Source organism: Eretmochelys imbricata, chromosome 24 (genome assembly GCF_965152235.1).
Source record: "Eretmochelys imbricata isolate rEreImb1 chromosome 24, rEreImb1.hap1, whole genome shotgun sequence".
NCBI lineage: Eukaryota > Metazoa > Chordata > Testudines > Cheloniidae > Eretmochelys > Eretmochelys imbricata.
In genome coordinates, this window is record NC_135595.1 from 5,370,566 (window position 1) to 5,511,931 (window position 141,366).

At 52.0% G+C, this 141,366-nt stretch overlaps 3 protein-coding genes and 1 long non-coding RNA gene across 6 annotated transcripts in view; 3 read left to right on the plus strand and 1 right to left on the minus strand.

Annotated features, from left to right (window-relative positions):
* Window positions 1–7,864: 7,864 nt before the first annotated feature.
* On the plus strand, window positions 7,865–68,356 carry LMNA (lamin A/C). Its single transcript, XM_077841664.1, has 12 exons — window positions 7,865–9,748; window positions 52,912–53,068; window positions 54,119–54,244; window positions 54,881–55,051; window positions 55,750–55,875; window positions 56,390–56,610; window positions 57,585–57,798; window positions 58,554–58,661; window positions 59,339–59,458; window positions 59,726–59,821; window positions 62,291–62,557; window positions 66,340–68,356. The coding sequence occupies exons 1-12, from the start codon at window positions 9,399–9,401 to the stop codon at window positions 66,364–66,366; spliced, it is 1,983 nt and encodes a 660-aa protein (XP_077697790.1). The 5' UTR covers window positions 7,865–9,398; the 3' UTR covers window positions 66,367–68,356.
* LOC144279960 (uncharacterized) lies at window positions 12,344–13,524 on the minus strand. Its single transcript, XR_013348707.1, has 2 exons — window positions 13,283–13,524; window positions 12,344–12,717 (listed from the first exon to the last, which is right to left on the minus strand). It is a non-coding gene; the product is annotated as an uncharacterized LOC144279960 (long non-coding RNA).
* A 30,210-nt stretch (window positions 68,357–98,566) lies between the features above and the next one.
* Window positions 98,567–121,699, plus strand: SEMA4A (semaphorin 4A). Its single transcript, XM_077841521.1, has 15 exons — window positions 98,567–98,862; window positions 100,971–101,130; window positions 105,747–105,907; window positions 106,332–106,394; window positions 107,198–107,296; window positions 108,679–108,790; window positions 109,186–109,302; window positions 109,940–110,070; window positions 111,328–111,497; window positions 112,279–112,429; window positions 112,785–112,974; window positions 113,831–113,946; window positions 114,067–114,230; window positions 116,104–116,222; window positions 119,736–121,699. The coding sequence occupies exons 2-15, from the start codon at window positions 101,037–101,039 to the stop codon at window positions 120,413–120,415; spliced, it is 2,367 nt and encodes a 788-aa protein (XP_077697647.1). The 5' UTR covers window positions 98,567–98,862; window positions 100,971–101,036; the 3' UTR covers window positions 120,416–121,699.
* Window positions 121,700–128,101: 6,402 nt separating this feature from the next.
* Window positions 128,102–141,366, plus strand: part of SLC25A44 (solute carrier family 25 member 44) — a 22,431-nt gene continuing 9,166 nt past the window's right edge. For 2 of the 3 annotated variants that reach the window (XR_013348669.1, XM_077840873.1), the window contains exons 1-3: window positions 128,102–128,192; window positions 134,718–134,837; window positions 137,358–137,985. Coding sequence is in view for 2 of the 3 variants with exons in the window: in XM_077840873.1 (XP_077696999.1) it covers window positions 137,364–137,985 (622 nt within the window). In the remaining variant the exon portion in view is untranslated. Of the gene's footprint in view, window positions 128,193–133,377; window positions 133,561–134,717; window positions 134,838–137,357; window positions 137,986–141,366 lie in introns of all 3 variants that reach the window. The other variant, XM_077840874.1, reaches the window with a different exon arrangement.

Sequence of the window (141,366 nt, forward strand, 5' to 3'; positions counted from 1 at the left end):
CAGATCGTCCTGTCTGACCCACCTGGCTTGTCCAGGCCAGAGAGCCCCACCCAGCAATTCCTGCATCCAGCCCAGGGTCCAGTGAACCCCAGAAAGCTTCCACGTTGGGGTGCCAGCCTCCCTGCACCCCAGTTAATTACAGGCTCTGCGGCCATGTGCTGGAGCAGGTGGGTTTTTCCACATAAGAATTGGGCTGCAGGAGAAGGCTAAGTCAAAGGTGCGGGGGAAGAGAAGCCCCGGTTGATGGGAGTGTGGGTGAATTCCCTCCCACCTGCCCCTACCCCTGCCCTCCCAACAGCCTGGTCCCCTCTCCATCATGTCTGGGGCTGGGGAACTTTGATGGCTGGGGAACTCCCTCATGCAGGTCAGCAACGCTGGCAGGGATTGTCCCCGACACAGGGAAGGGCTGCCATCGACTCCCATTCTGTAAATCCAGCGGCTTGGGTGGAGTCGCTCCAGATTTACACTGCGCTACTGGAGGTCATTTTCCATGCATTCCAGCCCAGCTGCCTGCAAGGCCCAGTTGGCAGCTGGAACCAGCTACTCTAATGCTGGGAGGTGAGGAGTACCAGCCTGGCACACAGCAGCCTCAGGACCAGGGGATGGCATGCAAAGGGCAACTTTGCAGCCCTTGTGTCCTGGCCACAGGAGGGAAGTGGTGGAAACACCGTTAAAACTATGTTGGACATTAGTACTAGACAGCAATCCTGCATTGGCCAGGGTGACCTGTTGGGACTTGTCTGTCTCCTAGAAGCCAGGGTTTGCGATCAGAAAGCTGTCTGGCTCACCACACCCCCTGAAATCACGCCAGCCGCATGACTGCAGTTACAAGACCATGTGGCTTCCCAGACTGGAACTGTTATCTTTTGAAAGTTGGACCTTTGATCTTTGCTGGGATTGGGGCAGATTCTTCGCTCTGCCAGGAGCAGAACCTCCTTTCTCCCCTCCCCCGCCCCTCTTGTGTTTGTTGACAGCCAGTGACTCACTGTTGCCATGCTGGAGAGAAATCAGATTACTTATTCATAAAAGCTGGATTGTGTGTGTGTTGCCCTGGCTGCAGAGTGAGTCACCCGCCTGGCTGCCTTGCAAACCAGTGAGCGTTGCTTCTTTCTAATTAGCTTGGGAGGGAATTTTGTCTAATTTCAGACAGGATTTGATAGCACCAGATTAAATCAGGGCTCATGTGTATGGGTGCTGGGTGCTTGACCCACACGCAGCTCCGCCAGTGCCCCTCAATCCTGACATGCAGGCCCCCCTGCTGTACCAGTCCTGGGCTCCCCACATGGCTGATGCTCCTCAATCCCTGCGCACAGTCTCCCCACTATTCCAGTCTCGGGCTCCTCTCCACACAGCTCTGCCAATGCCCCTCAATCCCGACTCGCAGCCCCCACCTGGCTATAGCCGCCCCGAGCCTCCTTTCAGTCATGTGAAGTTGTGCGGTGGTGAAACCGCTGAATCTGATTTGATCTCCAGATGCAGGATATGGGGTGTGCACCGCAGAGGTGAGAAAGGATATGCACTGCAGCCTGCCACCTGGGGCATGACCTGCCCTGACACGGCAGCCTTCCTGGGACCACTGCTGCGCCTTATCACTCTGCAGGGCCGGATCCTCAGATGCCATAAGTGGGCACAGCTGTAGTGAGCACCAGGGAACTGTGTCCTCATTTGACCAGCTGTGGATCATGCCCGTCCCCCTCCCCTGCTCTAGCACATCATGAACCTGCATGCTGGAGAATTGCCAATGCCAAGCATTCCGAAACCAGGAGTCAAGCCCCCCAAATCATGAGATTTTAAAAACATAATAAATGTGGGGGTTCTTTTAATTGCCTTCTGGGGTCAGAGCCTTTAGGAGTCATAAGCTCCTGGGGGCAGGGACTGTCTTTTTGTTCTGTGATTGTGCAGTGCCTGGCACTATGGGGTCCTGGGCCATGACAGGCGCTACCATAGTGCAAATAATAAATAATACTAATGTTTTCCAGCTTTTCTCCACATCTACAAGGGCTAGCAAAAAAGTCCCTAAGATTCTCACCTAATTACAGGCCTCCAGGAGCTGGGGCTTTAAGAAAAATGCCAACTATCATGAGACTGGTGATAAAATCACCAGAATTGGCAATGGTTGTATTTTTTTAAAATATAATAATCCCTAGCTCTTATCTAGCATTTTTGAGCCATAGCTCTCAAAGCGCTTTACAAAGAGAGTCAGTATCATTATCCTTGTTTTACAGATGGGGAAACCGAGGCACAGAGCGGCGCTGTGATTTGTCGAAGGTCGTCCAGCAGGCTGGTGGCAGAGCTAGGGGTAGAACCCATCTCTCCTAGGTCCCAGCACTAGGCTGTACTGCCTCCTAGGGGGAAGGCCAATACAAGCTGGCATTTATGGGTCCATGGTTACTTGGCTTGCAGCCCCCCGCATGCTGCACACTCACAGACGTGCAGTTGCGAGCCAGCTGTAAATATCTGCCACGGGGAGTAGCACACTCTTCTCGTGCTTCAGAGTAACAGCCGTGTTAGTCTGTATCCGCAAAAAGAAAAGGAGGACTTGTGGCACCTTAGAGACGAACCAATTTATTTGAGCATGAGCTTTCGTGAGCTACAGCTCACTTCATCGGATGCATACCGTGGAAACTGCAGAAGACATTATATACACACAGAGACCATGAAACAATACCCCCTCCCACCCCACTGTCCTGCTGGTAATAGCTTATCTAAAGTGATCATCAAGTTGGGCCATTTCCAGCACAAATCCAGGTTTTCTCACCCTCCGCTCCCCCCCACACAAACTCACTCTCCTGCTGGTAATAGCCCATCCAAAGTGACCACTCTCTTCACAATGTGTATGATAATCAAGGTGGGCCATTTCCTGCATAAATCCAGGTTCTCTCACTCCCTCACCCCCCTCCAAAAACCACACACACAAACTCACCAGGGAGAGTGGTCACTTTGGATGAGCTATTACCAGCAGGAGAGTGAGTTTGTGTGTGTATGGAGGTGGGGGGGTGAGAAAACCTGGATTTGTGCAGGAAATGGCCCACCTTGATTATCATGCACATTGTAGGGAGAGTGGTCACTTTGGATGAGCTATTACCAGCAGTAGAGTGAGTTTGTGTGGGGGGGCGGGCGGAGGGTGAGAAAACCTGGATTTGTGCTGGAAATGGCCCAACTTGATGATCACTTTAGATAAGCTATTACCAGCAGGACAGTGGGGTGGGAGGGGGTATTGTTTCATGGTCTCTGTGTGTATATAATGTCTTCTGCAGTTTCCACGGTATGCATCTGATGAAGTGAGCTGTAGCTCACGAAAGCTCATGCTCAAATAAATTGGTTAGTCTCTAAGGTGCCACAAGTGCTCCTCTTCTCGTGCTGGGAGGCTCACTCCGACGTACCCCTAGAGAGCACCCAGTCTCCTCCACTTAGCCCTGCTGCTACCCCCCTACCCTTAACCCACCACCCCTTAAATTACTGGGAGAGTCACAGAGGGCAGCTCTGGTCTCCTGTCATTTGTGCCCACACAGCGCCTCCGTCTTAGAGGGATTTTCTCTCCTGCCGGGGTCTTTAATGGGCAGCCTCCAGAATGCAAACCATCTCGGTGGAGCGAGGGCCAGAGGCGAGTCACAGGAAAGCCAACCCCAGGCCACCAGAAATCCGCAGGCAGAGCCCCAGCCCGCCCCACCCCATCATGAGACTGGCTTGACACCCAGGAGATTTCTCTGTCTTGCTTCTGTGTGTGAGTTGTATTTTTATAGAGAGGGCAATTACTGATTGTTAAACCAAGGTCATAATTATACATTTATCAGCTATCTTTGCACGTGTGGGTGTCTCTGTATTGGCCATCTGGTTTTTTGGGCCTGGAGGAGCTGCTGGCTTCATGCTTCCCGCTTTTTCTCTGCCCCCCCCCGCCCCTGCCGCTGCCCCTGCCCCTGCCCCAGGGGAGCTGGGATTTGAAAGACAAGAAGCGGCCGCGTGCGAGAGGGAGGAACCCAAAGTGCACGAGCCGCAAGCCGAGGGGAGGGAAGAGAACGGAGGCAGAGTGACCACCCCGTCAACCAATGAGACACGAGGAAGCCTCGTGGCGTCATGGGCTCACCCTCATTGAGGACAGAGCGGCGGCAGATTAACCCCTTCGAGGGCGCCGGGCGGGCTCCCGTCCTGCGCAGCTGCTGCAGATAAGGAAGGGGGGGGCGGCTGGTTGGTTGGTGCAGTGGGTAAAGGGGGCAGGTCGTGGGGGGCTGCCCCCTGGGGGAGCACTGGGTGGGGTAAGTCATGCTCAGCGACGGGGGGGCTGGGGTGGGGCTCCCCTCCAAACGCTGCCTCTGCAGGAAAGAGAAGCGGTGACCCAGGGCGCCCTTCTCCCCCCCCCCAAGTGACCCTGCCCCATTCCAGGCCCCTGTGTGGGGCGGGGGAAAGGGCAGCTCCTTTCCCCTTGCTGTCTGCTGGGCGCGGGAGCCGAGCGCCAAGCAAACCCCTCTGTCCCAGAGCCTGTTCCTCGTGGGCAGAGCCGGTCAGCCCCAAGCCCCCTTATCCAGTGTACCCCAGAGCCCCTCCTCCGTCTCCCCCAGGCCTTTACCCCTCCTGAGCCCCACACGCTGCCACCCCCAGGCTGTCTCTTGTCATCGCCAGCTACGTTGTGACAGCGCCTGGGAGCCCCAGTCGCAGAACCCGGACCCCCGTGGTGCTAGGGGCTGTACAAAACAAGGATAGTTCCTGCCCTTGATCCCATCAGGCATTTGGATCTGCCCCCCGCTGCACAGGGACTGGGCCATAAGTATCTAGATAGCTGCCCTCTGAACCGCACCCCACCCCCCGACAGCCTTTATCCCATAGGCCCCCCCCCAGCACCTGCCCTTCCCGTGCCACCAACCTTGCCCTCCTTTGCTAACGTAATCCCTGCCCCGATCCCACCTGTGTAACACTGAACCCCCTTTGTCCCTGACCCCAGCCAAGCTCCCTCCACCCCTGAGCTTCCAAGGCACAGCAGAGTGTAGCAGGGGCCCCTCCAAACTTTCCAGATGCGTGAATCTGAGAGGGGCTTTGTTAAAGGCAGGGGTGCCATAGGGGAGGGCGCTCCCTGGCTCTTCAAGGTGTTGTCCAGGGGCGGGGGAGATGCCTGCTCCAGTGCCGGATCAGAGCTGCCATCTTGCTCTCATCTGGGCTCATCCTTGGCCTTGCATTCCTGGGCTGGAAAGAGCCTGGAGTGCCCCCGTGGGAGGCAGAGCACAACTGGCTAACTCTCGTGCGTGTCCCCCCTTGCTCTCCTGTGGTATCCATGGGAGGGGCTTGCACTGAGCAGCGTGCGCAGCTGTACACAGAGCAAAACCCTACCAAAACAAACCCCTCTGTGGCACGCCCTGTTCTCCTGGGGAGAGAAGCAGAGAGAACAATGGATATTAGTCCCATTGCTTAGTGCATGACTGGAAGGGGGTGGAGTGAAAGAACCTGCATGGAATTGATTGAGCAATAACCTTCCCTGCCCCTAAAGGGCACTGGTGCTCGCTGGGGCAGTGCCTTCCTGGATTGACGGTGCAGGAGGGCTTCAGTAAAGCTGCCTGTTTTTCATATGGGAACCTTCCCTATTGGTTAGCGCAGGAGCCTGGCTGACAAGGCGTCTTGCGTTCTATTCTTGGCTCCAGAAGGGGGTGTGGTCTAGTAGTTAGAGCTGGGGACTGGGTACTAGGAGACTTGGGTACTATTCCCAGCTCTGCCACTGATTCATTGTGTGACCTTAAGCAAGACACTGCACTGCCCTGTGCCTCAGTTTCCTCCATCAGATAACCTTTGTAAAGCACTGTGAGAGCTAGGAGAGAGGAAAGATGGGCCAGTGGGTTCAGGCCCTAGCCTGGGACTCAGGAAACTGCAGTTGAATTCCCTGCTCTGCCCCAGAGTCCCATTGTGACCAGGGGTGAGTCGTTTAGCCTCTCTGTGCTACAATGGGGATATTGGCACGGCCCTGCTGCACAGAGGATGTGAGGATAAATACATGGAGGAATGGGGAGGCCCTGACAGTGATGGGGACCAGGTGTTATAATTTATTATTGCGATGGCACATGGGAGCCCCGCTCACAGACCAGGGCCCCATGGTGCTAGGACAAACCCAAAAGAGAGAAGGACCTTGTCTAGCTAACTAGCCAGATCTAGGGTTAAAAAAGTGCTATAGTTCTCAATCGTTCCAGACTACTGTACCTCTTTCAGGAGTCTGATTTGTCTTGTGTATCCCCAAGTTCCGCCTCACTTAAAAACGACTTGCTTACAAAATCAGACCTAAAAATACAAAAGCGTCACAGCTCGCTATTATGGACAATTTGCTGACTTTCTCCTTATAACCATATAATTATAAAATAAATCAGCTGGAATATAAATTTTGTACTTACATTTCGGTGTATAGTATATAGAGCCGTATAAACAAGTCTGTATGAAATTTTAATTTGTACTGACTTGGCTAGTGCTTTTTATGTAGCCTGTTGTAAAACTTGGCAAATATCTAGATGACAGGATGTACCCCCTGGAAGACCTCTGCGTACCCTCAGGGATACACATACCCCTGGTTGAACCCTTGCTATAGAGGGTTATTACTCTCGTAAGCTGATGAGCGAAGACTTCCCCGACTGGGGAGAGGGAGATCAATCAAGAAGGAAATTGGGATTCGGCTTCCTGCACTAGGAAGGCACCAATTCTGTGTCGCCTCTGGCCCAACAGGTCCCTGGCCTAGGTGTCATCACTGCGTAAATATGGCTAACGTGTCCCCCCTGGGGACGATGCTGCCCGCAGCAGGCTGGTCCTGAGATCAGTGCAGTCCACGATGCCCATGAATGGGGTGGAGGAGGCAGCCTCAGCTGCTGCTGAGGTGGGGGAATCAGTTGCCACCCTCTCTAGAGGAAGAAGCTGGCTGGATAGTTGCTTCCTACTCTGATCCTGCTGCCAGGTTGGAGGGGGAGAGAAAAGGGGGGGTCCCGTTGTCCCTAGAGATGAGCCCCCCTGCACCCACCCACACGCGCACACAGCTGCTTTCTCTGTCAGGACATTGGGCTATCCTTATCGTCCACGCTCTGTGTATCAGCTGCTGACATGCTGTCTGAACCCAGCTGAGCCTGATGGGACTGGGACTCAAAAGCTATCTAACAAGCTCTAAGAACAAGAGGACTTGTGGCACCTTAGAGACTAACAAATTTATTTGAGCATAAGCTTTCATGGGCTACAGCTCACTTCATCGGATGCATGCAGTGGAAAATACAGTAGGACGATTTTATATACACAGAGAACATGAAACAAGCTCTGCCTGCTAGAAGCGGCTTGGGCCTGGTCTGAGTGACAGCAGTGGGAGGGGAGGGGAAATGTCCTGGTCCTGCCCCCTGCCCTGTGCATCGTCTATGCTGGCCCACCACCTGGTCGAGATGTATTTAGAGACAGCAGTCAGATCTCCTCTCAGCCTGTGCTTTGCCAGGCTCAACAAGTCAAGCTCTTGTAGTGTCCTCTTGTAAGACTGGTTTTCCGTTCCCTGGAGCAGTGGTTCTCAACCAGGGGTACACGTATCCCTTAGGGTACGCAGAGGTCTTCCGGGGGTACATCAACTCATCTAGATATTTGCCTAGTTTTACAACAGGCTACATAAAAAGCACTAGTGACGTCAGTACAAGCTAAAATTTCATGCAGACAATGACTTGTTTATACTGCTCTCTATACTATACACTGAAATGTAAGTACAATATTTATATTCCAGTTGATTTATTTTATGATTATATGGGAAAAATGGGAAAGAGAGCAATTTGTCAGTACTAGTGAGCTGTGACGCTTTTGTGTTTTTATGTCTGATTTTGTAAGCAAGTTGTTTTTAAGTGAGGTGGAACTTGCGGGTACGCAAGACAAATCAGGCTCCTGAAAGGGGTACAGTAGTCTGGAAGGGTTGAGAGCCACTGTCCTGGAGCATCCTAGTAACACTTCTCTGTGGCTGCTCCAGTGTGAATTCACTCCTGAGTCCCGCCTGGTTTTATTACTAGACCACACTCCTTGCTTTGATCCGAGTATCTTGCCAGCCTCCTGCTCGAACTAGGGGCTTGTCTGCTCTTAAAATGCTGCAGCGGCACAGCTGTGGGACCGGGTGTGGATTTTTCACATCCCTGAGTGATGTAGTTATACTGACCTAATTTCCTAGTGTAGACACAGCCTAATAGACCACTGCTAGTGCTTGGAAGAGAATGCAGGACTCCTGACTCCCTGAAGCTGCCAGATCTGGGCAGTAGAATCCGGGAGTCTTGACTCTCACTAGCCACTGGACCATGTCCCCCACTTTAGGGGGTTACTGTGTATGCTGAGTGGCTGCCTCACCCCAGCACCCACAAGGTCCCTTGATGCCATGACCTGGCCTGGCACAAATCTGGTTTGGGATGTGAGGTGTCTCTAAGAGCTTGTCTACACAAGGGGAAATTGTTGCAGAGTAGCCTGGCTGTGAATTTAAAGCACAGTAGCTCTCCAGGTGGACGCTCTCATTCCAGCAGGAGGGTGCCTTTTTCTGGCATAGCTTAATCCACTTCCAATGAGAAGTGGGCTGCTTCGTATTCCAAATGAGCATGCCCACATGAGGTTAAAGCAGGTTAAATTCACACCTTTTGTTAATTCGGATAAACTTTCCTGGGTGTCTCCCTGTAGGAAAGGCCTTATTCTGGAACAAGAATGTCCACCTGGGGGGCTATTCTGGTCAACTACCGCACGTAAATAAGCTCTAACTCCTTGTGTGAGCACTCTTATTCTGGAGGCAGGATTGCCTAGTGGATAGAACACTGCACTGGGCTTCAGGAGATCTGGCTTTGCCACCACCCTGCTGGGTGACCCTGAGCAAGTAATTTCCCTGCCCTCTGTCTCAGTTTCCCTACCTGTAAAATGGAGACCATGATACTGACCTCCTTTGTAAAGTGCTCTGAGATCTACTGATGAACAGTGCCCCAGAAGAGCTAGGGATTGCTATTTATTATTTTTATTCTGGAACAAGAGTGGCACTTCGCAGTTCAGTTTAAACCCCGTCCAAAGCAGCAAAAACTAAACTGCAAAAGGTGCTCAAATTCCAGAATACTCATACGGGGATTATACCACTATCATTAGAGCTGTTTAAATTCACATCTGAACACATCTCGCTATAACTTTTCCCTTGTGGACAAGCCCTTATTTTAAACATCGCCTGTTCTTCCAGGAGCCTCTGCTCCTTTAAATAATCAAAGCAGGGGGCTGGCCCTATTTTGCCTAGCCGCTCCCACTCCCCCATCTCCTACTTCCCAAGGATATTTGAGCCGAGATCCGTGCGAGTGACTCAGACTGTCAGTACCAGAGAGGCAGACGCAGACGTGGGGAAGGCAGCTCCAGAGATCTGAGTCACCGACCCGTGTTCCCGTCTCTCTGCCAGGCTGTGAACCGCGATGGACACCCCATCTCAGAAGAGGGCCACACGGAGTGGGGCGAGTGGCACCCCACTTTCTCCAACCCGCATCACCCGCCTGCAGGAGAAGGAGGATCTGCAGGAGCTCAACGACCGGCTGGCCGTCTACATTGACCGGGTGCGCTCGCTGGAGTCGGAAAACGCAGGTCTCCGGCTGCGCATCACCGAGTCCGAGGAGGTGGTGAGTCGCGAGGTGTCGGGCATCAAGTCGGCCTACGAATCGGAGCTGGCGGATGCCCGCAAGACCTTGGATTCCGTGGCCAAGGAGAGGGCTCGACTGCAGCTGGAGCTGAGCAAAGTGCGGGAGGAGTTCAAGGAGCTGAAGGCACGGTAAGTCCCAGGGCAGTGCCCATGCTAAGCAGCGGGGCAGCTGGTAGTGGAAGAATTTCCCTTTTCCCCCCTTACCAAGAATGGGGCAGTCCCTAGAAGCTGGAGTGGGAGCAACCAGAGTTGGCAGCCTTGGGAAAGAGGCCACAAATATCCTGAGGCTGCGGGCCAAGCGAATAGCATGTTTGTAATGTGTTTGGCAAACAGTGAGGGACTGGAGGGGGGAAAAAAAACAATCCGGAGGAGGATGGGAAAAATCTCTAACCTGGCTGGGATGTTACTGTGGAAGCGGGGGGGTGGGGGTGGGGATGATTCTTGGCTCCCCCCCACACCCCCCCAGCAATAAATTGCTGCATGATGGTCAGTGTGTAAATTCAGCCCTGGGTGTTCAGGGGCCGGCGCCGTCCTTGGAGGGGAATTGTCTCGGCAGCTGTCCGCTGGTGTGGAGAGATCCTGATGAAAGTGCCTTTAATAACGTGAGGTAGAATTAGCAAGGGATCTGATCCGAACTCCCAGGCTTCAGAGGGAGTGGAGAGGGTTCGGTATCCGAATCTGAATCTAAACTCTGCGTCTGGCCTCCGTTTCTCTAATAGGCTGGACGCGGTGCCCTAGATCCAGTTGGCTCTGAATTTCCATCTTGGGGCCTATCTCTATCTTAGATTCTCTCTCTGAGGCTGCTGAATAAGCCAAGCAGTAATTGATCTAGCTGGCCCAGGTGTAGCTGGCCCTGGCTCTCCAGCTTGGAGATCTTGCTTGCCTGGCATATTCCCCCACTCCACCTTTAACAGATTTTTAAATGACTGGCTTGTGCTGAGCTGTCCCTGTTACCTGACCGGGGGTTTTCTGTGCGTTACCATGCGAGATGCCATGCGGGAGGGTCTTTGGGAATGGGCTGGAGCGCAGATCCATGGCTCTGCTGAGCCTCTTTCTATTGCCCTGTGTCTCTTTCGAAACTAGCCTGGGCCTGCATAGACAAATGGGATTCAAGGGCTTGGATTTGGGGTTAACTCTTGGTGTGTCAAACTCACCTTCTTATTGCGGCGCTCTGGGGTGTGATGGGAGCCCCCCTGGTTCTGCCTGACTGGTAGCTTCAAAGTCTGTTCCTCCCCTCCCTATATTGTACTTTCCTTTCCCCTGCTGCTGCCAAACTTGCCTAAACCCCCCTTTCCCCACCCACGCACCTCCCTGCTATACTAGACTTGGCATCGGGGAGCTCAATAGCACCAGGTGGCATTCTGCCCATTCCGACGAGCTGGTTCCCTCCCAAGCTTTGGACCTTGGCACCCAACCAGCAAGGGTTGCCTGGGGACTTGGGTTTCCCGTTCTGTCTCTCCTCAGCCCATGCTGCAGAAGCACTTGTCCCCAGTGGGCGGTGGTGAAGGTCAGAGGGATCCAAAGGAGGTTGGGAGTGGCTCCTGTATCTGGAAAGCTTCAGAGCCCTGCTGTTTCACTCAGTGGTCCTGATTCAAAAGTCGTAGACTCCCATTGACGTAATGGAGTTTGGATCAGAACATGACCCCCTTTAGGGTCTTCAGCTCTGGCGTATTCTGGTCTCTGCTGAGACCAGATCCTTGCTGGGCAACAGGGGACACTCCCATAGGGCTAAGTCTGCTGTCTCCATCACGCTCCCACCCACAATCCGTTCCAGGGAGCGTAAGCGGGATTCGAATCCAGGTTTGCATGACGGCAAATAAAGCACGTCTCCCATTCCTGCATTATATCTGAAGCGTCTTACCTCCCTGGCTTTGCTATAAAGGAGTTTGTTTTCTAAAAGACCCCCAAAAGGGGAGCCTGCCATGAATAATCAACCCACTCAAAGCGGGAGGAACATTTTACAGATGTCTTTAAAAACTGTCCAGGATTTTATATTTAGCTTCCTGTGTCTCTCCCCAACCATGGATCCGTCTCTAGATAACTCTGTGGTCATCTCTGTGCTAGAACTGTAGCTAGTTCTGAATTTAGATCCTAGAGACTCGTTGCTATTTGGAGATGGATTTTGAATGCAGGTTTCCGTGTGCTGAATGTCTGTGTCTGTTTTCCCCTGGCTGTGGGCATGCCGGGATGGGGGAGGATTTTGACGATAATGGGGAGGAAGAGATTTTGCTCCTACAACAGGAGCCATGTTTTCTAAAGGTTTTGCAGCCTTAAACGTTAAAACCATCCCCTCGATCTTTTTCTTAAGCCATCCATTACAATAATGCCCAGCCTGCAGCCAGCTCCTGCTGCTGTGTGGCTGTTACACAGCTGCCCTGCTCCACTCCAGAGATGGCTGCATTGCAGTGATCCCTGTATATAATCTGTACGTTCTGTTGCTCACTGGAATGGAATGTGCATTCTTGAAAACTGGATGGTGCTGCTGCCATTCTCTGACACAACAGACCCCCTTGGAAAAAACTCCCTTCCCCGAGGGGTTTCCCAAATGATCACTCTCCTGTTCTGAACCTCGTTATCAAAAGCGACTGTTGGTGACTCAGGCCATTTATCTTGAAAGCTCCCGCTCCTACCTTTCTTTGTGCTTGGAGAACAGGCAGTGACAGTGGTTACCAAGAGACACCAAAGTGTTGTGATGTCTCAAACAGAGACCTGTGAATCAGCAGCGAGAGTAAAGAACAGGGTTTATTTCCCCGGATGTCAATATTGAATTATTCATTTACTACTTAGAGTTACTGTACCGGTTACTGTCAACATGATGAATTCTGGGAAGAGCTTGATAATGAATGTAGGGGTGGGTGAGCATGGAGGAGTTGTGTTGGGTTTCAGGAAACTTTCTGATCTGAAAAGTCCTCGTAATGAGCGGGATTTATTGCGTTCTGCTCTGATTGCTTCCTCGGGGCTGTGAAGTTACTCAGAGGGAGGCACAAGTTAAATGAATCAAAACAACTCCGCTTTGGGGAGGCGTTCCGATAGAAATAGCATTTCGTGCCTCTGTAGCGTGACTCCTCTGAGGTTCTCAAAGCACTTTAATACACCGCCTGCAAGAGAGGTAGTTACTAGACTCACTTTACACATGGAGGGAAGCTGAGGCACAGAGCTAAAGTGACTGGTTCGAGGCCCTTCACTAAGCTGGGAATGGAGTGCAGGGGTCCTGGCTCTCATCACCCAGCTCTAACCACAGACAATATCCAGCGTCTCCTTTGTATGAGAGAGATCTGGGTTGGAAAGAGCTCTGCTCTGATCCATGCTAAAAGCGGGAGGTGTAGGCTGTTTGTTCTGAGCAGCCTTTCGCGCCGATTTCTGGGATAAAGATATTTGGGTCCGGTGTTCAGGGAGGCCTCCGTGAATTTACCTTCGTTTCTCTTCCTGGGGCTACTGGCTTGGAGAATAGCTGGCCTTCGTGGCGGCCCCATAGAGTTGACTGAATCCCCTACTACGGCTGGGAAGGGAATTCCATAGGATAATCTTTTGTGGCAGCTCTGGATTGGGCAGTCAGGGCTCCTGGTCCCAGCTGGGGCACTGTGACCTACAGAACAAGTCCTGTCCCCTCTCTGTTGCTCAGTTTCCCCCTTTGTAAAAGGAGCCGGGGACAATAACACTTACCCAGGTCCCAGAGGGGGCTGTGAGGCTGGACTCATTGGGCAGGACAAGGAAGTCAGGCCCCTCCTGCAGTCACTATTCCCATTGCTAAAGGGGTGCAACATGCTACCAGCTGAGAACAGGTTCTGAGCTTGCTTTGAGCTGGGGTAAGTGGCTTCACAACGGGACGGAGGTTGGAGCCCATTGTCTGAAATACTCTGAGCTGCCCTGGTGGAAGATTCTCTAGGAGCACGACTAACCCAGTCCTCGCGCGCATTCAGTCTTGTATCTAGAGCTGAGGAAGAAACATTTCCTTGGTATCTTCCCCCACCAGGCTCCCCGACCTCCTGTGTGAGCGTTATCTGGGCCGAGCAGCCACTGTTCCATTAGAAGGGCTGGTGCGATAGTATCTACAGCATGGGAGAGATGACGAGAGCAAGCCAAGTGTCTAAAGGCTGGTGGTTGTCAGCACCCAGCGTCTCATGCTCATGAGCTCTGCTTCGGGTGTCTCATACCCCAGGCTGGTCAAGGCACTAGTGTGGTGAATCCACCTGGCAGGGCGTGTCAGGAGAATCATAGAATCATAGAATATCAGGGTTGGAAGGGACCCCAGAAGGTCATCTAGTCCAACCCCCTGCTCGAAGCAGGACCAATTCCCAGTTAAATCATCCCAGCCAGGGCTTTGTCAAGCCTGACCTTAAAAACCTCTAAGGAAGGAGATTCTACCACCTCCCTAGGTAACGCATTCCAGTGTTTCACCACCCTCTTAGTGAAAAAGTTTTTCCTAATATCCAATCTAAACCTCCCCCCCTGCAACTTGAGACCATTACTCCTCGTTCTGTCATCTGCTACCATTGAGAACAGTCTAGAGCCATCCTCTTTGGAACCCCCTTTCAGGTAGTTGAAAGCAGCTATCAAATCCCCCCTCATTCTTCTCTTCTGCAGACTAAACAATCCCAGCTCCCTCAGCCTCTCCTCATAAGTCATGTGTTCTAGACCCCTAATCATTTTTGTTGCCCTTCGCTGGACTCTCTCCAATTTATCCACATCCTTCTTGTAGTGTGGGGACCAAAACTGGACACAGTACTCCAGATGAGGCCTCACCAATGTCAAATAGAGGGGAACGATCACGTCCCTCGATCTGCTCGCTATACCCCTACTTATACATCCCAAAATGCCATTGGCCTTCTTGGCAACAAGGGCACACTGCTGACTCATATCCAGCTTCTCATCCACTGTCACCCCTAGGTCCTTTTCCGCAGAACTGCTGCCGAGCCATTCGGCCCCTAGTCTGTAGCGGTGCATTGGATTCTTCCGTCCTAAGTGCAGGACCCTGCACTTATCCTTATTGAACCTCATCAGATTTCTTTTGGCCCAATCCTCCAATTTGTCTAGGTCCTTCTGTATCCTATCCCTCCCCTCCAGCGTATCTACTACCACTCCTCCCAGTTTAGTATCATCCGCAAATTTGCTGAGAGTGCAATCTACACCATCCTCCAGATCATTTATGAAGATATTGAACAAAACCAGCCCCAGGACCGACCCTTGGGGCACTCCACTTGATACCGGCTGCCAACTAGACATGGAGCCATTGATCACTACCCGCTGAGCCCGACAATCTAGCCAGCTTTCTACCCACCTTATAGTGCATTCATCCAGCCCATACTTCCTTAACTTGCTGACAAGAATACTGTGGGAGACCGTGTCAAAAGCTTTGCTAAAGTCAAGAAACAATACATCCACTGCTTTCCCTTCATCCACAGAACCAGTAATCTCGTCATAGAAGGCGATGGAAGCGATGGTGCTACTCATAGCTCTGTTGTCAGCAAACGCAGGCTTGGTGATGATCTGGTGCTGGGGACGTTGACTCGCTTAACAGAGATGCTCTCCCCTTGCCGTAGATACAGCCCTGCTTCCTTCCAGGGCTGGAGTCTCTAGTTCTTGCTGGTGAAATTAACACTGGAGAAAGCCCAGTGTTAATTTCACTGTGCGTTGACTCAGGCCAGGAGCTGAATGCTAAGTTAGTGCTGCTTTCTAGCTCCTTTCCTCAAGGGTCTTGGCTGGTGGTTTGGCAACTGTTCACCGAGCCTCCCGACAACTTTGTGCAGTAGGAGATACATTATTGAACCCATTTTAGCAATGGGGAAACTGAGGTAGAATAAGGCTCAGTGACTTGCCCAAACTCACTGATTCTGTCTGGAACAGGACTCATCAGTTCTGACTCCCCCATTCATCCCCCTGCCCCTTGCTCTGATCATTAGATCACACTCCCCTCCCAGAGGTGGGGGTCTGGACCCAGGAGTCCTCGAAGTCCTCTGCTCTAAATGGTAGGCCACACTCTCTCCTGAAGGCATTCCAGTCCATTGAATCTGCCCGGTGCAGGCAGTGAGAGTATAAGACCAGGTCTACACTAAAAAGTTAAGTCGACCCAGCTGCATCAATAAGGGGTATGAAAAAGCCACACCCCCCGATCAACAAAGTTACGGTGACATTACTCCCAGTGTAGACAGTACTGGGTCCAGGGAAGAATTCTAGCTACCACGTCTCGGGAAGGTGAATTAACAACAGTGTCGGGAGAACCCCTCCCGTTGCTGGAGAAAGTGTCTACACAGTGGTGCTGCCGTAGTTGTTTAAATGTAGACAGAGCCCGCTTCTCGGTGCCCCTGCCACAGCCCTGCGTGGACAGGTACGGGGGGGGCGGTGTCTCCCTGGCCTGGTTTGCCCTGGGGCACTCGCTCTAGTGTGAGCAGTTTCCGTGCTCCAATCCCCGTGCCCTGCCGTAGAGGGTGTGGCTTATCGCTGGGCTTCCAACAACATCTGGGCAGGGGGTGGCACATAGGGTGACCAGATATCCAGATTTTATAGGGACAGTCCCGATTTTTGGGTCTTTTTCTTATATAGGCTCCTATTACCGCCCCCCCCCTCCATCCCGATTTTTCACATTTGCTGTCTGGTCACCCAAGCTGGCACGTGCCAGAGAGATCTCGTTGCAGGGTTGGGCTCTCCCAGTGCGACTGATGGTGGGAGACGGGCCGCAGTTGGCATGCTGGAGCTCCGAGCTGCCCTTGCTTAAGGCAGGCGCACAATAGGCGCCTTCTTAAGGACCAGGGCTGGGCCCGCTGCATGGAGGTGAAAGGTGACGAAACAATAGACCACAGTGCAGCAAGGGCTGGGTTATGATTAACTACTTTGCTCAGGGAGGCACAGCAATCATGCATCCCTGGGCAGCTTTTTGCCATTGCCTAACTCTTCCCACTCTCCTGGCAGTGCCCAGGTAGCTCTGTCAGCCAGAGCCCTCGTACAGACTGGGTAGGGGCATCTTCTTCCGGCTCTGAGCAGGGCTGGGTGGCGTGTTGGTGAAAATGCCAGGGCCCAGTGGGTGCTAGCAGTCCAAGTGGCAGGGGCTGCACCTGTGCTGGAAGAATGGAGGCAGCTGGAGAGAGCATTGGAGAAACATCCCATAGATTATGGCCTGGCACAAGGCAGATGGACACACGCTTGGCCTGCACCAGTTCAGGACACCAGCCAGAGCCCTGTCCTGTGCTGGTCTCTGGCAGGAGCTGCCTGCTGGACTGTTGCTCCTGTGCTGGGCAGAGCTGGCTCTGGGGTGGGGCCAGCCGCACGTGTCCCTAACAGCCAGGCTTGCCTGCCTGCCCCAGCAGCCTGCTGTTTTCCAACGGGCCAGTTGCGCTCCAGGGCATTCCTGGCAGCTTGTGATTGGGTGGTGGAGTGGTAGTCTCCAGGTGGTTTGGATTTAAAGTGTGAGATCACGTCAGGCACGAGGGCTTGGCAGTGCTGGGGCGGCCCATGTCTGACTCACAGCTGCAGGCGGCAGCCAACGCCCTTCCCCTCCTGCATCACACGGCCTGGGATTCATGGGCCTCCCCTATCGTGCCCAGCCAGGCTGGAAGGATTGCAGCCAAAACACGCACCCGCCCGGTACCCCTTAGATCTGGGCCCCCTTCATGCCACCCGCTGTGCCACGTCACACCCGTGGTCCTGCGCTGTGGTCCCTGCCCCCACGGTGGCCATTTTCTCCAGCCCCGGCCTGTCCGTGCCTCTGAAGGACGGCCATGTCTGCACTGGTGCATCCTGGGAAAGCCTGGGTCACGCTCCCGGCCTGCCTTAGCTGCTGGAGGAGAGGATTGTCAGATGACATGAGATACCCTGGGCTGCTCTCCCGCGTGGAGCAGCACGAGCTGGCGTGGGAGCAGGCAGTCACCCAGACGAGGGGAGGTGGGGGGTTTCCCTTCGAAAGCTCAGAAGGGCGGCAGCACTGGGACTCATGAAATGCAAACCAACCGAGCTCCTCCAGAAGGTGAATGACAGCTGCCTGGGACAGGTCAAGGGGAGAATAGGTTTGTCAAGCCCTGCCATGGCTCATCCTGTCCTCTCCATGGTTCTCTGCTTGGGGTGAAGGCTTCTTCAACAAGGGCTGCCCAACCCAGTCTCTCTGTCCTTCATCTCCCGCTCTCACAGCTTGGTGCAGCCGAGGCGCCATATATCTTCCAGGCGGTGGTATCCAAAGTCTGCACAAGCCATTGCTCGGGGACGGGGGACACCTGCATGCGGGAGAGGGGCTGGGATGGAGCCCTGCCTCAGGTTTACTTTGCAGAGGTGGCTTCGCTATAAAAGCAGCACCCACTCTCCTGCTGCTCCCGATCTCGTTCTCACTGCCCTGCACCCCCAAGCCGTACAGGAAGCTCAGTGGTCGGTTTCGGTGTGGCTCTGTTCCTTCTTAATTGGATCCTGCTGCTGCCCTCCTGGGTCTAAAACCACATTTGGCCTGATCCTTTCAGCACCATGGTTCTGCCAGCAGCAGATTCCAGCTGGGTGGCCTAAAGCCTCCATGAGGAGCTAGCCACTCATGCCATGCACCCTTAGTTGCTTCGTGTTAGGCGGTGATGGTCTGGCGGTCTCTGGGGCCCCCACGGGAATGGATCTGGACACCCGGCTCTACAGGGCTCTTTACTCTGGTGAGTGAGGAGCTGCATCGCCAGAGTAAAGGTTGATACCCTCACTCTTGTTCAGGTCCATTAGCCCTTTGTGGGTACCTGACCCACTCTTATCCCACTGCTGAAGAAATCGAGGGCCTTGCCCCACAGCAAAGGGAACTGGATTCTTCATGGACCTCCCCGCTGCTGCAGTGTATGGGGAGGTGCAGTGTGTTTTGGGCTCCTCAAAGTCTCTAGACGCTAAACTGTTCATCCCAGCTCATGCTTCATGTCTGGCCTAATAGTTAGCTAGTTCCATTCTGGCCACGGCTGGCGGTTTTGCTAAGAGCCTGATCGAAGACGAGGAAAGATAGAGGGTTGTTTTTTTCACCATTCCTTCTCCGAAACAGGAACCAGACCCTGCTCATTATAAGATTGTCTGAGCGATTGCTTCCTGAATTCCAGCCCCTAACCTGATTAAGCTGGTAGCTCAGTATTGACTTTCGCTCTTTCCCCAGCCCAGTTCTTCTCCTGTTTCTTAATGAAGAAGAGTCTCTCTGCCTTTGAAATCTGTGTGGACATGGAGTAACCAAGCAGCTGCGCCTGGCTGTAGGCAATGGGTAGTTAGTTAACATCCAGCACTGATTTCCTCCTCCCCACCAGACCTGAGCCGCAGCACTTTGTTAGTTGCAGGTGGGTCTTTGCCTGCTCTGGGATTTAATGGGAGACACCTGTCCTACCCACTGGGAACTCCACTGAGACTCCAGCAAACTCATTCCTCACAGAGGGTCCCCCAACATCCATCAGATGGAAATGGTGGTTGATCCCTACTAAACTCCACTGGACTCAAGCAGGCAAGCTAGAGATGCCAGGCTCAGCAGCACATGGCTGGTCGTGCCAGCCAGTCCCTTAGAACTTCCACTTCTTGTTGTATAAAGAGAATTACATGGCTTCTGTGTTTGTTTAATCTGAGGGCTCTCTTGCTTTGTCTAAACAGCCAGTCTGAGCCTTGAGCCTGGATTCGCTTCCTAGGTCTGGAAGTGAGAGTGTCTGGGAGTGTGATCCAGTGGGTGAAGCAAGGGACTGGCAGTCAGGACTCATGGGTTCTGGTCCGAGCTCTGGACCAGAGCAGAAGAACTTGGGAGTCAGGACTCCCGGGTTCTAATCCCAGTTTGCTACTGACTTTGTGTGACTTTGTGCAAGTCACCGCTCTGCTGCCTGCCTCAGTTTCCCCATCAGTAAAATCTTACATGGGGACATGAGACTTAAAGTCCCCAGAGTACTTTGAGAGCCTTGTGTATGATATACAAGTGCATGTGCCTACTAAAACTCTTCATGCTGGCAGCGATCTTCCCTCTTCCATTCATCCCACGCGGAGCTGCACCGCCCCTCTCTGAAATGCTTCACTATGATGATGATGTGGTTTTACTGGAACATTGTGCATAGGGAGAAAAATTTGATCTTTATGGAACATTCCTTCTCCCTCTACCACCACCCGCTTTATAAAAAGCCTCCAGAAGAAAAACCGTTTTACTTAGGGGGAGATCTTCCCTTCTGGGATGAACAAAGAACAGATTGTACAGTCAGGCCGAACTTCAAAGGGCTGTACAGGAATCACAAGAGCAACCTGCTAAAAGAAAAGTATATTGGGCAGAGGAATATCCCACATTTATATCCTTGCTAATTTCATAGCCACTGGGCCTGATGCTCATTCACACTTAGGCCCCTTTTCCCCCCTCTGGGAGCTTAAAGGAGCCTTAGAGTGGGTGTCAATGCGAATTGAGCCTGGTGTGTTCAGTTACAAGCTCCAGATTATTTCCCCCAAACATTCAGTCATTGACACTCCAGGCTGGGCTCTGCAAATGGGAATTGGCCAGGCTCGGTTAGACCAGAGGTCTGCCTAGTACAGAATCCCATCTCTGACTGGCCCAGCAGTATCTGCTGCTTCAGAGGAAGGAGCACAAACCCTGCAGTGGTGGAATAACCCACAGGTTACTTGCCTTGCATGTTGTGTGTGTATAAAACCAAATCCTGCTTTTCATTCTTATGTCAACAGACTTTACTTGTTTCTACGCTAAAGCTGTTTTGGACCCCTCTGGCAATGTAAAGGGACCTTAGTGTAAATGAGAATCGGGTCCAGCGGTGTTCAGACCCAGGCAGGGTTTAGCTGACAATGTTGGTGCTGTACACAGAATAAAGACTCCCGCTTGCTCCCCCAAAGCTTCAGGGTTAGTGGGAGCAATAGCTCCTCTGTCCCAGACAAATCTGACCCAAACCCAGAGAGGGAGAAGGGATGTTATGTTAGGAGAGAGGATCCCTTTTCACATAGGGTACTTAGACTATGAGCTCTTTGGCACAGGGACTTATTTTGTTCTGTTTGTACAGCACCTAGCACCATGGGGCCCTGGTCTATGACTGGGCTCCTGCCAGCTGCCACCATAGAAATAACTAATAGGGTAAAATTTTCAAAAGCACTTAAGTCCTATCAGTGCCTAAATTGCATTGACTTCTCATGCAACTTAGGGTCCTAAGACACTTAGGTGATTTTCTGACTGTAATGACCCTTAGGAAAACGAGGGAGTGAATGAGAAGATGGGTGGGAAGGGGTGGGAGGCTTGGGTGTGCCTCTTATTTTGTTCAGTCTGTGCATGGAGAGAGATTTGATTTCTCCAGGAGAGAGGTTTGAATTTCCACTGTGAGTTTCTTAAAGAGCCATCAGAAGCCAGGCTTTGAGTCCGAGGAAGCAAAGCTACCCTGGCTTGATTCTAAACCAGGCGTGGTAGGATTGTGGCTCCTGAACTGGGGGAAGATGGGAAGGCCTCCTCGATATTTACAATTGGAGGGGACCTCAAATTATTTACTTGTATTATAGTAGGGGCTAGAGGTCCTAACTGAAATCAGGGCCCCATTGTGGTAGGTGCACAACATATACACAGTCAGAGAGAATGTCCCAAAAGAGCTCACAGCAAGACGAGAAGGGGGAAACTGAGGCACAGAGAGACGTGATTTGCCCACGGTTGCCAAGCAGGTCACTGACAGAGCTGGGAATAGAACCGAAGTCTCCCAGTCCAGTGGCTCTATTCACTGGACAGAGCTGCTGCTCTGTGCCTCAGTTTCCCCACCTGTAAAATGGGGAGGATGATCCACTGGACTATGCTGCCGGGATCACTCTGCGGAGTCACTCGCATCCCTTTCTGCTGAGCATGCTCCAGTCGCTTGATCTTCCTGCTCGTCGCTGCATGGCTGGGATCTCCATGGCCCTGAGATACCCGCCAGTATGACAGGTGATTTATAAGAACCGGCTCTATACATAGCCCCAGTCAATCAGACCCCAGCCTCGTCTCTGATCGTCCACCTGTTCTTATGTTCTCTCCCTCCCCTGCAGGCACTCAATAGCCTCAGTGTGAGGCTAAACAACTGGCCAGGCAGACAACTGTGGAGGGGACTGGAGTGGGGGGGTTAAAGAGGATCCAGTGACGAAGCGGGCAATCTGTGTCAGTTTCACATCCGCAGCTGTGGTGGAATGCAGCAGCCTGTCTCCTAGCAAGGCCTGGCGGTTGAGCTCACCACGGCATTGGGAGAGCCGAGGGTGATGAGATCGAGACCAGGGCTCAGTTCTCCACTGCCCCGTTACGTGCGCGCTCATTCGCCCCAGTGCGTAGCGGGTGTGAAACATTACCATTCTGATCACATTGCGCTGGTGCGACTGAGAGCACAAGGGGAGCAGGGCAGCGGAGCATCGGGCCCTGTGGCGTTGCCCCGCAGGCCCTCCCGACTCTGCAGCAGGCTCCAAACAGCAACAGGCCAGCACGGTTTGAACTCAGCATTAACACAGGGACAGACACATATCCTGGCTGCACCGTGAAAATACCTTATTGGGGTTGGGGAGCCCTCCCAGCAGAGCTGTGCGCCCCTCCGTACGGAATTAAACTGGACAAAACACATGTTAATCACACTCCAAACTGCACTACAGCCTTGGACTGGTCTGTGGCTAAAACATGCTTCTGCCCCATTTAACGCTGCAAGAGCAGCTGTTCTAGCCATGTTGGTGTGGACACCCATGTTGTTACCAGCTCCCTCCAACGTGGTACGTTCTATAATGTTGCAGGATCGTAACTGGTTGTGGGTTATAAAATAACGTCCTGACTGCACTGAATAGGGAAATGGCAGCACAACCGTGGGAGAGCACTTGTCAGTCCCCTTTCTCGTAAGAGGGATGGTCTTGTGGTTAAGCACTGACCTGGGATTTGGAAACCTGCCTTCAGTTTCCTGCTCTGCTACAGACTCCCCCGATGACCTTAGTCAAGCCACTTAATCTCTCCATGCCTCGGTTTTCCCAGCTGTAAAATGATGGATGATTCTGACCTTTGTAAAGTACTTTGAGACCTACTGATGAAAAGCATGGTAGCAGAACTAGGGATTATTACTGCTTGCCTTGTCTAGTTTAGACGGTTTGAGGCAGGAATGGCCTCTTACTGTGTGTCTGTACAGTACCTAGGACAATGGGGTCTTGACTTCAGTTGGAGCCTGAACGTAGACGTTGCTGTAATACAAGAGAACGGTGCTTGGAGCAGTGTTGCTAACACCATTCCAGCTGTAGTGGGAACAGATCCTTGCTCTCTATGGCGAAGGAGGCCATCCCTTTTGGCTAAATATCACAAGTGCCATAAACATACCAACTGGAGCAAAGTACTCAGTTAAGAATCAGGAGCAGAAGAGATAAAACACACACACCTGGAGATCAACACTGGCCAGTGTCAGATTAGAGATCACCTGCACTGTATACCAGATTCTAGTGTGTCTGCTGTATTTTACAATAGTATAGACTGAAGTGACTGCCCAGGAGAGGCAGTAAAATTTGTAGCTCTTGTCTTTGCAGAGAAAAGCTTGACACTAGAAGGTAAACACCCGAATACACAATTTAAAAAAAAATTTTTTAAAGAGCCCCTCGTGACTTTTTAGGCCATTCTCATGGGTTTTCTCATTGTAATCCCTGTCTCTTCCCCCCCCCCCCCGCCCAAAAACCTTCATGGTAAAGTTCCTGTGTTTGCTATCAGTCCCTTAAGATCATCAGCAGAAAGCAGAAATCCTGACTCAGTCTGCTCACAAGATTCCCCCCCCCCCCGCCCCCAATGTTTTGTTCCTTGGCTTCCTACAGAGGAAAGAAACCCCTGGGAATGCACAGCTTTGAGTCGGATGCCGGCCTCTCTGTGATGGCAGCAGCAGATGAGACTCAGGGAGCCCTTCGCCCATAAGGGGACGTGGGGCTGAGTTGACCTAGCCTGCCATTGTGCTGGGTGGCTGCTTTGAATGTGCTGTCTGCATGGATCTTAGGCCCTGCAAACCCACAGCGGACGTGGAACCCTCCCATATTGGGCCAGCTTGTGATGCCGTCGGTACAAGACAGTAACGATCCCCTGCTCCCATATTATATGTATTACAGTAGCGTCTGGAGACTTCAGTTGAGCCTGGGGTGCCACTTTTAAAGCGTACAATCTAGACAAGTCAGAGGGTGGCAGGGGAAACTGAGGCACGGAGAGGGGCTGAGTGACTTGCTCAAGGTCCCACAGGGTTTGTCTACACAGCACTAGCTATGCACAGGCTAGCCTACCCACGTGAGTTTGAATCCATCCAGCGTGCGGGGCAATAGCAGAGAAGACACTGCAGCGAATGGATCCGGGTGCGTGGTTGGCTCGCAAGCCTGTTCTCAGGCATGCGCTGCTCTGTCTTCGCTACTGTTGTTACCTGCGCTGGCAGGGGGTGAGCTAGCCTGGGTCGGCTAGCCCATGCACAGCCATCGCTGTGTATACAGACCCACAGTGAGTCTGGGGCCAAACAAGGAGTGGACACCTGACTCCCAGTTCTGTCCCGTGTCCGCTGGACTGTGCAAAGTGCTGGACGCTCAGCATCTCTTCGTCTTACTCTGATGCAGCCCCAGGCCCTGGAGCAGGAATCGAGAGGAACCTAGGAAGTTCTGCAATCTTGGTTGGTAAAAGTGGTGGGGATGGGGCGTGACTCATGTTCCATGGCCTGTGAGCAGACGCTATCCAGGGAGTGGTTGCTTCTGGAGTAAGCTGTAAAAACTGAATGGAAAGGTGCTGGCTGCCTCCCCTCCTCCCTCCCGTCCCAACACGCTGCTGTTTCCTTCCTTAAACATTGCATGAGCCGACCTACGCGCGTCGGTGGAAACGTGATCTGACCAGACCTCCGTTCACGGGAGCCGGTCTCCACAGTGATCCCAGCTGCTTAGCTGCTACCTCTGCCGGCCACACCTGGCTGCGTGGGTCGGAGGCTTTGCCTCCGCTGCGATTCCAGCCATCTGTGTATTGTGCCAGGGCCCCTCACACGGAGGGGATTTCCCCTGGCACAAATGGTGCTGCACCAGGGTGAATGGGCTGTGGCGGCTGAAACTCCAGCATAGACAAAAGCCCGAGGCTTGGTTCTCCGGAGAACCTGGAAGGGGCTGGATAGTCACACAGCCAGAATGTCGTGGCCAGCGGCAGACTCCTGTTCTGGCCTAGTGGGCAGTATTACGGGTTTAAGGGCGTTGTGTTTTAAGCCAGTAAAGCAACCTGCTCTGTTGCACGGGAGGTTTAGGAGCCCTCAGTTATCCAGCAAAAACAGCCCCACTGGGCTGGGTCTGTCTCATCTCGCATGTCACAGCAGCCAAGCATGCGTTTGTCTCCCCCACCCTTTCCCCAGTGCAGCCCAACAAGAAGCCCGACTTTGTTTGTCCCTTCTGGCAGGAGGTGGCTCTGAATTCCTGAGCCGGCAGTGCTGCCAACCCCGCCCTGCCCTGGGGGGGATACTCCCACGCTGGACATGCAGTCTAGGCAGCGGAGTCGGGGCAATTGGATTCCGTGCTACAGGGCGTGAGATGATTGTCCAGTGACTCAGAATTTCCACTTCTCCTCCCCCTCTTGTCCCCCAGCAGCGCTGGGAAGTGGGCATTGGGCATGAGATATGTTCACTTCTCACTATGGGGAAACAATGGGGTCTAATGGTTAAAGCTGGAGGCTGGAGTTCAGGACTCCTGGATTCTGTTCCTCACTCTGGGAGGAGGAGTCTGCTGTTGTGGTTAGAACAGGGGTCCTTGGTTCTGGTCCCAGCTCTGCTGGTAGCTTTCTGTGATCCTGAGGAAGGCGAGGCCTAAAGTTTAAGTTTCTGTCCTTGGACATGAACAGAATCAAAGGATTAGTGATAGCTCAGCCTCGCTGTGTACCAGGTGCTGGCATTTTTCTCATTAATCTCTGCCCTGTTCATAAAACAAGGTACTGTTCAGAGTCCCCTAATGACTCTGTTACTCTGTATCCTGATCGCACAAAGGTCACTGCAGGGCTGTTTGCTCAGTGCATGCATGAGACGTGCAGGGGAGCCGAATGCTGCACTAACAAACCTTACCACTCCTCCTCGCAGCTAAGCCCACGTATGTTTCTGGATGTGCCACAAAAGAGCCTTCATAATAACCGCCAGCCAGGGCACATTGCGAACATCTGCCGTTCTCGTTAGGTGCAGATGGTAGAGCCAGTTTGACCACGGCACAGATCGTGGACTGTACGTGGAAGGAAAGCTGGGCTAGTCATGGGTGGGCACCTGGGTTGGGACACTGGGGTTCAATGCCTGGTTCTTCAGGGCTTCCTGTATGTCCAGTTTCTGCTGCGCCTCCATTCCCTGACTGTGAAATGAAATAATCCTTCCCTAACACGCACAGGGGGATTGAGAAGATAAAATCCCATCATCATAACACCTAGCTCTTTTCAGCTGTAGATCTCAAAGCACTTCAATAGCAATATCTCTGTTTCACAGGTGGGGAAACTGGGAGGGGACTTGTCAAAGGTCAGCTGGCAGGCCAGTGGCAGGGTCAGGATTAGAACCTAGGTCTCCTGAGTCCAAATCTCCAGTTCTCTATCCATTAGGCCACACTGCCTCCTTTGGCAATTGTGCCTCAAATACTACATTGCCAAGGGCCACGTAGGTACCTAGATAAAATTGGATTATTTCTATCCCTTCCGTCTCCCCCTCTTTTTCCCTTTCTTCTCTCCCCTCTGGATTTACAGGCCTGTTTTCTGCAGCAGCAGTTACTGCCAGTCCCACAATGCCACGTTTATAGACACAACAGCAGTTAAGAACTTGCTTTTAAAGGGGAATGACTCATTCACAGGCATCCTGAACTGGGCAAACAAGCAGGCTCCTCCGTCTGCTGCCAGCGCTGGCTTCTGTCGGGCCTTTCTTCTGCTGCCTGTTGCTTCTCTGTCTCATGCAAAACAAATGCCCTGGCCTTGTGTAAATGTAAATAATTCTCCTGCATTTATCTGCCTCTTTCCCTTGCCAGCCAAAATATAAAATCCCTTTTGTTCCAGCAAGGCTGGTTGTGGCTCCTCTTTAAACAGAAACCAGCATTCCCTTTTCTTTTCCCCAGTTATTACCTGCTGGAAATTTGCATATAAAGATGTATGCAAAAGGCAGGGGGGGGGGAGAGTTTCTTTTACTGGGGCTTGATGATGGATAAAGAGGGCTAGAATGTGGACCCCTACACCTAGCCAGGAGCTCCCTCCCGTTTCCCAGTATGATTGTCACAATCCTTTGATGCCTGTTTGGCGAGTCCCCGATTCAGAACTCCTCCCCTGTGTTAGAATTTCAGGTCTTGTCTACTCCATTCCTAGCTGGCTCCCTGGGACAACTGGGGACCCAGAGGAGCCCTGGTTATAGAACCAGTGTCCTGGATACTGTCTAGAGATGAGTTGCTGTGTGGGCAAATTATCTTTGGCTGCATCAGTTCTTCCCAGTCGCTCATGATTAAGTCGCAGAAGATCTCTGGTGCTCTGTGGGTGCTTCATTGAGTCTATTTGTATTACAGACTCCCACAGAGATCTGGACACTGCACAGACCAGTAGCGTACAAGGTCTGGGGCCCATTGTGCCAGGCTCTGCAGAGACCACTAGGGAGGGACAGTCCCTGCTCCAGAGAGAACACAGTCTAAACAGACCAGATGGATTCAGAGTGCCAGAAAGGAAGGGTTAGTCTCCCCATTTTAGAGCTGGGGAAACAAAGGCATGGAAAGATGACATGACTTGACCAGTGGCACCCAAGGAGTTTGTGGCAGTGCTGGGAATCACAGAATATCAGGGTTAGAAGGGACCTCAGGAGGTCATCTAGTCCAGCCCCCTGCTCAAAGCAGGACCAATCCCCAATTTTTGCCCCAGATCCCTAAATGGCCCCCTCAAGGCTTGAACTCACAACCCTGGGTTTAGCAGGCTAATGCTCAAACCACTGAGCTATTTCCCCCCCCCTTCAGAGTCTCAGGCAGTGTCCAAGTTACTGCAGAGAATTCTTTCCCAGGTATCTGCCTGGCGGCTCCTGTCCATGTGCTCAGGCTCTAACTGATCGCAGTATTTGGGATCGGGAAGGAATTTCCTCCTGGGTCAGATTAGCAGAGACCCTGGGGTTTTTTTGCCTTCCTCTGCAGCATGGGGCATGGGTCACTTGCAGGTTTAAACTAGTGTAAATGGTGAATCCTCTGTAACTTGAAGTCTTTAAACCATGATTTGAGGACTTCAGTGACTCTGCCCGAGGTTAGGGGTCTATTACAGGAGAGGGTGGGCGAGGGTCTATGGCCTGCAATGTGCAGGAGGTCAGACTAGATGGTCACAATGGTCCCTTCTGACCTTAAAGTCTATGAGTCTGAGTCTTAACCTCAGAACAGCCTGTTGATCTACCCACATCTATGCATAAAACAACCAAAAACACCCTGAACATAGACACCAACTGGCTGGGTCCAGGCACTGTGGTTTTGCCCATGCATGGAGGTCACTGATACAGCTCCTTCCCTGTCCCACTTGATCACATGTCTTCATTGAGCTGCTGTCTCTCTCTGGTCTTGTGAGTCTTCAAACCGTGTGACTCTTCCTGCAAAAATGAGCATAAGCCCTTGGAGGCCAGGCTGTCCTAATACTGACCGCTTCAGAGAAGATCACGCTTTGGCTGTATGACCTGTTCGACAAGCTCCAGCAAATGTGGGCTGTGTGTATATAGCTATGTAGATGTAGCCAGCTAACCCCTGATACATACATGCAGTAAGCGCGAGGTTATCAGTGTGAGAGATTTTCAAGGGTAAGCCCGTGATGGACACTTTAGCTGAGTGCATCTTTTGTCTAATAAATCCACGTCGAACAAAGCCTTTGCATCCGTTGTACTGCATGCTGGGTCTCCAGCAAGACTGGGGATCTGATCCAAAAGCGCGGGCTCCTACCCCTCGGGCTAAAGGAGAATCCTCATCAACATTACAGGATATATGAAACATAGTTGGGCAATTCCAATTCCATCCAGGAGAGGGCAGCAGTTACACCAAATCTTAAAATCTGGCATGAGACATATAAATTAGATGTGAGGTTTGAGAACTGTGTTGGGCCTGTTTCTCAGCTACCTCGTTCCTGTGCTCAGGGCTAGGATGGAGCAGAGAGGTGGCTTTAAGCCACCTTTGCACTTCTCATATTCTGGGCCCTGCCTGGCACCCCGGGGGGCCCTGGGAAGCAGAGAACAGCTATCACTGTGCCAACACTCACAAGTCCCATCCCTTCTATACAGTGCTTTAATCCTGCTTTTGTGCCTTCATTTCTCATGGGGAGCCACGTGGGGGCGACGGTGAGGGGTGCAGACAGGTGATGGTCTAGCTCCCTTTTTGCTTCGGGAGCATGGAGTCAAGACGAAGACGTGGCAGAAGGTTGGGTTTTCCATTTCAGTGCTGCTCTCAGCTGCGTTGACTGTATTAGCCTTGCCCTCTGGTATGAGCCCAGCTGTTCTGCACATGGGTATACAAGGCAAAGCTCTCAAAAGAGAGGCTAACCCACAGTGTTTGCATGTTGGAAGCAAGTTTTGGTTACTGTGGGGCCGTACGCCCTAAAGGGGATTGGACAAGACTTCTGCATTCCTACATTTAAAGGATATGTATCAGCCCTTAATATTTTCTGTCAAGTTAGCAGAGTCATCAGCTCTTACAATTTTATCATGATTCTGTGAGGTTTGGAGTTTTTCTTTATGCCCCATGTGTTGGAGTCATGTGATTATATAAGAATCTCAGCTTTTATTTAAAAAAAAAAAAAGTAAATTTCCAGCCTTCCTGATTACAGGGAAAAGTTAGAAAACGTGACTCCTAAAGGCTCAAACACCAAAAGGCAAATAAAAAGGACCTCAGCTGTTTTACTCTTTAGCCAATCTCGGCGTGTCTTGGGGTGAGATTCATGATTTTTGAATCCTTGAGGTTCTCAATGCTGAGTTTGCGATCCCTTAGCATTTACGCCTGTTTGATCTTCAGAGCTGCCTAAATATTGCTATTACCTTTATAATGTTTTTTTACATCCATATAGATTCTAAGACCAGAAGGGACCACTGTGATTATCTCGTCTGATCTCTGGCTTTTGATGGCTTTTTAAAGAGGAGGAGGACAGTTCGGGCTCTGAAGCTGCCCTCCCTGAAAAAACAGTTACCCTGTGGGCAGAATTGCTAGGACTTCAGTCTCCTTTTAGGGCTTGTGTTAAGCACTCAAGTTGCATCTGTTTAACTCAGGCCTTGTCTAAATGGGGAAATTGACCAGCGTATACAAAGCGGAATAATTATCTGGAATAAAATCACTTTCCTTCTGGAATAGTGTCTTTGTGGGATAGTTAGTCCAGAAGAGCTTAATAATAGCAATCTAGAATAGTTATGCTGGTCAGTTTCCCATGGATAGACAAGGCCTTAAGTCTGGTTTTTAAACTGATTTAGATAAACCTGTGCAGAACCCTGTGTGGATTCTTACTTCAGTTTAAGAGCATCTTATTTTGATTTAGCTTAAACCTGTTCCTAACTGACTTTAAACTAAACTGAAATAAGCCTGCTTTAGACTGAAATAAAGGGGTTTGGTCCAAAAGGCTCTGTGTTTTAACTGATCAGTTTGAAGTGTCACACTGGTGTAATATTAAAGTAATTCTGCATGTAGACTACCTCTTAGACAAGGGTTAAGGCCATGTCTACACTAGTGCTTTTGCAGCAGCACAGCTGTGCTGGTGTAACTAATGTCGTCCAGAGGGGTGGTTTTTTACAACCCTGAGCGACATAAGTTATAGCAACAAAAGGGCTAGTGTGGACATAGCCTTAGTTACACCCAAACTATCTTCAGAGTTGCACCAGCTGAATTAAAGATGCGATTTGAGTTAAACTAAATCAATGTAAACGGGTTTAAATCAGATTAAATTAGTCCGCACAGGGATTTGCAATCACTCTGCCTGGAGAATGCAATGTTTTGTCCATTGGCATTTTAATGAAGGGCTGGGAATGCGGTCTAGTGGTGGGAGCCAGAGGGGCTGGGCATTGGCTGACTGAGATTCTGTTCCCAACTCTGCCACAGACTACTGAGAGACTGTGGGCAACTCACTTCCCCCCATCCCATGCCTCAGTTTCCTTGCCTGTAGGAAGGGGATATAATTATTTAGCTGGCCCCAGGGGTTGGGGGGTGGGAGGGCTGGTCTGATTCTGAAGCCTTCCCAGATATTCTGCAACAAGGCACTGCATGAGCACAAAATAGTCACAGCTGAAGCCTATCTCAGCATGTGTACTAGCCTGTTCTTTCATCTGTATGTCCTGGTAGCACACAACTGTTTGCATACACCTGGCTCCGGAAACTCACCACATCCTGCCTAAGCCAAATACAGGGCTGCTAAAGAGATTCCCTAGGCAAAGAGCTGACTGATAGACAGTGTCAAGGGAAGAGGAAACTTTGTTACTCAGCTGATACCTGTAATCAGGCCCGATCCTCTGTCCCCCGGCGCCTTGTAAAGTCATTCACACCAGATCAGCAGGGTCATGTTCTGATGTGTGAATGACTGGAATGGGCCCTCGCATGTGCTAGGAGATTGGTTGGTGCACACCAGCTGACGTTCGGGCCCCAGCCTTTCAGCTGCTGTGTGGGAAGCAGAGTTCCTGTCTTTTTCCCCCGAAACTGTCCCAGTATAGCTGGCTGATTGCTCATGGTTAAAGCTCTGCTAAACACTACCATTTCAGTCAATCGTGGCCCACGCCTGGCAAAACCCAGCTAAGATCCCTTCCTCTTCGATAGTGCCCTCCGCCTGCAACAATTCCTAACCAGAGCCAAAGCCCACCTCGTTGTTAGGGCCACATCAGCCCAAACAGGAGCAAACCCTGGTGACTCGGGGTTTCCATTTCTGGCCTTATGGAAATACGCTGAGCGGCTGGGATGACTCATCTGTAGGGGCGTGGCAGGCCTGGACGGGTGACAGATATGGGATCACTTCCAGCCACTGCTCTGTGTGGGGTTTTTTAAATGCAATATTTGTTCTAAAATCCTGTTTCTTGTTCTTAAGCAACTGAAAAAAACACAGCTGTTTGGTGCTCACAGATTCTGATCTGTTGCAGGAGTGACTGACTCCAGAAATTAGTAGCTAGGTAAGATCTGTTGGGGAGGCAGGTGTGTTGAGGTGCGTGTCTTGTGTTGTGGTGGGAGGAAGGATGGCACAGCGGTTAGGGGCTTAGTCTAGGACTTGGGAAACCCAGATGCAATTCCCTACTGTGCCACAGACTTCCTCTGTGACCTTGGGCAAGTCACTTAGTCTCTCTGTGCCTCAGTTTTCCATCTGTAAAATAGGCGTAACAGCACAACCCCGTCTCACAGGGGGTTGTGAGGATAAATACATTTTTTAAAAAAAAATGATGAGGTACTCAGAAGCTCTGATGGCCAGGTAAGTACCTATGGTGGCAGTTTTTCACGCAAACAGCAGGATCATAAAAAATCACACCAAAAATCTGTGGCATCTAGAAGCCCTGTCTAAAATCAGAGCTCCGGGGCACCAGAAGCAGTACAGCAAGAGATGGGCCCTGTAAGGTTCATTCCATGCGGGGCTTGATGGCCGGTGAATTCCACCAGTGAGCAGAGCCAGCTGAAAAACGGAGGGGGAAATCTTGCACAGAAAGTTTTGAAAAGTGAGAAGCTGTTTTCGTTCGGCGGCTTTAGAAAAGGGACGCTCCTCCAGCTACTCAAAACTTTATTTTTTTTTTTAACCAAAGATTCCCCCCTCAACCCTTTTTCTTTTTCTTCTCCTCACCCGCCCCCTCCCCCCCACCAATTTTGCCACTGAAAAGGGGAGAAGCAGGAATGTGTTAAGGAAAATGGCGGTGGGGGGGGTGGGGCACGCAATTTAATGAATTTGTTTCCCAGTTCCATTTGAAATCTTCCTTTTATATGAAACAAAAAGCTTTGCTTGCGATTTCAGGAAATGGGGAACACCTCTAATTTTGGGCGAGGAATCCGCTGTTCTAATGGAAAAATGGCATGTTCAAAACATTTCCATCAGCTCTGCCAACAAGCTGTTTCCATCCTGTTGAGAGCCAGGCAGCCCTGAGAGAATTCCCATCTCGCCTTAATGAAATACGTGTGCCCACAGAGGCCACTTGGGTATGGCCAGCGGGTGCCTGGCAAGGAGGTGCTGTCAGCTCTGGGTTGGCACCTCGGGGGCCCCAGGTCTAGTGTGTCTGGGAGGCGTGGTCTCCTAGCATCCTCTGATCATGTGGATCAGAATCGGTGCTGGGTTTGATGCCCCGACAGGATGCTTGCGCTGTACAGATGTTTTGCTAGACGCACCCCTCCTTGGATACTGGTATCTGTTTACCCAGGCAATTGGCAGCGTCTCTTCAGAGCTGAATGAGATGGGTGAGTCAGAAGCCCTAAGAAGCGGGTTCTCCCCATTGCCACATTGTAATGCTTCCCATTCCACCCTTTCCTGCTTTCTGCATTGTTTTCCAAGCACAACAACATGTCAACAGGAACCCTGCATCCTAGGGAGCCCTCCAAACTTCCCAACCTGCTTCCAGTGAGGTTTGACGTGAAATCAAAGAGTACCTGGGGCAATGCTTGCTCTTGTAGCAGGCAGTGAGGCTAGAACCGGGGGCTGGGAGGAGGCAGGATTCCTGAGCTCTGGGAGGGAGATGTGCTCTAGAAGTGAGAGCGGGTAGGGACTGGGAATTGGGACCCCTGGGTTCTGTTAACAGATCTGTGCAAATTAGAGTTTCTCCTCTGTGCGTCAGTTACCTCATCTGTAAAAGTTTCCTAAGCTGCTCTGGTGTAGAGATTCCACTGGAGTTGTAAGAATGTGGTATGGGAGCTGCTAGGAAATGATTTTTTTCTCACTGGATCTCTGGGGAGGTGGGACGCAAACTTCATTAGGGTGTTTGCAGATAATCACAAGGCTCATACGTGGAAACTCAGTGGCTGGCTGGCTTGGCACAAGTGTCAGACAGTTCTTCCGCTCCAGGTTAATTCTGCTTGAGCAGGCATTTTGCATGGCATGGCGTGGGGTAGATTTTAACGTAGAAACCAGTGGGGGAGACAACGCTAATATTGCTACCGATTAATCCTGGCATGCTGGTTCAATGCCAACTTTGCAAACTTAACAAAACCCCCACCCCAGATCGTCCCGTCTCCAGGACCCAAAATAGAAGCTGGTGTCTCCTAGCAAGGAGGCTCATGACTAGGAAGTGAGGGCTGCTGCTGATTTATTTATAATAGGCATATTGGGGAGGTGTCGCTTCCTTAAACGAGTCTAGTGGGAAATCCGTGGCAGGCATGTCTTGCGGAAGTAAATTAGCAGGTAGGGCACTGCCAGTCGCTCTGAAGAGCCTAGTGGCGTTCCAAAGCTTTCTCCCCTGCTGCAGCAAACACTCTGCTGTTACCACTTTTACCTGAGTGCCTTCCGCGTTCTCGCTCCGGTGCCTCTGCAAGCCAAGCCCTGCTCTGAACATTCCTCAGGTTATTTACGCCCTGTCTTTGCCCTGCAGTCTGACTGGGGTGTGTTGGTTGCAGGTCCCATCTGCCTGAGCAGTGTCATTCCAAGGCAAAGTTTGCATGAATCAGAGCAATGTCAGGCTGGAAGGGACCTCGAGACGTGATCAGGGCCAGCCCCCTGCGCTGAGACAGGACCAAGTAACTCTAGACCAGCCCTGACAGGGGTTTGTCCAGCCTGTTCTTAAAAATCTCCCGTGATGGGAATTCCACAACCTCCCTTGAAGCCTGTTCCAGAGCTTAACCCCCCTGAGAGGTAGAAAACTCTTTCTACTGCTTTGTCTACACTAGCACGTTTGTCGATAAAACGTGTGAAAAAAATACACACACCCCAACTGACGTAAGTGTCACTGACAAAAGCACCAGTGTGGACAGCGCTATGTTGGCGGGAGATGATCTCCCATCGACATGGCGACTGCCACCCGTTGAGAGTGGTTTAATTATGCCAACGGGAGAGCTCTTTCCCCCCCCCCCCCCCGACATAGAGCGGCTACACAAGGGAGACCTTACAGTGGCACAGCTGTGTCACTGTAAGGTCTGTAGTGTCGACATAGCCTAAGTCAAACTAACTCTCCCTTGCCGCAAGTGAAGCCCATTGCTTCTTGTCCTACCTGCAGTGGACATGGGGAACAATTGATCCCTGTCCTCTTCATAACAGCCCTTAACACATTGGAAGATTGTCAGGTCTCCCTTCAGTCTTCTTTTCTCAAGACTAAACAGGCCCTTTTTTAACCTTTCCTCACAGGTCAGGATTTCTAAACCTTTGATCGTTTATGTTGCTCTCCTCTGGATTCTCTCCAGTTTGTCCACATCCTTCCTGAAGTGTAGTCCCCAGAACTGGACACAGGACTCCAGCTGAGGTCTCACTGGCACTGAGTAGAGCGGGACAGCTACCTCCCGTCTCTTACATACGATGCTCTGTTAGTACACCTCAGAATGATGTTCGCGTGTTTCGCAACTGCATCACATTGTTGACTCATATTCAATGTGTGATCCCCTCTAACTCACAGCTCCTCGTTAGCAGGACGGCCCCCTGCCTAGCTAGTTAGTCCCCTTTTTGTGATATCACTGCTAATCTTTAAGTGACCAGGCATTTGACTAGGTTGTGGAGATGTACCTCCCTTCTCGCTCCCGCGGGGTATCTCTGAAGGTCAGGATTATGGCACAGTGGCTGGGAAGCTCACCCAGCGCTGTATCTGCTCTGTGGATAAACAGAATTTTTTTTTCTACTACATATTTAATCTGGCATCTCGATTCATGAGGAGTTCAGGAGCTGCAAAGTTGGGCAAGTCGCTTCCCTTGGTGCCTCGGTTTCTCATCTATAAGAGGGGAATAACAATGTCTCCTTTGTCTGGGTTGTGTTTTTAGCTTGTAGGCTGGTTGGGGCAGGGACTCTCTCTCTCCTTCTGTCTGTGCAGCACCTGGCACCATGGGGCCCTGATCTCAGTGGTGGCTGCCGTAATAAGGAACAATAAAGATGAACTCCTCCACTCGGCCAAGTATTTAGGCAAGATCTCTCTGACACAGTGCAGAGACTTGCTGGCCTAAACTGCTTCCTCCAAATGGCTGTTCCCTTGTATGTCCCATTGGAGCCCATGTTGTCTTTTCTGAACCTGAGTATGATTTCTCTCTTCCATCGTCAGATTAGAAGATTTTTCTCCCGCTTCTTAAGCAGCTGCTGTGATTTGCAGCAGCATCTGCCTGGAAGGTTTTTGTTTTTTTTTCCCCCTGTACTAAAGTAATGGAAACTTGGACTTGATTTAACTGTAAAGTTTGGATTTTCTTCCAGCTCAAGCAGTTATTTTTTCTGTGTTTAAAAGCTAAAAATAAACACCTCGTCTTGAGGCCCTTTTCCCCCTGTCTTTCATATTTTCTCTTGCGACTTTTCCTTCCTGACGATTTGATGCATCAGTTGCATTTTTGTTGCTGATCCTGAAAAATGCCTGTTTATGACATCTAAATTTAGATGCAACAGGGGCTGGATTCTGAGAGACTCTGAGCGAGTTCTGGAGTGCTGTGCAGGAGAGGGCACTCAGCCCCCTGCAGAATTGCTCCCTGATCTGTAGTGAAACTTGAACTAGAATCATAGGTGGAGAGGAAGGATTGTCTAGTGGTTAGGGCACTGTTTAGCTTCAATTTCCTGCTCCAGCACAGACTCCATTTGTGAACAAGGGTAATTCACTTAGTTTTGCTCTGCTTCAGTTTCCCCGCCTGTAAAATGGAAATAATGGCACTGCCCTACCTTGCAGGGAGGTTGTGGGGATAGAAGTACATGAAAAATGGAGATGATCAGATACTATGTAAGGGGCCAGATAAGTTCCTCAGATAGATACAAACTCTCTATTGCCTACTATTTTTAGCTTGGCAGAGACAGGCTAGAGGACAAAGGGGATATAAATGAAAGCGAAAGGCCAGCGCGTGAGGGGGTAGATGGTGCAAGATTCTTCATCTTTCTTTAGTAATATAGAGCTTCTGGGACAACCACCAGACAAAGTTGCTAAAGCAAATGCTGGGATTTCCCTGGAGAAATGAAATCGCTCCAGGGCCACATTCTGGCTTCAGATGCACATGTTGAAATTAGAGGGAGCTGAGTGAACGTGTTCAAGGTCAGAAGTTTGGACCAATGTGTTAATTTGCTGGTAGGCGGCTTCCTTTAGAAAACTGTAATGTGGCTGGACTTTGAATTGGCCGCTTGCCTGAAATGGGCCAGTCCAGTGGTTATGGGGAAATGTCGAGATCAAGCCTGGTACATCCCACCAGCATCTTTGGTACCTTAGGTCAGTCTCTGTAGGTGCTCACTCAGGTATCTTAACAACCAGCTTTTAATATGAGCCCCCAACTAGCATCAGATCATGCTCAAACCATGGGCTGACCTGGTAACTTTATCCAGCCAATTAAAGAGACCCACTACTGTTTGAGCGGCTGGGGGAAGCCGGACTATGGGGCAGTGAAGGCAAAGCTCTCTCTCTAGTCCCAGCAATTGAGCTCTTCCTTCCTGACGACCAACCAGCTTTTGCCTTTGTCTGCTGGAGTAGACTGGAGAATGAAGACTCCCTGTGCTAATTGCTAAATCATTTGCATGGAGATGGCAGTGCTGTCCAGATTTGGATTGGCCTCGTTTGCTCACACACTGGGCAAACTGAATCCAGACAGCTCTTCAATGGTTGCATTGCACAGGAAAACCCCAGCACCTGTTTCTAACACCTGCTCCTAATCAACGAAATGCAAGCGCAAGGGGCTGAGACTCCTGCACCTGCCAAAAGTAGGAGCCTTCTGGTGCTAGGGGCTCATGGGACCTGCTCAGCTGGTGACAGGAGGCTGCAGCCTAGGCTGATGGCAGGAGAGGGATGCAAGCTGCTTCCAGAGGATTTCCCCCTCTGGCCTGTGTGACCTGATCAGCTCAGCTCTCTGGGCCCAATTCTCCATTGCTGGCTCCTGGTTCTCCACTGCCCTGCGCCATGTGATGGGACCGACACCAGTACAAAATACCAAATCGAAGCGGGTAAGGGCACCGGTGTAAACGAGGGCACAAGATTCAGGGTGATGGAGAATCAGGCCCTTTGTGGCAGCCGGTCAGTGCTGTAAGCCTAGCGAGTCTCACATTAAATCAGCAGTGACTAAATGCTCTTGTGACATGAGATGCTCATGCAGGCAGATCGACAACAGCAGCACGTGAGCACACAGATCCACTGAAGCCGAGACGTCTGTCCGGTCCCACCAGCCAGCCAAGATGGCCCAGACCGTCTTGAAACCTTGCTATTTTTTTCCCCATGCATCCTTCACCAGATGTTTTGTTGAAAGCGAATCCTCCAGCCAGTTCTCTGTGCTAAAGCGCAAGCAGCGATGACTCTCAGGCCCCAGGTATTTGCCGTTAGCCTCGTCTTTTCTCCCCTCACTCCCAGTTCCCCACTCCGGAAGCACTGAGTTAGTGCTTTGAGCATTTGAATTGAAAAGACACTTTCACTCCCAAGTCTTATCCCCACATGCTGATTAAAAAAGACCCCAAACTAATCCAGCGTTACCGGGCCCAAGGCTTCAAATATCCTGGGATTGGCTTAGAAATCAGGAGGTTTTTAAAATAATTGGGCGGTTTATCTGCTTTTGGTTTTGAAGCTTTCTAAGGAGTCACTTTTTCAAGCTTTTCTCTGCAACTGCGAGGGCCAGAAACGTGAAAGCTGAAATCCTCACGTGGCTCAAAAACCACCCATAGCCCAAGACTCACGGTAGAATCCCCGTGGCTGGCAATGCTGTTCTGCTTTTTAGTTCAACCAAGAGCTACTCCAGAGCACGTAACTCATGCATCTGAGTAACAGGCAGATGATAATACCAAGTGCTTTTCAACAGTAGATCTTAAAGTGCTTCAGTCTTTAATGTATTTATCCTCACAGCAGCCTTGTGAGGCAGGGCAATGTGGTTACCCGCCTTTTACGGATGGGGAAACTGAGGCACAGCGAGGCTAAATAACTTGGCTGCGGTCACATGGCGAGTCCATGGCAGAGCAAGGAATTGAATGTAGGACTCCCAAATCTCAGGCTAGTGCTGTAACCACTGGACCATCCTTCCTCAGGAATAACGTGTGTGTGTGTGTGTATTTTTCTCTCTGCAACACTTTACAGCAGTAGTTCTGGTGGAACATACAAGAAGCAGGCAGGAGTGTGCCAGGTCCCTTGAGATGAATAGCAATGTTGTTAGGATCAGCCAGTTTTTAGATGGTGTGGAAGGAAAATGACTCCCGCTCAGACTTTTTGATTTCTGTTTAGTAAAAGATCCCAGCATTCTACAGTACACACACTTTCCCTTGGCAAAGGACTCCCCCAGTTCCCAGCGAGTGAATCCAGCGTCTCTCATTCCGCTGTTCAGGCGAAGCTTAGCGCTCTAATCTTGGCATTTCTGCGTCTTTATTCCCGTGTTGCTGTTATTGCTGCATTGAGGAGGCACAGACCAAAGGAGAAATTGGAGCCATTGAACAGGCAGAGAATTGCTAAGTGCTTAATATCAATTTGCTTCTCAGCAGAAAAACACGAAACAGCCATAAAAATTGTTTGGTTTTTGCGTGTGTATGTATGTTTTAAATTTAAATTCGGGAGAGGAAGGGTGGTCCAGTGGTTAGGCCATTCGCCTGGGACTTGGGCAGCCTGGGTTTAATTCCCTGCTCTGCCACAGACTCCTCATGTGTCCTTGGGTTAGTTCCTTAGCCTTTCTGTGCCTCAGTTTCCCCTCTGTGTAGTAGGGTATTAGCCCTTGCTTCTCCAGGAGGGGGGCTGTGAGGGTGGCTGATTTAGAACAACGCTTCCTCAGCTCTCGTCCCCTAAAGCCCCTACTCTACTTGCGCTATATTGATGACATCTTCATCATCTGGACCCATGGAAAAGAAGCCCTTGAGGAATTCCACCATGATTTCAACAATTTCCATCCCACCACCAACCTCAGCCTGGTCCAGTCCACACAAGAGATACACTTCCTGGACACTACAGTGCTAATAAACAATGGTCACATAAACACCACCCTATACCGGAAACCTACTGACCGCTATTCCTACCTGCATGCCTCCAGCTTTCACCCTGACCACACCACACGATCCATCGTCTACAGCCAAGCTCTGCGATACAACCGCATTTGCTCCAACCCCTCAGACAGAGACAAACACCTACAAGATCTCTGTCAAGCTTTCTTACAACTACAATACCCACCTGCGGAAGTAAAGAAACAAATTGATAGAGCCAGAAGAGTTCCCAGAAGTTACCTACTACAGGACAGGCCTAACAAAGAAAATAACAGAACGCCACTAGCCGTCACCTTCAGCCCCCAACTAAAACCCCTCCAACGCATTATTAAGGATCTACAACCTATCCTAAAGGATGACCCAACACTCTCACAAATCTTGGGAGACAGGCCAGTCCTTGCCTACAGACAGCCCCGCAACCTGAAGCAAATACTCACCAACAACCACATACCACACAACAGAACCACTAACCCAGGAACTTATCCTTGCAACAAAGCCCGTTGCCAATTGTGCCCACATATCTATTCAGGGGACACCATCACAGGGCCTAATAACATCAGCCACACTATCAGAGGCTCGTTCACCTGCACATCCACCAATGTGATTTATGCCATCATGTGCCAGCAATGCCCCTCTGCCATGTACATTGGTCAAACTGGACAGTCTCTACGTAAAAGAATAAATGGACACAAATCAGATGTCAAGAATTATAACATTCATAAACCAGTCGGAGAACACTTCAATCTCTCTGGTCACGCAATCACAGACATGAAGGTCGCTATCTTAAAACAAAAAAACTTCAAATCCAGACTCCAGCGAGAAACTGCTGAATTGGAATTCATTTGCAAATTGGATACTATTAATTTAGGCTTAAATAGAGACTGGGAGTGGCTAAGTCATTATGCAAGGTAGCCTATTTCCTCTTGTTTTTTCCTACCCCCCCCCCCCCGATGTTCTGGTTTAACTTGGATTTAAACTTGGAGAGTGGCCAGTTTGGATGAGCTATTACCAGCAGGAGAGTGAGTTTGTGTGTGTATGGGGGTGGGTTTTTGGAGGGGGGTGAGGGAGTGAGAGAACCTGGATTTGTGCAGGAAATGGCCTAACTTCATTATCATGCACATTGTGTAAAGAGTTGTCACTTTGGATGGGCTATCACCAGCAGGAGAGTGAATTTGTGTGGGGGGGTGGAGGGTGAGAAAACCTGGATTTGTGCTGGAAATGGCTTTTAGATAAGCTATTACCAGCAGGACAGTGGGGTGGGAGGAGGTATTGTTTCATATTCTCTGTGTATATATAGAGTCTGCTGCAGTTTCCACGGTATGCATCTGATGAAGTGAGCTGTAGCTCACGAAAGCTCATGCTCAAATAAATTCGTTAGTCTCTAAGGTGCCACAAGTACTCCTTTTCTTTCTGCGAATACAGACTAACACGGCTGTTACTCTGAAACCTGTCATTATGCAAGGCACTGCATTTAGCCGTATGGAGTGGAAATCTATCAACTGCATGAAAAAACTTGCACAGATACAGACAGACATCATCTTCCTTTCCAAATGCAAACAGATGGACATCGTACCAAAAGGACTGAAGGTAAAAAATCCATTACAATCTACATACCACACAGACTATGCTGACAGCTTGTGCCACACGCTCTCAAAGAAACTGCGGAATCACCTGATCAACATCCTCTACAGCAAACAGGGACAGATTAAGAATGAGCTCTCAAAAATGGATACTCTCATAAAAAACCAACCTTCCACACAAACTTCCTCGTGGCTGGATTTTACTAAAACTAGACAAGCCATTTACAACGCACACTTTGCTTCTCTACAAAAGAAAAAGGACACTAAACTTTCTAAACTACTACATGCTACAAGGGGCCACAGCAATGGTTCCCTCAACCCACCTAGCAATATTGTTAACCTATCCAACTATACTCTCAGCCCAGCAGAAGCAGCTGTTCTATCCCGGGGCCTCTCCTTCTGCCCCTCCACCCCTACGAACATGATACAGTTCTGTGGTGACCTAGAATCCTATTTTCGACGTCTCCGACTCAAGGAATATTTCCAAAATACCTCTGAACAACATACTAATCCACAGAGGTCTCCCTACCAACACTACAGAAAGAAGGATTCTAGGTGGACTCCTCCTGAAGGTCGAAACAGCAGACTGGACTTCTACATAGAGTGCTTCCGCCGACGTGCACGGGCTGAAATTGTGGAAAAGCAGCATCACTTGCCCCATAATCTCAGCCATGCGGAACGCAATGCCATCCACAGCCTCAGAAACAACTCTGACATCATAATCAAAAAGGCTGACAAAGGAGGTGCTGTTGTCATCATGAATAGGTCGGAATATGAACAAGAGGCTGCTCGGCAGCTCTCCAACACGAGTTTCTACAAGCCATTACCCTCTGATCCCACTGAGAGTTACCACAAGCAACTACAGCATTTGCTCAAGAAACTTCCTGAAAAAGCACAGGATCAAATCCGCACAGACACACCCCTGGAACCCCGACCTGGGATATTCTATCTACTACCCAAGATCCATAAACCTGGAACTCCTGGGCGCCCCATCATCTCAGGCATTGGCACCCTGACAGCAGGATTGTCTGGCTATGTAGACTCCCTCCTCAGGCCCTACGCTACCAGCACTCCCAGCTACCTTCGAGACACCACTGACTTCCTGAGGAAACTTCAATCCATCGGTGATCTTCCTGATAACACCATCCTGGCCACTATGGATGTAGAAGCCCTCTACACCAACATTCCACACAAAGATGGACTACAAGCCGTCAGGAACACTATCCCCGATAATGTCACGGCTAACCTGGTGGCTGAACTTTGTGACTTTGTCCTTACCCATAACTATTTCACATTTGGGGACAATGTATACCTTCAGATCAGCGGCACTGCTATGGGTACCCGCATGGCCCCACAGTATGCCAACATTTTTATGGCTGATTTAGAACAACGCTTCCTCAGCTCTCGTCCCCTAAAGCCCCTACTCTACTTGCGCTATATTGATGACATCTTCATCATCTGGACCCATGGAAAAGAAGCCCTTGAGGAATTCCACCATGATTTCAACAATTTCCATCCCACCACCAACCTCAGCCTGGTCCAGTCCACACAAGAGATACACTTCCTGGACACTACAGTGCTAATAAACAATGGTCACATAAACACCACCCTATACCGGAAACCTACTGACCGCTATTCCTACCTGCATGCCTCCAGCTTTCACCCTGACCACACCACACGATCCATCGTCTACAGCCAAGCTCTGCGATACAACCGCATTTGCTCCAACCCCTCAGACAGAGACAAACACCTACAAGATCTCTGTCAAGCTTTCTTACAACTACAATACCCACCTGCGGAAGTAAAGAAACAAATTGATAGAGCCAGAAGAGTTCCCAGAAGTTACCTACTACAGGACAGGCCTAACAAAGAAAATAACAGAACGCCACTAGCCGTCACCTTCAGCCCCCAACTAAAACCCCTCCAACGCATTATTAAGGATCTACAACCTATCCTAAAGGATGACCCAACACTCTCACAAATCTTGGGAGACAGGCCAGTCCTTGCCTACAGACAGCCCCGCAACCTGAAGCAAATACTCACCAACAACCACATACCACACAACAGAACCACTAACCCAGGAACTTATCCTTGCAACAAAGCCCGTTGCCAATTGTGCCCACATATCTATTCAGGGGACACCATCACAGGGCCTAATAACATCAGCCACACTATCAGAGGCTCGTTCACCTGCACATCCACCAATGTGATTTATGCCATCATGTGCCAGCAATGCCCCTCTGCCATGTACATTGGTCAAACTGGACAGTCTCTACGTAAAAGAATAAATGGACACAAATCAGATGTCAAGAATTATAACATTCATAAACCAGTCGGAGAACACTTCAATCTCTCTGGTCACGCAATCACAGACATGAAGGTCGCTATCTTAAAACAAAAAAACTTCAAATCCAGACTCCAGCGAGAAACTGCTGAATTGGAATTCATTTGCAAATTGGATACTATTAATTTAGGCTTAAATAGAGACTGGGAGTGGCTAAGTCATTATGCAAGGTAGCCTATTTCCTCTTGTTTTTTCCTACCCCCCCCCCCCCGATGTTCTGGTTTAACTTGGATTTAAACTTGGAGAGTGGCCAGTTTGGATGAGCTATTACCAGCAGGAGAGTGAGTTTGTGTGTGTATGGGGGTGGGTTTTTGGAGGGGGGTGAGGGAGTGAGAGAACCTGGATTTGTGCAGGAAATGGCCTAACTTCATTATCATGCACATTGTGTAAAGAGTTGTCACTTTGGATGGGCTATCACCAGCAGGAGAGTGAATTTGTGTGGGGGGGTGGAGGGTGAGAAAACCTGGATTTGTGCTGGAAATGGCTTTTAGATAAGCTATTACCAGCAGGACAGTGGGGTGGGAGGAGGTATTGTTTCATATTCTCTGTGTATATATAGAGTCTGCTGCAGTTTCCACGGTATGCATCTGATGAAGTGAGCTGTAGCTCACGAAAGCTCATGCTCAAATAAATTCGTTAGTCTCTAAGGTGCCACAAGTACTCCTTTTCTTTCTGCAAAGATTATGAGGCACTCGGACAGTTGGGGGCCACATACAGCCTGGTGACGCCTGTTTCTGTTGCACAGATGCTTCTGGCTGGAACCTTTGTTTCTTCCCGAATGGTTAATTGCGGGAAAGGACATTGCCCAGACAGACCAGCACGCTGGCATCCCTGTAATGGCCTCTAAATGTGATTGCCATATAAATAGTAATAGGAGCACCAAGCATCCTGAGCTCCCACTGAAACCGATGGGATCTGAGGGTGTTCAGAGCCTCTGCAGGACTGGATGCAAAGGGCCTGATTCTCAATTACACTAAACGAGCTTTATGCCACTGTGTCCACTTAGAGATTGGCCCCACTGAGAAATCACGCACATCCATGCTCAGGGGCCTCCCCAGCTGGTGTGGGGCAGGCGTCAGGGCCCAGCCCCCAACATAGGGAGAGGCAAGGGGGGGACATGGACATAGCACCTACATTACGGCTCTTCTCTGCTTCCCAGGGACCATGGGAAGCAGAGTGTAAGTGAGAGCAGCCTCTGGGCTGTTCTGACCCACAGTGGGGACTGGGCAGGTCCCCAGCTGCCCCAGAAGGTATCTGCACTACCAAGGGTTTGTGGAGAATTGTTGATCTGAAGCATAAAAGCTGCTTTTGCCAAATCCAGCCACATGTGTGTTGCAGGCTGCTGTCCGAACTAGACAGGTCCATTCTCAAACTAGCCTCCATTCTCAAAGATGCGCCGGGTTTGGTGCCGTAGCTTCCCTGGCAGATGTTAACAGACACAGACGCCTGCTGGAGGCCTCTCGCAAAGTATTTTTTTAGAGTAGATGGGATCGGCCTCCCAGTTCCTCCTTGCATCTCGAGCAGCGAATTAATCACCAAAGGTTTTAAGGAAGTTGGTGTGAATTCTCTTTCCTTGGCGGAAAAGCACATGCGACAGAGCGAAATCCTTCTTCCCCCTCCACCTCCGCTGTCTGCTGGCAGCTAGTCTGCTGACATTGTGGATCATCCCTGGGACAGAGACCTAGGCCGATTGCACGTGCAGAGTTGCTGTGTGGGGTACACCTCACTGACCCTTAGCTCCTAGTGACTCTTCCCAGGATATCTGGACTAAATGAGTTAATTGGGATGTGTTTTGTTGATTTCTTAAAGCCATGCCTGCCAATTTGGCTGCCCCATTCCTAGTAATTCAAATGGGAATGGCCCATCTGGGTCCCCTTTGCAATTTTCTGCCTTCCAACCTGGCCTGCACTCGTTGAGGAATCTCTGCAAAAAAAAATCCCCACCGCTGCCAGCACCAGGTCAGCTCCTCTGTTGTTCAAAATGTCTGGAGACAAAGAACTGCCCAGGGGCCATGCACTGAACCAGCACTCAATTTTGGTTCAATTTTCCTCTCTGCCACAGGTTCCCCGTGTGATGTTAGGCAAGTCACTTGTTTGCTCAGTGCCTCAGTTTCCCCAATTTCTGCAACATGGGGTGAATGATACTCCTGTGCATTGCATCTTCCCTAGGAGGTGTCAGTCCACTTTCCAAGGGTTTAAATTACTGACCCCATGTCTGAGGGGTAAACTGAGGCAGAGTGTGGGATTTACACAAAATCCCCGGCATTACAGTAGCACCTAGAGGACCCAGCGGAGATCAGGACTGCGCAAGCTGCTATATATACATATAGTGACGCGGTTCCTGTCCCAGACAGTGTACAGCCTAAATAGACAAGGCAAAGGAAGGATTATTCTGCCCGTTTTGCAGATGGGGAAACTGAGGCACAGAGAGACTGTCAGCACAGGGTCGCACCCAGAGCTCATGGCAGAGTCAGGGATCGAACCTCCATCACTGCTTAGTGTTTTACCCACATGGCCACCCTTCTTGGCTGTTGTTAAGAGCTGATGCTGAAGGAGAAGGCAGAGGCTGAAAGGAGCAAGCAGCAAGGGGTAGCGGCACTACCAAGAATGTAGCCCAGCTGCAGGAATAGGCCCACCCTTGGCTCCCCTTGGCATGCACTGTGTATGCCACTCTGAGACACAGCAGCTCCGTGATCCGTTCCCTGCTCGGGATGGCTGTGTGCCTGGATTCAGTACTCTCCTGCTGGCTCCGTGGACCCTGGGAACATACAGCACGGGCCGGGTCTAGGTGTCGTTGCTTATCGTGCCCGCTTCCCTTCCACTGGGGCCTGATTGGCGCAATGCGGTTCACGCTATCAGTCCAGAGCCACTCTGGCGATCAGACCCTGGCCCAGTGTCGACAGGGCAGGGGTTTTCACTGGCATCACCTTGCTGCTCCCAGACTAATCAAAGCTGAGGAGTGTGTCTTGCAACCCAACAGAGTCTATTCATGTGATTTCTTTGAGGAACCAGGACCCCATGGTGCTAGGGGCTGTACAGACACAGACCAAAGGCGGTGTAGTTCTCATGCTGCTCTCATTTTTCACATTGGCTGGAGTGGTTCTTGATAGCCCTGTGCCTCAGGTAGCCATCCACGCCAGTGCAGAATGGGTGTGAATTGCAGCCTGGTCTGATTGGTAACACTGGACTAAAGCCCACCCGAGGGGCAGGCCAGGGACTCTGGGACTGCAGCTCTTTGTCCTGGGCGGTCCTCAGTTTATGCTGTTTGACCCCAGCTGTAAGAATGACCTTTTTGCATTGGAAAGACACGGCACAGCTTCACGCAGCCGGCTGGGACATCCCACGTCTCCGAGCCAGTGGGCAGCCTCGGAGAGAATCGCTCCTTGGCATTTGGGGCCAGGTTTTTGTTTGCACTGAGGTTTTGCACCCTGGGTTTTGGGTCTGGGGTTTTGATTCAGGCCCATCTCTGTGCACTATGGCGGTGCTGGCTTTAGAGCCATCCGTGTTGCCTGCTTTCTCTAAAGCTTTCCTAGCCCCTGGCTATGCGGCTGCCTGCAGTGATCCCTGTGTTCCTGGAGCCTCAGCTGGCAGGAACCCTTTTCCCTTAGCAGCAACCTTCTGGGAGGCAGTGTTGACTAGTGGTTAGAGGGAAAGGGGGATTGTGGGTAGGGAGATCTGACTATATTAAAATCCAAGGCTGGCTCTGCCACTATTCACTCTGTGGCCTCGGGCAAGTCATTTCCCGGTCTGTAAACGCTACTGGCTGTGTCTGGGGAGAGAAGGGAGGGATTTTCCAATTCAGTAGGCCATGGGGTCCTAAAATCCCAGACAGTGCGCACTGACCTTTGGCTAGCACATTGAGAGCTACATTCAGCTGCTCTCTGAGCGGGATGGAGGATTGAACCCAGGACCCTCTGCACTAAAACCATGAACCTCTGCTGCTCCAACTCAATGAAATCCATTAGGTTAGAAACTGCGGCTGACTCTGAAACCCCTCTTATCTAGGGGGAGACAACCATACAGCGTTACCAGGTGATGGAAAGTTCCCTGCAGGCACAGCGTGGTTGCTGCTACTGTTGTGTCACTTGGGGAGGCTGTATTACTCGGGTGGTTATTTAAGGCGCCCCAAAAGTGAATTGAACCCTGGCCCAGCTCTTCAGAGTTGAAGGTCTCCTGGCTTGTCTGGACCAGGCCAGGGAGGGAATAACCAGAATGAGAATTTAAGTGCTGGCCAATAATCAAAGGCCCTGGGGTTTAAGCCCCAGATCCCTGTATCCTTCTCATGCTGGCTGGAAGGAAGAGGCTGCTGTCAGATGGGGATAATTCAGCATTAAAGGGTGTTTGTAATAAGCCAGAGAAGCTCCAGAAACGCTCTCGGTCGGCATTTTTCTTCTCTGAGTCACTGGCACGTACAGAGCGAGGGGTTCTGCTGGCCTTGACTTGGAAGCTCCGGGGGCTGGGTAGGGCCGGCCAGGAACTGTCTCTGCGGTGGGTGGTGTGTTTTGGCTAGATTAGGGCAGTTCAGATTTGCCCACTAGCCTCTGGAGCTGGGTTCAGGCCTGCCTCTTGCTGGAAGTTGTTTGCAGGGTGGTTGTAGTCATATCGCTCCCAGAATATGAGCGAGACAAGGTGCGTGAGGGAATATCTCGTTGCCTTCCTCGGCCCGCACTGTGTGCAAAGCAGGCCAGCTCGTGGCGCTGGGCATCAGCCTTGGCCATCGCCGCCCTGATATTTTTACCCATGATCTAGTGAGCCCGGAGTTTGCTCCCGCCCCCTGCGGAATGCAGACACTGTGTGCGCTGGGATTCAGGTTGGCAGCTGCACAAAACTCAGCTCTGCACTCGAGTGTCAATGGCTGCAACAGTGCAAAGTGGTTTCAGAGGACGCAGAGTGGGCTTGAGCAGAGGCCTGGGACTCCTGGCTTCTATCCATGACTTGGTGATGGGATTTGCTGCGTGACCTTGGGCAAGTCAGTTCACCTCTCTCCATTTCCCCATCTGTAGAATGGAGATGATGGTAGTAGAGATGGGTATGAAACAGAGTCCCTCTCGTGCACAAATTTGGTTCTTCTTTAAAGGTCACCTGCCTGCGGGTGCTCAGATTTGGGGCTCCGGCACATAGATGCCTATTCCACACAGCCAGAGCCAAATAGATCCCACCTGCACCCCCAGGTTATGAGATCTGAGCCCACAGTGTCTATTTAGAACAGGGCTGAAACTGATGTTGCTAGCTGAAATTAACAGACTTGCCTAGATCCTTCCTCTTTCCAGCCCAGCTTTTACTTGGGTGTTGACACCCACAGCAGTTGTTTCCAGGACAGTTTTAGGGAATAGGAATTATCAACGACCTGATAATGTGGAAGAAACTTCCAATCTTTCTTTTTGTAAGTCCTACCAAAATAGTGTCCGATAGTGTTTGGTTGCTTTTGGTCCACCAGTCTCCCTGAAACCTGAATAATGATCAGCATGAACTGCATCAAATACTGAAAGTAACCTTGATGCTTTCTTCTTACGGCGTTAAGTCTGCCCAAAGCAAAGAGCAACAATTCTGAGTGTAATGGATTTTGTCCTTGGGAAAGCCAGGGTTCTTGGGTGTAATCTCAAATATTGCAAAATGCCCAGTAGGCAGGAAGTCCCAATTTCTCCAGCGCCCCAGATGCAGATAAAGAATTTGCACACCTGAAAAAGTCCTCTCATACTTTACACTGAGTAATAATACTTAGCAGCATTTCCATGGCACTTTAAATGCTTTACAGGAGCTATAATGTTTGTTACCAGAGGATTTTGAAGCATTTCACAAATGCCAAGTAAGCCTCACCATGCCAATGCAAGGTGGGGAAACTGAGTCCCCGGGAGGCAAGGCTGCACAGCTGGGAATAGAACCTCGGAGCCCTGACCCAGGACTTCTTGCTCTGATCATGGCTCTGTGGCAGAGCTGGGAATAGAACCCAGGAGTCCTGAGCCTCAGTCCCTGGCTAAGATCATGGCATTCCCCATCTGCGGGCTGGATTTTTTTTTTTTTTTCTCGAAAGGAATCTGGGTCAAATTCATTCTAGCTCTGTCCTCAGGCAGATGCGGGTCTGGGGAGTTAGCAGGGATAGCAAGTTAGTCAGCCTGTATCAACAAGAGCAGCAGACAGCTAAGCTGCCAGCATTTGGCTTGTCTCTCTGTGCAGGCCTCATGTAGAATGGGAGGGACCTGAAGCGGTCTCTGCAGCTCTGATGGGTGGCCTTTATGACGCAGTCCAACTGCCACCCACGTGAGGACGTACATGATGTTTATACTATTGTACCAGACGGATCTAAGCCAGGAGCCGTCCTTTCAGCTCAGACTCGCTGTAAGAATCAGCCCCAGCCCTCCACAGGAGAGGGAGAAAACGTACAGTTCTTGCTAGTAGGGTGACCAAGTGTCCAGTTTTTGCCCAGAACACCCGGTCGAAAAGGGACCCTGGCGGCTCCGGTCACCACCACTGACCGGGCTGTTAAAAGTCCGGACGGTGGTGCTGCCCGGCTACGGCAGGCTCATCCCTACCTGTCCTGGCACTGTGCTGAGCCCCGGAAGCGGTCAGCAGGTCTGGCTCCTAGGCGGGGGGTCATGCGGCTCCGCGTGCTGCCCCTGTCCCAAGCACTGGCCACTGGGAGCTGGGGGGCAGTGTCTGCGGGCGAGAGCCGCCTGCGGGCCTCCCCCTAGGAGCCAGACCTGCTGCTGGCCGCTTCCGGGACGCAGCGCGGTCCGCGGTGCCAGGACAGGCAGGCAGCCTGTCTTAACATCCCCACTGTGCCGCTGACCGGGAGCTGCTGGAGGTAAGCCTGCGCCCCAGTCCCCTGCCCCAGCCATGAACCCCCCCGACCTGGAGCCCCCTACACCCTAAACCCCTCACCCCGAGCCCCAGCCCAGAGCTTGAACCGCCAGCCCAGAGCCCTCACCCCGTCCTGCACCCCTGCCCCAGCCCAGAGCCCCCTCCTGCACTCTGAACCCCTCATCCCCGGCCCCACCCCAGAGCCAGCACTCCCAGCCCAGAGCCCTCACCCCCTCCCACACCTCAACCCCCTGCCTCAGCCCGCAGCACTCTCCCTCACTCCCAATCCCTCGGCCCCACCCCCCAGGCTGGAGCCCCCTCCTGCACCCCAAACTCCTCATCCCCAGCCCCACCCCAGAGCCCGCACCCCCAGCTAGAGCCCTCACCCCCTCCCACACCCCAACTCCCTGTCCCAGCCCGGAGCCCCCTCCCGCACCCCCAGTTAGAGCCCTCACCCCCTCCCGCACCCCTGCCCCAGCCCAGTGAAAATGAGTGAGGGTGGGGGAGAGCGAGCCAGGGAGGGAGGGGGAATGTAGTGAGCGGTGGGCGTGGCCTCAGGGCAGGGGCGGGGCTAGAGCATTCAGTTTTGTGGGATGAAAAAGTTGGCCACCCTAGTTTGGATTCCAAGTGGGAATATTTCTGAGGTCCCATTCCTCTCCTTCATGCCGGCTCAAGATGCCAATTGACCTTGCATTGGTCAAGATGAGAACACACCACTTGGATTTCCTTATTTTAGGTAGCTCTTCATCCCGAGGCATCTCCTTTCGCTAGAGTCTCAGCACTTCCCCTCCACCTGTGGTCTGTCTCGTTTGTTTAGACTGTAAGCTCTCCGGGGCAGAGACGTTCTCACTGTGTGGGCTCAGTGCCTACCACAGTGGATCCATGATCTCAGTTGGGGCCTCCAGACTCTACCATAAATACACACAATAGTAAATAGCTGCTCATCGATCAACAAGGGGGAGGAGATGTTAACCTCACAGAGCTTAGAGGGTTGAATTGTCCAACCCTCCCATGCTGTCATTCTGTATGGAGTCAAAGTCCATCTTAAGCAGATGTTTATTTATCAAAATACCTACAGATCTAAACAGGCTTCCCTGCAGCCTGAGTTCCAGCTTTGTCTCCTGTTGTATGCCAGGGATCACGCCCCTCTTGGAGCTGCGTGCGGCACACAGCAACATCTAGTGGGCACATAATCTAGCGCAAGCCGACACGGCACATCCACCACCCGCAGCAGGATCGCTGTGGTTTGCCCAGCACTTAAGTCTGGTTTTAAATGTCCTGTGGAAGACTAATCTGTCTTCTTGCTAGGAGGCGTTTCCTGATGATCTGCCTGCAGCTTCATTCTCCTTCATCTCCTCGCTCCTCGGAGCACCCTGAATAATTCCCTTTCCTTCCTTGGTGCATATATCTTTCAAATACCCCTGGATCCTTAGGGCCGAGTTGTAAATACTTCTACTGTAAATCTCTTGGTCTTTCCTCCTCAATCAATCCCTTATTAACCGTCCTCCAAGACCTCAAGTTTCACAAGCAACTAGTGATTTTGGGGTACCCAGATTTTTCAGCACTCCACCTGAGTTGCCTTTTTAAAGGGGTTTCCCTTTCAAACAGAGCCGAGCGCTGTCCTGTTGGAAATCTGGCGCTCTCACGGTGTCTCAGGTCTGGCGCCTAAAATCACGAGCCACCAGAAAGTTTAGGCCCAAGTTCCCACTCACCTTTTTCCATCCCTGGTACGTAAAATGTTTCTGAAATTTCCTGCGGCTCCAAGACTCTTTAGTAGGTAGCGTGGAGGAGGGAGGTTGATTACATTGGTGGGCCTTTGAGGCAGGGACCATCTTGGTCCACGACTGGGAGGCCTAGATGCTGCTGCAGTGCAGATAATAAATACTAATGATATTGTGCTTGCTTTTCCATTCTGAGCTGGAGGCTGTTAACAGGGTGTGTGTGTGTGTGTGTTTTCTGTCAGATGTGCTGTAAAAGGGATCATTGCTTTAATTCCCCAGGGAGCCGCTTGCCAATTCATACGTCAGCCTGTGTTTAATTTTTAAACACCCACACGCCGCTCTGAATCACCAGCCAATAAACACCAGCAGGCCAGGGCCAATAAAACAGCCCGTAACATGGGTTGGAGCAGAAGCTGATTTCACGGCTGATCACCTCGTGATGCGTGTAATGGGAAGCTGGGTTCACTGGGAGATCAAAGAGCCTCAAACCCTGTCTATAGAGGGGATATTTGTAGCAGGGTAACTATGCCCAGCGCTGCTGGGGGGGTTGTGCTGTGTCGGTGTGAAATGGGGCTGGCTCCCGTGTCATTTCCCCTGGTTTTGAAGCATCACTAACTGCACTGATGCAAAACCCATCCTGTCTGTGCAGATCCCAAGTCGGGGACATGGCAGCTGAATGAATCAGGAGAAAGAGGGCAGGAATTGGGCAGGCTGCACCTGTCCTGTGGCTACATGGGTCTCCGAGCACCAGGGCTGTCAGACATCTTCCACCGTTGTGAAATTCACCAAGACCATTGGGATCGGGTTCTGAGCTGTCCCCGGGGGCTGGAGGGGTGTTTGGATCTGGGAGTTGTGCTCTGGGCCCCTCTCCAGCATTGGGCCCTCATTTGGATGGGGCAGGGGGTTCCCCGAACACATCACAAGAGCAGTTTGCTGGCTGTGTTCCAGGAATGGCAAGAAGGAAGGGGACCTGCTGGCCGCACAGGCTCGCCTCAAGGACCTGGAGGCCCTGCTCAACTCCAAAGAGGCCGCGCTCACCACCGCCCTGGGGGAGAAGAGGAACCTGGAGAATGAAATCCGGGAGCTGAGGACACAAGTGTCCAAGGTGAGCAGCAGGTCCTGACCACTGTTCCCTCTAAGCTGTGCGTGTGAGCACGCACACAGATCCTAAACCCCGCACACATGGCAAAACACCGCGCACACAAAAATTTGCACAGAAGCACAATTTGCACAGAAGACATTTTTTTGCGCATACGGCCTGTCAAAAATTAGAGGGAACATTGGTCCTGACTCCTGATCCTTGCTGCCCCAGGGCGCCCTGTGCGGCGCCAGAGATCGTGGCATTCCCCATGCACATCCTGCCAAGCCTGCTGAAATGCCCCTTATGGTTCGGAGCGGATGGGACCCCGCAGCTCTGGCCAGTTAATGGTCCCAGCTAGGTCTGAGCTAGGGAGCCAACAACACCAGGCGGGATGGTGGGTAGCAGGGTGGGCAGGCAACCCATTCCTCTAAGCATCGCCTGAGAGAGGTGCAGCCATGGGGTTTGATTGGTGTCTGGGGGAGTCGGGAAGGAGGCAGTCACCCTCCTACCACTGACCTGCAAGCTCTGGCATCACTTCGCTGATGGGAGAGGTGAGGCGGGAGCCTTGGCTGGCTCCTGTTGCAGCGGGGGACATATCCAGCTGGGCCATGAGCTAGTTCTGCTGAGTGCCGGCCATGGTCCCTTTTGTTGCCCTAGGCAAAGTAGGAAATGCCCAGCCCAACCCTATCAATCTGCCCAAATTGGCCTGGAGACCCCCAATTTGGAGGGCCTTCTCCTGGGCCCCTGAGCAGCAGTCATAGTCTTGTGATAGGGAGAGCCACTGACCGGTGGGAGGCTGAGGGGGATGGGGGGATGGATTTGACAGGCATAATTTCTGTATTGGGGGGAGGGGAGAATTGATGGATTTAGCGCTGATGCAGTTTATTTAAATGAGGTTGTGAATATGTATAATATGCAAATTGAGCAATCACAGTTTGCGTAAAGTCTCCAGATTTGCCGGCCTGCAGTCCCCAGGCTCAGCAGCCACCTGGCTAGAGACCTCACTTGAGACCCGCCTGCTGGGTCTGCGAATCTCCGTCTAGCTGCGCTCACTTTCCCCTCTCCCCTCCCTAGCTGGAAGCCGCCCTGGGCGAGGTGAAGAAGCAGCTGCAGGATGAGATGCTGCGTCGGGTGGACGCCGAGAACCGTCTGCAGACGCTGAAGGAAGAACTCGACTTCCAGAAGAACATTTACAGCGAGGTGAGCGGGGTCGGGCTGCCCCTGAGCAAGGCCTTCCCCAATACAGACCCTCGGCGCAGACTTATGCACTGAACCGGCCCATGATTTATCTCTTCCCCCATGAGGACAGGTCATGCCAGCGCCCTCAGCAACAGAGAACTTAAGGCGAGGTGCATTAGCATTGTTGGCTCTGCTGAGGACGAGGAAGGGATCCATTTAGCAGAATTCACAAAACCGCACCTAGCTTTTGGGGCAGTGGGGAACAATCCACACCTCTGAGCGGCGTAGTTAAGCCGATCTAAGTCCCCATGTAAACAGCACTAGGTTGATAGAAGAATTATTCTCCTGGGGAGGTAGATTACCTGTGTCGACAGGAGAAGTGCAGGTAGAGTCTACACTTGAAGCACGACAGTGGCCCAAGTGTAGACGAGCCCTGAGGATCAAGCACCAGATTCTGGGGCATGTACGTTGCGCAAGGAGCAATTCTTGCTTGAGCCTGGCTTGGCACCGCTCCCACCTAGGGAGCAGGTGACTCCCACCCGATCCCAGTGCGGGTCCCAACAGGGAGGCTAACGGCTGTTTGCTGCCCTGTACCAGCGAGCTCCATCTCTGAGACCCATGGCTCACATAGCCCCTTATTGCTGTGACCGCCCCCAGGAACTTCGCGAGACCAAGCGTCGCCATGAGACCCGCTTGGTGGAGATCGACAACGGCCGCCAGCAGGAGTTTGAGAGCAAGTTGGCTGATGCCCTCCAGGACCTGCGGGCCCAGCATGAATCCCAGGTCAGACTGTACAAGGAGGAGCTGGAGAAGACCTATGGCTCCAAGGTAACACACTGCACAGGGCCAGGGAGTGGATCGGGCGGTGAGGTGGGCCAGTGGCTCAGGACTGGGAGCCAGGACTCCTGGGTTCTATTCCTGTCTTTGCCCCCAACTCTCTGTGACTTTAAGCAAGTCACTTAAAGCCAAATTTTCACCCTCAGCCTCTGATCTCTAGGAGCTCAGCTCACAGCACACGGGGGCCTGGCTTTGAGAGGCCTGGAGTAGCCTCCCCGCCGTGTGAAATCAATGAGGAATCAGGCTGAGCTGGCGAGACGGCTACAACTGGAGTGAGCACTGAAAATTGGGGCCCACTTGTGAAAATGTTGGGGGCCCTTTCCTCTCTTTGGGCCCTGCTTTTCCCACCTGTAAAATGGAGAGATCACTTAGTACCAGCCTCCCCGGTGGGGAAGGTGGAGCTAAATCAGCACCTGCAGGACATGTTCAGAGCCTCTGATGGAAGCTGGCCCAGAGGCCGGGGTTTTTAAAGCCCTAGTCTAGATACCACCATTGATCCTCTGCAGCGAGTGGCTCCCATTGAGCAGCGCTGCCAGCCCGATTGTCTCCTGCGAGGGGCTGATGGATAGCTCGCCCTCGCGGGCCCTCGTGACTGGCCTCTCCCGGGGCTGTTCGCTCCCACCACAGTGGGACGTCGGTAGGCAGCTGCTCCTCTGCTGTGCTAACCCTGCCTGGCCTGTGGGTTGCAGCTGGAGAATGCCAAGCAGTCGGCGGAGAGGAACAGCAGCATGGTGGGCGCCGCCCACGAAGAATTGCAGCAGTCGCGGATCCGCATCGACAGCCTGTCGGCCCAGCTCAGCCAGCTGCAGAAGCAGGTGAGCAGGAGATGCCAGCGAGAGCATTGTCCAGCCATCTGCCCCCTCCTCCCACTAGTTCCCCTTTGCGGCTGCCCCAGGCCTTTGCTCTGGAACCAAGCTGAGCGCCTGTCATGGGCGAGCTCCATTCAGTACATGAAGACGCCCCTTCCGTCAGCGCTAGGTGCTGCCCTCTAGCCACAGTGGGCTGATGGGATGGAGTGGAGCTGGCCGGCTGCTAGGCACAGCATTCGCACCCCCATTGCCATGATTGCGGGGCATGGAGCAAAGGGGAGAGATGGGCAGGTTTGGAGGGGACATGGGCATAACACCCCCAGCCTCCCGCAATCCTCTGGCTCGCACTTGGCTATAACAGAGCTGTGTCTCAGGAAGTCCTTCATGGGCAAACATCCCCAGCAGGTGCATGACAGCGGGGTCTGTGTCTAAGGGGCCAGTAGCCCTGGTAGCGAGGGGCACCCTCTGCTGCTTGTGCTCTGCCTCACCCCCTTCCTCCGTGTCTCCTCTCTGCTCCCAGCTGGCTGCCAAGGAGTCGCAGCTGCGGGACCTGGAGGACGCGCTGGCCCGGGAGCGGGAGACCAGCCGACGCATCCTGTCCGACAAGGAGCGGGAGATGGCGGACATGCGGGCCAGGATGCAGCATCAGCTGGATGAGTACCAGGAGCTTCTGGACATCAAGCTGGCCCTGGACATGGAGATCCAAGCCTACCGCAAGCTGCTGGAGGGAGAGGAGGAGAGGTGGGTGCAGAGAAAGGCTCCTTGATGGGGTGGGGGAGGAGCTTGCTGGAGGCATGGCCAAGGGGGGGTGGGGTCTGATGGGTGGGGGGATGTGCCAATGGGGGCTGGGTGAATGGAGGACATGCCTGATTTGGGTGGGCTGGTAACACAGGCCTGGTCATGTTGACCTGACCCTAATGTGAAGGGGTTTGGTGCTGCCGTGATGGGCCGACTGGGGGTGGGATATGGACCCAAGCAACTTGCCTCAATCCCACCTGCCCCAATGTGGGGAGGGGTGCTGGCCCAGCCTGTTACAGAGACAGGAGCCAGTCACAAAATCTGTTCCCACCCGCCATGATTGGAGCCTCCCAGATGCAGGGGACAGTCAGGTGCCAAGCCTGGATCCAGGCAGGGATGGGGATTTTAGGGCGTGGGTGAGGGAAGGGGGCACATCTGGGAGCTCAGGTGGACAGGGAGGCCGGTGGCTTAGAGCGGGATGTGGTGGACTGGTCAGGAATGGAGACTGAGTTGAGCTTCCTGCAGTCGCCTATATCCCCGCAGCCATGCTGGGGGTCTGGGAAGGGCAGCTGGTTCCTGCTGCTCCAGTCAGTGATTATCGTAAGCACCCCGGCATGTGTGGAACTGACAGCCCCAGAGGCTGAACTCCCTCTCTGGGAAACAGGCAGCATCTGGCTGCGCTTGGCTCCCCGCCCTGCTGATGGACTTCCCAGCCCCATTGTTCATCCACCACAAGCTGTTTGGCCCTTGGTGTCTCTGCCAAGAGGTTGGGGGAAGCTGTGGGGAGGGATTTTGTGATGGAGACATGTCCTTCAGGGGATGTCCCATGGAGTAGTGGCCTCTGTCTGCAGGTCACCAAGCAGCCATGAGATCTTGTCCCCTCTAGCGCTCCTAACCGGGCCCGGATCGGAGCCAGTGCCCTCAAGGGTCCAGGCAGCGGCCCAGACCGCACTCACTCCCTCTCGCTCTCTCCCAAGGCTGAGGCTGTCTCCAAGTCCCAGCTCCCAGAAGCGGGGCTCCAGGATCCATGTGAGCCACTCCACCACACCAGGCTCCTCCAAGAAGAGGAAGCTGGAGGACGGGGAGCGCCGGACGAGCTTCTCCCAACATGCGAGGACCAGCGGTCGTGTGGCCGTGGAAGAGGTTGATTTGGAAGGGAAATTTGTCCGTCTCAGGAACAAGTCCAACGAGGTAGATTTTCTGGTGGCGATGCTGGTCATGCCTAAGCAAGGGCAAGATGGGTCAATAGCTGGAAGGGAAACCACGTAGTTCTTGGAGTGTCCTTCCCCTCGGGTTGGCCCTAAACCCACTGTGCAGACCAAGGGTGCTGCGATTTTTGTGAGACTTAACATGTAGAGACAATTCCTAGTGTAAACCGAGTGTTGTTCTGTTTTGTGTGTTGTTAGATAGATGCTGTGTCCCCCCCCCAGAGGTGGATGCATTTCAACAGTTCAGATCGCGTTGGGGTGCTTTAGAACAAAAGCAGATCTCATCAGATGATCTCAAAGCTCTTTACAAGAAGATCAGTGTCATTATCCCTCTTTTACAGATGGGGAAACTGAGGCACAGAACAGGGACATGACTTGCCCAAGCTCACCCAGGAGACTAGTGTCAGAGCTGGGAGTAGAACCCAGGTTTCCTGAGTCCAGTTTGGTGCGCTGTCCACTAGGCCACACTGTACTGGGAGCTGTACATGTAGAGTGCGAGACAGTCCCTGCCCCAAAAATCTTTGTGTATATAGACAAGACAGACAAAGGGTAGGGAAAGGGATACAAGCAGATGGGGAAACTGAGGTGAAGGAAGGTGAGGTGACTTGCTGACGGTCAGAGGGTCTGTGGGAGAGTCCCAGCTCAGTCCCTTAACCACAGGACTTGTAGCTAAGGGGAGGCAAAACTGGAACAATCTTGAAGGTCGGTTTCTCAAGGCCTCTGCCTTCTGTTATGCAGGACCAGGCGATGGGGAGCTGGCAGATCAAGCGTCAGAATGGAGACGAGGCCCCCATCAGCTACCGCTTCCCTCCCAAGTTCACCCTGAAGGCCGGCCAGGTGGTCACGGTGAGTAACAAACTGCACTCGCGTGGGGCTACTGAAGGGTGACTGAGGCGCCGTTCTCAATTGGCGTTTGTCACCCTGGAGTCGCCCCGGGGAGACAGAGCAGCAGGTCCTATGCTCCTGAAGAGCAGAGCAAACCCAGCCCCTCTAAGTGCACAGGCATCTCACCTCCAGGCCCCTCGGTAAAGTGGCCATAGGGCTCCTCCTTGGGGACGGATGGGGGATTGCAGCTTTGATTCTAGCTGAGATACAAAGCTCCGACAGGGGGGCCAGATCTCCCCTTTGCATGCAGGAACTGCTGACATTGCCGGAGATCAGCTTGGGATGGCAGAAATCGCACCCCGGCAGCAGCTCGTGTGGGATTCCTGCCATCTGGGACGGAAGTGGTACCGCTGCAGATTCAGATCCTGCCTGTGGTTTTCTCAGCCCATCTCCCTTGCCTCCGTTCCTTGCAGTTTAGAGGGCAGTGACGCTCCCCACCCTGGTTCAGCAGTCCAGCATGGAGGTTTGAACCTGGAACGAGCAATCAGAGGCGTTCCTGTGTTTAACAGCTGTAGTAGACTCTTACCCTCTTTTGTGGAGCAGCCGCTGGACAGGCGCAAAGACCCACATGGGGAATTAGGGTTAGGCGGATGCCACTGGCACGAGGTGCTACCAATCTCTCGTGTGTTCCTTTTTAGATCTGGGCTTCTGGAGCTGGCGCCACCCATAGCCCTCCCACTGACATGGTGTGGAAGGCCCAAAGCTCCTGGGGCTCTGGAGACAGCCTGCGAACCGCCCTGATCAACTCCAGTGGAGAGGTGAGACTCCAGGGGGCTGGGACAGTGGCAGCTGGGGGCTAGAGGTCTCGAGGCAACATGCTCGGGCTGGATGCAAGAGAGGGATGGGTAAGGGGTGGAAGGTGAAAGTGACGCATCGGCCAGTGGAGTCGGATCTGATTCTTCCTCGTGTGTTGTTGCCATCTGCGGGCTGGAAGTCCCTAGGGTGATCTTTCATTTGAGCCATAGAGCTAAGGGGGATATTGGCAGGTGTAGCTGCAACCTGATTTTGCCCTCCCTCCCTTCCAGGAGGTGGCTATGAGGAAGCTGGTGCGCACGGTGATCATCAATGACGATGAGGAGGATGATGATGACGAAGTCAGCGTCCACCACCGTCACCACCATGTAAGTATCATGCTCTGTCAGGGACAGGCAGCAGGATCCAGTGGGTAGGGGACTCAGGATCTGGTTCTGCTGCTGGCCTGCTGGGTGACCTTAGGCAAGTCCCCCTCCTGCTGATGGATGCACTGATCCTGCACCTTCCAGGACCAGACCCAGGGGAGCAGGGAGTTGAGGTGATGGGGGAAGGGCCCTGTGACTTACCTGGCTGGAAAACAACCAACCACAATGTCAGGGAAGCAAACTGCTCTCCATCGACTGCATGAGATTATCTCTGCACATGGAGACACTCCTAGCACCTGCATGAAGGGATCGAGCTGACGATGGGGGATGTGGGTTCGTTTGGAGCATCTCGAACAAAAGGGCTCTGATCATCCCCATGGAGGAGTGGCAGAATAAGCTTCCAGGCTGGAACCGTGAAGATCAGCCCTGAAATCCAGCCCGTAGCCTGAAGCACGCAGGGTTTCGTCTGGAGAACGATCCAGGCTTTGGTGGGGACCAAGCTGTAGAGAGGGCTGCTCTGATGCCCTCTGCTTTGCCAGGTAGCAGCTGACGGCCGAAACGCGTCCAAGGATCCCGATGGCTGCTGTGGTTTTAGCCCCCCTGGTGCATTCTTGGACTCTTGCTCTCCTCCCTGCAGAGCTGAAGGTGTCCTTCCTAATCTGGGGCCGGTGACAGACGGATGGCTTCATTAAACAGAGGATGGGCTGGTGCCCAACTAGAAGCGTGTTCAGTTCTTCTCCCCCATACAACGTCCCTTATCTAAGAGGGCGTGAGACAGAAGCACCTCCAGCGCGTACCAGACAGGAGGTCTAGGGTTCAGTAACTCCACCTAGGGGATGGTGTCAGATTCAGCTTTCAGCTGCTTGGATTGGTGCAGCTGGGACTGTATCGTGCATGATCAGCTTTTATATTTCATTGCTCTGGATCCAACCAGCCATGTCCGGATGAATATTGATCAGCCCCAGAGAAACGAGCCAGGATCTCCTTCTGGCTGGCATTACCCGTTTGTTTTGAGGACTGAATTCCTTCCAGGAGTGAGCTTCCTACCGTAAAGCAGAGTCACCCAGGCCATGTTGAACCCTTGACGGGGGGGTGTTAGCTGTTCAGGATGGGCTTGGATAAAAATTTCTCCCCCCAGGCCAATCCCTGGCTTGGCCATCAGAGGCAGGGCTGAGGAATAGACAGGACTGGTTAGTTGGGTGCTAACTATAGGCAAACCACTAATGACACAGCCCTCGATGTCTTCAAAGCACTGAATTGTCCATGTTATTGGTGCAGAAGAACCAGGCATGACAAGGAGAGGAAAGAAGCAACAGATCGACTCCAAACTGGCCCCATGTCCTCACATAGTGTGATCACGCCACTGCTGAGTATCCTCTGGGTGGGTCTGACTCAAAACCCTAGTGCTCTGATACCACGGGGATGGACTCACACTGAGACGCCAAACCAGAACAGACTCCAAACTACCCCTCCCCTCCCTGCAAATTCACCAGATCAGAATCTTACATCCTGGGGCCTATCTCGGATCACCTCACCCTGGATCTACATATGGAGTGGTCCGAAGTGTGACTAAGTCAGCTCAGGGACTGCACCACTTAATTACGTCTTAGGTGTTCTTGACATGAAATTTGAGTGCCATGGTGTTGTTCCTCCAATACAAAGGGCTTTGCTGGCTCAAGAGAGATGCGATTCCCTTCTTGATGCACAAATCCAGCTCCCATCACTGTTAGCAGGAGTCGGGTACGTGCATGACAAGAGGGAGTAGCACCAGTGTCTAGACCAGACTGCAGGAATACACCACATGTCCCACAGCCAGCTATTTTGGGGGCCCATTTGCCCATCCTGGGTGTGAGTTGCTCCCTTTGGCTTCAGTAGGAGTTTGTCCGTTCCAGAGGTTCTCAACCATTTATCATACACTGACCACCATCTAGCCGGTACCCTTTGCCCCCACGTTCAGCAACATGGGAGTGGCAGGGAGGTCACAACCCCCAGGTAGAGATTCCTCCAAACGACACATTCTATTTTATTCAGATTCTTCTAATGCACCCATCACCATGGACTCAGGGCTCCATGGTTTATGAGCATCCTGCAATGGCAGAACATCCGCTGGGGTCCAATGTCCCAAAGTACCGATCACAAGACTGGGCTGGGTGTTGGATGGGCACAATCCAGCCCTGCCACGGCAAAGAGGTTCTTGGCCAGCTCTGATGCCCATCTGAAAATAGGAAAGGCCGATGCCTCCTCTCGGGGACCCCTACACAGCCATGGGGCTCCAGCCGGGTGGGATGGGTGGAGCTTGAGAATAGCCTTAGGGCTCTGCCTCCTTGGAGCGCTCATTAAACCCTCGAGCTGATTCATCTGGTCCTGGGATCAGTTCCGCTCCTCACTCTGATCTTCTTGGGGGCCTCTGGCCCTGGAGGAAGCTCCATCAAGTACTGAAGCTCCGTTTTTTTTCTCTTCCCACCCCTCAAGGCCCACTGCGGTGGCACAGGGGATCCTGGCGAGTACAACCTGCGCTCCCGCACTGTGGTGTGCAGCACCTGTGGCCAGCCGGCAGAGAAAGCCAGCGGGGGCCAGAACGTCGCGGCTGGCTCCATGTCCTCGGAATCGTCCGCCTCCAGCCTCACCATCACCCGCAGCTACCGCTCCCTTGGGGGCACTGGTGGGGGCAGCAGCGGCCTTGGGGAAAACCTGGTGACCAGGTCCTACATCCTGGGTAACTCCAACCCACGCAGTCAGGTCAGTGCACGAGAAGAAAGGGGCAAGGGAATCTTCTCTGGGGCAAGGGAATCCCAAGGTAGCCGAGTGTCCAGGCTAATGGATCTCGCTCATCTGAAGGTCCCACTGGGAATTCCAGCTGGTGGAACCCTGTCATAGTTCGGTTCACACTGCCCGCTGGTTAGGGCCAGTTCTGTGTCAGGATCCATGTGCTCTAAATACAAACAGGTCCCCCACTTAGTAAGCCAAAATCCAGCTCTCTCCTCTAGCGGCTCCCGCTACAAACACGAGTAGTTTGTGGATGGGGATCTGGTGAGGGCTCCTCTCTGAAGATCTCTGAGGTGAACAGACTGTGAAATGGTCTAAATGGATTTACTGACCCAGATTTAGCTCCCCCACGGCTAAACCAGCTGCGCCCGCGCTCCTCCTCTCAGGCCCCTTTTGTGCACCTGGTGGCTCCTCAGGCCGGAGTGTTCTGAGTCAGATCCCATCTCTGCTGCTGTGAACCAGCTTCAGAGGCCCCTTGCAGCCAGTTCCGATGCCCCACTGCCCCCAGTCCCAGGGTCCTCACTTGGGCCAAACTCCAACACAAGCAAACAAGTGTCTTTCTGGAGTGAGGACTGCAGGGTTTGCTGGCTGTGTGTGCGCAATGCTGGTGAATGTGGAAGGATCCCGCACCCCCACTCATCAGAGAGAGCCTTACAGCCCTCCAGGCAGAAGCTGCAGTATTTGGGTCTGCAACAGAAAACTTGTCAAATCCAGAGAAATATTCCCCAGAGCAAGGAGCCCTGGCTAATGAGGCTACATCCAAATCACCAGCTCCCTTTAGGGGCCCCAAATCAGTTCTACACCCCCTGCAGCAGAGCCCAAACTGTAGCCATCCAGGTCAGCGCTACCTCCGAATGGGCCCGTCTGTCCATAACCAGACTGTCCAGGGTCCTTCAGAATATGGGAGTTCTGAGCCGTCTGCTTCCGAGGGACCTCCCCTGACATGAGGGGCCCATGACGCACCTTAACTGTGGGAATCGCCAGTGGTCCATCGAAACCAGCGGCTTGTCTCCTAGGGTGACCAGTGGCTTCCGAGGAAAGTACAAGAGACCCCTCCCGCCCCCCATGGAATTGCCTGGCTATGGGAGATGTTTCTTCTTTACCCAGGCAGCCAGTGACTGGCTCATGCCTTGAAGCATGATGGTTTGTACCTTGTACAAGGATGACGATGTTAATTATACCTAGAACATTCAAGATAAGGACCCTATTCGTAGGGTTAAGACCCTAGTTCCCCACCACTCTTGATTCTGGCTTGTCCCCTAGGCTGTTTTACTGGCTAGTCAGGTGGCCAGTGGCTCAGATCTCCAGGGCTGCCTGCTAGCTGGGCTGGCAAGTTAAAAGCCTCCCAACCCCCTGAGCCAGCCACTGAGGATCCCACTGGCAGCATCGCCACCACGAAGCCAGTAGCCGGGAGTTGTGGCTCCTAGTTTCACATTATCTGGGACTCCGAAGCAGGGGGGCAAAACCTGCACCAAGGAGTCAACTGGCTTGGCTCATCTGAGTGAGAAACCCAGCTGCCGGCTCCTGGGAGGAACCCTGAACCCTCCCCCTCAGTCATCGTTCTAACAGAGGGATCTTTATACCCGCTTCCATCTCCCGCTTCGGTTCCTTTCCTGGCTCTTTCCCCCTCTCGCCATCTCCTGGCGGCAGCTGCTGCTGCTTCCCCTCAGCTGCCCACATCTTCGCACACCCCTCCTGGCAGCCTTCTCTTGACTAAACCCATGGCCCCCTCCAGGCTGCCTTCAGCTGAACGTCTCTGATGGAAGGTGCTTCTCTTAGGGCAAGTGGTTAGGTCCTCCCCGCCTCTGAAATGTACATAGAAATGCATCTGTGTCCCCTCCCCGTCTCAGTCGGAATCCAGGCACCAGGCTTCCATCCTTAGTGCTAAGAACAAAAAAATCAGTGGCTTAAGCAGGGAACGGGGAACTCATGGGTCCTGTCCCCTGCTCTGTCCATGTCTCCCTGCATGACCGTGGCAAGTCCCTTAGCTGCTCTGTGCCTGAGTGTCCCAGCTGTGCAGTCGGTTCAATAGCTCTGCCATGCCTCTCTGTAAAGTCCCTTGACCTCCGTGGATGACATCTGCTTCAGAAGTGTTGTGTTTGTACTATGCTGCTGCTTATGCTCTAACGGTGGAGTACAGAGGAGCCCCGGTTGTCCAGCTCTCCGTGTTAACCAACAGCCAGCGCTCGCAGGTCCAGAAGCAGGTGACCTCTCCTGTGACGGCCTCACACTTACCCATTCTCCAGATAGCCCACATTTTGTATTATCCTACCTCACCCCAGTCCCCATTAGATCGTATAAATGAGGTTCTGCTGTATTTATAATATTCTAGTGCTAATGAATTCTACTTCTACTAATGCTCTAATTGAGTATTTATAATACTCCAAAACTAAATGTGAGGACTTAGTATCTGAGTATTGTAATACTCCACCATTATAGATCATTAGTAGTAACATTTTAATAGTTAATTAAATTAATACTGTTCTAATCAGTATTATTATTCTAATATACTACCACTAATTCTCAAACTATTTAATGTTCTAGAGACTCCATCTATAGAATGGGGAGAATGATTTTTATATGATCATCGAGCACTTTGAGATATGGATGAAAGGCACTCGTTATTATTATTTGTATTACTGTACACTTGCTCATGGACCGGGACCCCAGGGTATTCTGTGCTGTACAAATTCAAAACGAAAAGATTATTCCCTGCCCTAAAGGGTCACAATCTTAAAATATGAGCTGAGTATTTTAACCGATTTAAAACTTTTATTAAAGCTAATGTTAAAAGAATTGTGTGTGTACATCTGGGTATAGTGCTTAGATTATTCACAAATACAAAGTTTGTTTTTAAAGTCATAAGGTACATATAGTGCATAATCAGCAATAACCCAAATGTAGGTGAATGAATTTAAGAATACAGTTTAGATATTTAGCATCTATGCATTCGGGTACATTACTCATGAAAAACGTTATACAGAGAGTTGGTGGAGGAAAGCAAAATATATCCGTGAGTGAAGATTCCTAGAATATCAGGGTTGGAAGGGACCTCAGGAGGTCACCTAGTCCAACCCCCTGCTCAAAGCAGGATCAATCCCCAGTTTTTGCCCCAGATCCCTAAATGGCCCCGTCAAGGATTGAACTCACAACCCTGGGTTTAGCAGGCCAATGCTCAAACCACTGAGCTGTCCCTCCCCCCAGATACCAGTGTGTCGCTCAGTAATTGAGAATTTTGGATAGGGTGTCCATTTAGAGAAAAAAACAGTCCATCAGGAAAGCATTTGAGTTACTTTCCCGACTGCGCTTCTTCTCCGCACCCCAGCTCATCCCTCCTGGTAATGCCAATGTCCGGTGATGTGTTCTTCTGGGCATACTTATGGGATCATTCCAATACTGCTATGAGAGGCATGCTGAGTTCCTGAGCTAGGGATGGATTTGAAAAGCAAAGTCCGCTTACCCGTAAAAGTTAGGTCCCTGATTTGTTCCTTGAAATCTGGCTCGTGGAAGGTTCCAACTGTCGAGCATTTTGTCACTGTCCAGAAGCGGAAGCAGGTATTCCTCCAGCCAGACCAATGAAATCAATGAGAGGAGTCACTTGTTAAGTCAGAACTCATGGAACTACTGGGGCCAGGGACCTGCAGCATGTAGTAATTCGTACTTAGCAATAGACTTTCTTGATGACTACTGCTGTTCCCCTTTAACTGAAGCAAACAGACGTTAACAATTATTTATTTTCTCTTTTCTCCCTCCAGGGTCCTCAAAACTGCAGCATCATGTAACCAGCAGAGGGTGCTCTCCTTGCTGACAACCTGCCATATCATGCTATTCCCCCCCGCCCAAGGCTAGAGAACCATTTCCCCCCCTTTTTAAAACAAAGGGGGTTTTTTTTGTGTTTTTTCTACAGCAGAAATTTTATATATAGATATATATATAAAAATGCTAAAAGATGCTTTGATTTTTTTTTAAGAAAAAGTCTATTTCTATAAAACAAAAAAAGCTTTTTCAGCTTCTAAATTTTTTTAAAAACTAAAACCAAAGAGGTGAAAGAATTGTGGCTACCAAAAAAAAGAGAAGGGAAGAAAAAAGAAAGATTGTCGTTTAATAGCTTTCTAGATGTATTTTTTGGCCAAAGCTTCCTATGTAAGACTAGCTGCTGTAAAGCCACCAGAGCTGAAATGCTGACCGCTGTTTCCCAGGGGCCGTGTTGCTCTCAGAACCATGCACTTAGACCCGATGACAAAGCTCACTTGAAGTCAGTGGGCCTCACGCTGATGTCCGTGAGCTTTGGTTCAGGCCCAGAATCCTTTAGGAGGAAGAATCATCAGGCCTGTTTCTCATATACGCTAAGGCCCTTTTACGTCACTCTTTACAGTGGGAAGGGGCCTTCCAGTGGATGGAACTGTAACTTACGAGCACTGCGGAAAAAAGACCTTGGTACATTTCACCCAGTGGGCCTGATTCTCACTGACAGCTCTGTGTCAGCTTCACATTCTGTTTAATCGCATGGGGGCATTATTTTAAGCGCTCTCCTTTTGTCCCATTTCCTCTGCTTAACTGCTGTTCCCCGACCAGCTGCTGCACTGCTATAGCCATGGGAGATGCTGATGAGTTTAATTTTCGTACTGTACTGCTGTTATTCAATTACACTTCTTTTTCTTCTAAAGGCAGCCAAGTTGTGCCTTAAAGGGTGATACTGATTGGGTGAGCTTAATCAGAAAGGGAGATGATAGAGGAACGAGGAGCCCGGTTTAGAGAGCTTGATAGCCCAGGATCCAGTTCAGAGACCAAGGGCAGAGCGATCAGGGAGACAGAAAGAGAGACAGTTTCGGAATGTGCTTGTTATAAGCGTGGGACCAGATATCGACGCCAGCCCTGACCAGAGCGACCTTTAAGGTTTCCAAGAGGCTGAGCAAAGCAGGTTGGGTTGTGGGGTTTATTCTCAGTTAACGTGAGCCAGATCCTCAGCTGGTGTGAAGCCTGCCTACCCCCGTTGCCTTACCGGAACTCACTGTCACCAACTGAGGCTATGCTGTGTGTGATTACGGTTGCACTAGCTGCTTCTTCTCCACTGCAGGTATGATCCTGCGTTACACCCCACCCCTTCTGCTGACTTCAGTTGGAGTTTGGGGGGCACACTGGGGGGCAGGGTCAGACCCCAAGTCCAGTAAGGAATTGGGGGCTCACATGGTTTGCAGGAGGACAGGTCTCCTCTCCACTCTGTATTACACTAACTGATTTGTTTTGGAGGCCTGTCTGAGCCCGGGATGGATCAAGACGGCTCAACAAGATCCATCCAGTCCATTTGTCCTGTTGTGCTCAGTGGCTTTTGTTTTCCTGCATGACACTGTCTGAGCCCACCGCATGCCCCTCCTCCACCATAGCCGGGTGGGGGAGCCCAGGGCAGCTCAGAGTAGAGTAGCGTAGAGTTGTCCAGTCAATGTTGTGTTGGCAAAGTGTTGCCTTTTAAAATCCAACACTAAAATAAAACCACCGCAATCCCCGTATCTATTGATCTTATTGTCGTGGAGCCGCTACCACTGGCCAAGGCTTGTACCCACTACAGCGCCCGTCCTCTGCCCCGCCACCTCCCTTCAGCGTCACCCACCTTGAGCCACTCTGCTGGGTGCCGCTCTCTGTTCCACAGGGGACGTCCCGGCTTTGTCACTGTTAAGGTTTGGTTGCTGTAGGTGGATCTGGCAAGGCCTTGTACTGTTAATTGGAAATGTTGCAATATTTCTGTTTTCCAAAATCAATACACCAGAGAACCTATCCAGCCTGTGTCCTCTCATTATTTCAGATGCCGTTTGTAATGCAAGGGGCACCTCTGACATCACCCCATGAAGTGGGGAGGAGGGGGATAGTGGAATAGCGCACTGGTTGCCATAGTTCAATGCAACTGCACTGGTATTCTCCTTCCCTGTGGTCCAGCCGGGTCACCCACTCTGGGCTCCAGGCTCCTCGGCTGTCGCCTGTTTCGGGTGGAGACCAATGTTCCCCCTAATTTTTTACATCCATATGTGAAATGAATTTTGTTATGTGCACCAATATGGAGGTGATGTGTGGTGAGGGTAGGGCCAAGGAGGGTTCGGAGTGTGGGAGGGGGCTCCAGACTGGGCAGAGGGTTGGGGTGCGGGGGGTGGGGTGAGAGCTCTAGGTTGGGGCTGGGGGTGAGGAGTTTGGGGTGCGGGAGGGGGCTCAGGGCTAGGCCAGAGTGTAAGGGTGTGAGGGCGCCGGGGGAGAGGCGCCTCTCCCTGGCCGCGGCAGCTCCAGGGCAGGGGCCAGGAGAGAGGTGCCTCTCCCCACCTGTGCAGCCCTTGATATCCTGCCAAGCGGCTTAGAGGGAACTTAGGTGGAGACCCACGTGTGTCTCCCTCCTGACCAGGGTATTTCCAGGCTACGCTGATTACACCGAGTTTCTCAGCAAGTCTGACTCTAGTTAATCTATCCCCTCGAGTGACAGAAGCTAGGTCAACAGAAGAATTCTTCACTGACGTACCAGTGTCTACACTGGGTTTAGGTTGGCTTTTAACTACATCTCTCAGGGGTGTGAAGGTTGACCTAACTTTTAGGTGTAGACCAGGTTTCAGGACCCTCCCACAAACTCCACTTCTCAAAAGCTGAAGACTTCTTTCTCTCTTCCAGGATTGGTTGGCAGGGGCATCCCCCAAACAGTCTAAAACAATTAGCATCTTAAACAGCCAAGCTTTAGAAGAGAAGAGACTCTCACTAAAACTAAAGCTCCTGTTGCCATAAACTGGGCTGGTCTACACGGCCAAGTTTGACCAGTGAGGCCTTGGCTACACTAAAGCCGTGTGCTGGTATCTTTTCCCTTTCAAGGCCCTTCACCACTTCTCCCCCCCCTGCCTGTCATCTCTCATTCGGCATTGAAAGGTCGACGCCTGCCTCCATCAGTCCATGATCCCAGCCCCCACGCCTCCTTGTTACATTTTCTAACAAGCCCCTTTGTGCTTTCTCCCCTGCCGCCCCTCACACCTGGGACAGGCTCCCTGTAACCATCCACAGACCTACCCATGATCTTCCTTCAGAACTCCCCTCAAAATCTCCTTTGCCGTGAGGCCTGCGAAAACATTGACAAGGGTTAGGCGGCTGGTGGGCAAAGACCACAGCCTACCACGCTGACCATATTGGCTCGTCGTTTCCTTGTGCTCCCCGTCTGTCTGCACCCATCTGCTCGCTCTCCTCTTAGACTTTGATTGGAAACTCCTTGGGGCAGGGACTGTCTTTTCGGTTCTGTGGCCCTGCAGCCCGTAGTTGCCACCCCCTCTGCCCCAATCCCCGTTACAGCAAAATTATAAGCAATGGGAAGCAGGGACTTCTAATGGGAAGTGATGGCCATCTTTACCTACAGGCAGAGATACCATAATCCTTATAGCAGATTCTGCTTCATAGCAATCCTGATCTTAGCACCTGCCGGTTAATGGCAACAGAGGGCCGGGACCCAATCCCCTCCCACTACCATGAATGGCACTGAGATTCAGATATGGGCAACAGCCTGCAGCTTATTAGCAGCTTATGTTTTTTAAGAAAGGCCTTGGCTGCGGGCAGGTTGGCAGCACTGTGGCTGGGGAAGGAAATGCGGGGACGTGCCTTCCCTGGCGGCAGCCCTGCAAATCCGCCTGTCGCTGGTGCTCAGCGCTTCCCCCTGGGGCTGCCGCCCGGCAAAGCTACTATACAGGGACTGTGCAGGAGCTAAGGGGCTGCAGGTTGGGAGGGGCGGCTGTGGGCAGGGCAGTAGCGGGGAGCAGGGCCTGCAGCCTGGAAGCTGGAGCAGAACGATACCTCTCCTTGCACGCTCCTGGCTGCGCCCTGCCGAGTGTTAACTAAAAAGCAGATTTTGGGGACCCCCCCCAGAATACCTCACCTACTAACCAGTCTGTTTTTCCTAAAGTATGGGTTTCCAGCGTGGCTATGGAAATACCTGGGGCTTGCCAGGGGCTCCCCAGAACAGCTCGGCTGTGTTACCCCCAGAGGACACGGATACAGCCTTCCGATAAATGATTGACACCGGCAGTATTCTTTCCAAAACAAAGACACCTTTTTCTGGTGCAAACACCAACCCCTAATACAACAATAATCTATCCCCCCGCCCCACAGTTCCCTGGTTCCAAGTTCAAGAGCATCCCAAACCACAATAACCATACAGCTAAAATGATTCCAAGCGGCTGTGCCTTCTCACAGGTGGCCAGTCTGTCACAAGACACTGACAGCAGTTCGTAACTGTACTTTGTCTTCCGTACATAAATTCCTTTTACAATCAACACACAGAACCTACATCTTCATTAACCCAGGCATACGCAATTACGTACAAACACTTAGACTGACTCTACTATAACTGTAACGGAGAGGCTTACTCTGCTGGCAGGACTCCCTCTGTTGCTGCTCGTTACATTTGCTGCGGGTGCTGCTGTTTCTCTGACAGCTCCTCTCCCAGGGATTGTCCAACCCCCCTCCCATGCGTACCCTCCACAAACTCCTCAGCTGTCTGCTCTCTCTCCAGCTGTCTTCGCCTTAGGTCCCTGCATCTCCCTCCTTGACTATCAGCTGCCCGCTGACACCCTGCCCTTTCTACTGCCCTGTCAGAAATTTCTAATCACTTCTGCTACTGTCCAATGAAGTGAGCTGTAGCTCACGAAAGCTTATGCGCAAATAAATTGGTTAGTCTCTAAGGTGCTACAAGTCCTCCTGTTCTTTTTGTGGATACAGACTAACACGGCTGCTGAAACCTGTCCTGCAACCGTTATTCACCCCACGGTGTTGTGATCTGTCAGTCGTCGTTTACCACTTTCTTTTTCCCACCAACTTGACTTTTGGTATGTGACCTTTAGCCTACGTTTAATGGGGTTACCAGAGCTTATCAGTGGAGTGACTCTTCTTATATCAAATGGAAACTAGGGACACAAAAATGGAGTCTGGGGAATTTCTCTGCTATCACCGGGGACTATACACAGGGAAGGAAGAGCTGGGACGTGCTGAGCCCCGATCCCCGGAGAGTACAGGGGTAGGTATGGTGCAGCCCCACAGACCCCCCCCATGCCCCATAGAAAGCCCTGGCACCCAGGCTGCAGCCCCCTCCCCACTGCCACCCTGCCCAAAGCCAGGTTTGCAAGGCTGCAGCCAGGGAAGGCACATTTCAGTGCCTCCTTCCCCAGTTGTTGTCTTGCAAACCTGCCTTCCACTTGTCGCCAGACAATAGCAACTTCTTGCTGGAAGCCAAGGGGCTGCCAATAAGCAAAATCTACTGTATTATACGTGACTATGACAGCAAGCCCTGGAGACTGCCGTGCTAAGGGGACACTTCTCCCTGTGACACATGTAGCACACATCTTTGTCTTTCCACTGGCATGCTCTCCTTTGACAGCTTCTCAGTGTTAGGATCTGAAAGCCAAAATCAGCACGCACCCTAGGCAGAGCAAAAAAACATCCAGCAGATGATAGACTCCTGGCAGAAAACTGTTTCCTTGGGACATGGCCGTCTGGTGCCAAGAGGCTGGAATTTGCACCCTCAATGTACATTGAGGGTGGGCGAGGCTCGGTGGCCTGCGATGGGCAGGAGGCCAGACTAGATGATCACCATGGTCCTTTCTGGCCTTAAAGTCACCAGCTACGACTCTGACATTAGACCCACAGACTTTAAGGCCAGAAAGGACCATGGTGATCATCTAGTCTGGCCTCCTGCCCATCGCAGGCCACCGAGCCTCGCCCACCCTCTCCTGTAACAGACCCTGTAATGTTGAGCTTCCTGTTTACAATAAATTCCTGCAGGCTTTTTCCTCCAATTTTCAATTTAATGAATCTTTTTTTCAATCTGATACTGACTCTGCCTGCACTCATCCTGCCTGAGTCTGGCTCCGTACGTCACATTCTGCTTTGTCTAGCCTGATTCATTGGGGCTGGGTCTTTTTAAACACTTTGGGGGGAAATCTTGAGATTTTTTTTTCCCGTTAATCTCTCTGTAAAGTGTCCTAGCATGCAGGCACTTAATTACTCACGTAAAGTCCTACCGAAAGCAGGGCTAGGCTATGAACCCTTCTCTTCCGGACCATGAGCTGATTTCTCAGGCCCAGCTCGTTGGAGATATTCAGGCAGGGTTAGGGTTATCCGATGCAGTGAGCTGTAGCTCACGAAAGCTTATGCTCAAATAAATGTGTTAGTCTCTAAGGTGCCACAAGTCCTCCTGTTCTTTTTGCGGATACAGACTAACACGGCTGCTCCTCTGAAACCAGTTAAGAAGAAATTTCCTCTGTGGGCAGATTATCCCGTAACTGTCCAGTAGGGGGAGTTCTTGCACTTTCCTCTGACACAAGGATTACTGGGATCCTAGAATCACAGGATTAGGAGAGACCGCAAGAGATTGCGGAGACTAGCCTGGGATGGATTCCTCCGTTTCCGTCCAATTTTCAGCCAGAGAAATGACCCTGAACTTCATTTACAGCTTCCTCTGAGTAAAGGACTTGACTAATTTTTACTAGTACTGGGTTTTTTTCACCTCTGCCTTGGTACCATGAGCTTAAACTGCAAAGCCGGCAGAGGGAGCAAATTCCTAGCTGGTACATTTTAGAAAAAGATTTTACAGTAATTTGAGCAAACTCCCAAGATTACAAACAAATCCCGGGTTTCACACGGAACTGGGCCTTTTCAGGTTGCTAGCCATTTCAAAAGTCGGACGAGGCAGCATTCTGGATTGGGCGCAAAATGAAAAATTTCAAAACTACGAGCAAATCGAAATATTGGCAAACAAATTTCATGGGGGGGCGGGTTGACTGAAACATTTCATTTCAACCAAATTGAAACATTTTGTTTCGGTTTTAAAACTTTTGGGGATATTGTTAAGGAAATTACAGGAAACTTGGATGCAAAAGGATGTTTCAAAACAACAACAGAAAGAAACATTTTGTTCTGTTGCGTGACTGCAGCATGAAACAAAACTTGGAGAGTGAGCTGCCTGGGATAAGTAGACTCCTACCCCGATGGAAACCTGGCTGAGGGCGAGAAGTAGGCGATGCTGCCAGCATGGGCTTGCTTTGCTTTTCCAATCTATCCTAAGGGACCCTCCACACTGTATTCCGGTTCTGGCTTGTTCTGCAAAGGCTGCGCTGTGTCCCTGCAAAACATCGGCTGCTTGTATGCCTCCCAAGAGAGGTAAGTTTCCAGCAGGAGGTTCATGCGTTTTTCGGCGCCACCGTGAGAAACAGGAAAGCTAAAGCCAGAGACCCAGTCTCGGAGGAGTCAGCGGGGCCCCTTGCAAAAAGTGGAGGCCTAAGGACCTAGCACTGAAGAGATAAATTGCCAGAGAGACTGTATAAAGGTCAGAGGTCTAGCATGTCTTGTGGATCCATGACACCCCCTATGCAAGGGTCCCCCACCCCTATGCCAGGGGCCTCTGCAGTGACATGGGAATCTAACAGCAGTAAGACTGGAAAGAACCAGCCTAGACCAAGCTGGGGGAGTTAGGCCTCTTGACCACAGGGAGAAGCCGGCTTTGTCTCGCTCTGTTTGTTTCCAGTGTGTTATTGTTCTGGATTCTAAGAATAAAAGTAGCATCCCATTGCAGCCCTCCAGCAAGAGTATTTGATATTTGTATCTACTGTCGCCGGGTGTGTGGGTTTGCTGTAAACATGCGTTAAGTAGCAGGTTAGACCTGCTTTGCACCAGTGCATGGGACAGTGCAGGGTGCTGGACGACAGAGCAACAGATCCATGGGTTTGTCTGTTTTTTGTATACAGCAGGTCCAAAGAGGGGAGATGAGTCCAGAGGTGTCTCATGGCCTCGCTCCGGGCCCCTGGTCAGAGGCTCCGTCGATCTTGGCCGGGACTCTGAGGTCGGGGACTGGATCGCTTGAGGCCGGAATGGCTCACAGCAGCAAGTCTAAGCCCTTGAGTGTTTCTTGCGCTGGGAAGTTGCGAAAGTGTTTGGTTCTTTTAGCAGCCCGGGTTTGACGTACCAGGCGGTGCTCTGCTGGCAGCTGCTCGCCAGCTAATGCAGTGGCACTAGCGAGGCTGGGGTGGAATGGGGGAGAGCCGGGCAAGAAGCAGCCTTAAAACCCTTTAGGGATCTGCTTGGCTAGGCACAGTGCTGGGGAGCTGCTGTGCAAACGGGTCCTGGGGCTACCCTTGTACAGCGAGCTGCCGGAGCGGTCATGCAGGGAGGGCGCCAAAGGAAAGCAGGGCCTGCACCACAGCAGTGTAAGTTACAAACAACGTTCCCTGCAGCTTTCCAAAGCATGAGGCTGGGGGGAGCCGGTTGCGGTCACACTCCAGGATTTTTTGCGTTTCTGACTTTTTGCGGTCAGATTTACAGATGTTGCATGAATGACTAAGGAGGGAGTGGGGAAAAAGGGACTTCTGTTTCATGGGTAGCTTTGTGGATGTCTCAGAGCGCAGAGGAGAAGATCAGATGTCCGGCTGCTTGGATTTTGTTACCCGCCCTGCCTCAGCGGCCTCAGCCACGTTATCTTCAGTTCTCTGTGCCGGAGTTGCAAAGAATAGTACTTGGCATTCACGGAGCTGCTCATCCTCCCTAGAGGCTAACGTGGTCGGGGTCAGTATCGTTCTCCCTGTCTGGCAGATGGGGAAACTGAGGCACAGAGACAGGCGGCGACTTGCCCGAGGTGGTCCAGGGACGATAGGAATCTTTATCCTCCTTTGTAAAAAGGCTGCGAGATCACCAGAGGGAAGAAGGATGGGCTAAGGCAGCATAGTGTGATCCAGGAGCCCCTGCCTCTGCTACCGACCCCGTGCATGTCCCGGGACAAGACACCACTTCTGGTCTTGTTTCCTCTCAGTGCAATGGGGGTGACAATTCTGATGATACAGAGTGCTGGGAGGAGAAATCCATCAATGCCTGAGGGGCGCTGAGACATATAGTGAATGGGGGCCCTGGAAGTACGTAGATGACGTGATATCATCATCATCCAAGCAGCAAGATAGAAAGCCCTGCTCAGGCTTTGGCTTCTCTTGCTGGATCCCCAAAATGGGTCCTTTAATTCCAGTGGCAGCCAGGGAAGATCTTCATAGCTGTTAAACCCGCCTGCACATTGGGTCGCCCCAGGAGCTCTCCCTGGCTATGAGAATCGCCCTCAAAAAAGGGAACCCAACCGGGGTGAAATCCTGGTTCTATTAAAATCACTGGGAGTTTTGGCTTCAGTGGGGTCAGGATTTGACCCCAGGACTTTTAAAGTAACAATAAAGGATGGTCTAGTGGCTAGGGTGTTGCACTGGGACTTAGGACACCTGGGTTCCATTCCTAGCTCTGCCAGATTCCCTGGGTGACCCTGATTTCAATGGGAGTCAGGTGCCTAAATACCTTTGGAGGCTCTGGGCCTGTATCTAGCCTGGCCCTTAGATCCACAACTGCAAACTGGGGGTTCTGTTTCCGCTGTGAGGTGTTGAGGGCCCTGTGTGGATACACGTGTATATCTGAAAAGAATTCTTCACCCTGTGTATTACTCACAATGTCTGGGACGACTAACACCGAAAGCTGAGTTTAAGCCTTGTTGACTCTTCACTATTGAAAGCTGTTGGTGTATTTTTAGTAATTTCCCTCCAGCCATCTAGTCCAGTCAGTTTCACTAGGCTGATCAATTTCATTTCCTGATTCTCCTTCCTTAACACATCCAAGTAGCGGATTGGGACTCCAGCCCGCCACCTGAATGTTGGGTGATTTTCAAAGGAGTCTAAACCCTTGCCTCGGTTACAGTGCCGTGTTTGCCGCTATAGTTGTTCTAGTAAGCATAGCTCCCAGTGGAAACGCAGCTTATGCAAGCGGAGGAGTTCTTTTGCCGGGAGAGCTTCTATCGGTTCCCCAGATGGAACAAGCTTGGGCTTTCTCTGGTGTGGCTGGGTCCATCAGGGGAGTGATTTTTGTCACACGAGCAAGGCTGTCAAAACTATTTATGTTGAGAGCAGGCCCATGGCGGTGAAGTGCTGAATTCTGGGAGCTGGGCAACTAATTCCCTTAAACCCACGAAACAAACCAAGCGTGTTTCCTCTGAAACGCGCCCATTCCTGTGGGAGCCCTGGGCAGCAGGAATTTCGGCCGCCTTTGAGAGGAGTTGATAAGATACCATAGGCGTTGAGTTGCTCAGCTGAGCTTCCGCTGAAGTCAATGGGATTTCCCCTCCCCACCCCCCACCCCCGTTAACTTCAGCAGGGCAAGGATTGGACCCAAGCTACCTCTTGTGCAAGTGCCAGGGGTAAGATACCGGGGCTTTATCTCAAATATGCCAGTGCGTACAGGGCGACGGGGTGCTTGGAGATTACAAGTGGGTCTAAATAAAGCGGATTAGCAGACTTCAGTCATGCCGGGCATTTACTGTTCAGCAGTGGCCCCTGACCACAAGCTAACAGCGCCAGAGTCTGAAGCTGCCCTGAGTTTTAAACCAAAGTTACAGGCATCTGAGTTGGGGGAGAATTGGTAAACAGCAATTTCTTTCCCCTGCCCCATGTTTGCCAGAATCATTCAATTGACAGGTTGTATAGTGAGCCAGCTACATGTGGAAGAGAGAGAGAAAGAGAGAGACTGCCTGCCTTCTGTTGGATGGAATTAGAACTGTTTGACTGTGTGTCATAAGCCTTATACTGCTACTAGCTAGTGAGGATTCTCCTTTAGCTCACATGCAAAAAGCCTGGGTTTTGGAGCTGGAGGATTTGAGTTTTAGACTGGCTGCTGCCGCTATAAAAACCACAGTGACTGGCCTGGTAACCTCTACAATTTGGCTGAGGTGTCTGGCCCCGCCTCACTCTAACCACTAGTCAATCCTGCCTTCCAGCGGTGAGATGAGAACCCAGGAGTCCTGACTCCCCATACCCACCACACTCCAGCTCTAACTGCTAGTCACAGCCTTTTGTTTCCCAGAGTTAAGAACAGAACTCAGGAGTCCTGCACCTGATTGGACTTTGCAGATACTCCTGATTGCGCCTTAACAAACTTACACAAGTACCCTTTCCTCACCCCCGCAGCGTTACAAAGCTGCTCATTGAGGCTTGCTTTGCCCTCGCATTACTCTGAAAGGGGTCAGTACATAGGGTCACTCCAACAGCACACTCGACTGCTTGGCAAGTTAACTGCAGGGCAGCTGCCTCACTTAACATTTCACTGCCCTGCATGAAAGCTCCCATGCCCACTGGCTAATCAGTTGGCCCGGCAGCCCCTCAGCGGTCACATGCCCCCTTCAACCAGGACCTGACTCCAGATCCAAACCACCCTGGAGCTGGCATCTGGATCTGGATCTGCACTTGCAGGCCTGCTGCTCCCTCCACAGATGGGGCAGGTCATGAACCTGGCTCCGAACACCCTCCCAGCTCCCAGGAATGTGGGAAATGCAGCCCCAGAGCCCAGCTTTCTGACTTGAATTCACTGTGAATCCAAACCCATGTGAGCTGCAGCTGCTGAGTTATATGCACGTTGCGGTTCAGCTTTTCTAGGGAGATCAGCAGCCAAAAGACGTGGCTGGGTAAGGGTTTTTCAAACAAGGGCTGAGAGAGGAGGCGGTTCTCCACAGCTGGTTCAGTGGCTCCTTTCTCTGACTGCCCAGCGTGGGAACGAGCTCCGGGCAGAGAAAAGCTGCAGGAGAAAGGCTGAGTTGTGAGGTCTACCAGGCGACTGGGAGTCAGGACTCCTGGGGCCTCGCCCCTGCTCTGTGTAAGGTTTGTTTGGTAGCGGTCGGATCGCGGGAGCCAGTCTGGGAGTCAAGACTCCAGGGTTCCCTTCAAGACGACAGGACAGAGTAGGGTCTAGTGGCTGGAGCGGGGGACTGGGAGTCAGGACTCCTGGGTTCTATGCCTAGCTCTGGGGGGCGGGGGGGCGTGTGTTCCACTGCTTGGCGCAAGGGACTGGGAATCAGGACTATTGGGTTCAGTTCAAGGCATCAGGAGAGAGTGTGGTGTAGGGGTTAGAGTGAGGAATGGGGATGGGTGCAGGACTCCTGGGTTCTCTCCCCAGCCCTGGGTGTGGGCTGCGTTCAGTGGTTGAGGCAGGGCGCCAGGAGTCAGTACCTTTGCTTCAATGGGCTTTGGATCAGGTCTGAGTTCTCCCTGCTGTTTGGTGTCCACGGGCGGCTTTAGAAGCTTTGCAAACAAGGCCGAGCACAGACTGGGCAGCCATGAGGCACAAGCTCCTTAGTGCAGGAGATCAAGGTAGGTTAAGCCCCACAGCACCGTGGGAACCAGCCTTTCTGTCTCCTCCAGCCTGTAAAAGGACCCTCACTGTGTGAGATCAGCCCTGGTGGGAGGAGGAGCAAACCTCTAACTCCCACAGAACGAAGCAGGGGCCTGGGAGCCGGGACTCCTGGGTTCTACTCTCAGCTCTGGGATAGGATGGGGTTTCTTGTGATTAGAGCAGGGGTGAGTGGGAGCCAGGATTCCTGGGTTCAATTCAAGCCTTCAGGAGACCATGTAGTCTAGTGGTTAGAGTGAGGGATTTGGTGTTGGGGGGGCAGGGGCAGGACTCCTGGGTTCTCTCCCCAGTTCTGTAACTTCTGGTTGGAGCAGGAGAGTGGCAATCAGGCTGGATTCATGCGTGCTAGCTCTGGCTGTGTGTGACCTTGAGCAAGGAACATCCCCTCCCTGTACCTCAGTTTCCCTATCTATGGAATGGGGCTAAATCACAGCGGTGCCATAGGGCTCAGTTAAGGTTTGTAAAGTGCAGTGGGCTCCATGGTGAGTGGAGGCTCGAGACGGGCAAATCTATGCAGAATAACGGGCTTTCAGTAGGGCCCATTTCACAGCCAGGGCTTCCCTGGGAGCAGGACACGTGATGGCAGCAGCTGGAGCTCAGGAGGTTAGTGCAAGGTGGCTAGTCCCCTGGCAGGACCTTCAGCCCGCCCCACCACTTTCAGATGCTATGGGTCTCTTTCCCCCTTAGCTTGTGCTTCGCATTGTGGGTGGCCCTGGAGAAAAACCACCCAGTCCTCTGCTGCCTGGAGCCTCGCACAGTCATTTGCACGTGAAACGCTACCAACGCCGCAAGGTGGGAATTTGACACCCGCTGGCGTGTGGGCCTGTGCGAACCGCCGGCCGATGGGGAATCGGGGCCGCTGTGCCTCCTCTCGGTGCAGGAGGCATTGCATTGCCTTTCAGGGCCAGCCCCGCCTCTGTTGGGCCTGCAGCCCCTGGGGACGATCCAACTCGGGCTGGAGCTCTTTCTCCGGGCAGCTGGGATGTCCTCCGGCCTCTCCAGCCTCCTGCCCCTCTCTGAATCTCTGGCAGGAGGCCCCTTGTACTCTGCCTCTGTTCTTGGGCAGCAGCCAAGTATCCTTGGTTTCCTCCCCCACAAGTCCACAGCTGCCAGCAAAGGCAACTTGAGGAAGGGAAGAACTTTCAGGACCCTTCAGCAGCCGGGTCTCAATCCCACACAGCCTGGGAGCGGCAGTTTTGAAGGAGGCAGTGTTGCCTAAAGGGTAGGGTGCTGACCTGGCACTCTACAGACCTGGGTTCCATTCCCAGCTCTGCCACTGACCTGCCGTCACGTTGCCTCGCTGTGCCTCAGTTTCCCATCTGTAAAAGCGGGGACAGCGATAGTGACTCACCTTCATGAAGTGCTCTGAGAGCCAGGGCTGAAAAGAGCTGAGCTTGAAATGCAACTCTGGTAATGATCACAGCTGTGCGGGGTCCTTGCGAGGGGGATTTCACCTGTCTCCTTCTAGATCAGCACCCCAGGAGGGGAGTAGGAATGGATGATACTTGCAAGGCCCAATTCCAGTTTTAGAGCCCCCACCCCTCCCCCAGCATGCAAATCTGTTCTGCTCCCATCTGCATAGATGCTGCCCCAGCGTGTGGTTTCTCGGTCACAGGAGACGTTTGCACAAGGAGCTCCCTGTGGCCGGAGGGTGTTGCTTCTTGTCACGCTGACGGTGAGCCCCTGGCCTCGAGGAAGGACAGTGAAAAAGCCGCAACCATGCAGCGACTGTGCAGCCGACCTGCCCTTGTTCGCTGAGCAGCAGCTGTGCTGTGCAGGGAGGCAGCAGTCATGCAGCAAGCAGCCCCGTGCAAAACACTGGTGCACCACGTAGCTGTTGTGCAAAAGCTGCCGTGTGCACCGTGCAGAAAGCAACGTGCTTGCAGTAGCCCGCTTGTGCCTCATGCAACCATGCACAAAGCGCGGACGCACGGAGTAGCACCTGGGCACCTTACAACAAGCCGCGGGCATAAAGCAGCCCTGCAATGAGTAGCAGCTGTGCAAGCCGGCTTGTGCACCGTGCATTGGGCAGCCATGGCCCAGACAGTGCTACGGACGCAGTTCCAACAGGCTGACTATAAAGGCGAAATGAGCTCCGTGCAAAGGCCGGTTTCAGTGTCACTTCCCACCCCGGGCTGCAGTCAGAGCGTGCAACCCGCAGCACTAACCCGTGGATTCTGCCACGTGCCCCGTGGCTGCACGGCTGCCCGGTTCAGCTTGCTAGCAGCCTGGGGTGCTTCACGCCTTCTGACCTCCTAGGAGCAAGAGCGGGAAGTCAGGCTCCATGGCCCAGGCCATCCCTGGCCTCTCTGCTGTCTGCCAACAAGGGCCCAGTCGTGATGATGGGGGAGGAGGGATGGGTTGTGACTCGGACCCTCCAGCTAGGGCTGAGAACAAGCAAACTCACTGTGCACAGGCTATCGCCCCCAACCTGGGCTGGGTTTGAACTCGGCACCTAAAGGAGATGGTCAGAATTTAGAAGGGATTGTTAAACCTCCTGCTTTGGGCCTTGAGCTGAGCTCTGGTAGAGATGAGGGCGAGGCCTATGGGTGGCGGGGGAGAGGGCGAATTATCCAGCATCTGCTACTGCAGGGTTTTACATAGGGTTACCCTTCTGAAATGCAAAAAGAACCCAGCACCCACCCCCTGCGCAAGGCCAGCCCTCCACAACCCGACCCACAACCACAAGGTAACGCCACAGCCCCCCCTTTAACAGCCACGTACAGTAGCTAGAGAGAGCACACATACAGGTAAGATATCCCACGTGACTTTCTCTCACGCGTGGGGCTCTTGCGTGGTGGCAGGCAGGTAGCTGCTGTATTTTCCCCAGGTTTGATCTGTTATTACTTAAACGGGCCAAGTGGGAACGCTGCAGCACCTTTAGCTGGACACAGCAACTTTTAACCTTCGGCATCCCGGTGTGTTGTGATAATCATGCAAATCTTCAGACTCATGTTAAAAAAAACCCCGACAGATTAAATTATTTTTCTGGCAACTCGCAAATCCGTTAAAAAACAAAACAAAAACAGCCAGGCCCGTCAAAGACCAGTGAGGTGCTAACCACAGTTTTACACCTTTCCCTGTAACTGGTGCTAGCCACTGTCAGAGGGAGGATCCCGGGCTAGGTGGGCTTTGTGGCTGATCCTTTCTGGTGGCGTCTGGGTTCTGATGATGTTCTGTGTCCCGTCACCCCTTTGACACCACGGTCCATTCCTTTGGGACGGCAGCCCTAAGGACCCTGCTGAAATCCACGGGATGACTCCCCACGGACTCCAGTGCAGGTCCGGACATCCCCCTCCACTCGGCTCTGATCTCCACACTGCTTTCGTCAGTTTCCTGCCTGTGGCCGCAGCCAGTGATCCTGCGTGCGTGGCTGGCCCGGACAGGGGCTGGCCATCGCATCTCCCCGGTCGCTAACCTGCTGTGTGGGAGAAGGCTCTTTCCGGTGGCTGCTGCATTATTTCTCATTTTGCTGTTATTAAATGAAGGGGGAAGCCACAGGCGTGTCGGCCAAGCCTCCCACAGGGAGCCTGTCACTAGCGCCAGCATAAATCAGCAGGGCCTGATTCTCCAGGACCCTGCGAGCTCATGCTGCCGGTTGCACTGATGCGGAGCGGGTGTGAAATGCTGCCGGATCAGAGGGCTTACGTGTTCCGCTCGCGTTGCACTGGTGTGAACGAGGGCACAAGGTGCCGAGCAGTGGCGAGCCAGACCGGCTCTGACGGGAGGCAGAGGGGAATGGGGCTGCATGGCTCTTGGGAATATTCTCCTGGAAGCACCTTGGGCCCAGTTGTGGTTCACACCGCAGCTCCTTTGCACTGCCCGAGAGGTGTGAAGGGACACCCCCCCGGGCATTGCTAGCTCCCAGGCTTTCAGCATGACTCTTGCGATATTTGGTGACTTGCTGCAGACTCCAGTTCCTGGAGTTGCATGAATCCAGCAGACTCCAGATGTGCGTTTAGTAGGAAAAGTAAATTCCTAGCTCTCGTGGTCGCAGAGGAAAGCTTGAAAACGTGACCCATGCAAAAGTCAAATGACAAATAAAAAGAACTCCAGATGTATAAAATCTCATGGGTTTTCTTAAAGCCAATCTCATGGGTTTTTGGAGGCCTGTCTTATGGGGTTTTTTTTTTTAACTCTTGGGGTTGGCAGGATGAATTAGCAGCAGGCCTGAGGTGCTGAGTATGAGTGCAAATAACTGCTAAATATGCAAGCTTTGGAGTAGAAAAGGGTCTCTCTCTGTGAAAAGGTGTTTTGATGGCTCTTGGCTCAGGTCACAAGGACTAGGCTGGTTCAGTTTGCATGGAGGAGCTCTCAGAAGCAGGTTGGTGCTGGGGGGTGATTCAATTGGTGGCACATGCTTCCCCCTGAGTCAGTGGTGAATCACAGCTCCAGCTTCCAGGCACTGTTTTCAGAGATGAAGAGCAAAAGCCCTGACCATTTGTGGTTATAAAAGATTCCCCGGGAGCCTCCTAACCATCTTGTGAAATCCTTGCCACACGCCTAAATTCCTAGATTGTTTTTCATTTCCTTTCTTAGACTTTTGGGTGGTGTTCCTGTGCGCTGTTCAGACAGTGGCCACGCTCCAACGCAGCAGTGGCTGCATTTCAGGGGTGGAGACTGTTGTTGTTATTCATTGGTTACTTGTATTGCGGTAGCACCTAGGAGCCCCAGCCATGGAGCAGGATCCCACTGTGCCAGGCGCTGTACAAACACTCAACAAAAAGATGGCCCCTGCTTTGCCCTTGCAGTTTTAGTCTGTGAGACACTTGCAGCTGGACAGTGTATATGTCCTCTTTTCAGAGTAACAGCCGTGTTAGTCTGTATTCGCAAAAAGAAAAGGAGTACTTGTGGCACCTTAGAGACTAACCAATTTATTTGAGCATAAGCTTTCGTGAGCTACAACTCACTTCATGGGATGCATACTTGCATAATGACTTAGCCACTCCCAGTCTCTATTCAAGCCTAAGTTAATTGTATCCAATTTGCAAATGAATTCCAATTCAGCAGTCTCTTGCTGGAGTCTGGATTTGAAGTTTTACAGATATGAAAGTTGTGATATTACAACAGAAAAACTTCAAATCCAGACTCCAACGAGAGACTGCTGAATTGGAATTCATTTGCAAATTGGATACAATTAACTTAGGCTTGAATAGAGACTGGGAGTGGCTAAGTCATTATGCAAGTATGCATCCCATGAAGTGAGCTGTAGCTCACGAAAGCTTATGCTCAAATAAATTGGTTAGTCTCTAAGGTGCCACAAGTCCTCTGTCCTCTGTTTAACAGAGATGCACCCCCCCAATACCCTGGATCCAAAGGCCCCTCACGTTAGTGTCATCTGATCCTAAACCTGTTCTCCTGATCCACAAGATACAATGCTATACAGACCACAGAGTGCTGTGGGATCCCTCAGGCTGAAGGGAGCTATCTAGACCACCCTGCATTTCCACACATGCCGTGGACAGGTACGTTCGGTCTGCTTTTTATTTTGGATGAAATGGCGGAAGGACAAAAAAATACAATCCCCCTGGGAGAAAGAGCACGGGGTGTGTGGGCTGCTCCAGGAGGGTCTGCTCCCGATGAAACCCGCAGTGGCTGCCTCTCTGAAATGTAGAGGGCCGGGACACTGAAGACCAAGGCATATCCTTCCTTACCCACCGGGTTCCTAAGCTATTATCTGTGCATCCATGGTACTTTTACGGCCCCTGTTACTGCCGCATCTAATCTGAGCACCTTGCCGTCTTTTATTGTGAGGTGGTGTTAGCTCCATGTTGCAGATGGGGAACTGAGGCACAGAGAGGCTGAATGTCCCTAAGGTATTTAGGCACCTAACTCCCAATGGGAGTTGGGAGCCTAGATCCCTTTGAGGATTGGCGCGTAAGTGAGATACCCAGCGAGTCTGTGGCAGCCAGGGCATTGAACCGAGGGCTTCCAGCGGACCGTCCTTGCACATGCACTGATGGCTTGGCACCGTGACTATCTGAGGACAGGAAGCGGCTACAGCTCGGTCTTGGAAGCCTGCGTGTTCAAGGAGCATTGATGCCACTGAAATAGGGATGTGTGTTTGTACGGCTGCCGGGGGCTCATTGAAAGGTACATGGCAGTGGGGGAAACGCTGCTGCCAGCTTCTCCTTTTGTTCCGAGAAGAAGAACAGCAATGACTCAGGCCGGATGTGTCTAACCCAGCCTTGTGCCAGGCGAGGCATGGCAGCCGCTCTAGACAGGAAGCCAGGTCGCCGGTCTAAATGCCACCTGCGGTGGATCGCTCTCCCATCTGCGAGCTTTTCCTTCTTGTCACCTCTTGTTGCTCTCCACGGCCTGCAGCTGGTGCAGGTTTTGCTCCGCCTGCCACTGACATGCAGCTACCTCTGGGGCAGGGCGCGGCAGGGGGTCTGTGCCCGCTGCAACGATGCATGAGCTTTGCGGTGTCCTTTTTCTTTTCTAAAGGAGGGGAAGCGAAAAATAACTTCCTCCACAGAGACTTTCAGGGGGGATTTTTGCACAAGCGGAAGTGGAGTTAGCAGGACTCGTCCGGGGGGCCAGAATTACGATTTTTAACTGCATGGACAGAGGGATACGTTACTGGCCTTAACTGAGTGAAAGCTGAAGTCTTCTCTAGCCAAAGCAGGCAGAGTCCGGACAGGGGCAGTACGGACTTCCCCGGGCCAGCGCACAAGGCCCCTCAGCTCTCTTCCTTACGCTGCAAGGTGTTTGGGGCGAGGACAGCTGCTTTGGGAGGTGTTTGTACCACCTGCAGCACCGTGGGGCCCTGGCCTCAGGGTGTGACTGCCAGACAGATAATAGATCGCCTCGCTTGGATCGCAAGCTCCTTGCAGCAGGGGCTGTCTCTTTGGTTTGTGTTTGTACGGCGCCTGGCACGGCAATACAGATAATAACCGCGATGGCTGGTTGCTGCCATGCTGGACTTTCTTTGAACCAACAGCCCCAAGGCCCCATCTCAGCTCCCTTCCCCCAATCAAATCACACCCCTGCCCTTCGCAGCCGGTGGGCCTGATCCTGCAAAATGTTGGGCACCTTCCACGTGGCACTTTCCCCTTCTTGGCTCCTATTGCAACCCAAGGCTGGCCTGTTTGAGGTCAGCGGGGACAGGATTGGGCCCCCGCCTGCAGAAGCTGGATGGAGGGAGAAAATAACCCCACAAGCACATACAGGGCCCGATCCTGCGCTTGCTCGCTCCCCTGGCTTTGATATTCCTGATCTACCCTGGGGCACATGAAAGCAGCCCAGGGCCTCGCGGCTGATGCAAAATGGGTGCAAAACGCTACCGGGGTGCCGGTGCCGAGCGCTACCAGGCCAGCATGGTTGCGATGTGCACGGGGATCAGTCACTGCGTGCTGAGCTGGGCAAACAGGGCCCCACTGCACTGAGCTACTGGCTCTTGGCACCTGCTTCGCCTGGGCATCAGTGACAGCACGAGAGGTCAGGCTGAGGGTGGGGGGGGGGGGCCCTGAGCTGCTCCCGGTGCCCATCAGGAGTAACCCTGCTGATGTCGATGGAGTCACAGCGGAGCAAGTCCAGGATCTGGCCCACGAGGCGCCAGGCAGGGTGGCCTGGGGGAACCGTCCCAGCAGGCGATGCCATGACGCCTGGTCACAAATGAGCCAGGTGGGCACTAAGCCTTATGACTGCGGCCTGCACGGGAAAGCTGGGGAAGCCCACAAGAGCCAGGGTGCCACTGGGTGAGGGGCAGCTGGATTTCTAGACGAGGGGGTGGAATGGGGAAGGACTGACTCGTGATGCATGTCTTTCTCTCCAGCCAGGCCATGCCGCTCGGGGGAGAGGAACTGAGCCTTTCCACTGACCCCAGCAGCTCAACTGGATCCCAACCGGAGCCGCACAGAGCTTCTTCCTGCTCGGCTGCTGCCTGGCGTGGGGTGTGCGTGTCAGTCGCACACCAGCTGTAGCTGGCTCGTTGGGAGGTAAGCGGTAACTATGGCAACGCGAGGAGGGTCCCCAGCAGGCTGAGGAGGGATGCACGTCTGGGAAGGGATTTTCCTCCTCTAGATCGCAGGGAGCAGCCCGTTCCAAGCAGGTTGGTTTCCTCGCGCCGGGAGCTGCAGTAGAGTGAGGTCAGGGAATCCGAGCTAGGAGGGGACCCGGCGGGGGTTGGAGAGAGAGATCTGGGCTCCTCTCGGGTGAGGATGGGGGGCAAGCTGTTAGTACCCAGGTGCCAATCAGGAGCAGGTAAGATGGTGATGTTCTGTATTGGGGGATGACGATGGGGGAAAGAGGGGCTGTTTGGATGGGAGCTTCTAAAGAGAGCAGGCAAAGGGGGGAACCCACAGCTGGCTTTTTCCAAAGGGTTTCCCAGCTGGGGAATTCATGCAGCGAAGAGCATCGGCGCCCGGTTTCCTCCAGGAAAATCCCAGCTGCTAAAACAATGAGGAGCCCAGCGGTAAAACACGCACGTCCCCAATGGGAGCACTGCTCCTGTTAGCTGTTAATCAGGGAGCGAAACGAGGCACCAGGGACCTTTTGCTAAGCCGGGCTCCATTGTGCATTCTGGCCGCGCCTCTCTAGGCAGCTCACCGGCAGTGCCAGGGTGGGAAATCCAGAGGCCAGACCCGCCGATGTGTTTTACACACCAAGCTCGTGGCGTTCCTCAATCGGCTTGCGTGGCCGCCGGGCCTGATCCCCAGCTGGTGCAAATCGCTGCGCCGCCGTTGACTTCGGTGGAGCCACCTCGGTGAACACCAGCTGGCAACGCCGTCCGTGGGTTGTAAATTCACTCCAAAGGCATGAAATAACACCTGCCCAAAGGGGCTGTTCTCAAGAGAGATAAAGGGTTTTCTTCTGTGCTCGGTAATGCAGCAGATGCAGAGGAAAACAGCTGGCATAAATCCACCAACTCCATTGAAGTCACACAAACTGGGCCACTGACTCCAATGGAGTGACACCGATTTACACTGGCTGGGGATCTCTTCCCAAGGTTCCTGTCCCGCAGGGTTCAGTGAGAGGTGTCGAGTGGTGCATTGGAGCCTGTGGGAATGGAGGGAGGGCAGTGCCGGGGCAGGGCAGGACTGAGAGAATGATACAAATGCAAACTACCCTGAAAGAGTCTCAGCACTGTGAGCCAGATCCTCAGCTGGTGTAAATCAGGGTTGCTGCATTGAGTTCAATTAAGCGATCCTGGTTTGCACCAGCTGAGGATGTGGCCCGTTGACACCAACGGAGCGGTGCCGATTGGCAGCAGCTGGGGATTTGGCCCAGCGCGATTTGTTTTGGGTGAACAGCTGCGTGGGGTGCTGTGCTCAGCCCGGTGCAGGGGGAGGGTTAAGGAGGGACAGTCGGTTGGCGGGACTAACAGAGTGACGACCCAGAGCCCTTTGCGTATCTCTCTTGCTTCTCCATTTTTCACGGAGGTCATCGCTGCCCATTGCACTTGGTTCCAGGGCTGCAGGTGTCAGTAGCTCTTATCGCGCTATCTACACAATACTCAGCGCTTTACATACCTGAGCTAATCCCTCCAGTGCATCCCCTGCTGGGGAAACTGAGGCATGGCAGGGGGACGTGATTTGCCCCAAGACCACAGACAGGGAGTTGAAGTAAGAGCCAAGGGGCAGAACTCAGAGGATCCTGGGTCGCTCTCCTGAGCTCAGACCACTACACCACTTTCACCCTCTCCCTCTCCCAAGAAGCTTTGCCTTCTCGTCTGTCGATCACTAGTACTAGAAAAAAACCTTCTAGGCTGGGAACATAGGGCCAGAACCCCACCTGGTGTAGAAGGACATAACTCCATTGGCGACACCAGGGCCAGATCCCTAGCACGTGTAAACAGGCAGCGCTGCATTGGAGTTGATTGGCCTAATATTTATTAGATAGACAATGTAATCTTCATTGGATAGGATGGAGGAGACCACAGATGGAGGGATATGGATAGATAGAGGCATATGGATGCATACAGTTGGATGGATAGATCAAGGGGCATGGATGGAGGGATATGGATGGATAGATACGAATGGATGGATACAGATGGATGAATGGATAGAGGGGCATGGATTGATGGGGATGGATGGATAGAAGGATATGAAGGGAAACAGATCGATGGAAGGTATGGATGGAGGGAGATGGATGGGTGGATGGAGGGGCTTGTTTGGTGATAGATCGATCAGGTAGCTAGGAACCCAGGGGGCTGCTGCCTTCTCTGGGAATCACAGGTCAGCAGCTGGGAATTATCTGCAATGCTCAGACAGGGCGGGGTCTCTCCTCTCCATCTCCAGATGAGAGTGTCTGTAATTCCCCGGGGTGGCTGGCTCCACAGGGTTTGGGGTGTGCGCAGCTGGGCGGCTAGCTCTGTGATAAAGAGGGCTGGACAGATCATCTCTTTCTGGCGCTGGTGGGGAAGGTGGGGAGAACCAGAAGAAGAACCCCCTGCTGTCATTTTCCACGGGAGGGTGGGCAGGCAGCGAGAAAGCACCAGGCCGCTCTTATTCCCAGCCTAGAGACCTGGAAAGAAGCTGCTGTTTCCCACCCGTTGGAAAGATAAAGCCAGGGATAGTGGGAGGTAGAGAAAAGCCATGCTGATCAGCTGCAGACCCGCAGGTGCCAGCATCAGGCTGCAGCAGATCCACTGATCTGGGAGGAAGGGCAGCCAGGGAGAAGGTGGGAAGGGGAGGAATCTGTCTCTAGGGAGGTGTGATTTCTTCCTGTGCAGAGAGCCCAGGACCCCACTCAGTCCCTCAGTGACTGAAGTGTGTGCATTCATTTTGTGCTGGTCCCTCTTAACCCCAATGTAGCGCATCTGGTGGATAGTGCTACATCACGTAATACCAGTATAGAAGGGCCCCTAGAATTGCGAGTGGGGGGCGGGGTGGAATTAACCCTTTCTGCCAGCAGTTTCTGTCACTGTCACAGGTTCCCTCCCTGCACTGGATCTGAGAGGGATCCAGATGGCAAAACTGGTTCTGGACTTTGAACACCCCAACCTTTTAACTATCTTGAATAATTTTGTATCACCTGCAAATTTTGCCACTTCATTGCCACTCCCTTTTCCAGATCATTTAAGAATATATGGAACAGCACTGGTCCCATTACAGCCCCTTGGGAGGATCCCGCAGTTTACCTCTCTCCATTGTGAAAACTGACCATTTATTCCTACCCTTTGTTTCCCATCTTTCAACCAGTCACTGACCCATGAGAGGACCTACCTTCTTATCCCATGACTGCTTAGTTTGCTTATGAGCCTTTGGTGAGGGACCTTGTCAAAGGCTTTCTGAAAGTCAAAGTACAATATATCCACTGGATCATCCTTATCCACCAGCTTGTTGACTCTCTCAAAGAATTGTAATAGATTGGTGAGGCATGATTTCCCTGATCGTTCTGTTCTTTATTGTAGTTTCGACCAGTTTGCCCAGTACCGAAGTTAGGCTCGCCAGTCTATAATTGCCAGGAGGGCCCATGGAGCCCGTTTTAAAAATTGGCAATATATTCGCTTCTTTCCACTCATCTGGTACAAAGGCTTGTTTCAGAGAAAGGTTACATACCACAGTTAGTAGTTCTGCAATTTCACATTAATACTTATAGAAATAGAAATTAATAATTAATTTCACATTAATGAATACCAGCTGGACCTAGTGGCTTATTGCCGTTTAATGTATCCATGTGTTCTAAAACTTCTTCTGTTGACACATCGTTGTGGGACAGTACTTAACGATTTGTTGCCCACAAAGGAGAGCTCTGATGATGTGGGTAACTCCCCCACATCCTCGTCACGGAAGACGGATGCAAAGAAATAATTTACCTTCTCTGTAATGGCTTTGTCCTGCTTGGGTGTTCCTTTAACACCTTGGTCATCCAGGGGCCCCACTGCCTGTCTGCCAGGCTTTCTGCTTCTGATGTACTTTAAAAAAAAGGTTTCAGTGTAACAGCCGTGTTAGTCTGTATTCGCAAAAAGAACAGGAGGACTTGTGGCACCTTAGAGACTAACCAATTTATTTGAGCATAAGCTTTCGTGAGCTACAGCTCACTTCATCGGATACATACTGTGGAAAATACAGAAGACGTTTTTATACACACAAACCATGAAAAAATGGGTGATTATCACTACAAAAGGTTTTCTTTCCCCCCACCCCACTCTCCTGCTGGTAATAGCTTATGTAAAGTGATCACTCTCCTTACAATGTGTATGATAATCAAGGTGGGCCATTTCCAGCACAAATCCAGGTTTTCTCCCCCCCCACATACCCCCCGCAAAAAACCCAGTCTCCTGTTGGGGCTCTCCTTACAATGTGTATGATAATCAAGGTGGGCTCGTTCACCTGCACATCTACCAATGTGATATGTGCCAGCAATGCCTCTCTGCCATGTACATTGGTCAAACTGGACAGTCTCTACGTGAAAGAATAAATGGACACAAATCAGATGTCAAGAATTATAACATTCATAAACCAGTTGGAGAACACTTCAATCTCTCTGGTCATGCGATTACAGACATGAAAGTTGTGATATTACAACAGAAAAACTTCAAATCCAGACTCCAGCGAGAGACTGCTGAATTGCAATTCATTTGCAAATTGGATACAATTAACTTAGGCTTGAATAGAGACTGGGAGTGGCTAAGTCATTATGCAAGGTAACCTATTTCCCCTTGTTTTTTCCTACCCCCCCCCCCTTCCTCAGACGTTCTTGTTAAACCCTGGATTTGTGCTGGAAATGGCCCACCTTGATTATCATACACATTGTAAGGAGAGTGATCACTTTACATAAGCTATTACCAGCAGGAGAGTGGGGTGGGGGGAGAGAAAACCTTTTGTAGTGATAAACACCCATTTTTTCATGGTTTGTGTGTATAAAAACGTCTTCTGTATTTTCCACAGTATGCATCCGATGAAGTGAGCTGTAGCTCACGAAAGCTTATGCTCAAATAAATTGGTTAGTCTCTAAGGTGCCACAAGTCCTCCTTTTGTTTTTATAAAAAAAAATTCTTACAGTTAGTTTTTGCGTCTAAAGTAGCTTCTCAGATTCCTTCTTGGCCTGCCTTGTACTTTTACATTTAACCAGCTGGAGTTCATGCACCCTCCTATTAGCCTCACTGGGATTTGACATCCACATTTTAAGGGGGGCCTTTCTGCCTCCAATGGCCTCTGTTAGTCAGCTGTTTCGCCGTGGTTACATGGCATTCGTTTGGCCCTCTTACTGTCTGTTCTGATTCAGGGGGACGCGCCTCTGTTATGGTGGTTTTAAGGAGGCCTCATGCTGCTTGCAGGCATTTAACCCTAAAGCCAGCTCCACACAGGTCAGGGAAGCCACCTGTGTATGGGGGATTTTGAGGGGGCTTCTTCCACCCACTTTAAGGCCCCTGTGGATGCCGGAGGGGTCCTACCGTCACTGAGGACCAAGCTCCACCCCCCCCCCCGCCATCACTCTCCATTTGTGGCTTTGCACCAGCGCAGAACAATGGGAATAATTTAAACCTCCCTGGGGCCTTGTTTCTCAGCCAACGGCTCCAGGGCAGAGTAACCTAGTTTCTGTGTCACAAGGAGCTTTCTGTCCCGGCGGAATAGCAAATGCGGGGGTCCCCCCCTCCTTCCCAGCGTTCAGACAATGCGCTCAACCACACACGTCCCTGCGATCGGCTCCTCAAAGGGGAAAGCTGGCCCACAGCCGTTCTCATGTCAAAGCCAGCTAGGGCTATATGCCCCTTTCCTGGAACCTCTCCTCAGAGCTCAGGGCCTAACTAGCTGCTAGCAGTCGGCTAAGGCAGGCGAGCAAGGTGCCTAACAGGCCTTGATCCTCAGTCATTTCCTTCTGATCAGTGAAGGGCATTTCCCATTAGGGGCAACAAAAGGCTGAGCAGTGTAGTGTATCAGAATGAGGTAGTATCCCTTTAAATAGTGTGTGAGCCCCACAGTGGCGCTCATCGTGTTCTGTGCTCTAGAAGCCAGCTGGTTTGCAAAACTATTTAAAGGGACACGAACCTGTTCTGATACATCACATGCAGAAGGGGCGCAGCCCTCTTGTTCCTGCTCTGGACGGATGATCTGAGGTGGAAGCATCAGGCCGTTCCCTGCAGACCGATGCCGTGGAGAGACATTGCATCAGGGAAATGGCTTGGATCTATAGCACCATGGGGAAATGGCGGGGTGGAGGATGAAGGTGCAGTGCTGTGCCTTCATGGCTAAGGGAGAACAGGGATGGATAAAGATGAACAAACAGCTGCCAGCTATGATAATAATGCTGAGTGTACTTTGCAAGTGGGAGTTCTTTTCATGCAAGGATCTAAAAGTGTCGCCTAAGGGTGAGAATTCTGCTCCATTTTGTTAGGGGAAACCGAGGCACTAAGCATTTTTAATGTGGTCTAGTGCTTGGAGCAGAGGATTGGGAATCAGGACTCCTCACTTTCCTTGTGGTTAGAGCACGGAGGATGGGTGTAAGGGATCCTGGGTTGTAGCTTTTGCTCTGGGAAGGGAGTGGGGTCTAGTGGTTACAGCAGTGAGCTGGGATTCAAGACTCCAGGATTCTACTTCTGCCTCTGGAAAGGCATGAAAATCAGGACTCCTGGGTTCCATCCCCACCTCTGCCACTGACTCACTGTATCACCTTGGCCAAGTCCCCACCTTTATCCAGGTACATGCGCATAACACCAGTGGAAAAGAGTTCAAATGGGTGGAATGAAAGTTAACGGTAGCTTGCAGCTGTGTTGGCTGGGATTGGTTTGATCCTGAGTGTAGCTTGCACCAGTCTCCCAAGACAAGGACGATGAGCGTGTGCTGCCAAAAGATAAGGAGTGAAATCCTGGCCGCCTTGAAGTCAGTGGGAGTTTTGGAATGGCGCCAGAATCCCACCCGGGGTGTCTCCCAACCTGAATGTTCTCAGAACAAACCAGACTTTTTGCACCTTTCCCACCAAAAACCACCGAGTCTTGTTAAAAGGCCCTTACGGGATTTGAATAGCCTAATGCTGGCTTCCTGGAACCTGCTCTCTGCCTCCATTTCCCCGCCTGTGCATTGCAATGCTAATACGTGTCTCCCACACACAGCTGTTGAGAAACTTGCTGACTTTGTGGAAAGGGCTCTGAGGCTCTGAAATGACAGAGGCCAGAGAATGGCCAGGGATCATTATGAGTGTTGGGAAAGTAATGCTGCTTTACAGCTTCTAACTGAGGGCTCAGCCCTTTTGAGAGGTTGGATGATCCCCATTTTACTCCTGGGGAAACTGAGGCATGGAGAGGTGACATGACTATCCCCGGGCCACACAGCAGCAGAGTGGCCAAGCCAGGCAAAGAACCTAGGATTCCTGCCTTTCACTCCTGTGTCTTAACCACAATGTTATGCTTATTATGCAAGAAAAGCCATGTTCCGGGTGTGTTTTGCTAGACCAAGATGGTTCTTCCCATGGGTCTCAAGAGAGAGGGCCTGGTTCTCATTTAAACTGGCTATTACTAGTAAAAAATCTGTGTATAGAGGAGACCTAAGACCTGAAAACCAAAATATTTCAAGTTGGAAATGTTCATAGAATCATAGAATATCAGGGTTGGAAGGGACCTCAGGAGGTCATCTAGTCCAACCCCCTGCTCAAAGCAGGACCGATCCCCGATTAAATCATCCCAGCCAGGGCTTTGTCAAGCCTGACCTTAAAAACTTCTAAGGAAGAAGATTCCACCACCTCCCTAGGTAACGCATTCCAGTGTTTCACCACCCTCCTAATGAAAAGGTTTTTCCTAATATCCAACCTAAATCTCCCCCACTGCAACTTGAGACCATTACTCCTTGTTCTGTCATCTGCTACCACTGAGAACAGTCTAGAGCCATCCTCTTTGGAACCCCCTTTCAGGTAGTTGAAAGCAGCTATCAAATCCCCCCTCATTCTTCTCTTCCGTAGACTAAACATCCCCAGTTCCCTCAGCCTCTCCTCATAAGTCATGTGTTCTAGACCCCTAATCATTTTTGTTGCCCTTCGCTGGACTCTTTCCAATTTTTCCACATCCTTCTTGTAGTGTGGGGCCCAAAACTGGACACAGTACTCCAGATGAGGCCTCACCAATGTTGAATAGAGGGGAACGATCACGTCCTTCGATCTGCTGGCAATGCCCCTACTTATACATCCCAAAATGCCATTGGCCTTCTTGGCAACAAGGGCACACTGCTGACTCATATCCAGCTTCTCGTCCACTGTCACCCCTAGGTCCTTTTCTGCAGAACTGCTGCCGAGCCATTCGGTCCCTACTCTGTAGCAGCGCATTGGATTCTTCCGTCCTAAGTGCAGGACTCTGCACTTGTCCGTGTTGAACCTCATCAGATTTCTTTTGGCCCAATCCTCCAATTTGTCTAGGTCCCTCTGTATCCTATCCCTCCCCTCCAGCGTATCTACCTCTCCTCCCAGTTTAGTGTCATCTGCAAACTTGCTGAGGGTGCAATCCACACCATCCTCCAGATCATTTATGAAGATATTGAACAAAACCGGCCCCAGGACCGACCCTTGGGGCACTCCACTTGATACCGGCTGCCAACTAGACATGGAGCCATTGATCACTACCCGTTGAGCCCGACAATCTAGCCAGCTTTCTATCCACCTTATAGTGCATTCATCCAGCCCATACTTCTTTAACTTGCTGGCAAGAATACTGTGGGAGACAGTGTCAAAAGCTTTGCTAAAGTCAAGGAACAACACATCCACTGCTTTCCCTTCATCCACAGAACCAGTTATCTCATCACAGGAGGCAATTAGATTAGTCAAGCATGACTTGCCCATGGTGAATCCATGCTGACTGTTCCTGATCACTTTCCTCTCCTCTAAGTGCTTCAGAATTGATTCCTTGAGGACCTACTCCATGATTTTTCCAGGGGCTGAGGTGAGGCTGACTGGCCTGTAGTTCGCAGATCCTCCTTCCCTTTTTTAAAGATGGGCACTACATTAGCCTTTTTCCAGTCGTCCGGGACCTCCCCCAATCGCCATGAGTTTTCAAAGATAATGGCCAATGGCTCTGCAATCACATCTGCCAACTTCTTTAGCACCCCCGGATGCCGCGCATCCGGCCCCATGGACTTGTGCTCGTCCAGCTTTTCTAAATAGTCCCGAAACACTTCTTTCTCCACAGAGGGCTGGTCACCTCCTCCCCATGCTGTGCTGCCCAGCGCAGCAGTCTGGGAGCTGACCTTGTTAGTGAAGACAGAGGCAAAAAAAGCATTGAGTACATTAGCTCTTTCCACATCCTCTGTCACTAGGTTGCCTCCCTCATTCAGTAAGGGGGAGTCACAGTTGTACTTCAGTGGCCTCATAGCCTCTATTCTTCTTTATGGGGTGTGCTCTCTGGCCAGACTACATCTCCTATAATGCACCAGGGCCAGGGGCTCCCATGATAAACCCCCTCCCCTCTCCAAGAGGGGAGGGACACTGTGATGCATCATGGGAGATGTAGTCCAACCAGGAAGCCTGGACTATAAAGGAGAGTGGGAGCATGCAGCAGCTGGACTACAACCCCCATGAGGTGCCACAGCAGCGTTCCCAAATCCGCATTTTTCAGGATTTAAATTTCTGTTGAAAACGTATTCTCCCCCCGGCCCCCGCCCCGTGGGGAAAAACGTTCCCAATTGTTTTCATTCTGCTCTAGCAAAGGAGCCTTAGTGCCAATAAGAATCGGGCCCAGAACTGGTCTCGATCGAACAGGCATGCCAAGGCTGCACCCGCGGGCTGTGGGTGGAGGTGTTAGCTGGCCACACCTGCTGCTGGGCAGGTGTCCAACCCGTGATTTGTTTCTACAGGGTGTTTTCCACCCTTCTGCTCTCCAGCCCTTTGTTCCAGTTTCTTCTTCCTGTTTAATTTGCAGCTGATGACAGATCCAGCTGTTGCAGCACACGCCTCAGCTGGATCAGCTGGGCAAATAGACAGGTTCACTCCAAATCACTCCCACACACCTGGGTGCTCTCCCAGGGCCCCCAGGTACAGCAGACGCTCTGTAGATATCTGCGGAAGCTCTGCAAAGGAGCTCTGATCAGGGTAACAGCGGGGCACTGCTGGGCAGAGCGAGATCCGGCTGGCCTGAGCAATCTCTGCCTCCTCCGTCACAGACCGAGCACCCAGATCAGTGCAGCTGACTCGTTGAAACCCAGTTCTTGGGGAAGGGGCGGTTCTATTTTATGACTTCTCGCAGCACACCAGCAATGGCTGGGTGGAAAAGAAGTGAGGTCTGGGAGCCAGGACTCCTGGGTCTTGTTGCCAGCTCTGGGGAGAATGTGATCTAGCGGTTAGAGTGGATGAGGACTCCTGACTTCTGTGCCCTGGTCTGGGGAGGCATGCTTAGACGAGCAACAGAAAGTCGGGACAACTGGGTTCTCTTCCAGTCTCTGGGAGAGTCTTGTCTAGTGGTTAGAGTTTGGAGGACCAGTAGCCTGGTCACCTGGGTTCTATACCCAGCTCCTCTTTTGACTCTCTGTGTGACTTTGAGCAGATGGAGGCGCGGCTCTGTGCCTCAGTTTCCCTATCTGTAAAATGGAGCTAATAATCCCTGCCTCGAGAACTGCTGAGGGTTGTCAGCTAGTGGTGCCTTTTCGGGAAAGGCCAAAGGCAGCAGCAAACCCCCTGGTACAGCTCTCCATGGGCTCAGCACGCTCCTGGTAAAGGCTTTGGGTGGGAGATGAGTTAAACTCCAAAGGTGCTTAGACAGACAGCTTGTAAATAACAGTGTACTTGAAAGTGCGTGGTGGAGAATTGGGAGGGGTCAGGGCTTATGCACTGGCCTGTTAGTGTTAGTACAATGGTTGTAATTAACCATAAATACTTACGGATAGCGCGTCTCCGAGCCTCGCAGTAGTCGGCTCACCCAGGGTGAGGGATTTTGTTACTTTGGATGGGCGAAGAACATTTTCCATCATGTCTAAGGCCAGGTCTGCCCCAGGGGCTGCTGCCGGCACAGCTCTGTCGGTCAGGGGCATGAAGAGGTGAGATCCCTGACCAGCAGAGCTGTGCTGGCAGGAGCCGATAGAGGAGATGCAGCTAGACCAGCCCAACTGCACTTTGCACTGGGATAGCTTATTTTGCCAAGGGCAGGGGGCGAGGGGGTGGAATAAGCTATGCCAGGAAAAGAATCAGCTGTGCTGGTACGGCTGGATCCCTTCTAGGTGCGTTTTGCCTGTGTAGACCTGGCCTGAGACTGGAAAGGTTTGGGGGTTCTGGCTTGATAAACATTTGTTGTGCAGCTGCTCGATGCTTCAAGGTGCTGTGTTGGCAGTCGCTGACCCTCAGAAGGCAAGCACCATCATTATCCCTGTCGTACAGATGGGGAAACTGAGGCATGGACTGGCTATCCCTTGCCCCAGTTCATACAGTGGCAAAGCTGAGAAGGGAGTCCGGGAGCTGCTAGTTCCACTCTAATCGCTAGACAACATTCCCTTCCCAGAGTCAGGAATAGAACCCAGGCGTCCTGACTCCCAGTGCCCCCCCCCCCACTCTAACCACTAGATCCCACTCCCCGTCCAATGGTCAGGCATAGAACCCAGGCGTCCTGACTCCCAGTCCCCCTGCTCTAACCTCTAGCCCACATTTTCTCCCAGAGCTGGGAATAGAACTCAGGCATCCTGGCCCCCATTCCTGCTCCATCTGCTGGGCCATGCCACCTCCTTTAAAAGCTCTTGTTTCCTATCAAAGCAACCACCCAAGGAAGCTGCTTTCTGCCTGGCTGGGGGGAGCAGGGGAAGGTCTCTGAGCTGTCAGGATGAGTCGGGGAGGCTGGACTTTCTGGTTCCCTGACTCACTGTGACACCGATCTAGCTGTGCCCTTCCCCTCCCCAGCCCAGGCAGCTGCCAGTGTGAGCTGGAGACTTGAAACAGCCTCAGCTCCCCGGCCCTAGTGTTGGACAGGAGGGGAAGGGGAAGGAACCGAAGCCACGTCTGGGAGCAGAGTGAACCCAGGAGCCAGCCCCTCCGGCTGGAGCTGGGCTCGTCATTCCAATCCCATGGGCCCAGAGGCCACCCCAGGACGTCTCCAATGGGCACTGGGCACCGACCAGGGAGTCCATCCATGCAGCGCTGGGGGGATCTACCAGGGGCTTAGCTGCCAATGGATGATGCTGGCCGAAAGTCTGCGCTAATTCCGCCTGTGCCCTCTGACCTCAGCCCCAGGAGAGGTAATTTCGCTGGAGAATGAGCAGCCAGATCCCGCTCTGCAGGGATCCGAGGCAGAGCTCGGGGGGCGCTGGGCCCAGGGGGAGCGGCTCTGCACTGGGTGCTGAGAGCAGAATCTCTTATACAGTAGCACCAGGCAAGGGGATCCGGGATAGAGAGGGGACTTGAAGGGGCTTCCACTCTCTGCTAGAAACACGGGGAAGGGGGGCACTTTCAGAGCTGGTATTTGAAGGGAGGGGTTTTCTTTTCTTTCTCCTTTTTAAAAATCCCTCCTCCCGCCCCTGGGCCCCCGCAGCATCAGGCGCCGGGTCCCGTCCCGCGCTAGCATGTGGTCTGTGTGTACAGCTTGGAGTCTGGGCGTCACCTTGCTGGTCTACGGGCCAGTCCTTGCTGGCGTAAGCACCCTGCAGTCAGTGCAGTTACCCCAGGGCTGCGTTTGCCCTCCCCCCCCCCCACACCCATCCCCACCCTCTGGTTTATTAGCTGCCGTTCATGCAGAGGAGAGAACAAGGTTTAGAGTTGCAAGGCGGGATGAGGCTGCGGCTTGGCAGAGTAACAAACAGCTCGGGGCGGGGATTACCTCTCTTGCCCAGAGCTGGGACAGTAGGGCCCTGCCAGGGCACTGGGGGTGGGCACTGAGGCATCTTCCTGCCCTGCCTCCGGCTGCATTTCAGGGGTTGGGGAGGTTCTAGGTTAGGCAGGGGCCAGAGTGGCTTTGAGCACGGTCAGGGTCAATCATTTCCTGCCCCCAGGGGAGCCGCGCGAGCGCCCCACATTTCACAACCTCCTCTTTCCACACCGGTTCCAGCAACAGGCTCAACATCTCAGCTTAGCGGCTGCAGTTGCTGCAATCTGGCTGGGGTGCAGAGGAGGAGGAGGAGGAAGGACTGTGTGTGGAGACAGCATTGGGGGCCCGGGTCAGCCTGTCACTCAGCTGTCGGTGGCTTTCGAGCTCCGCTCGCTGGAGCGCTTGGGGAATTTGCCACCTCCTGGGAGCCCCGGATGCAAATGCCTGCCTCGACCCAGCCCCCAGCAGTGCCCGGCGGTTCTGCGAGGTGTTTCTGAAATGCTGGGGCTGCAGGGCTCACGCCAGGGAGGGGCCAGAAGGCCTGATCCGAAGCCCACTGGGGATGTCAGTGGAAAAGCTCCCACTTCAGCCGGCTTTGGATTGGGGCTTGGATCTGGCCCAAAAGATCATCGAGGCCAGGAACACACATTCCCCAACCCTTTGGGGAGGGCGAGCGGGACCCGGGCAGCTTGGCCATATAGTCTCCATAAAGGGCTCCCCGCCGCCGAAAAGAGCATGAGAAACAAGTTGAGCGACGGGGGGAGGGAGGGGGAATCAGGTTTCGGGAGCAAGAGGAGGGATGGCAGAGAGGGGCTTGGGATGTGATGAGGACAGGAACACTGTGTAAGCATCGGCTTGGGGTGGGGGGGGGTCCTGACCCGGGCACCACTACAGGAAGAGTTAGTCTGGGTGCGAAGATGGCACCAACCTGAGCTAAAAAAGCTGCCCCATCAACTGGCAGTGGCAGTAGGCTATTATCTTGTATGTGGACTGGAGGGGACACGCATGACACGCCCACCCAGCATAGGGGGTGTGGCCGGAGTGCTGTGAGCTCTTCTTTGATCCCAGGGCCTATAGTGGGCAGAGTGCAAGTTAGAACAGCCTTGAGGCTGCTCCAATTGATACGGGGGTGCTGGGTGGAGCCCTGCACAGTCCCAGAACATGAGGGGTGCAAAGGCTTAAAGGCATCTCCCGCATCCATCTTGCCCCAGCAGCAGGAGCCGAACTGCCGAGAATCAAGCCCCGAGAGGCTTCTCCTTGGCATCTCCTGCCACCTGGGTCAGCCTCCCAGTATCACCATGGCCCCATGCCGGCCCCGCTCGCAGCTGGAAAGGCTTCTTTCCTCCCTGATGCTGCGGCTGCCTGCGGGGCTCCCGTGATGGCGCGAAGGGGCAGAAAGCTCTGCCCCGGTGAAGCATGACTGCGTACGGCCCTCTCTCCAGCCGAGCGCTTCCGCTCCAGGTGGGAGGCTGGGGCGGGGACTCTTTCATGTGGTTACCTCGCTCGTTTCAACCATCTCTCCCCATCCTGCTTTCTTGACAGCTCAACAGCTGGGGCTGGGCCCCTGCACATTTCACCGAGGGCCTCACCCTTTGCAGATAACCAGCCATGCCCGGCCGGGCGCTCTGCCTCCTGTGTAGTTTGGTGATGCCCACCACCTTCCTGTGTGCAGATCTGCTTCCCAGGGTCACCTTCCCAAGAGGTGAGCAAAGGGGGCTCGGGGGAGAAAGAAGGATGGATGGATGAGAAAGCAAGAAAAGAGGGGTGGTGGGAAGGAAGGAAGGAAGAAAAGGAAAGAAGAGTGCAAAGACAGACAGACGGGCCTGGACAGATACGGCAGCGAGAATAAATAAAATGGAGAAAGCAAAGCGAGAGAGACCGTTGGAAGGAGGAAATGAAGAAAGGGGTTAAAGGAAGAGAAGGAGAGAACGGCGCCCCTCCGAATGGCCCGCTGTCAGCCTCCCAGGCCCGGGGGGAGGGGCATGGGGCGCCGGCAGAGAGAGAGGCTCCTTGCCTGTAGCCAGGACTGGGGGGCTGCGAAATGGCTGGGGGCGAGGGGGGGCATCTCAAATCTCCCTGTCGATGCGGCACATGTAAAGAGCAGGGCTCTGATCTCGGAAGCTGCTTTTCCCCTGCGAGGTTGAGAAGGGGATGGAGGCAGGTGCTTCGGAGGGAGGATGGAGGGGGAAGATGTGAGTTCAGATCCTGAACTCTATCCCTGTGCCCCGGCTTGGGGCATCGTGGGCCTAACGTTGATGCCACCTTCCGGCAGGGCTCACCCTGCGGCTTGATCCAGGGCCCACCGGATTCAGTGGAAAGGCTCCTGCTGGACTTTAGATCAGAGCCAATGGGGGCTGTAGAAAGTGATCTCCACAGGGCTGTGCCGAGCCAGCCTTGCTCACACGGCATCGTGGCCTCCAATAGGGAAGACGGGGCAGGGGGTGGGAGGGAGCTGCTTGGGGGGAGCGGTGTGCCAGTGTGAGCCAAGTGCATGAGGTATTTAGGGAGTGGAGCCATGGGGGGGCAGGGGCACAGTGAGTGCATGGGGAGCTTGCTATGTTTCTGCCCTTGCTGCTCTTCCCCAGCTCCTACAGAGAGCACCCTGGGACTGGCAATCCAGCCCCTATCCAAGGCTGGAGCTAGGCAGGACTGGCTGCCAGGACACCTGGGTTCTATTCGTAGAGCTGGCTGGCTCTCTGTACCTCAGGGTTCCCATCGGGGCAACAACGATGATATTCACAGTCGGGAGAGTTGGAGATGCTATAGACCAAAGGAACAGCTGTCAGCACACCAAGGAACTGATACAAAGCCCACAGGGGTTGCCAGTGGCTTGAACGGGCCTGAGTTCAAATCCCAGATGGGCCCAGTTTTCCTACCCCAAGGAACTGGCCTGGAAGTCTGACATTCTCTAGCTAGCCTGCCCTGGGCAAGAGGTCACAGTAGATGATCGCAACAGTCCCTTTGGGCTGTGGTGACGTGAGTCTTTCCACCAACTTTGGATCAGGCCCTGATTGTACAAAGCGAATGCATTCTTCCTTTTCCAAACCCAGAGGCAGTACACACCAGAGCTCCGGGGAATGCTTATAATTACCCCAGCATCTGCTGGCACCCCATGAAAACAAATTCCAGCTGCAGCCTCTCTAGCGAGCAGCCATCTATTAAACCCGATCGCCTTTCAGCTCCTTCTGAAAAGAAAAGAAATATCATGCGGTTTCCGCTGAACTGGGAAGGGATTGTTGGGTGCGGGAGACGGATCTGATTTAGGAGGGGAAATGAGAAGAGCTAAATATGACTGACTTGGCAAGAGAGGACAAGCATCTAACGAGCACTTGAATGTCAAGGAAACAGGATGGTTTGAGAGGGTTTAGAAAGGAGTATTTATTATTGTTAGCACCTAGAGGATCCAATCTAGGAGCTGCATAGACACAGTGAGAGACAGTCCCTGCCCTGGACATCTTATAAGCTAAATAGGCAAGACAGGCTGAGGGTGGGAGAAAGGAAGGATTGTTCTCCCAGTTTTACAGATGGGAAACTGAGACATTATGGCCCAGATTTCCAAAAGTGTTTAGGCACCTAGACCAAGGGAGTTAGGTGCCTAAATATCGTTGAGGATCTGGACTGAAGCGAGTTGCTGAAAGCCAGGAATAGAACCCCTGAGTCCATGTCCAATGCCGGCGTTACAGAATCCTTGCTCCGAGTAACAGAAAATGGAGCAAAGGAACAGTCAGGCTGAGTATCAGGCAATGCTTCCTAATAGCAGGAGGCACGGTTGTAATTAGAGGAGTTGGAATTTGTCCAGAATAAAATAATGAGCCTGATACTCAGCCTGACTCCTTTACCTCATTCGTGCAGAGTAAAAGGGGCCTCAAAGTGGTGTGTAAATGACATTGGCTCTCGTGTTATGCTGCCAGAGTAGTGAGGATCAGGCCTCCCCTCCACCCGCATATTTTAATAAAACAATTTCCCTCCCCTGTGGTAGGTTATTAAATCAATAAGAGTTTAGCAAGATCTAATTTTCTTACTTCACCCTTTGGTTTGGTTTTGTTTTTTGCTTCAGCTCTGGAAATAGACAAGTCACTTTGGCTTTGGGATCTAGTCAGTTTCTGTTCGGGGGGCGGGGGAGGGTGGGGCTGAACTAGATGATCTTGGGAGGTCCCTTCCTGCTGTTCATCTCTGTGATTCTGCAGAGCAAACACACACAATCCTAGGACGTGGCTGCAATTTGGGATGCAAATGCCACTGGGGACTTTTTTTGTCTATTTGCTTTCGGTATATATAAATAAACAGTAATGGCCAGGGAAGTGTTTCCGGTTCTCTGAGGCCTTCAGGAAACGTATTTATAGTATTCTAGGCTGAATCTGCATCCCCTTGTCAAGACTTCACCCTTGCAAAAACACTGCAGGATCTTCAATGATCACAAATGAGCCAGTCCTCGTTATTTCTGTCTCATCCTTCTGGCAGCTCAGCACTCCCTAACTCCACGTTGAGGTGGGCACAGAGGGGAGAGCGCCCCCTGCTGAGCCCCCACCCCGCCCCCTGCAGCACCGGGCTGGGGCATTGGGGTCAGCACTGCCTCCAAGGGAAAAGCACCCCCTACTGAGTCACCAGCAGTCACCGCCTTCCTCTTTCCCACCCACCCTCAGCTTGCTGCTGCTGAGAAAAGGCCACGCTCTTCCCCCAGGCCCTTTGTAGGGTCCTGCCAGCAGCAGCACCGGCTCCAGGGACATTTCCACTGCCATGCGCTGGCTGCTCCTTCTGCCAGTGTCATACAGCCTACAGAGCCTGCTCCAACCCCCTCTCCGCGTCAATTCCTTTGACTTCAGTGGGCTTTGGGTCAGACCCCAAGAGCACTGGAAGTCTATGGGATATAACATGCTACATTACATTACATAGGCACTAAGTTGCAGTATCTAGGTTATGTTACAGTATATAGGTGCCAAGTTGTGGTGTATATATGCTACATTACAGTATGTAGGTTCTAAGTTACAGTGTGTGTTTATAGAGAGAGAGATGCTATGTTTCAATATATGGGTGCTCTGTTACAGTACATGCGTTTATTATTTATCTGCATTATCTCCAAGAGGCCTTCACTGAGATCAGAGCCCCATTGTGCTAGGAGCTGTACAGACACACAGTGAGAGCCAGGCCACGCCCTGTGGTGCTTCCATACGCAAGGCAAACCAAATGTGGGAGGGGAAATGATTTGCTCCAGGTCACCCAGTGGGTCTCCAGCCGAGACTGGACTAGAATCCAGATCTCCTGAGTCGTAATCCAGAGCAGTGGTCGGCCCGCGCTGCTTCCCGCAGCCCCCTTTGGCCTGGAGCGGCAAACCGCGGCCAGTGGGAGCTGCGATCGGCCGAACCTGCGGATGCGGCAGGTAAAAAAAACCGGTCCAGCCCACCAGGGGCTTTCCCTGAACAAGCAGCGGACTGGCTTTGAGAACCACCGGTCCAGAGCCTTCGCCACTGTACCACATACATGCTTTCTTATGGTACACACATATGTATTACGTTATGGCATATAGATGCTAAGTTATGGTATATACATGTAAGTTGCTGTATACAGATGCTATGTTACAACATATACATGGTAAGTTGTGATATATTTGCCAGAAGCTGGGAATGAATGACAGGGGATGGATCACTTGATGATTGATTCCCTGTTCTGTTCATTCCCTCTGGGGCACCTGGCATTTGCCGCTGTCAGAAGACAGGACACTGGGCTAGATAGACCTTTGGTCTGACCCAGTAGGGCCGTTCTTTTGTTCTTATGATAGATGCTATGTTACAACACATACGTGTTATGTAGCATTTTGGGGCAAGTTACGTTTCTGGTTTTAGCAGGAAGTTCCGCCATTTCAAAATTGTTTTTTGTTCCGAATGGGAATGAAACGTAGAATTTCAACAATTCCTCCTAAATGAATTTTTTTTTAAATTTTTTCGAGTCAATTGATTTTGATTGTTTTAAATCATATCAAATAAATTGTGAAACAAAAGAAAACAGAGCATTCTGTTGCATGATCAAAACACTTTGTTTAGGTGATTTTCATAAAAAAATGAAATTCTGTGGAAATCAGCGTGTTTCTGACAAAAAAAAAAACACCCCCATTCTGTTGGGAAATTTTCAACCAACTCTAAGGCTATTCTGTACAGGTGCCACTTTACATATACGGTGCTGAGTTATGGAATATAGGTGCCAAGCTGTGGCATATAGGTGCCAGTTTACAGTATGTGGGTGCTTCTGTATGGTATATAGGACCCACGTTGTGCTATATAGGTGCTAAGTATCATCCACCATGCACTGTTTGATCCCTGCCAGGAGACCCCCGGAGGACCCTAACCAGCTTCAGCCAGGATGGAACCTTCCACTATGATACTTTCCTCTTGAACGAAGATGAAGGCACTCTGTATGTGGGAGCTCGAGATACCATCCTCTCCCTCCGGGTGGACAGTGCTGGGTCCATGGAGCTGACAGGCTCAGTGAGTAGAACTCGACCTTCCCCAGAGAGTGGGGAGCATTTGGGGTGCAGGAGGGAGGCAAGCTGATCCCGGAGGCGGGGCAAGTGGAAGTCAGATCTGGGTTCTGTTCCTCTTCCCATGCCTCAGTTTCCCCATCTGTCAAGTGGGGATAATGTTACTCAGGAATTGTGAGCTGTAATTCATGAATGTTGGTAAAGTGCTTTGAACCTTAAGCAGAAGCCTCTAGAGAGAACAGAACTGAAGTGAAGAGTCCTGACTCCCTAACCCCCTTGCTCTGACCACTAGATCATACTCCCCTCCCTGAGAATTTTGCTCTCAGCAGCTTCCTTTCCTTCCAGTGCACTTTTACAGGCTCTTGACCTTTTCTCCAGGTGGAATCTTCCTCCCAAACTTTGAAGAATCTCTCTCTTTCCCCCCCTTACAGATAGTGTGGCAACCCGTGCCTGAAAAAAAGCAGGAGTGTGTCTTTAAGAAGAAAAGCAATCTGGTAAGGAGCTGGGGGAGATGCTGATGCTGGTGTGGGTTGTATTATGCCCCTCGAGGGCACAGTTAGTCTTGGAGTGTATATGGAGGGCGTGGAGAGCTGGCGACAATGCTGAGGGGTGGGTGCTGGGGTGGGTGGGTGGGTGCTTTGTGGTGCCGTGAGAGGTGGTGTCAAGCCAGGTGCAATTCCTCAGCCTGGTTTCTCACTCCCACAACTTGCAAAGGAAGCAATAGTGCTTGCTGGTGGACTAGGTGGCATTCTTCTCAGGGTCTCAGCGTGGGGTTCCGGGGGCGCTGGCTTGTGCTTGGGGTCTTTTAAAACATCCCATGCATGGGGGTGTTAATCCTGGTGTCCTGGCCAACTCTTCATTTGCCTCCCTAACTTCCCCTTGCAGCTCAGCTTGGTCGTGTTCTTCTTCTCCTAAACTGTACAGCTATCATGCTCCACTCTAGAGGTGGCTGCTTTTTAGGGCTGGGTGAGTGATCCCTGTGCAGCATTGCTATGCGCTGTTGAACAGCTGTCGCGTTCCACTTCAGAGGTGGATGCTGTTTAATGCTGACTAGTGATCCCTGTGTAGCATTGCTCTGTGTTATTGAACTGCTGCTAAGTCCCACCCCAGAAGTGGCTGCATTTTAATTATGGGTAAGTGATCCCAATGAGATGTTGCTGTTAAATCACGGCTGCATTCCACCCCAGAGGTGGCTGCATGTCAGTGCTGAGCATAGTGACCCTGTTCTGTGCAGCCCGTGAAGCAACCTGAAATCTGAGCTGTTGTTTTTTAAGTGGTGTGTGCTTTTCTCCCACAGACAGAGTGCTTCAACTTCATCCGTGTCCTAGAGCCAGTGAATCAGACTCACCTGTACACCTGTGGGACCTATGCCTTCAGCCCCACCTGCTCTTACATTGTGAGTGTCTGCGTTGGGCTGGCGGGAAGCTCTGACTCCAGCACCTTCTGTCTGAGTTTCACCCGGCACATCGCGTCAGAGCCTGCATTCCGGAAATGGGCCGAGGCTCACAGAAGAGGCAGGTCTGGTCTGTGATTGACACTGAGGCTGCTGGCCACACAGAGACCTTGTGACTCTCTCTGGCCCTCCAGTTCCCCAGACTGCACTGTGTAGTGTTACCTAAATCCTGACCCGGACTGGCGGGACACAGAAGGCAAAGGGGTTTAGGCACCTAATGACACAGCTAGGCACCTATTGGGATTTACAGTAGCACCTTAGTCCCATTGGTCTTCAAAGGGAATTAGGTGCCTAGGTGCATTTGAAGATCCCAATAAATGCCTACCTTTATCTTTAAGCACTTAAACGCTGGAAAATCTGGCCTTTATTGACTGCCTTGTCAATGATGTGTGTGAGAGAGAGGAGACCAAGAGAGCAAAGAGGGCGGAGTCAGGACTCCTGGGTTCTATTTCTAGCTCTGAGAGGTAGTGTGGTCTAGTGGTCAGAGCGAGTGGGGGGGATAGCTCAGTGGTTTGAGCACTGGCCTGCTAAACCCAGGCTTGTGAGTTCAATCTCTGAGGGGGCCATTTAGGGATCTGGAGCAAAAACTGGGGATTGGTCCTGCTTTGAGCAGGGGGTTGGACTAGATGACCTCCTGAGGTCCCTTCCACCCTAATATTCTATTATTCAGAGTCAGGACTTGAATTCTAGTCTCTACAGAAGAGGCTTTGCTGCCCTCTGTTGGCTCTGGGTGTATGCTAAGCAGCCTCTTCTATTTTCTGGTTATTTTCCTTTCCAGATAAAAGGCCCGGGTTCACGGGAGAAGTGGTGAGTTTACAGGAACCTGGGTCGACATTTTCAAACCTGGCCTCTGATTTTCTCAAGTTGCGTAGCCAAAAAGAAGTAGATATGCAAAAACAAGCGGCCACGTTTGAGAGTAGTTGGCCCTGTTCTTTTGGAGTCACCAGAAGAGAGAGCTAATCTGAGCTACCCTGGGTTCTCCTCCAAAATTCACGGGTGTCCTGATTTTGGGTTCCTGGTTATTGGGATTCCATTATAATTTGACTTTATTGGGGTTATATTATGAGTGTGGCGTAATGGATACAGCCCTGGGCCAGGTCTCAGAAGACCTGGCTTCCATTCCTGGCACTGCCATTGGCCTGTGGGTGACCTCCTTGGTAAAACACATCGATTATAATATAACATAGAGAGTTATCTTTATTATGAAAGTTGGATTCCCCCGTCCTGTTGCCTGGAGGGGATCTGTCTCTAGACTGAACTCAAGCGACCACCGTTTGCTTTGTTCTTGTCCTGCGACTGATGGATTGATTTCTAATTCCTTGCAGAATCTGGAGAATTTCAGCCTGGTTTCTGTCAGCCAAGGGCAGCCCCTCCTCCAGGATGGGAAGGGACAGTGCCCCTTCGACCCCAGCCACAAGTATACGGCCATCCTGGTGGGTGAGTCTGGAGCTCGTTGGAAACCATGGGCTGTGCAGTGACTGCGTGATGGGGAGGGAGGTGGAACCCGCAGCCCTACCATTATAGTGCCTAGAAGCAGAGGATTCGGTCTTGAGCTGCACCCGTCAAGTCCCATGTCTTCGGTGCAGCAAGTCCAGGATTCAAAGGCCTGGGGCTGGCTTGAAAGAGGCCTTTAAGGTCCTGCTGTCTTCCTTTGATGCTGTCTTAGAGATGTAGGTTTATCCCTCAATGCCCGGGTAACCCACTCTGATCCATCAGGATAACGAGTCCCAGGTCTCAAAGCCCTTTACCTCTCTCTGACTAAATAACCAAGCCCAGAGGCACCGGCACTGCTGCCGGCCCGGGCTTCCCTCACCGCCTCTCTCCTCCTGCAGGTGGGGAGCTCTACACGGGGACCATGAACAACTTCCAAGGCAACGAGCCCATAATCTCCCGCGCCCTGAGCAGCAGGACCTTGCTGAAGACCGATGCCTTCCTCAGGTGGCTGAATGGTGAGGATGGGTAGGAGGGCCTGCTCCTGCTGTGGGGAAGGGCAGGGGCTGAGGTAGCATCTGAAATCGACAGCTGCCCATTTATGGTCTTCCAGACACAGGACCTGACTCTGTTACCTGGTGGGGATGGGATGAGAGGCTGCAACACCCTTTGAGCTGAGGCTGTGCTCAGGCTGGCTCCGGGGCCAGTTAGAGCAGCCTCGGGGCTGCTCTAATTTACACTGGGCTCCCTGTGGCCCCCTGCCATCCCTGGAAAGCAGAGAATAACCACAGCACAGTGCACTCTACTCATGCCCACAATCTGCCCCCTCAGCTGGGGCAGGTGCAGCTCCACGATGGCCAGGGAGGACCCTGCTCAGGAAGGATTCTCAGGGGACCAGTCCCCCTCTCATTAAGGCCCTTTAGCTGCTTAACAGGGCCTCACATCAGTGAGAATCAGGCCCAGGGACTCTTTGCTCGGGTCGCCGTCACCTATTAGCCAACAGGCGAATGGCTGGTGCCCACTGGCCCTCGGATGTGTTTCCTAGGCAACAAGTCCACCGTCTCCCATGAATATTTACATGCCCCCCCATCTGCCCTTGGGAAGCAGTGCGCAGGGATTCGGCATCTAACCCGCCTGGTCTCCTTCTCCCCACAGTCGACGCGGGCTTCGTGGCCTCCGCCAACATCCCTGGAGACGAGAAGGTCTATTTCTTCTTTGAGGAGACGGCCGAGGAGTTTGATTTCTTTGAGAAGCTCATGGTCTCCCGAGTGGCTCGTGTGTGCAAGGTATGAAGCAGGCCCGAGCTGGCTCTTGGAGCACCTGTGCGCCTATGTCTCGTACCCTCGCATTGTGGTCTCTCCTGCTTGTGGCCTGCCCCGGTGATGACAACTGACCCACCAGTAACACAGGGCCTCCGTTCTGCCTTCTGTGGCATCTAGGCAGCTTGATTGCCTTCAGAGCTGTGCCGGGGGCCTTGCATAGATGTAGCTGATGGGACCATAGTAGACAGTGACATTGATGAAGAATAAAATTCAGTTACCCCCTCCCAGAGCTGGGCTCTAGCCAAAATCTGGGACGGTTCCATTTGGATGAAAGGTGGTTGGTGTCACCTGTTTATTTACAGATATAGACAGATGCTGCCCCGTTTCCCTGGGGCCCAAGAACCAGCTGGCTGGCCTGCCTCCGCTGCCTTTCAGGGTCACACTGCAACTGTTCCTGCAGCCACGCCCTGCATTCGGACCCCATCGCTCCATGTGGGTTATGGGGCGGCGTGAGCACCGTCTATACGCATCTGTGTGGGGGACAAATATTTGATGATGGGCTCTTCAGTCTAGCAGGAAAAGGTCTAACACGAGCCAATGGCTGGAAGTTGAAGCCGAACAATTTCAGACAGGCAATAAGGCGTCAATTTTTAACAGTGAACGTAATTAAGCATTGGAACAAAAGACCCAGGGTCATGGTGGATTCTCCATTTTTAAATTGGATTTTTTTCAAAAGGAGCTGCTCGAGGAATGATTTTGGGGCAGCTCTCTGACCTGTTCTATACAGGAGGTCAGGATAGACGACCACAATGGTTCCTTCTGGCCTTGGAATCTATTAATCCTGTATCTTAAGCTGGCCCACTAGCCTCCTAACAGCCCGTTACCACTGTCTGGGTGGTTTCCTGCTTGTGTCCACCTTTTTAGTTCCTCATATCTCACTGACTGCGCACGAGGGCTTATTACATCATTGTCTGGAACATCAGCTGATGAGAGCCTGGTGGTTGGTTTACTCACCACAGTTGTACCACTAGAACTCCCCCTTCTTATTTTGAGCAGGGGATTGAGTTTGGGTCTACCCACAGGGCCATCCTTCCTCTCAGACCTTCCCTTCATTCAGAATAACTCTTCCCCTTTCCGGGGCAGCACACACACCCGGAGTTGTACCAGCACAATGGCAGCATGGCTGCGTGCTGACCCCCAGGACAAGCCGTCCTCTCAGCCATCCCTTTAAGGAGAGGCCCTGCTCCGGTCCGGGTGGCCGGGCATTCCTCTCTCCTGCAGAATGACGTCGGAGGAGAGAAGGTGCTGCAGAAGAAATGGACCACGTTCCTGAAAGCCCAGCTGATGTGCTTCCAGCCGGGACACTTCCCTTTCAACGTGATCCATCACGCCTTTGTCCTACCCCAGCCAGGAGGGGGCGCCGTCTTCTATGGAGTCTTCACTTCACAATGGTAAGGCAGGAAACTTTCCTCTCCTGCCCAAAGGGCTCAGAAATCCCCCAAGGACCCATGTATTCCCAGGCCCGCACAGCCACAAGTCCCCTATCGCAAGAAGGACATTTTGGGGGGTGGGGTCTGTCCATCAGGCCCATTTAAATGGGTATGCTGAACCCAGAAAGTAGGACCCCTTCTGCGTTATGGTTCACCCTAAATATTTCATTATTGCAGCAGATGTAATTAACCTGTGGAACTGCTTGCCACATGGTATTGCTGAAGAAGTTGCTTAGTAAATTTCAGACCTAAGAGATGAGACTGGTGTCTAGTGGTTAGAGCAGGTGGCTTGGGGTCAGGACTCTTGGATTCTAGTCCCACATCTAGGTGTGAGTGTGATCTAATTGAGCACTGGGGACTGGGAGTTGGCATGCCTGGGTTCTTTGCTCAGCTCTAGGAAGGAGCATGGGCCAGTGGCCAGAGGGGGCTGCGAGTCAGAACTCCTGGATTCTATTCATAGGCAAGTGCCTGTCGCTGTGGGGTGGTGAGGGTTGATGCTTTGCAAGTGTTTGGAGGCCCTGGATGGAGGTTGCTGTGGAAGCACCTGGCATTATTATTTCAGAAGGTTTATATGGCCAAGGAACAGCCCTTCTAGAGGGCCCCAAAGGGGTGGACTTCCCATGCCCACTGACCCACACGTCACAGGCAGGGTGTGGCTGGATCCCACATCTGACCTGCCCACCTCAGGGTGTCCCCCTAGCGCTGGCGTGTACCACCAACAGGATCACTCGTCCCTTGGCAGGCAGATGGGAGATGCAGGCAGCACGGCGGTGTGCGCTTTCAACCTGGAGGACATCGAAAGAGTCTTCAACGGCAAATACAAGGAGCTGAACAAGGAGAGCTCCCGGTGGATGACATACAGCGATGCGGTCCCTGAGCCCCGCCCTGGCAGCGTGAGTATCACCTGCTTCACGCATCTAACTTCACGGCATGAGGATGTGTGCCGAAGGATGACTTTGCAGGACAGGTTTGGGGTTAAGCCAGGCGGCTGGAACTCAAGACACCTGGGTTCAATTTCTGCCGGGGCCGCTGACTTCGGGCAAGGCACTTAATTGCTCCGTGCCTCAGTTTCCCTGGATAATAGTCCATCTGCCTTGCTTTTTACGGGAAGCTGGCATAATCAACTGTGCTTTCCCCCTTTGCAAGGGTGCGTAGAACAAAAAAACCCCAACCCCCTAAGCCTGTCACTAGCCCAGTTCCCACCTCTGATAGCCCTTCTGATCCCCTGCCTTTGTCCTCCCACTGCAGTGCTCAGTGCGCCCATCGGCAGACAAAGTCCTGACCTTCATGAAAAACCACTTCCTGATGGATGGGAAGGTTGTGCCCAGGAACAAGCAGCCGGTGCTGGTGAAGCAGAACGTGAAATATACGCGGATCGCAGTCGATCAGACCCGCAGTGTCTCGGGCACCTCCTATGAGGTGATGTTCCTGGGAACAGGTACGGCTCCCATGAGCAGGGGACAGCACCTCGTCAGTGCGTGGGGCTGGATTCTGCACCCAGCTGAGTGTTTACCCAATGGGAAAGCTCCCATTGGCGTCAGTGGGATGGGGGCAGGCACTTATCGCCGGAGTCAGACGGGTCATTCGTTTTCCGGTGGTTGATTCAGGTGATTCAGGTGGACCCGAAATGAAACTTTTTGGGGTTTGGAATGAAATGAAAAAGTAAAAAACAAAAAAAAAAAAATTAGTTTTTGAGGCTTTTTTACCTTTTGAAAAAAATGAAATTGAAAATTCAAAGAAAATGTAAACATTTTGACAATTTTTTGTTTGCCAATTTGTGTATTTGTTATTTTGGAATTTGTGTGTTAGCAGAGCAGGGGGGTGTTTCACCCCATTCTGCTGGCCAATCTCAGGTCTGTTAATTGCACCCTGCCCATTGCACTTTCAGTTAGATATGGCTCTCCTTCACTTCCTGTCCCATGCATTGTTAAACACATTTACCGCTCTTCACCCCAGAGGTGGCTGCATTTTAGTGGTGGACAACGTGGTTTCTATAAGCCTGACAAGGTTGGTGCCAGCCAGCTAACAAAGTGCTTTGGAGGCATATTGGGGCAAAAGGTCCCGTATAAACGAAGGGTCGTTCTCTTTTAATTAAGCAAATTGTGTGTGTGAGAGAGAGAGAATTGAATAGATTAGCCATTTAGATCCAGATACTCCACTTCCACTGAAACTAAGAACTTAAAAACTTTTGTTACACACAGTCAACTTAGAGAAGAGATCAGCTCCTCAAAGAGAGGATGCATTGTCTCAGCCCCATGGTAAATACACTTGTGTCCCTATATTTCCTCCCACAGATCAAGGATTCCTGCACAAAGCAGTGGCTCTGGCCAGCGGTGCTCATATCATTGAGGAAATCCAGCTGTTTAAGGACCCGGAACCTGTGCAGAACCTTCTGTTCTCACCTGGGAAGGTAGGAGACTTGCAGAGCTGCCTGGTGCAGCAGACAGGAAGGGGAGACGCTGTCCAGGGGGCTAAGTAGGTGACGTAGACGTAACTGTGTGACATTTTCTGTGTGTCTCCCCCCCGGCAGGGGATCCTGTATGTGGGGTACTCCAAGGGGGTCCTGCAGGTGCCGCTGGCCAACTGCAGCGTGTACAGGAGCTGTGCTGACTGTGTCCTCGCCCGAGACCCCTACTGTGCCTGGCACGGGCGCAGCCAGTTGTGCCAGGAGACCCGAGCCACAAACAAAAACACGTGAGTAGCTCAGTGTGTGGAACAGCTCAGGTGTAACTTCCGAGAGGGAAGCAGGCATGTCTAGTGGTTAGAGCAGAGCCTGGCCAGTCAGGACTCTTGGGTTCGACTCCCTGCTCTGGGAAGGGAGTGTGCTCTAGTGGTCAGAGGAAGGGGGCTGGGAGTCAGGATTCCTGGCTCTGTTCCCAAGTCCAGGATGGGGTAGGGCGGGGGTGGTTAGAGCAGGGGACTGGGAAATAGGACTCCTGGGTTCCATTCTGCCTTATCCCACTGTGTGAATTTAGGAAAGTGACTTGCTTTATTTCCTGCCTGCAAAGTGGGGAAAATAACACTCCCCTGCCTCCCAGAGCTTGCCAAGTGCTTTGAGATCCTCCCAGGACAGCTGCTCTAGAAGGGCAGACGGGTATTTCTGGGCCTCAGGGAGTGCGGGGAGAGGGGAGGGTGAAAAGCCCCTAGTGTTCCCTGAGCACTAGCCCGAAGGACCGCCCACCAGGAATACAGCCCTGCGGTGTCGTTAACGCACTTTGCTAGCTCTGACGGGCACTCTCAGAGCATGTGCCACTGGCCAGTCACCTGTGGGTGTCAGCCAGGATCCCTGCAACAGCCACGTGCTTCCTAGTCCATGGACCCACTGCTCAGCTGCCCTCAGCTTTCTTCTTCCTGATTGCTTTGCAATAAGCTCACGCCAGGAAATGGGTGCCTTCCCAGCTCTTGTCCTCTCCTCCACGGCGGCTCTCTGGATACATCCAAGCTGCTATTTTTAATACGCTCCCTCTGGCCCCACTAGCACCCATCTGTCCACCTGGCCTGCGAGGCTCCCAGCTGCCCTCCGAGGCTGCCTTGTCTCCCTGCCCCGGCTGAGGCGCTGGCAGGCGAGACCTGAGATTGTCCGTCAGCCAGGAGAGGTTTTAGAAACAAACAAACCAACAAACTTTGCCAGTGAAGCCGGGGCCACATGGTGGAAGGAGAGGAGCTGCTGGTTCCCACAGCCCGTGCGCTTCCATCCCAATCCACAGGCTTCCACCCCCTCCCGCTGTCCCAGCCCTGAGCTCCCCACCCACACAACTCTGCCAATGCCCCTCGCTTTTGCAGAACTCCCTGTGCTTCCAGTCCCGGGCAGACTCTACAATCTCACCAAGCTGCACCCAGATCTGGAGGGTGATGGCTCTGATTGATAATAAGACAGAAAATATTATGTTGCCTCTATATAAATCTGTGGTAGGCCCACATCTGGAATACTGCGTGCAGATGTGTCGCCCCATCTCAGAAAAGATATATTGGAATTGGAAAAGGTTCAGAAAAGGGCGACAAAAATGATGAGGGCACGGAACAGCTTCCATATGGGGAGAGATTAATAAGACTGGGACTTTTCAGCTTGGAAAAGAGACGACTAAGAGGGGATAGGATAGAGGTCTATGAAATCATGACTGGTGTGGAGAAAGTAAATACGGAAGTATTATTTATTCCTTCTCATAACACAAGAACTAGGGGTAATCAAATGAAATGAATAGGCAGCAGGTTTAAAACAAACAAAAGGAAGTATTTCTTCACACAACGCATAATCGGTCTGTGGAACTCTTTGCCAGAGGATGTTGTGAAAGCCAAGACTATAACAGGGTTCAAAAAAGAACTAGGTAAGTTCATGGAGGACATGTCCCTCAATGGCTATTAGCCAGGATGGGCAGGGATGGTGTCCCTAGCCTCTGTTTGCCAGAAGCTGGGAATGGATCACTTGATGATTCCCTGTTCTGTTCATTCCCTCTGGGGCACCTGGCATTGGCCAGCAACCAGCTCACCTGCCGTCCCCACGTCAAGCAGCGGCTTGAGAGCGAATTCATTGCCTTGGGTTCTCAGTGTGTCACTTCTCTCTCTCTAGGAGCGACTGGCTGCAGGACATCGAGACGGGTAGGCCGGGGGCTACGTGCCAGCAGATCGGTGGGAAAGGCAGGGCCACGCCCAGATCTCGGGACGACTTGGGCAGCAGCCTGGTAAAAAGTTGAGTATCGATCTTCCGGGTTTACTGTGCTTGGGGCACGTGTCTAACGGCGGGTGGGACTCTGACACCAGCAATGCTACGAGGGGGGCTGGGGAGACCCTCTGTGAGCCGGGGGGGGCTGCCTGCTCTAGGGAGGAGCTGGAGCCAGGGAGGAACGAACGGGGCCAAGCTCAGTGCTTCTGAGGCGTCAGGTCTCCGGTGGGCTTTGGCCCTGCTTTCTGCAAACATCGTGGAGCAAATCCCAGGAGAAACTCTTCAATCAAAAATAATGTAATCAAGGCAGCGCTCAGCCCAGTAATAAATAACACGCCAGGGTGCCAGCCCCCCTGGACCACACTACAACACCATGCCAGGGTGCCAGGCCCCCTGGACCACCCTACAACACCACGCCAGGGTGCCAGGCCCCCTGGACCACCCTACAACACCACGCCAGGGTGCCAGGCCCCCTGGACCACCCTACAACACCATGCCAGGGTGCCAGGCCCCCTGGACCACCCTACAACACCACGCCAGGGTGCCAGGCCCCCTGGATCACCCTACAACACCACGCCAGGGTGCCAGGCCCTCTGGACCACGCTACAACACCACTCCAGGGTGCCAGCCCCTGTGGGCAACCCTACAACACCACGCCAGGGTGCCAGGCCCCCTGGACCACCCTACACCACTCCAGGGTGCCAGCCCCCCTGTGGGCAACCCTACAACACCACACCAGGGTGCCAGGCCCCCTGAACCACCCTACATAACCATGCCAGGGTGCCAGGCCCCCTGGACCACCCTACAAAACCATGCCAGAGTGCCAGCCCCCCTGGACCACCCTACAACACCACTCCAGGGTGGCAGCCCCCCTGGACCACCCTACAACACCACTCCAGGGTGGCAGCCCCCCTGTGGGCAACCTACAACACCACGGCAGGGTGCCAGGCCCCCTGAACCACCCTACAAAACCATGCCAGGGTGCCAGGCCCCCTGAACCACCCTACAACACCACGCCAGGGTGCCAGGCCCCCTGAACCACCCTACAAAACCATGCCAGGGTGCCAGCCCCCCTGGACCACCCTACAACACCACTCCAGGGTGACAGCCCCTGTGGGCAACCCTACAACACCATGCCAGGGTGCCAGCCCCCCTGGACCACCCTACAAAACCATGCCAGAGTGCCAGGCCCCCTGAACCACCCTACAACACCACGCCAGGGTGCCAGGCCCCCTGGACCACCCTACACCACTCCAGGGTGCCAGCCCCCCTGTGGGCAACCCTACAACACCACACCAGGGTGCCAGGCCCCCTGAACCACCCTACATAACCATGCCAGGGTGCCAGGCCCCCTGGACCACCCTACAAAACTATGCCAGGGTGCCAGCCCCCCTGGACCACCCTACAACACCACTCCAGAGTGGCAGCCCCCCTGTGGGCAACCTACAACACCACACCAGGGTGCCAGGCCCCCTGAACCACCCTACAACACCACGGCAGGGTGCCAGGCCCCCTGAACCACCCTACAAAACCATGCCAGGGTGCCAGGCCCCCTGAACCACCCTACAACACCACGCCAGGGTGCCAGGCTCCCTGAACCACCCTACAAAACCATGCCAGGGTGCCAGCCCCCCTGGACCACCCTACAACACCACTCCAGGGTGACAGCCCCTATGGGCAACCCTACAACATCATGCCAGGGTGCCAGCCCCCCTGGACCACCCTACAAAACCATGCCAGAGTGCCAGGCCCCCTGAACCACCCTACAACACCACGCCAGGGTGCCAGCCCCCCTGGACCACCCTACAACACCACTCCAGGGTGACAGCCCCTGTGGGCAATCCTACAACACCATGCCAGGGTGCCAGCCCCCCTGGACCACCCTACAAAACTATGCCAGGGTGCCAGCCCCCCTGGACCACCCTACAACACCACTCCAGGGTGGCAGCCCCCCTGTGGGCAACCTACAACACCACACCAGGGTGCCAGGCCCCCTGAACCACCCTACAACACCACGCCAGGGTGCCAGGCCCCCTGAACCACCCTACAACACCACGCCAGGGTGCCAGGCCCCCTGGACCACCCTACAACACCACGCCAGGGTGCCAGCCCCCCTGGACCACCCTACAACACCACACCAGGGTGCCAGCCCCCCTGGACCACCCTACAACACCACGCCAGGATGCCAGGCCCCCCTGGACTCCTGCAACACCACGCCAGGGTGCCAGGCCCCCCTGGACTCCTGCAACACCACGCCAGGGTGCCAGCCCCCCTAGACAGCCCTACAATAACAAACTGTAGAGTTGCCCCTCTGTGCCCAATCCACTGAGGATTAGGGGCTGTTTTGGTGCTGGGAGCCTTAGCTCACACTTCAGCCGCTCTTGCTTTTAGCTCCGGAGGTCCCCACTGGTGCATCAGCCAACACGGCAGCCAACACATGGTCTGACACAGCAGCCGCCGCTGGCTAGCAAATCTCCCGGTTCCCAGCCAAAAGTTGCTATTCAGTGAGCTCTGGAGCGTGCCTTCCCCGGCACTCCGCCTGCAGCCCTGCAAACCTGCCTGTGGCCAGGGCCTTTCTTCCGAAACCAGCGGTCGCTAAGCAGCCTGCCTGTTGCCAGGATCTGGATCCCCAGTGGGATGGGATCAGCTCCCGGCAAAATGTCGTTATTAACCGAAAGTTGGTAATATTGGGATTGCTGCAAACCGGCACCCAAATGTACTTAGATATACTCTTCAGTGCAGGCATTGTCTCTTCGCTCCCCGTTTCTACCGCAACCAGCGCAAGGGCGCCCTAGACAATAGTAGGTGACGGCCCGAGGTGCAGGGCAATGGAGAAATGGGCCCGTTTACTCCAGTTTGGGCCTGGATTCTGCTCTCAGTGACACCAGTGTGAATCCAGAGTCACTCTGGTTGCATCCATGTAGTTTATACTGCACTCAGAGTCTAGCCCTTCCCGGCCTGACTTTCCGAACTGCTTTGCTCTTGTGGCAGCCCCCCTTGAGGCGCAGAATGAGGAGATGGGGGGGTGCCCAGTACCTTTGAAAATCCGGGTTTCTCACTAGGTGCCAGGGTGGATGCCCAGGTTGGAAGTGGAGCTTTTTTTCCACAAGAACCATTTTTTGTTTGTAATGAAAACTGCTGATTCAGAGACACCGAAACGTTTTGTGCATTCGTGTCAGTTTCACACCAATTGTTTGCCAAAAACAAACCCTGACGAATTTCCAAAACTATTGAACCGTTTCAGTTTTTCACTTCAGCATTTCCTTCCGTTTCCGAGTGAATTAGCCACCTAAAAATGCTCAAAAATCGAACCCTTTCATTTGACCTGAAACACTTTTTGTTTTTTAACTTTTCGATTGGCCACAAAACCGGTCACTGTCGGTCCAGTTCGAAAGGAATTTTGTTCCCCCGCAAACGCCGTGACTCGCCCCGGCTCTAGTGGCAAGGGGCTGGTGCAGCTCTTTGGACAGCAGCGTCAGCTGGTCCGGGTGGGCAGCCAGAGACTCACCGCTCCCTCTCCCCTCCTTGTATCTTTCCAGCGTTGAGCCCAGCCCTGAACTCTGTGATTCGGCTGCCGTGCCCGCAGCTCTCTGCCCTGGCCGATTACACCTGGAGCTACCCGGGGCCGAAGACCCCGGCGGGGCTGACGGTGTTGGACGATAAGACGCTGGTGATCATCATGCAGCGCCAGGCAGCAGGCGAGTACACGTGCTGGGCCAGCGAGAACGGGCACCACCAACCTGTGGCCCGCTATGCGGTGCAGGACCCCACGGGGGGCGACGGCTACCCCGACGTCCTGAGTGAGAGCGGAGGGGACAGCATGGCCGGGGAAGGGCTGGAGCGGGGGGCAGGCCCGCAGGGCGGGCACCGCTCCTACTGGGCGCAGTTTCTGTCAGTGATGGTGCTGCTGTTACTGACGCTGGCCGTAGCAATGGCCGTGGCCGCCTTCTCCTACCACAGCAGGCTCAAGGCCAAGAGCAAGGTGCAGGGTTGCAACACCCCCGAAGCCACCAAGGTGTCCAATCAGGAGAAGGTGCCGCTGAACGGAGGCCGGAGCCCACAGCTCCAAGGGCCCTTCCAGGAGCGGGCCAAGGACCCCAGGGACTGCTGTGTCCAGATGGAGGGGCTGTACCAGGACATAGACGCGGACAACAACAGGTTAAGCGCCAGCCTGGGGGCCAGGCAGGGCTCCCAAGGGGCGGCTCTGGAGAAAGCTTAAGCTGGCCGTGCCTGCCCCGACCTGCCTTTCGTCTCGAAATCAGCCGTGTCGTGGTAACGAGCAGCCCTACGATAACAAACCAGTGTGTGTGTGTGTGGCTCACCGCTTGGGAGCAACCCTACAGTAACAAACCGGTCTGCGTCCAGCCCCCAAATCCATAACAAACGTTGTATCAGCTGGTTAGACCTCCCACACGGCGCGCGCCCAGAAACTGCACCTGCTCCTCGTCCGTTGCCAGCTGCTGCCGCCTGCCCATGTGTGGGTCGCTCCACCACTGAAGAGCGATGGGCCCCGCCTGCCTCACTGCGCTGTCTGGGCATCACCAGCAGCCAAGTCGTGGGAGGGGCGTTAAAAAAAAAACCAAAAAAAACCCCTTCCGCTTTTGGGTTTCCGCACCAACCAAGAGACAAACACGGAGCACATCTGGGGCTCTAGATGACTGGGTTCAATGGAGCTGGAGGGCAGAGCAGCACTGAAGAGAGCATGAGCCCTTCCTGGCTAGTGCCCGCTGCGGGTTCAAGCAGGGAGCAACCCCGCGGTGGGATCTGAATGTGCCCAGTGTCGCTGTGTCTACGTAGCTGCTGCTTCCCGGGCTGGTGCCCCCAGCAATTGACATCCCTGCGCTGGCCTGGACTAGCTGGGAGTTGCCACGTCCCCTCTGCGAGTGCTATGGACGAAGGCCAATAAGCGATGCTGCAGCTGCACGTTACCTAGCGTGCCCCTGGCCAGCTCGGTCCTCCCCTGTGTGGGAAGCAGTTGGTGCCAGTCGATGGCTGGGTGTAGCTCTGCCGGGGCCCAATCTGGCTCCTTACAGCTCTGAATATGGGGTCTAATGTTCTGCCTTTGAGCGCAGGGTCAGCAGTTCAAATCCAGCCCCGGCTGGCAATGATCAGATAGCTGATCCTCGTCGGCCTGCGTGCAATGAGCAGCTGGGCTCCCAGTCTAGTTCCTGCTTGGCCAGAGGTCTGGATCACAACAGCCAATGCTAACTGGCCCCCGCAACGGGGAGACCGGAGTTGGCCCACATCACGGAGACTGCGCTCTGCTCTGGGGGGTGTCCTTCCATCAGAGGGCATTGAACAGTCACTCCCTGCTGTGTGTGGGTAGACGGCTTTAGGTCCTGATTCTCATTTACACTAAGGCCTCTTTACACCACTCTGGTCCGGTAAAGGAGGCATAAATTATAGCCACGTCCCCTCTGCACTGCCGGAGGGGTATAAGGGGCCTTTTAGTGTAAGTGAGAACCAGGCTGAGTCCCTGGGGTTTTGGAGCCAACAGCCTGAAAAATCGGCTTGGGGGGAGGGGAGGGGACTTGCAAGGGGCTTTGGGGATGGGGAGGAGGCAGAGGTTGTGACTGAATGTGAAGTTGTTGTTTTTTTAATTTAATGTTTTTAGATTTAAGTTAAACTTTTCCTGGTAGCAGCGACGAGCCATCGAACCCTTTGTTTCACCACCTCTGCCAGCTGCGGAAGGAATGTGGCTACCGAAACCAGCTCCGAGCCCAGCAGCTGGCCGATAGCCACACTGACAATGCCCAGTGACTGGGTTCGGAGCCTCGGAGCCAGGAGCGCAAACGTGGTGCGGTTTTTGCACGAACCACTTGGTTGCACCCGGGGCTAAACACAGCCAGGCGAGTGGATTTCCCTGGGAAAGGCTTCAGATTGCTCCCTATCCAATGGGATCAGTTTGCTCGTTTCTAAAACCCCTCTTCAACCGCATCAGTATTATTTTGTGATGGATAAATTAGCCCCATGTATTGCTGGTCTGCTATAGCTCTGACACTGCTATTATGCTTCAGTGAAATCAACGCAACACGGGATGGGTTCACTTGTTACATTTTCCAGCAGCGCGGGCGGGTTCTACCAGGGTGTCCTTTGAAAATCCAGGCTTCTTTCTCAGTTACACTCACACCCACTAACCCTGCTCTGTGCAAGACTGGTTTCTCAGGCACTGTGGGCCTGATTCTCATTTACATCCAGGTCCTTTTACCCTGCTCTGTCAAGGTAGATGAGAACCAGGCTCTGGAGATTTCAGACGCTGGGGCAGTTGCATGGTTGCAAATGATGGCTTCAAGTGGCAATGCCTGTTAGCACCAGGGCTTCTAACCATGCAACTACGCTGATGCTCGTAAAGGGAGCAGATCCCCAGCTTATGGTACAATAGCCGCCTGATCTGATGTAAGAGCATTGTCTGAGCTCGGTGACAGACTCAACGCCCTTACAAAAAAACATCCAAGCAAAACTCTTCCCTGGAACCTTTCCCTCTTTCATTCTGTTCACTGGATAAAAATGGGTGTATCTACATGGAGATTGCTATGTGACTGTGAAATCCTGCTGGAGACAAGGTCAGGGAGTTTTTACCTTGATGTGGCTAGTCAAGGTGAACTCCAGGAGGGGCAGGGTTCACTTGGACAAGCCACACTGACAGCTACCTGGGCCTCGTCGGCATGTGGAGTTTATTCTGAGGTACGCAGGCCTTTCCGCAGTGAAGACCTAGCCTGTGTGTGCAACCTCCTGCTCTCATTCATGTGCCGTCTACTGCTCTGTAACAGTGACTAGATTCTTCGATCAAGGGCCTGAGCTTTTACAGTCAGGACAAAGCCCATTCTATCTCTCTGTGTCGCTGATCACCGGGGTCTGTGCCACGTTGTTCGGACTGCAGTGGCAAGCACAGCTTTCGGGCCTGATCCTCCGCTGGCGTCCATCAGCGTAGCACCTTGGGCTCAATGCGGATCTATACCCGCTGGGGATCAGGCACTATTAACTTCAGCGGAGCTGGACCAGTTTACACCCGCTTGGGATCTGGGCCCATTAACGTCAGTGGAGCAGGGCCACATTACACCAGCTGGGGATCTGCCCCTTCATTGCTTGTTTTATGATGTTTAACCTTATTTTTTTTAAAGAAAGATGTACATCTTCCTGCTCTGGATACATTTTATTTTTTATTAAAAAGCGAATGTCACACTCACGTGCTGCTTTTCTATTCTTATGTAAAGCGCGTGTGGCTAATGAGAGAGAAAGGGCCTGATTCTCCATTGCCCTGTACCTTCCCCGTCATTTACACCAGTACCAAAGGGTGTGAAACACTACCCTTCTGCATTGATGGCCCTTTGCACTGGTGTAAATGACTGGTGTAAAAATATCTGTTTAATAACCAAGGACTGGATTCCATTTCCTTTGATTGTTGGTCTTAAAGGAGCTAAATTTACTTGATGTTTAATACCATAGGGATTACTCCAAACACTATTGAAAGGCAGCTGGCTCTGGGATGAATGCCTTTTAACAGCTCTCAGCAAAACTACAGGATGAGAAGCAGCAGAGAAGCTGTTTGTTGAGTCAGAAGGGTTAATATATTAATACTCATGTCTAGTGGCTTGCATAGCTCTGTGATAAAGTGGGCATCATTGTCTCCATTTGACACAGGGAAAATGGGGCACAGAGCAGTAGGAGTGACTTTCCCAAGGCCGTCAGCAGAGCTGGGAGCCAGGACTCGTCATTACCAGCTGCCTACTCTGTTAACTTTTCTCCAGTAGGAGGTAAGCTCCTAAATTCCTTTGAGGAGCCGCAAGATTCCAAAGAACCACAATTTTGTGCACACAGCAACTCATAACTCCTTGCGGGAGCATTGATTCAGCATCTGATCCGAGGTATGAGCACTCCCTTACTGAGTCACCAGCACACCAGTTACATCTACGTCCCCAATGCCGCTCAGTTTGTTAGATGAGACAAGATCACAGAGTTATCGCTGCAAATCAATCTATGGCCTCCATCCCTGTAGCATCTCAGCACTTCACAATTGCTAATGTGTTTATCCTCACGCACACCCTATGAGTCAGGGCAGTGCTATTATCCTCGTTTGTCAGATGGGAAACTGAGGCCCAGAGAAACTAAGGTCCAGATCCTCAAAAGTGTTTAGACACCAAAATACTTTTGAAGCATCTGGGCCTAGGCGATATAGCCAAGGTCAAACAGCAAGTGCGCAGCGGAGCAGGGAATTGAAGCTAGGTTTCCTAAATCCCAGGCTAGTGTCTTAACCACTAGGCTGTCCTTTCTTTGGGAAAAGCAAAACCAGACCTGGTTGTTATGGATTAATCTTCAAAGGCGTGTGGCTCCTGCTGACTTCAAGTGCAGCTGTTTGCTCAGCACTCATGCAAAGCAGGGCTTTATCAGCCAAACTCGTCTGCCCCGCCTGTACACCCATCTCACTTCAATAAAGAAGGAAGGCAAGAAATGGGTCATGAACCAGAGGGACCTAATGGCAACTTTCTCTCGGACAATGTGAAAAGACAAGTATGGGCTGACAGCTGTGAACTGCCAGGGATCAACAAAAGGAGTGATTTGAAACCGTGATCTCGGAAGAGCTAGCATGCTCACAGGTCTGAAAGAAGCACGCTCCTTACACTGTAATTACAGTTTTCCTGTGGTCCTCTAGGAGGGATTAAAAGCTTCTGGCCCTTTCTTTGAATTACACAAATTTTCTGTCCCTTTAAGTGCCTCTTTCCTATTAAGAAGGACTGTTTTAAGGATTGTTACTTGACTCTATCCCTTTAAAGAGTCATTATTTGGTTTGGTTCATTAAGAGTCATTAATTGTCTCTTTGTTCGCAATGTTCTAGCCATGTTGGTCCCAGGATATTAGAAAGACAGGGTGGGAGTTGTAATAGTTTTTATTGGACCAGCTTCTGCTGGTGAAACAGACAGGCGTCCCAGCTACACAGAGTACGCCTGGGGGCATTCTGCGCCGAAAAATGATAAATTCTGCACACAGTATTTTAAAATTCTGCAAAATTGATGCAAATTTTATTTACCAAAATAGCACTACATAATCATGCCAGTTTCAATTATTTTACATCTGAAGAAGTGGGTTTTTTACCCACAAAAGCTTATGGCCAAATAAATCTGTTAGTCTTTAAGGTACCACCGGACTTCTAATTACTTTGGTAATTTATTTCAAAATACCTGTCAGCAAGTATGTCTGTAACAATCAGACACACACAAAAATTCCCCCAGAAGTAGAGAGTTAAAGAAACCCCTATGACAACCTAGTTCCTGTTTCTCTGCCTCCTCCCCCCCACCCCCAGAGCCCAGCTCAGGGGCCAGAGACCCACAACCTCTCCCCCGCCCTGAGCCGACCTGCGGGGCCCCCCCAGGCAATACACTCTAACCCCCTCCTCTCCAGAGCCCAACCACAGGGCCCCCCCAGCCCAGATAACTGCACCCCGTCCACCTCCCAGAGCCCAGCTGAAGCCCCACCTTGCCCAGACACACCTGCCCCCCCAGCCCAGGGATCCAGAGGGAGAAATAACCTGATGCTCTGTCCCAGGCTTGCAAAGAGTTTCCTGCACGCCACCCTCTCCTTCCCTCAGGGCATGCTGGGAATTCCAGCTGCCAGGAACCATTAGCTCCCTCTCCCTCCCCCCCAGCAGTGCCTTCTATGTGCAAGCTGGGCTCTGCCGAGTCCAGTGGCCCCTAGTGGCGGCTAGCAGCATTGCAGCCCATTTCTGTGGGGGAAGGAAATTCTACATACACAATGTTAATTTCTGCAAAATTCTGCATTGCGCAGTGGTGCAGAATTCCCCCAGGAGTAACAGAGCTCTTCTTCAGGTCTGGGAAAGGTATTCAGGAGTGTCATAGCTAAACACAAGGTGGAACTTGTTTAGCATAAGGAGTTAACACATATTCTAAGGGACCCTGCAAGGCAAAGTGGCTCATTAACACCCCTGCAGTTAGAGGACAAAAAGGGGGTTTACAGATTAGCTTGATGTCTTATTCCGACAATTGTTATTAAGACCACAATTGTTAATTCCTAGCAAAGTTATGAATTTAAGCTCCCAGGTTTGTCTTTTGAAGGTGTTGTGCAGACTTCCTTTGCGGCTGAGGACTGAGAGGTCTGATATGAAGTGAACATTTTGTGAAAAGTGTTCACCTCTGGGTGATATGGTGTTTTTGTCCTTTATCATTTTTCTGTGTGAGTTCATTTGAGAGTGTAGTGATTGTCTAGTTTCACCGACACAGTTGTTATTGGGGCTGTTAGTGCACTGGATGAGTACAGCACATGTTGTGATAGGCAGGTAGGTGTAGGACCCCTGGATCTTGAAAGGTGTGTTCTGGGCATTATAAATCTTTGCAGCCGTGGCGATACGTCTGGAGGTTTTGCATGTTGTTACAGCAGGGTCTGGTACTGCCAACTTTTATTTTTCTGGGTGGGTGCTCCACCCCCCACTCTGCCCCAAGGCCCCGCCCCCATTCCGGCCCTTGCCCCAAGGCCCCACCCTTGTTCTGCCTCTTCCCGCTCCCTCTCCGAGCCACTCCGCCTCTTCTTGCTCCCTCTCCACCCCCTCCTCTCGGTGCCTCCTGCCCACGTGAACAGCTGATTGGCAGGTGGCCGCTGAGCGGACACTATTCTTTTCCCTGGTTGCTCCAGCACCCATGGAGTCGGCACCTATGCCAGTGACCACCCCAAACCCACCAAAAAAAATATTATCTACTGCTGGGCCCTCCGCTACCATAGAATAGGCTCCCAGGAGAAAGGCCAGGGTACGCACCTCAACACGCTTAACATCACCTTCGCCAACCAAGGACATTCCACAAGAGAAGTCGATCACACCATGGAACGGGCTGGCCACTGGGCCGGTATTAAACCGGACCGCTTTGCTTTTCAAGGGTTTGTCCCCCATCCGGTACACAAGCAAAACCAGGCATGGTTTTGTCCGGTATTGGGGGTGGGGGGTGAGATGATGTTTTTAAGAGCATGCCACTCTGCCCCTGCCAGCATGACCTCATACGCAATGTAACACTGACGGAAGTGAAAAATGTCACACGCACACACCCGGGTGGTAACGTTCCCTCTAATTTTTGACAGGCCCTGGGCACAAAAAATTTCTTCTGTGCAAATGTTTGTGTGCGTGGTGTTTCGCCGTGTGCATGGGGTTTAGGATCTGTGTGCATGCCCACAGCTTAGAGGGAACAGTGCCCTGCGGTGTGATCTTGCAGGCACCATGCACCCCAGGCTGCACCCGCGGGGGTGGGGAAGTGAGCTCTTAAAAATGCCCCCCTCCCCCGCAGCACGCTCTTAAAAAAGGCATCCCTTGTCAGCATGACGTTGCAGACATGTGCCCCAGGTCACGCTGGCCAGGGTGGGGTCACGGCAGCAGGAGCCGACCCACGCCATTTGCAGAACATCCGGGAATGTGTGGGTGACCCCCCACCCCACCCCCAAACACCTCGAGAGAACCTGTTTCGATACCAATTACATACTCCATGGGGAACCACACCCTGAAAAATTCCTGGCTGACCCCCCTTTTCTAATCTTCGAAGAGCCCCCCGCAACCTGGCCAAGCGCCCCAGATCAGGACCCACCAACTCAAAACCCACCACACCCTCCCCCTCTCTGCCCTGCAGCCCACGTGCAGCACCCGTGGCTGCTGCAAGCCTCAGAACCCAAGCTTGCGGGGGGGGAGGGGGGAAAGCTGTGAGCGCGCATGCTCATTGCACGACTAAGCCTTGCGGGCTGCCATGTTTGACTAGGGCAGAGGAGGGCGGACGCCATCTTTGTTAAGGCCAAGAATCACGCGAGGGAACTGGACCGGGCGAGGCTTCTGCCCGCACCTAAGATGGCGGGGCAGGCCGGGCTGGTCATTGGCCGAGCGGACGGCTACGCGAGCCGCGCCTCCGTCCGCTGACTTCCGGCCGGGGGGTGGGGCGGGTGCCGGCTGCTGCTGGCCCGGGTCTCGGGGGCGCCATGGGGGCGGAGCAGGGGCCTGGGGGCGCCCGCCCGAGGTGAGTGAGAGGCGGCCGCGCAGGGGGCGGGGCTTAGTTGGGGGGTCCCAAGGGGGCTCTGCGACAGCGCTCACCTGGGGTGGGGGCGGCAGCTGGGGGCCCCAGGGGGAGGCAATTGGGGGGCTCGGGAGACAGTTGGGGGGCCAGGGTGCGACATATGAGGGGCCAGGCAGGGGCAATGTGGGTTTTGGGACAGGGCCCACCTTGGGGGGCAGGGAGGGGCAGTTGGGGGCAAGGTGAGAGAGTTGAGGAGCTGGGGGGGGGCAGTGGGAGGCTCTGGGACAGGGCCCACCTTGGGGGGCAGGGTGGGACAGGAGAGGGGCAGTTGGGGGGGCAGGGGAGGGGCAGTTGGGATAATTGAGGGCCTGGAGAGGCAGTTGGGGACAAGGTGAGAGAGTTGAGGAGCTGGGGGGGGCAGTGGGAGGCTCTGGGACAGGGTCCACCTGGGGGGGCACGGTGGGACAGGGGAGGGGCAGTTGGGGGGGCAGGGGAGGGGCAGTTGGGATAATTGAGGGCCTGGAGAGGCAGTTGGGGCAAGGTGAGAGAGTTGAGGAGCTGGGGGGGGCAGTGGGAGGCTCTGGGACAGGGTCCACCTGGGGGGGCACGGTGGGACAGGGGAGGGGCAGTTGGGGGGGCAGGGGAGGGACAGTTGGGATAATTGAGAGCCTGGAGAGGCAGTTGGGGGCAGGGTGGGACAGTTGAGGAGCTGGAGGGGCGGGCAGTGGGAGGCTCTGGGACAGTCCCCACCTGGGGGGGGACAGTTGGGTGGGAACAAGGGGGAACAGAGGCTGGGCAGGGGCAGTTGGGGGATGTTGAGCTGGGGGAGGGTCCAGGGAAAAGGGCATTTGAGGAGATGCGTCTGGGGAAAATATTAGGGGCATTTTGAAGGAAGGATGGAGTGGGGCCTTGTGGGAGGGCAACTAGAGAGAATGATGGAGGGGAACAGGCCGGGAACACCTTGAAGGGAGGATGGGGCAGGACACAACTTGGGGGAGGTCATGGGGAGAGGGAGAGATGGGGTGGCAAGGCCTGGGGCAGGGGGTCTGGGGTGAGCTTGGAGTGCTAGGGAGGGGCAGCTGGGGATAAAGCTGCAGGCCAGGCAGTGATGTGAAATGATGGTGGAGTCAAAAAGGGGTGCTGTTTCAGAAGCTGGGACTAGAAGGATCCTGTTCTCCACTCAAGTCCCTTCTACCAAAACTTTCAAATGTCTACTGACTTCTGCATGTGTCCGTTTTTGGGTGCCCCAAATTAAATACCTATAGCCTTGTGTTCAATAAAAATTGTGCAGCACCTGCCCCTCCACTGCAAGGAGTAGCCCTTACCAGTGACCCTCAGCTGATCTGCACACTCCATAAAACAAGGGAGAGTTCACCATCTGTACAGTAGATCAGAAGAGCAGCTTTGGATCTTTCCAGAAAGCCAGTAGGTCACCCCAGTCAGCTCTCAATTTGAGTTGTGGGTGCTTGCCTCTTCTGAAAACCAGCCATGGATTGTCCACATTTGTGTGCCCAAAAATTGAGGCAACTGAAATCAGTGTACGTGTTTGAAAGTATTGGCCTTAACCTCTCCATGACTCAGTTTCACTCTATGTAAAATGAGCATGATGCATAGAGGCACTGTGAGGCCTTATGTTTGTAAAAGATGTATTTTTTTTATCCTAGGATAAAAATGGTATAAAAGTGTGAAGTATTTATTAAAAATTAGTTATGCTGAGCCACCGAACCAGCCCAGGTTCCCTCTGGCCTAGTACAGAGACAAGAATTAAAACTAGGAGACCCTCAGTGGCCTGGCTTTCAGGAATGTTTGACCTCCTGTGTTTAGAGAGAGTCCAGGGGCAACATAGATCTTGGGGTGGCAGTTTCTCAGCCTACTTCTGGATGACTCCCAGGACTTCAGGCCAAGGCATTAGTATGCTGACTGGGAGATATTCTGGTTTGGAGCAAACAAAGGTTCTGTCTTCATTGGTCAAAGAATCACGTTTAAATACAGGTTTCAGAGTAGCAGCTGTGTTAGTCTGTATTCGCAAAAAGAAAAGGAGTACTTGTGGCACCTTAGAGACTAACCAGTTTATTTGAGCATAAGCTTTCGTGAGCTACAGCTCATGTAATCGGATGCATAAAGTGGCTTTATGCATCCGATGAAGTGAGCTGTAGCTCACGAAAGCTTATGCTCAAATAAATTGGTTAGTCTCTAAGGTGCCACAAGTACTCCTTTTCTTTTTGTTTAAATACAGTTACAGCAAAAAGTTTATAACACAGATCAGCCGGCCTGTGTTAAAGGAGTACAAATTGTGTTTGTTTGAGACTAGGTTGGGCTCTAGTTCCAATCATTGCTTGGCCTCCTTTGACACAGGCTACATTCCTAGTGATGCCAGGCACTCCTCTCCCCCACTCATCTCCTTTAGAGATTAATCCACTGACATAGCCCTGCTTCCATCACTGGCAAACGATGGGATTAAAGCAACGTTGTCTGTTAGATTTAGATTTCAAATGAAGGTGGTTATTAACAAGACATAGAGGAAAGTACAGTCTCTCCCCCAAGGAGCTGACGGTCTCAGTAATAAAATCAACACCGTATAGAACCTAAAACCAATGCAAACGTTTATTTGGACTTGTAAAACTCCTGTGGGTGGAGGGAAGGCATTACAAGCCAAGCATTGCAGCTCTTGCAACAGCTTGAGAGCCAAACAAATGAAACTAACTAGATCCAAAAGTGAAAGTGACCAGTGTGTCATTGTTCACAATGAGCATGCTCTGAGAAGTAAACTAGACCTCACCTAGTTCCATGGATTTAATAATCAATGGTGATACTAATAACACAGGTAAAGTCAATATGATTTTTGACCTCGCTGTGTTACTTCTAAACCTGTCATTGAGCAGCGGAGCAGACTGGGTTGAAGGCCTGGACTATACGTGAAAGTTCCACCAGTGTAACTGTGTTGGTTAAGGGGTGTGATTTTTATGTTGAAATAGTTCTACTGGTATAAGCCTAGTGTGGGCATAGTTATTCTGGTACAAAGGTGCCTTATAGTGATTTAGCTTATTCCCCGTCTTGTATGGGAATAGCTATACCAGTTTAATCACTTTTATATTGATTATATATACATATATCCAGACACTACAGAGGGTTTTACTGCTTTAGCTATACTGGTGTAGTTACAGTGGTACAACTTGTATGTGTAGACAAGCCTTTAGCTTTCTTATATTCCATTTGTCTCTTTCAGTTGGCGGTAGCAGTGAGTCATGGTTTTATTTTTGTACCAGGTAAAATAGGATACCTTTTTTTTTTTTCTCATTCAGATTGTTGTTTTGCAAATACCATGTGGTATTTTCAACCTCACCCTCCAATCTGAGCATCATTAGAAGTTGTGATGAAGCCTATAACAATGTTTGCTGAAGCTCTTTAAACATTTTGTTGGCTGATAGTAAGCAAACATTTTTTTTTAAAATGTAAAGGACTTTTGAAGGGATTTCATCACCTTAAAATCCTCTATTTCCTTCCAAGGGAATAAGCAAATATGTAAATTGTTTTATCATGCAAATTTCTCTCATAGTCTTGGTATTTGACTGTTATTGATAGAACCTGAAATTTGGGGCCTTATTCTTATTTACACTAGGGCTTCTTTTTATCACTGTAAAATGGCTTTAAAGTAGGCATGAATTAGTTAAACCTTACAGCTCCCTTTCACTGCCAGAGCTGTGTAAAGAGGCCTTAGTGTACCTGAGAATCAAGCCCTTCACAATAACTTAACACTGTCAATTACTCCAATATTCCATCTGACTGTTTTGGTTTCCTAGTAGGTTGCAAACATAGGGTCCCTGCAGTCAGTGGCATTATCACAGCTGTCTTGATCTGTATGATTAGGGGTTGTCTACACAGGGAAATTGACCAGAATAGCTATTGCTTTCAAAGTGGATTAAACAAAACTAGGAAAAGGCACTTTTGTATAATAAGTGTGTCCACACAGGGAGCTGTTGCTCTTTAAATTCTACCTTCATCTGAAATAACTTTCAAGTGTAGACAAGCCCTTTGAAGCAAGTTGTACAAGTTGTGTCTAAAGCTGAATGGCTCTTACCTTTGTATTACATAACCAGGATGTTCTCTGACTGATATGACTGTTGTACACTGAACCCAGGGAGGAGTCTTTGATGTGGAATTGGAAATGTTCGGTTTAACAATAATCTGGTTCCAGTTGGATATTATAACTTTATTTTGGCTTTTTTTTTTCGTAATAGTTAGTGACAAACACTGTCTGGTGGGAGTTCCCAGATTTAGATCTGTGAAGTCTGTGGTGGGTTGGGGCAAACTTTGCCAGAGGAGGAAACTATACTGTATGCTTGGTCAATACTGGCAAAATTGGTCTTCTGTTGGCCCAGCCTGAGTGGTTAGAGCACAGGCATTAGAGGCAGATGTGGGGAGTTGTTCACGAAGCAGCGACTTTGTTCCTCACTCTGCCACTGATTAAGTATGGGACCTTGGAGCAAATCCCCTCACCTATGTACTTTTGATTCCATGTCTGTATAATGGAGCTAACGCTACTCGTCTGTACCTGGGTGTGTGTAGAATCCCGTCTGAGATCCTGAGATGATAGGTTCGGTGCTATAGAAATCCAGGCGATTACGCTCATGGGTTTTTTTCCCCTGTAGAATTTATGAATGTATCCAAACACACTTTTCATGGGTCAGGCCTACCACCAGCCACCTCTTCAGTGTGAAAGAGGAGCATCCTCAACTTCGGAGAGCTCTCTTGCAAGCCACTGCTATATGGCTAACCTTAGTATGATGTTTTAGAGCCTGTAGATAGAAGGGTGTGGGGGATACTATAGCAGAGGTAAAAAGAAAAGGAGTACTAGTGGCACCTTGGAGACTAACCAATTTATTTGAGTGGAAAATACTGAATGCATCCGATGAAGTGAGCTGTAGCTCACGAAAGTTTATGCTCAAATAAATTGGCTAGTCTCTAAGGTGCCACAAGTACTCCTTTTCTTTTTGCAAATACAGACTAACACGGCTGTTACTGTGAAACATAGCAGAGGTAGTGTCACGTGAGGGGTGAGTTGCCATGGCTCTCTGTGTCAAGTCTCTCACTTATACGCATTTTCGGGAGCGCTTGTCACTGAGGGCTGCTGCCTGGGCATTGTACCTTTCCACCTCTTCAGCACTGATGTGAAGGGGGTTGTTTTCAGTTTACAGGAACTGCATGAGAATCAAATACCGTCTGTTTCTGCTGTTAGTCGGAAACTGAATAAGGGAACCAGCAGGAAGCTCCACTTGCTGCCTTCCATGGCTTTACTTGAGATAGTAAACAGACCTTCTAGTGAGAAATACGGGGGACCTATTGGCCGCTCTTCTGATTTCTTATACAGATCGTGAGTTTTCCTTTGGTTTATGGAACGCCCAGATCAGTTCAGTGTCACTGGCGTGGAGGGGTGGGCACTGTATCATCCCTGTTCCTAACATCTCCACAGGAAATGGAAGCCTATAGCCAGTGTTTTTGAATGATCCCAAAGTGCATAAAGGCTCGAATCCTTTCCTGTAATAAATTCCCCGCTTGCACTCACGCCCAGTACTGTCTCAGGTATTGGAGGGCAAAGAGTTTATCGTCTGGGGAGGCTGCTGACAGTGGAGTGGTTCCCAACCACCAAGACTTGTGCTCTAGCATTCCCCTCTTAGCTCAGCAAAGTGCCTCTGGGCTTTGTCCTGGGGCATCCCTGCTGCCTTCCTCCTGTTCCTTCGTGGGTGCCCTGACTCTCCAAGGAGCTAGGCCTGATCCAAACAATCAGCTCAAGCTTCGCGGCAGGTGAGCGCACAACAGTTCAATGGGAGTTGGGACGAACAGCTCAGAATCTTATCCCAGAGAAACACATCCCCACAAAGGTTGGCACTCGTTGGCTTATGGCATGGCGGGCAATTCAGCAGAGATCAGATGGTGGGTTGTTAGGCGAGGAGAGACCTGTGTTAAATACGGTCGGCTGGGTTGAAGGGGGAAACTGAATTGTGAGTAACCTCTTACTGTGTCCTGCTGCTGGAGATCACGGTGTTCCGTGGCATGAATGTCCATATGGCCCCAAGGAGTCATTGTGTTGTACTGAAACTCCGCTCTGATCCCTGACTCTGCGAGTGCAGCCGTAGCTGGAGGCATAACGGGTATTTCAGGATTATTGCACCAGAGAAGATTATCTAGTAACGAAAGTGATCATGGCTAAAATGAGCAAAGTTCATCAAAGTACAACCTGCATCTCCTTGGCTGTGGTGGGCTCCCTGAACCATGATCTTTGCTAACTTTCTTTTCAGGCTCTTTGTCTTCACCTTAGAGGCACTGCATAATTCTGTGCTTGTTTACATCTGTGCTCTCACTTCCTCCTTCCTTTAATCCTTATTCTTAACTTTACCCCTTGACTTGCATTTCCAATCAGTGAGGGGGAGGGAAAAATGAGAGGAGCATGGAAAAACACAGCTGTGATTCATGCGATGAATCTAAGATCTTGTTCAGAGATTTCAAAACATATCACCCTTTACTTTGTAGACAGCCTAGGACCTGAAGGGTGGGATCCTGAAGGCCAGCAGCACCAGTGAACTCAGAATGACAGGGAAGAAGCTGCCCTGGTTGCCAAAAAATTTTCCTGCTCTGCATGCTCAATAAGAGGTAATATTTAATTCTTCATCCATAGATCTCAAAGCATCTCACAAAGGTCAGTAAGCATTATTTTACAGAGGGGGAAACTGAGGCACAGAGGGGTGTGGTGACATACTTAAGATTTCAGTATGTCATAGCAGAGCTGGAATAGAATCTGGGTTTCCTCCCAGCTGGTGCCCTATCAGTTGGATCATGGCCATGCCACTCCAAAGGAAACTAAAGTCAAGATAGCATGAAGTGAGGGGTTCTCGCTATGAGTAGGTTCTCCCTTATTCTGGAGAGCAGTGTGGATTTTAATCATAATTTAAATCAACAACTAGGAAACCTTGGGGGAGGGATAGCTCAGTGGTTTGAGCATTGGCCTGCTAAACCCAGGGTTGTGAGTTCAATCCTTGAGGGGGCCATTTAGGGGTCTGGGGCAAAAATTGGGGATTGGTCCTGCTTCAAGCAGGGGGTTGGACTAGGTGACCTCCTGTGGTCCCTTCCAACCCTAACCTTCTATGATTCTATGATCCTAACTTAAGTCATGTTTTCCATTTATATTTTCCTAAATAAAGATTGATTCTCATTGGTTGGTAATCATTAAAACATACTGATTTGCAGTTAAACATGGCCTTTGCACTTTATGTGGTGCTGCTTTTTGCTAATCAGAAGAATACACCATATCTATGCACAATTATTTAAGCAGTTCTATAGCTTAACGTACCCTCGTTGAAATTCTTAATTTTTACATTTTTATTACGTTAGAAAATGATGAATGATGCATTTCTTGCTAGATTAATTTTTTTACTTACGATATGAGTCAAGCTCTTTGAGGAAATTCAGCATTTAAACTTTTTATTAAATCAAGCTACCCTAAATGCACTGGATACATAAGGAAAAAAAGTTTATAAAAAATGTATTGCCTTTGAAATTAACTGAGGCCTTGTTTACGCTACAGGGTTAGGTCAACGTAGGGCAGCTTCCGTTGATCTAACTCTGTATAACGTCTATGATGCTACAATGTTGGTCCTGCTGTTGTAAGTCGCCCGCTACACCAACCTAATAACTCCACCTCCGTGAGAGGCGTAATGCTTAGGTCGAGGTAGTTAGGTTGATGCAGTGTGTGTGTAGACACCGCATTGCTTGCCCAGCTCAGGCTGTCAAAGACAGCAACAGGTGATATAAGCGCAGGGCTGACATGCCAGAGCCTCTCCTCCCCACGTGGGGCTGGCAGGTGCAGTGGCTGGTCCCCGAGCTGTCAGTGCCCCATGCTGTCAGTTAAATCAGTAGAAGCGCTCCTGGTGAGGATGTGCACCACCAACAGAGGGGGCGTAGTGTGGACATCAAAGACCGCAATAATTTCTGCGGTGGCTGTGCACCACCCTAATTTAGGTCGACTTTAATTTTGTAGTGTAGACTTGCCCTGATTTATTAAACAAAGAAAGTATTAGCTGTAGTTAATGGATTGAACTGATAATTTCTGGTCACTGTCCTTCGAGGTTTTAGTACTAGTAGATTTTGCCCTCTCACAGCTAGTTTTTATTCATAGATTGGAAGAGGAGACTCATGGTTGGTTTCTTAACTTTGAGCTAGTCCCTGAACTGAACTAGTTGAATAAACTGAAGTGAAGACAATATTTGCTCTGTATCTTCTGAATATATCAAAAACTGGTTTGACACTTCATACACTGGTTCCAGGTGCTTAGCCATGGAACTTGCACCAGTTCAGTGGTTTGATTTTCTTTAAAACTTGTCAGCAAATCTGTACTACTTAATATTTTTTATATTTAGGTGTTATTTTAATAGATTATAATGAATTTAGGTCTTACTGTAGGTTGTCATTATTTCAAATTTAATTTTAAATAGGTTTATTTTTTAAAAACCTGTATTTAATTTAAATTAAAAAAAATGTTTTAAATACATTTTTATCCACCCTACTGGAGACCTAGCATGATGTGGGCAGCTGATCCACTTTCTGCTGGTAGTGTGTTAGAGTGATTAATCTCAGAAAATGGGGGAAATCAATTCGTTACCTCTTAACTTGGTTCAGGGATAACTGCTGCTAGACTCAGCAACACCACTGTGGGGCCTCATGGCAAATCCTGTTGAGTAACCACCTCAGCCTAGACATGTCTATGCTCAGGAGGCTTGAATAAACCAGGTGTGTCCTCATGTACAAAGTCCCTATAGCCACTTTCTGGTTGTGTGTTCATCTGTTAATGGCAAAATCTCTCCTTCTCATTGACTGCTAGCCAACTGTGGGATCCTCAAATTTACCCATCACTACCCCCCAGGCAATCAGAGCTTGGGTGCTGGGTGCCCAAGAGGCTAGGCCACTTGTTTCAGTCAGGCCCCACAAACATCATTGTTTATAATAATGGCTGGTTCTTAAGTGGACTTAGTCCAGCCCTTGGCTAGCTGGAAGGTCACTGCAGGGCTGAGCCCAACGGAGAAAGGAGGCTTAATCCAAAAAGTCCCTTACTCCCCTCCACCTTCCAAAGGATTAGACTATCTGATGATCACTAATTTTAATTCCCCTGCATTCCAGGGAATTATGGAGGACAAACGCAACATCCCAATCATCGAGTGGGAGCATCTGGACAAGAAGAAGTTCTATGTGTTTGGTGTCTGCATGACCATGATGATCCGGGTGAGCGTTTACCCCTTCACGCTCATCCGAACACGGCTGCAGGTCCAGAAGGGCAAGAGCCTCTACAACGGGACCTTTGATGCCTTTGTGAAGATATTGCGGGCGGAAGGGGCAGCTGGGCTGTACCGGGGCTTCTTGGTCAACACCTTCACCCTAATTTCAGGCCAGTGCTACGTGACCACCTACGAGCTCACCCGCAAGTACGTATCCAAGTACAACAACAGCAACGTGGTCAAGTCGCTGGTGGCCGGCGGCTCAGCCTCTCTGGTGGCACAGAGCATCACGGTACCCATAGATGTCGTTTCCCAGCACCTCATGATGCAGCGTGAGGGTGAGAGCATGGGCAGGTTCAAAGTGCGGTACCAAGACTGCAAACGTAATATGGTCTTCGGCCAGACCAAGGACATTCTTGTACAGATCTTCAACGCTGACGGACTGAGAGGCTTCTACAGGGGCTACGTGGCCTCTCTGCTCACCTATATTCCCAACAGTGCCGTATGGTGGCCTTTCTACCACTTCTATGCAGGTAGGTGGAACACGGAGGCTTCCACAATGACTTGGCATGGGCAGCTACTGGGCACTTTGGGGTCTGAGTGCTTAAATGTGAATGCTCCCTGATTTTCAGTAATCCCTTTTTTTTCGACATTACTCCTTGGGGCATTCTGCCCCAAAACGTTAAATTCTGCACACAGTATTTTAAAATTCTGCAAAATTCCGCAAATTTTATTTGTCAAAATAACACCATATAATCACATCAGTTTCCATTATTTTGGTAATTTATTTCAAAATACCGGTCTGCAAGTATGTCTGTAACAGAGCAGACAGACATACAAAAATTCCCCCAGGAATAGAGTTAAAGAAACCCCTATGACAACCCAGTTCCTGTTTCTCTGTCCCCTTACTCTCCCCTCACTTCCCGCCACCCCCCCCCCCCCCGAGCCCAGCCAGGGGGCCAGACAACCACAACCTCTCCCTAGCTGTGGGGTCCCCCATACCAATACACCTGAACCCCCTCCCCCACATAACCCAGCCATGGGATGCCCGTAGCCCAGATAGCTGCACTCACTCCCCCTCCACAGCTCAGCCACAGGACCCCTGAGCCCAGCTACAGGACCCCCCGCCCCCCCAATTGCACAGATACCTACACTCCCAGAGCCCAGCCACAGGGCCCTCTCTTGCCCAGATACCGCCCCCCTCCAGAGCTCAACCATGGCCCCCTCCCAGCCCAGACACCTGCTCCTCTCTTTCCCCAGAGCCCAGGGACCGAGAAGGAAAGCCTGATGCTTGGTCCCAGGCTTGCATAGAGTTTTCTGCGCGCTGCCCTCTCCTTTCTTCAGGGCATGCTGGGAACTGCAGCTGCCAGGAACCCTCTAGCTCCCTCTCCCTCCCCCCAGCAGTGTCTTCTCTCTGTGAGCTGGGGTCTGCTGGGCCCAGTGCTGGCTGTCAGGACTGCAGCCCATTTCTGTGGGGGAAAGGAAATTCTGCGAGCACAACATTAAGTTCTGCAAAATTCTGCATTGCGCAGTGGTGCAGAATTCCCCCAGGAGTATTACATGTAATTATGAAATTACTAATTCAGGACTCAATCTACTAATTTTGCAAGGTAATTTTGTAAGCATGTGCACACGTTAAAAAAGTGCATCTCTCTCACTGCTACTGAGGTCCGATGAACACAGGAAATAGTGTCGCGGCTGCTGGCGTTATTCTCCACCGCCCGACGGCACCTGTGCACTGCTCTGAGACTCTGAAAGGAGGCAAGCTGCAGCAATCGTTTGAGGTGATGGATTCACCACCTAACCCACAGCATGCGTTGCAGTCTAACTGCCCAGAACGGACCCTGCTGGCCTATATTAATGTGCACTCAATAGATAGTGTGCACCAGCAGGGACTGCACGGGGCGGTTAGAGCACAACATGTGGCCGGTGGCTTGTGCGGGGAATCCAACACCCCGAGCCCTACAATGCCCTATCAGACCCTCCCTACATGGCCTTCTGGGGAGGAGAAGTCGGAGGGGCAGGAGGAGGCAGTGGCAGCGGAGGAGAGGGAACGCAACAAAGAAGGGAGAAGAGAAGGATCATCCTGAGATAGATGTCCAGGCCCAGGACTGGCCCCGGTAATTAAGGGCCCTAGGCAGCATAGGAGGGCAGCTTTCCTAGGGTCAGTCCACCCCTTCTTCTTGTTTGGGGATTGTTTTTACATAAATATTCCTAAACGTCTCAGAGCAAGGCTATTATCTCTGTAAATGAGATCAGAGTCCCAGCCATAGTGATTCGCACTCATGCACTTGAACTGACTAGGGGCTGGAAAGGCGTTTTCCCCACAAGGCACAAAGGCAGAGAGCGGGTCAGGGGGGTATGACACTCCCCTGGAGCATTGAGCAGCCATCATCTCTTGGATCAGGTGGCTTGTATCCCATTTGATCACATTCTTTAATCAGTGGAGAGCGAAGCATTGATAGACCTCAGCTCTGGCAAGAGAATGGCGTGGTCTAACCCAGTGGTTCTCAACCACAGGTCCAGGTCCCCCTGGGGGGCTGTGAGCAGGTTTCAGGGGGTCCGTCAAAATAAACCAGAAAACAGGCCCTGCGTTAGACTTGCTGGGGCCCAGAGTAGAAAGCTGAAGCCCGAGCCCTGCCGCCCAGGGCTGAAGCCAAAGCCTGAGCAACTTACCATCACGGGGCCCTGCTTGCTACCCCATAATACTGACCCTGGCTTTGAATCTACTGCATATGCAGAAAACCTGTTCTTGTGGCACAAGTGGGCCATGGAGTTTGTATAACATGTTGCGGGGGCCTTAAAGGAAAAAGGTCGAGAACTGCTAGTCTACACACAGGACTGAGAGCCAGGAATTTGAGTATTAATCCCAGCTCTTATATGCTGTGTGTGGCCTTGGGCAAGTCATGTGGCACATCTGCCAGGACTTCCCCATCAGTTACTTGTGGATCATACTTGCCTCCCACACAAGAGTGTGGAAGAACTGATGTTCACGTAATGGTTTGAAAATTAAAACTGTTTCATATGTGTGACTTGTACTTTCTCAAGTGTGGAATGTGGGGCCCTTTAGGTTGCAAAAAGACTTCTAGGGTATGAAATCCCTTAGCAGAGCCAGGAAATGGAGCTACAAGCAAGTTCAGCTGTGGTTGTGCATCTAAACAAAGATATGCTTGTGTTCAATAGGTTTTAATCCTCGGGCCAAGCCTACTGTTACATCGGTGGCTCTCAACCTATCCAGACTCCTGACCCCTTTCAGGAGTCTGATTTGTCTTGCGTACCCCCAAGTTTCACCTCACTTAAAAACGACTTACTTACAAAATCAGACCTAAAAATACAAAAGTGTCACAGCTCATTATTACTGACCAATTGCTGACTTTCTCCTTTTTACCATACACTTATAAAATAAATTGATTGGAATATAAATATTGTACTTACTTTTCAATGTGTAGTATATAGAGCAGTATAAAGTCGTATGAAATTTTAGTTTGTACTGACTTCGCTAGTGCTTTTTATGTAGCCTGTAGTAAAACTAGGCAAATATCTAGATGAGTTGATGTACCCCCGGAAGACCTCTGCGTACCCTCAAGAGTAAATGTACCCCAGGTTGAGAACCACTGTGTGACATAACAAAGCTTTCAGGAGATCATTGTTCCTGTGCAGAATGCATCCGGACTCAGCTAATCTGTACAATACAGGTGATACTCGGGCTGTTACCAAACTGTAAAGTTGCTAGCCCAGCTGATATCTTTGTCTCCCACTAGCTGTTTGGCGGGTGTGTCATTCCACAAGGGGATTTGTTGGCTGTGATTATTGGATTAAGTTGGCTGTAACAGATTGCTGTACAGTGCACTTCACTGATTCTCAGGGTTTGCCACCATTAAAAATACAGGCATCCCATGTGTCCAGCTCACTCC

Bases quoted from the DNA above. Each gene is read 5' to 3' on its own strand.
- LMNA (XM_077841664.1), top strand. From the start codon at position 9,399: ATGGACACCCCATCTCAGAAGAGGGCCACACGGAGTGGGGCGAGTGGC. The intron at 9,749-52,911 runs GTAAGTCCCAGG...GCTGTGTTCCAG, and splicing joins TTCAAGGAGCTGAAGGCACG to GAATGGCAAGAAGGAAGGGG. The intron at 59,822-62,290 runs GTAAGTATCATG...CCACCCCTCAAG, and splicing joins TCCACCACCGTCACCACCAT to GCCCACTGCGGTGGCACAGG.
- SEMA4A (XM_077841521.1), top strand. From the start codon at position 101,037: ATGCCCGGCCGGGCGCTCTGCCTCCTGTGTAGTTTGGTGATGCCCACC. The intron at 107,297-108,678 runs GTGAGTGTCTGC...AATTCCTTGCAG, and splicing joins GCCCCACCTGCTCTTACATT to AATCTGGAGAATTTCAGCCT. The intron at 112,430-112,784 runs GTGAGTATCACC...CTCCCACTGCAG, and splicing joins CTGAGCCCCGCCCTGGCAGC to TGCTCAGTGCGCCCATCGGC.